The 121,896-nt window shown below is 43.9% G+C and overlaps 3 protein-coding genes across 16 annotated transcripts; 1 reads left to right on the top strand and 2 right to left on the bottom strand.

Annotated features, from left to right (window-relative positions):
- Positions 1–1,781: 1,781 nt before the first annotated feature.
- NISCH (nischarin) lies at positions 1,782–64,718 on the bottom strand. Of its 9 annotated transcripts, none has more exons than XR_014788491.1 (23): positions 64,452–64,718; positions 56,140–56,205; positions 51,585–51,668; positions 48,527–48,709; positions 45,946–45,994; positions 44,842–45,005; positions 39,838–39,933; positions 38,832–38,927; positions 36,080–36,232; positions 35,643–35,711; positions 33,280–33,465; positions 32,490–32,618; positions 31,952–32,065; positions 25,191–25,296; positions 21,592–21,710; positions 20,889–20,944; positions 19,051–20,376; positions 18,444–18,636; positions 13,189–13,342; positions 9,198–9,326; positions 8,557–8,682; positions 7,453–7,614; positions 1,782–3,196 (listed from the first exon to the last, which is right to left on the bottom strand). XR_014788491.1 is itself a non-coding variant. In XM_084839728.1 (22 exons), the coding sequence occupies exons 1-22, from the start codon at positions 64,536–64,538 to the stop codon at positions 2,568–2,570; spliced, it is 4,350 nt and encodes a 1,449-aa protein (XP_084695854.1). In that variant the 5' UTR covers positions 64,539–64,718; the 3' UTR covers positions 1,782–2,567. The 9 variants fall into 9 exon arrangements, 6 of the variants coding, with proteins under 6 accessions (XP_084695854.1, XP_084695856.1, XP_084695859.1 ...); XR_014788492.1 differs by having other exon boundaries at positions 18,444–18,618; XR_014788493.1 differs by lacking the exon at positions 56,140–56,205 and having other exon boundaries at positions 18,444–18,618.
- A 3,729-nt stretch (positions 64,719–68,447) lies between these two features.
- TNNC1 (troponin C1, slow skeletal and cardiac type) lies at positions 68,448–89,918 on the top strand. 2 transcript variants are annotated; one of them, XM_084839736.1, is made up of 6 exons: positions 68,448–68,545; positions 78,450–78,480; positions 80,312–80,458; positions 80,704–80,818; positions 88,590–88,726; positions 89,430–89,918. In XM_084839736.1, the coding sequence occupies exons 1-6, from the start codon at positions 68,522–68,524 to the stop codon at positions 89,459–89,461; spliced, it is 486 nt and encodes a 161-aa protein (XP_084695862.1). In that variant the 5' UTR covers positions 68,448–68,521; the 3' UTR covers positions 89,462–89,918. The 2 variants fall into 2 exon arrangements, with proteins under 2 accessions (XP_084695862.1, XP_084695861.1); XM_084839735.1 differs by lacking the exon at positions 68,448–68,545 and adding an exon at positions 70,163–70,301.
- An 18,919-nt stretch (positions 89,919–108,837) lies between these two features.
- Positions 108,838–113,989, bottom strand: RPL29 (ribosomal protein L29). Of its 5 annotated transcripts, none has more exons than XM_084839727.1 (4): positions 113,687–113,989; positions 113,043–113,165; positions 110,715–110,779; positions 108,838–109,055 (listed from the first exon to the last, which is right to left on the bottom strand). In XM_084839727.1, exons 2-4 carry the CDS (start codon positions 113,077–113,079, stop codon positions 108,957–108,959), a joined length of 201 nt encoding a protein of 66 aa, XP_084695853.1. In that variant the 5' UTR covers positions 113,080–113,165; positions 113,687–113,989; the 3' UTR covers positions 108,838–108,956. The 5 variants fall into 5 exon arrangements, with proteins under 5 accessions (XP_084695853.1, XP_084695849.1, XP_084695850.1 ...); XM_084839723.1 differs by having other exon boundaries at positions 113,043–113,091; positions 113,952–113,989; XM_084839724.1 differs by having other exon boundaries at positions 113,043–113,088; positions 113,952–113,989.
- Positions 113,990–121,896: the final 7,907 nt, after the last annotated feature.

Genomic DNA, 121,896 nt, shown 5'->3' with positions numbered 1-121,896 from the left:
GTTTATGTAGTCCTGACAAAAATTAAAGACTGCCAAGACTTATGGTATACCATAAAATGTATGTTATCCTGTGTGGGTTTTCTGACGTCTACAAATTCCTTAGCTTAGTCGAGAGATAAAAAGATAGTCTCATTTTAAATCTGAGAGAAACACACATTTCTGTTCCTTTCATAATAGTCTGATTGCCTCAGATAACTTAGGTAGGGGAAGAAAGGGCTATATTTAAGAAGGATGAGCCAACTAAATTATAGCTCAATTTCATTACTGTAAAACAAACCTTGTGAGGAAATATATTTTGTTGTATTTTGTGTGAATGACTGCATGTGACTTTCTCAGCTCATGAGCCAGAAAGGGGTAAACACACATCTACAATGTGCTTAAGACAGCAAAAGAGTGGATGTTTTGCTTAAGAAAAAGCCTATTCCACACTGACTACTTCCAAACCAGCTCTCCATTCTTTGTAACATGTGCTATGTGATTTGGGGGAGCAGGCAGTGGGGAGCGACCCTTTCAAGTCTCTGAAAATAATTGAATGCAATAGAACTATTGGAAAGTGACTTTTGTTTTTAACATGAACTGTGTTCACCAATATATCTCCCCCAAATACTCCTCTAAGTTCCAGCAAACTCACCCAGGAACACCCCAAAGCAGCAAACATAGAATCACTAAAGGGGATGCTGAACTCTCAGTTGTGGGTATCTTTTTGCCCTGGCCACAAGTCCTCCCCATCGTATTTACATGCTTTGACATTATGGTATATATATGAGATTCTACCAAAACTTGTATTGGTGTAGAAATACTTAATTCCAAAATTTTTCAAAAAGTGTACTAGAAACAACCAGCCAGGTTCCAACTACTCAAAAGTCCTACTATACACCCAGGTATGTGGGCGACAGAGCTGCTATACCTGCCAAGTTATGCAAGAGAAAGGTAATTTCATGAAATGAATACATTCTTGATAAAGAATGTGAATGTTTAGTTCATTAATTTTGGCTATTGGGCTGTATAGAAATGAAATAAATTTGGAGGACTACGTAAGGCGAGCCCAGCCTTTTTGGACCCACAGGCACATTTGGGAATTTGAGAAACTACTGTGGGCACCACCACAAAATGACTCGGAGGATGTGGCTAGTACAGAATGGCTCCCGTGGGGCCTGGCTAGTCAAAAGACAATTCACCCAAGAAAATGAGTATAAGCAGAAGGATCTGAACTCCAAAGCCAATCCATATATTTGACCTCACAGAGGTACAAAAAAATACTCATCTAATGTTGCAATTCTATGCATGCTTATATGGAACTATGTGGGAATTACTTCTGAGTAAGCCTACATAGGAGTTCTCTGCCCATCCTACTCTCTCTCTCTCTCTCTCTCTCTCTCACACACACACACACACACACACACACCTACCTACCTTTCCACAGCCCCGGAAGGATGTGTCATACCGGCATTTCCAGCCTCCCGGCCCCTGGGAATGCCCCATTTTCGCCGCTCTGCACTGCTCTTATGAGCGCGGGGCCGATCCATGCTGCCTATGAGGTGGTGCGGGGGTGGGGGTCAGTTCTCCAAGAACCAACCTATCCTATGGCCATCTAGCCGCTGACTAGCTGCCATAGGATTGTGCCTGTATACTTTTTTTTTTAAACATCCTTTGAGGCTTCCTACATAAGGCTGAACGATTATTAGAAAGCTAAACATACCACTGACCTGATTGTGATCAAATTACAGGGAAGGTAATTACACCGTAAAAAATACATCAAAATAGAACCTGAGTCAGAAACATAATTGTGTCAAATTTCAGTTTATTTGTACTGAGAAAGTTGGCAACAGAAGCACAGTGCTCTGAACTCATTATTTGTTGGCAACAAGATAGTTATTGTCAATCCTGGCCAATCTTTATGTCTGCATTGGTGAATTGTAATTGGTAACTTTTTTCAAACTGTTAAGAGTGTTCATCAGATGTAAAAGCAATTTTAGAGTATAGGTGAATTCTGCTATCATGTTAATGATTAGCATACAAAATTAAATTTGACACATCATAAAAGGACAAAATGTAAAAATTATCAGAAGGATCATTAAATAACTGTTAGCAGCATAGGCAATAAAATACATCTTGTACAAAGAACATTGCACTTTGACATAGCACAAGCATCTTGCTACCATTATTTACATATTATTTGTATAGAATAGCAAGACTGATATATGTACAAAAACACAGTGGTAACATAACAGCCCTAAATGAAAGTATGCAAAGTCCTGACTCCTTTTGTTCCATACAGTTGCCTAAGATGCTTAATTAGGAATTCTGAATATGTACTGTTACATAAAAATAGAGTTTAGAAAATTACAGTTCAACAATTGATTATGTTATACTATTAAAACATCTTCACTGCACAAGAAACCATAATGGTAAAGCACAGGTAAGCTTCAAATTTACGTTATATTACTGTGAACAAAATGCCAATCCCAGTTTAATTCAGACAATACTGTGCTTTAATTCACAATCTTCAGCCTGATCCCTCAGCTTGGCAATAACTAGAGTATCTATTAGAAATTAGTTCAAATGAACTACCCAGTGAGCTCCAAAGGCAGCTCTCGGCCACATAAGATCTCCCACTGCCTAGCAAGCAGAGATATTAATTTCTCACGGCTTTCTGGACTTGGGATAAAGATACACCACAGGATCTCTTGACTGCCATTGCCCTCTGGGGTAATCTGCCCTTTAGGAAAACTGAGAACATTGCCAAAGTGATCTAGGGTCAGGTTTTGCATGAGATCGTGATTCTGAATATCATCAAAAACAAATGTGAGAGCCTGGGGATACGTCTGATAGCCCATGAGCACTCGATCTAAGTCACGGATCCTCCTTCCATCTGCAAGCTGATACTTGTCTTTCTTCGGTGGTTCCTTAGCAAATTCAGGTAGTGGGTAACTGATGTAATCCTCATTGAAAAGAAACAAATCTGAGCTGGTTAAAATCAGTGTTTTAGGCTGAAGTGAGCTGTGGGATTGAGCAGTCCCTTCTGCAGCATTCACTTGAAACGCTAACACATAAAGAAGTATATTCAAAGACTGGAAGGGAATGACGCTGTTCATCTTTTCTGCTACTAGGAAAGCAAGGTCCTCAATTTCTTCTTCATTTGGATATATAAACTTCACTCGGCTAGAGTGAATCAGTTCATAGTTCTCCATTTTTCCTGTAAGCATAAATATATATAACTTAGACTTTGCACTTGTTATGTAAATATTTTCTACTGAAGGAGCAACTAAAATTAGGTTTAATACTCAGTGCATTTTTTCCTAAACGTTTAAAAGCAGACTCTCAAAATATGACTTAGGGCTAGTCAATACTATTGATTTATCCTGCTCACTCGCACACACGATGCACTCTGAACCCATTGTTCGGATGCTATTTCTCCCTTTTTCTCCAAATTACTTTTATGACTCTTTCCCCACACCTACCCAGTGCTTGTTGCTTCTGTGCACTGCCAAGCACTGTGTGTTCAATCTAGCAGTATTCTCTTATTTTTATTTATTTATTTATTGCATTTCTATACAGCCCAACAGCTGAAGCTCTCCAGCCGGTTCACAACAATTAAAGCCATAAAATACAACATAAGATACAATATAAAAGTTTAAAACTACAGGACTAAAAGTAAAAACCAAAATAAAACCTAGCAGCAAAGCAAAGACATAAAACTCAGTAACAAATTTAAAAGAGAAACTAAACACAATGGGAATGGCTGTAAAACTGTAGAACCTGTTTTGCAACATCCCCCCCCCTTCCAACATCTTCTCCCCCTCACCTCCTGCTCTTCCCTCGCATGGATTGCGATGGGATTTGTATTCCTTCACAGCTGCGAAGGTGGGCATGCATTATTGGACTTCTTTTTTAAAAAAATCAACCCCCTACTTCTCCCACAACCGCAGCACTATATTGTGGCTTGTGGTATCAGCTCATGCTATAAACACAAATGATAAAACAGACATGACCATTCAGACTCCCCTGACTTGTACTACAATCACAACACCATGTAGTGTGTGGCACTTTATGGCATTATACACAGATACTGCACTGCCTTCATTGCGTGTCCACAAAGCAGCAACTGTTTTTGAGAAAAACACTAGCACAGCAGTGCCTCACAAAGAAAAGGTGCTCTTTTGTAGATCTTCCCCTAAAGAAGCATGCTTTGCTGAAGATGAAGGACAGTGTAGCACAGAGGCAAAGAAACTGAGCTGTGGACCATAAGTCACCAATTCAAATCTTGTAGCTGCCATAACCAAGCCATTCCCTCACAACCTCAGGGATATCTGAAGAGATATTCTTGCATGACAGGCCAGTACTGTTTAAAGAATTAATGAAATAATGTATGCAAATGAAGCACTTTAAACAGACTAAATTCCATTACATGTTTTGAATTACATTTTAATCCCTCCCCCTCCCCCAAGGAACTTAGGGTGGTGTGCATGATTTCCCCCCTGCCCATTTTATCCTCATAGAGGTCCTGATGTGGACAAAGTAATCTGAGATTGAGCATACAGCCTGATGTGGATAGGGTTGTACTCCTTCTGAAGGATCAGGTCCACATCTTGGGAATTCTTCTGGATCCCACATTGCTCCTAGATGCTCTAAGTGGCTGCTGTGGCCAGGGATGCCTTTGCTCAACTTTAGCTCATGTGCCAGTTGCCCCCCTTCCTGGAGTGGACAGATGTGACTGCAATGATCTATGCCTTAATTGCTTCCCATTTAGATTACTTCAACAAACTCTACTTGGGCTGCCCTTGAAGGGTGCTCAGAAACTGCAGCTGGTGCAAGTGCTGCAACCTGACTGCTTTCTGGCATGTGCTTATTACATGCCAGAAAGCAGTCAGTATTTACTTATTAAGACCATATTACACCCGTTTTATATTAATTGCAATGGATTTACATTAAATCCAATCAAGCTGTTGGCTCAATTCAAGATGCTTGTTGAACTGTTTGGGGCCAGGATATCTGAAAAAAATGCCTCCTCACATACGAATCTGCCTGTTGTGTACAACTTGCTTTTAGAGACCCTGTTGTATGTACCACCAGCAAGAGAGGTAAGGTTGGTGGGAACATGGCCTTTTCTGTGGTAGCTACACAAGTCTGGTCCTTCCTTTGTAGGGAGGCTAGACTGGCTCTGTTTTAGTAAAACAGAGTGAAAACGTTTCTGTTCAGGTTTTATAGTCTAATGATTCCACTCTTTTGGACATTTGAAAGATAATCTGGCTGTTATAAACTGTTTTAATGTTTGTTATATACACTGCCGTGGGGGCCCAGACAGGGCAGAAAGGCTGTTTATAAATATTTTAATAAAGAAATAAATAAACCTGCGAGGTAGGTTAGGCCAAGAGATAGTGACTGGCCCAAGTTCATCCAATAAGCGTCATGGCTTGGGGGGGGGGGGGTGATTTGAATCAGGGTTTCTCTAGGCCTAGTCAACCACATTGGGTCATGCTAAGTATTAATATATTTGAAATGCCTTTATTTTCTGAAAGATGTTAACTGCTGACTATCAACATTTTGGTTAGCCCGATTTCTCAACTTCCTCTTCCATTTCTGGAATTTACTTAGAAAAACACTAAGAAATGTAGTTGTCAGCATAATCCCATCTGCAGCCCCCTACCTGCATATTTTATGTGGTATGCTTTTCTGTTAAGTTCCATCTTTTTCTGCTGGGCCAGGAACACAATTCAGGGCTAGTCTACACATGCAGAAAAATCATGTGGTGCAGAAGTCACAGGACTGTACTACTTCAGACTGCCAAGTAGGGAAAATGTCATGCAAAACATTCCTTGCACCCAGAGTAGTGCATTAAAAAGCCAGGTTAGAATCCTTCCTTCCTGATACTTTTGTACAGGCAAGGAATTTTGCTTTGTTTTTAACATGGGGGGGGGGGATTAGGGAGGAGAAGAAGAGAATGTGTGCTTAATGGTTATATAAACATGTTATAACCAGACAATCAAGGCCGTTCACCTGCATCCCCCCCTTCATCTCTTCCTGACTCTGACCCTAACACCAGTAGTTCAATAGCCTCTTCCCTAAATCCTTAGAAGAACAGGATACCTAGGAATCGTCTTCAGAATCAACTTAAATCTTGCTATTTGAAAAGTCTCTCAGTGATTCACTGGGAGGCAGCCTTTTATGTATGATGTGGGTGGAATGCCTTTTTATGGCTTAACATAACAGACTATTTGCTGTTCTTTAACTCTTAATAAAATGTTCTTTCCTTTGCATGAACTCAATCAGTGCCCAAATGAATAAATCCCCGTAGGCTGCACTTCCATACTGATTTGTGCTTCACTGGCTGCAATGCCTAGAAGATTCTCAGCTGAATTCTGACTGCAAATCATTTATTGTAAGATGGGGATGATGTAACCAAGCAGAATACATGGTTGAATCTGTGGTATTTGGTCGAACTCACAAATTGATGTCAACAGGGGTCTCAACACGTGCCTGTGGGGACTTTCAACAGCGCCCGCAGGCCTCTCCACGCCCTGTCCCCTTCAAAAAAATATTTTCAATTTTAAAAAACTTGAAAATGCCTATCAAACCGCTGCTGTGTGGGTGTGCCTAGAATTTCTTGACTGATTTGTTTCAACTGGAAGTTCTCCTATCATTACTGAGGAGAATCCAGTTGTCATTTTTCTTCCCTAGGCCCATAGTATCTAGGCTGTTCTCAAGAAAAACAAACACAAAGGTGCATGAGAAAAAACAAATTGCTATGTACTCCTAGGTAAGAGAAATAGGGCCTCCAATGGACGTGAACTGCTTTCCCATGTCAGCTTTCATGAGCTACCCAATTGCTCAACAGAAGAGTGAAGGTTTAGAAGCTGTTCCACATTCTATGCTCTACATATAGAGCATAGGCTGCAGCATTGTACATTGATCTTACACATGTATATTTGTAAGCAAGTACCAGTGAGTTCAATTTTATTTATTACACTTCCATCCAGCCTTTCCACTAAACGTAGTGTTCAAGATAAAATACAGATAAAACAAAGTTATGAGAACTTTAAAACTCAAATAAACACACATTAATGGGACTTACTCCCTTATAATTGTACACAGGATTGCAGTCTGTGCACAGGAAGCAGTGTGCTTGCGCTTTCCCACTCGCACATGGCGAATTGTGGGTCAATTAACTCATGATTGGCCGTTCTGTGCAAACTGCCCCTCAAGCCTACAATCCCAAGAAAAACTACAAGTATACTCCTCCTGGTACTTTAAAAGCCATTCAATCTACTGCTATGAGTTCTCACCCCAGCCCCCAACACACTGCATTCTTACCGTTCAACGAATGTGTTAAACATATTGAAGTTGCCTAAAAAGGCAGAATCCTAACACAGTAAATGTATATTTGATTCCCTAGAATGGTATGGTGACATATTTAATGGCCCCATTATGTAAAATAATTCTAGATCATTTTACCTGTACTTTTCTTTCCAAATTCAGAGTAGAAGTCCTTGTCCACTGGCTCTGGTGATGGGGTCCTTGCCAGTAGTGAGAGCACTGCCATGAGGTTCTGGATAAAGGCATGCGTACTGTAACTGTCTCTGGTTAGGCAAGTTAATATATGTTCTGCTGAACGCCCTGAAGAGGAGATAGAACCAAAGTTGCTTCTAGGCCTATTCCAATGTTGTGGTAACTTTTTAACAGTTACCATTTATTGATAAAATTTGTATGGAACTTTTACATAATAAGTATACGTTGAACACAAATAACATGAATTGTCAAAAAAATTATAACAAAATATTATAATTAAAACAGCTTCCAAATTAATGTTAATGTTAGCTATTTAAAGACTCTCAACATACCAACCAGATTGCAAGTCTTAGGCTATGCCTGCACTACAGAATTTCCTAGCAGTATTTTGGAAACGTTTAGGCTCAGATCCAGGATCTGCCTTTTGTGATAGGAAAGGCTTTGCTCATGCAAAGTCCCTCCACCTGATTCTTAGGGGTCCCCCCCCCTCTATCCACTCACCCCATTCAGCAGGGTCTCCTGTCTCTTTGGCTGGGTTCATACACCACGACAACCGATACTAAGGTTGAGTACAGGTTCAGTGTCAACAGTGGTTGAACTGTGGGATGTTGTGTTGTGTGAACTCAGCCATGCTAAAAGACCATGGTTTGTTATCCATGAACTACCCAGGAAGAGAATCCATGGTTTGTTGTTGGGTTGTGAACTATGGGTTGTTCATGGTTAACAAGCCATGGTTTGTTAGCATGGGTGGGTTCACTCAACACTGGTTCAACAACCCACAGTCAACCATGAGTGTGGGTTTTTGCATTGTGTGAACCCAGTCTCTGTGTAGCATTTTCAGGGATCTGGAGGAACTGCCACCAGAAGGAGGGGCCAGGGAAGTCTACTTCTGCCAGCACAGTTGATCCAGCTTAAATCTGGATCCAACCATGGTCTGCATTGTTTATGTTTATGTGCTCTTGTTATAATGCATAGGTAGGTGCAAAAAACCCCCAAGGGCATGTGTGTCAGAAACAATGCAAACCAGACATTTCCAAAACAGGACATTACAGATGCTTCCAGATGAGGCTTCCAGACGAGGCTTTTACTGCATCATCACCCTGCCTCGTTGACGGAATTTTACAGATATCATCGTCTTCTACTTGTAACCCTCCAGTGTTTCCCCACCATTTCTTACTGCAAAAAAGATGTTAAGGGGAAAAAAATATTAAGGGACAGCTTAAGGAACACAGTGCCTTGTGACGGGTAGCGATAGGAGCCCTCCATCTGGAAGCACCCTATGTAGTGCCCAAGTCCAGGAATCCACAGCTTTACTGGCAAGACGTTTCTACTATCAAACACATTTCTAATAAAAACTAGAAATACAGTGCACATAGGTACACCAATATTTCAAAACATGGTGAAAACAACAACACACTTTTAGTTGTACCTATACGTCGTTTATGTCATGTACATTATAAATACCACTAACAAAATAAATGACTACACCCTATCATCATGGTAATAGGCTGGAGGATATAAAATGTTGAAACTGAACTACAACACCAGCAAAAATATTTATAAAGCACTGTCAATGCACGTGGTCTGTGAAACTATAAGCAAAAAAGGCAGGGCCTTGTAATCTAAATTTTGATGTTGAGAAGAGATCATCACAGAGAGGGCAAAGGCAACAGCAACACATATTTACTTACCAGCAAGTCGAAAATACTGATCAAAAAGTCCAATGTTCACTGAGTGGAGATCATTTAATTTTAAAACTAAGCACCAAGAGAGGTGGAAAGAACTGAAGTCATAGTCCAAGAGACCTTTGTTCCAAAAACCTATTGGATGGAAAGTATACAGTAAAGGTATAAAATTACCAATTTTCTTAAAACAAAAGAATTTGAGGGCTATCTTCAGATTGCAGAAGAATCACATTCTATAACTTTATTTAAAATAAGCTCCTACGGAAGGCTGAATTACATGTTGACCTAGCAAATTTGTTCCCAAACAGATATTTGCAGAGATAATATTAATACTACAGGGATGCATTTGAAGGAGAGAATCAGTGGACAGGAGGAAAATGCAATCCTTTACCCTCCCTCCTGATTTGTCCTTTGCAGCCTGCACTCCACTTATTGCTGCTCTTGGTGGCTGGCCTTGTAGGAAGGGTTGTGAGGAGAATTAGTACCAGGCAGAGTTCATTCATCATATTTCTATACCGCCCCATAGCTGAAAACCTCTGGACAGTTTACAAAAATTAAAAACTATTAAAACACATCACACAAAGTATAAAAAGAAAGCATTTACATAAAGACCTCTGCTGCTATTCCTGCCAATTCTCCCCCGCAAATGCCTCCTCACCCCTACATTAATATTACAAGAAAAACACAAGGTTCCCAAACCCTGTTGCCTCAGAGCATGTAGCGCCTCTCCAAGAATGGTCTTAAATAACAACCTGTTTAACAGATTGTTAACAGAGAAGGTTATCACTACCTTTTCATATCTACTGCACCCTGTGCAATTTTCTGCGCATCTACAAAACCACAGTGCACACAGAGCTTATGGAGGGGTCCTTCCAATGGGTACCGTAAGATCTAATTGATTTATTGATTTATTAAATTTATTAATCGCCCATCTGGCTGGTCACCCAGCCACTATGGGCAATGTACAACAATAAAAACAGTTCATACAATAAATTCAACATTAAAAACATCACATTTCTAAAATTACCCTAGCCCACCCCAAATGCCTGCCTGAACAACCATGTTTTTAATGCATGGCGGAAGCTCATTAAAGAGGGGGCATGGTGGAGTTCTCGAGGGAGGGAGTTCCACAGAGTGGGGGCCACTACAGAGAAGGCCCTATCCCTCGGCCTCACCAGCCTAGCTGTCCTGGCTGATGGGACAGAGAGAAGGCCATCCAAGGCTGATCTTGTTGAGCGGCCTGTCTGGTGCTGCTGGAGGCGCTCCTTAAGATAGGCTGGGCCGGACCCACATAGGGTTTTAAAGGTCAAAACCAACACCTTGAATTTGGCCTGGAAAACAACTGGTAGCCAGTGCAGCTCCTTCAGCACTGGAGTGATGTGATCTTGCTGGTGGCTGCCTTTAATCAGGCGAGCCACCGCATTCTGTACCAGCTGCAGCTTCCAAACCGTCTTCAAGGGTAACCCCACGTAGAGCACATTACAGTAGTCTAAACGGGAGGAGACCAGGGCATGTACTACCGATGGGAGCAGATGGTCGGGAAGGAAGGGGCGCAGCCACCATATCAGATGGAGTTGGTACAGCGCTGTCTGGCTCACAGCTGACACCTGAGCCTCCATGGACAGCTGGGAGTCTAAGATGACCCCCGAGCTGCAGACCTGGTCTTTCAAGGGTAACCGTACCCCATTCAACACCAGGTCAACATCCCCCAGCCTCCTCTTGTCTCCCACCAAAAGTACCTCGGTCTTGTCAGGGTTCAGCTTGTTCCTCCCCATCCAGCCACTCACCATCTCCAGACATTTGGACAGGAATTCTACGGCCAACCTTGGTGAAGATTTGAACGAGAGGTAGAGCTGCGTGTCATCCACATACTGATGACACCGCACCCCAAACCTCCTGATGATAGCCCCCAGCGGCTTCACATAGATGTTAAATAGCATCAGGGAGAGGATGGGACCCTGTGGCACCCCACAAGTGAGCGGCCATGGGTCCGAAACCTCCTCTCCCAGTGCTACCCTCTGGTACCTGCCGGAGAGGAAGGACTGGAACCACCCTAACACAGTGTCTCCAATGCCCAACCCCTCCAGGCGGTCCAGGAGGATACCGTGGTCAATGGTATCAAAAGCCGCTGAGAGGTCGAGGAGAACAAGGAAGGCGCATTCGCCCCTATCCAGAGCCCTCCTCATATCATCCACCAAGGCGACCAAGGCCGTTTCTGTCCCATGCCCAGGCCTGAAGCCCGACTGAAATGGATCTAGATAATCGGCTTCTTCCAAGTATGCCTTCAACCGCATCGCCACCACCCGCTCAATCACCTTGCCCAAAAAAGGCAGATTCGAGACTGGGCGAAAGTTGTTCAGAACTTGGGCATCCAAGGAGGGCTTTTTTAAAAGCAGTCTTATCACTGCCTCCTTGAGGGCTGATGGCATTACTGCGTCCTTGAGGGCTGATGACATCACTCCCTCCTCAAGGGAGGCGTTCACCACCACCCTGATCCCCTCACCCAGCCTCTCTCTGCAGCTCATAATGAGCCAAGATGGGCAAGGATCTAGTAAGCAGGTGGTTGGCCTTACAGATGAAAGCACCTGGTCCACTTCATCAGAAGGAAGAAGCTGGAACCGATCCCACAAAACTGGTGTGCCACAGACCGCCTCCTGCTCACTAACTGTATCCACCGTGCACGGAATAACACTCCTAATCCGATCAATTTTATCTGCAAAGTGCCTTGCCAAGGCCTCACAGGAGGCCTTAGAATGCTCCAGCAGTTCCGGAGCAACTGGACCGACCAGGCTCCGGACCACTTGGAACAGCCTCCTGGGACAGCACTCTGCAGACACAATAGAGGCAGCATAATATTCCTTTTTTGCTGCCTTCACCACCACGTGATAGGCTGAAGATACAGCTCTAGCCTGTATCTGATCGTCTTTGGAGCGAGACTTCCGCCACCGGCGCTCTAGCTGTCTCTCCTCCTGTTTCAGAGCTCGTAACTGTGGATTGAACCATGGTGTAGTCCGAGCCCTGTTCAGGGGGAGAGAGCGTTTCAGAGCCGCCCGATCTAATGCCCCAGTGATTGCGGCATTCCAGCCACCCACCAGGGTCTCAACCGAGTGGCCGTTGGCATGCTCCAGAGAATCCCCAAGTGCGTTCAGGAGTCCATTCGGATCCATAAGATGCCTGGGGCGGACCATTTTAATGGGTCCTCCACCCCTGCGGAGGGGTTGAGGAACCGAGAAGTCCAACATCACCAGATAGTGATCTGACCATGACAAGGGGGTGGTGGATATACCCCCGATTTCCAGATCACTCCCCGCTTCTCCAGAAACAAACACAAGGTCTAGTGCATGACCGGCTACATGGGTGGGCCCAGTTGGAATAGGGTGCAGCTCCCAGGAAGCCATGGTCTCCATGAAGTCCCGAGGTACCCCTGTGAGGACGGCCCCCGAATGTACATTGAAGTCCCCCAACACCAACAAGTTAGGGGACTGCACACGCACATCAGAGACCACCTCAAGCACTTCGGCCAGGGAGTCAGTCGTGCAGCAGGGTGGACGGTACACGAGCAGAATCCCCAGACTGCCCTTCGGGCCCAATCTCCAATACATGCACTCAGCAACCTTGGTCTCCCAGAGAGGGGGTCTGGTGAAGACCAAGGACTCTCGATAGATAACAGCCACTCCCCCTCCCCGATCCCCAGCCCTCGGCTGCTGTGCATACAAAAATCCGGCTGGACACATGGCTGCAAGAGGTGGAGCAGCGGCCTCGGCCAGCCAGGTCTCCATAATACATGCCAGGGCTGCACCCTAATCCAGGATCATGTCACGGATGAGGGAGGTTTTCTGGGTCTAATCCCTTAGTTGAAATGGATCATCATACACTCAGGACAGGGAGTGCAGGCTATGGAGCTGGTGAAGTTGTGGTCCTCCTGTTCCCTGAAACATCTTTACCAGTCCTCCTTGCAAACTTTATTAGAAGCAAGAATCAACCTATCCTGTCTTACCTAAATGGTGCTCATTAGAATGAGTCACAGAATCATCCAACAAGAAGTAAATAGCTTTGGTGGACAGTAGTACACAAGCTGTCACTTCCATATCCGGAGCTTTATAAAACAGAACAGATGACCACATGAGATGCCTCAGCTCTTCGTTTTCCACCTATAGTATTGACAATACAATCAATCAACTATGGCTTTGGATGGTGTTTCTTCCTCAGATAGGATAGAAAGAACCCACATTTTACAACTGCTTTGATTAATGTTTATATTCAATTGCTAGCAAGCATAACTCCCATTCTGTAAACAAACATTTATTGTATTTATACAACATTTATAAATTGCTCTACACCTAAAAAAAGATTCTCTATTGAACAGTAAAGGGGAAAAATACATTTGTGTTTGCTACTTGTCAGGGTTGCCCCTGAGCATATAGAGTGTCAGAGTAGTTCAGATTCTGAGGAAGAGCTGCTACATGTGGGGGAGGAACTTTCCCAGGCTTCAGAGGCACAGCTGCATGGAGAGCCCCCCCCCCCCCTTCACAGATCCCTGAGAGTGATAGCGGACAGGGGGAGGCAAGAGAAGAGCAACCTGAACTTTTAGATGCAAGACGCAGGCACAAGCGGGAAGTTGCACGGGCTGAACTTCGTCCCTCTGCCCGATTGGCTTAGCGTCAACACTGCGCCCGGACGTGTCATGGGAGAGGGGGAGATCTTCCCCTCCCACCCCTTAAGTTAAGAGAGCTTGCCGCCTTTTTCCCAAATGGAGATCAACCTTTGTAGTTTCCCTTTGAACTCCCTGAAGGCTGTCTCTTTTGTAGTCTCTAGCAAATTGCATCTGTATGCCTCATTAGAGTAAATGGAATTAAAGCCTTGGAAATGCAGCCTCTGGTCTGAGTGTTGATTTAGCTCTTGGAGTTCTCAGCCGGGCAAAAAGGGAACCCTGATACCACTGGACACTCCCCTTCCATCTCTACAAAAATCTGAGGACCATTAAAGTGCCTGAAGCAAGAATTCCCAGGCACCTGATATTCCTGATATTTGTGGCTGGTCACTATCGTGACATACTCTCCACATCCTGAGTTTTTATGAGTGTCTCATTCTGGGACAACATGCATACCAAAATTAATCTCTCTCTATTAGTGGAAGCACCTCGAAAATTTTGATGCCCCTGTGAATGACTAAATTGTCATGTTCATAAATCTGTGATATACACAACTGCTGAGAGCCCATACAGTTTTTAAAAATACACCGCCTTGGGCTCCTTGGAGGAAGGGCGGGATATAAATGTAACAAATAAAATAAATAATATTCTTGATCTGGCATTTGATGTAGGGCAGACTGGGAGTAAGCTGCTGGTGGAGGAAGTGAATGTGACCTTGTCATGGTCAAATCACTCCCTGCTGAAGTTTGGATTGGCTGTGACTAACTTCCCCTGCAGGGGTGGAAGACTGATTAGGATGGTCTACCGCCAGAGACTTATGGAATCCAAAGAATTCCTGAATGCTCAGGAGGATTTTCTGGCTGATGTGGCTGGCGCTCCTGGTGAATGGTGAGATCAGTGGGGCTAATTGACATGATAACCCCAGAGTGCCCTCTCCAGCCATGTGGATCCTGGAAGGGTTCCTGATTCTACAAATACTTCCAAACAGTGAAATGGATTGGATGGTGGCTAGGGTGCAGGCAATGCAAGTCTCGATCCGAATGTGACCAAACACAGGTAAGAGCATACCATCATGCCTACCATATGGCAGTTCTGGGGGCGCGGGGAGCTTACTTCTCCATCAACATTGCATCCTCAGCAAATCATTCCACAGGGCTCTTATAGAATCATAAAATAGTAGGGTTGGAAGGGGCCTACAAGACCATCGAGTCCAACCCCCTGCTCAATACAGGAATCCAAGTCAGAGCATCCCTGACAGATGGCTGTCCAGCCTCATCTTGAATGCCTCCAGTGTGGTAGAGCCCACCACCTCCCTAAGGAATAGGCTCCATTGTAGTATTGCTCTAATAGTCAGGACATTTTTCCTGATGTTCAGCTGGAATTTGGCTTCCTGTAACTTGAGCCCATTATTCTGTGTCCTGCACTCTGGGATGATCAAGAAGACATCCTGGCCTTCCTCTCTGTGACAACCTTTCAAGTACTTGAAGAGCGCTATTATATCTCCCCTCAGTCTTCTCTTCTCAAGGCTAAACATGCCCAGTTCTTTCAGTCTCTCTTCATAGGGCTTGGTTTCCAGTCCCCTGATCATCTTTGTTGCCCTACTCGGAACCCTCTCCAGCTTGTCTGCATCCTTCTTAAAGTGTGGTGCCCAGAACTGGACACAGTACTCCAGATGAGGCCTAACCAGTGCTGAGTAGAGGGGAACTAGTACTTCCCGGGATTTGGAAGCTATGCTTCTATTAATGCAGCCCAAAAGAGCATTTGCCTTTTTTGCAGCCACATCACATTGTTGGCTCATCTTCAGCTTGTGATCGACAACAATTCCAAGATCCTTCTCGCTTGTAGTGTTGTTGAGCCATGTATCCCCCATCTTGCAACTGTGCATTCAGTTTCTTTTTCCTAGGTGCAGAATTTGGCATTTATCTCTATTAAATTTCATTCTGTTGTTTTCTGCTCAGCCCTCCAGTTTATCAAGATCCCTTTGAATTTTGTTTCTGTCTTCCAAAGTATTCGCTATCCCACCCAATTTTGTGTCATTGTGCAGGGAATGTGATCAACATTCCCTGCACCTCCTCCTCCAAGTCATTAATAAAAATGTTGAAGAGCACTGGGCCCAGGACTGAGCACTCTTTGAGTCCGATTCTGTAGCCAACTGTGGATCCATCGGATCGTTATTTCATCTAGTCCACTTTGAGCTAGTTTGCTCATCCGGATATCATGGGGCACTTGGTTGAAATCTTTGCTGAAGTCGAGGTATGTCTACAGCATTCCCACAGTCCACGAGGGAGGTTACTTGATCAAAAAATGAGATCAGATTCGTCTGGCAGGATTTGTTCTTGACAAATCCATGTTGGCTTCGAGTAATCACTGCATTGTTTTCAAGGTGCTTACAGATGGATTGCTTTATCATCTGCTCCAGAATTTTCCCAGGGATTGATGTCAGACTGACTGGTCTGTAGTTCCCAGGTTCCTCCTTTTTGAGGACAGGGACATTAGCCCTCCTCCTGTCATCTGGCACTTCACCTGTCCTCCATGATTTCTCAAAGAGAATAGACAGTGGTTCTGAGAGTTCTTCTGCCAGTTCCTTTATTACTCTAGGATGCAGTTCATCTGGCCCTGGAGATTTGAACTCATTCAAAGTAATTAGGTGTTCCTTGACCATATGCCTATCGATCTCAAGCTGCAATCCTGCCCCTTCAGCCTGTACTTTGCTGGGGGAGTCATAGACCTGCTTTCAGGAGAAGACTGAACCGAAGTAGAAATTGAGCACGTCTATCTTTTCTTTGTCATCTGTTATAATTTTTCCATCCTTATTTAATAGCTGAACCACCACTTCTTTCCCCTGTCTTTTACTATGCCTGTAGCTGAAGAAAGCCTTTTTGTTGCTTTTAGCATCCCTCGCTAACCTCAACTCGTTCTCAGCTTTAGCCTTCCTGACGCCATCCCTGCAATTCTGTGCTACCTGCCTGTATTCTTCCTTTGTTGCTTGGCCTTTCTTCCACTTCCTATAAATGTATTTTTTTTGTTTTCAGGTCATCTCTAAGCTTTTTGTGAAGCCACACTGGCTTCTTCTGTTGTCTTCCACCATTTTTTCTTGTTGGATTTATTTGTAACTGTGCCTTGGGAATTTCTTTTTTTAAAAAGGAAATTATTTCGGGTGTTGACTGAACTGTTGAGATCTAGCCCGGGAATGAGACAAGCTAAGTTCTTGGAAGAGGTCTGTGATAGTTTTGTGACGCATTTGACAGCAGAATCACTTGGGTCCATACTGAACTGGACTCCACCATTGTTGCAAGTCCTGCAGAAGTATGCAAGGTACCATCTGGTCATGGATTATGGGATCAACTTCAGTTGTTCTGGCCTTGAAGACATAGACAGGAGGCTTGTTAGGGTTAGACTGATCCCTGCCCTTCCTGGCTTGTGATACCTAGCAGGGATGGGTTGATGGATTGAGGAAGAGGTAAATGTTTCATTATTGGTGGGTGTGGGTGTTATGCCTGCCCTCTCTTGAAGAGGTCTTCCCTGGACCCAGAAGCTTTAGATCATTACCACCCAGTTGCAAATATCCCATTCCTGGGCAACATGATCAAGAGGGTGGGGTTTGACCAGCTGTAGACGTCCCTGCATGAAATGGAGTATCCAGACCCATTTCAGTCTGGCTTCAGGCCTGGACATAAGACTGAAAAAGTCTTGGTTGCCCTGGTTGATGGCTTTGTGAGAGAGATGCTACCCTGTTGATATTCCTTGACCTCTCGGCAGCTTCAATACTGTTGACCACAATATCCTCCTACAATGGCTTAGTGGACTGGGAGCAGGAGGCATTGTATTATCATGGTTCTGCTGCTACATACAGGGTCACTACCGGAGGGTAGTACTGGGAGAGTTCTGCTCAGCCACGTACGCTGTAGGGTTCCACAAGGTTCCATCTGGTTCTCAAGGCTATTTAACATCTATATGAAACCACTGGGGGAAATCATCTGAGAATTTGGAGCATGGTACTTCACTGCCTCCCCTGCATCCTCTCTATGCTGACCAGCAGAGCTTTTCTGGGTAGTGCAGCCACTTGCATGTTGTATCCTTGCCCTTCATGACTACTGAAATCTAGCAGGTAAGGGACAGCAGGATGGGCCACAGAGGTGATAATCCCTCCATTTAATGGTGTTTATGTGCTGTCTTGTTTTTATTAGTTGTTGGGAGCCCTGGGCTCCTTGTGAGGATAGGTGGGATATAAATCAAATAAATACAATATTAATGTTAATGACATTGTCAACAGTTTTTTTGCTGTTGCCTAGCCTGCCCTATTTAGTTTAAGGAACAAAAACCAAAAACAAAACCCCAGTCTACCTTGCAGCAATAATGACAGTCAAATCAGCAGCTATGCCCTACTCCCCCCCATCACACACAAATAGTTGTGCAAGTTGGCATTAAGAGAGGAAAAACATACTGTGAACCAATCTTGCCTATGAAAATTCATGCAACAGCAATTTTTTTTTTGAAGTGCCACAGGAGAATTTGTGAGTTTCGCTGCAATAGACTAACATGGCTATTCTTCTGGAATCTTTGTCATCAGGAATGTCTTATTCTTGTGTATTGTACAATACCTCAGCAATGCTGCTGTGGAAAAATTCCATAATGGATTTTCCCTTTAGCCCAGCCACATATTGAAGAGATGTAGAGACTGGAAGGTGCACAGGTATTTGGTTTTCCTCCGTAATTTTCTGCATCAGAAATTCAGATGGATACAGAGATGAGAATGGCAAATGAGGCTTGCAAAAGCTGGAAAAGAGGTATACACTGTCAGAAAAAAAGACAAATGAAATACAAGTGTGTAGGCTACACAAGAAATATTCAGTATTTATATTTCATCTAAACACTGTTGACTGACTTTTGCAGAAGAGCCTGACCTTACATACTTCTCTGTATGACTTATGCTATTTTAATATTAGCATAAGTCATACAGAGAATCTTTAGTTTCTAAATCTCCTGAATCTTTAGTTCTTTACATATTAGAACTCTTCCTTAAAGCTATACTTTCCTTGTAATATTGTACAAAATGTTGCAAGCTGCAGGAGTCAAACATATCAAGTGGGAGATTTATAGACTAGTTGTTGTTAGATTCTCAATTCACTGAAAGCTTCCATTACCAACAAGCAACTCTCACTATCACTGCCTACTTTGACAAGTTAATTTAAAAATACATATCCTCACCTTGTAGTTTGGCAATGCCTTGTGGAGTCCATGATAGAATTTTTTACTGGTTCTATATTGTTAGAAGCCTTGAAAATAATTATAGTTTTGATGTCTTGCAGAAGTGTCCTCAGAAGACTATAGACTCTTAGAAAATGGAATTTCTCATGAGGTAGGACAAATACTGCTGTGACAAATCTGTAGCCAATCAGTAATTCCAGCACATGCCCATCTGAAAATGAACCTTCTTGCTGAACAGAATGATTGGTAGGGTGCAAAAGAACAGAAGCCAGTGGAATCCTGCTCAGTTTGAATATGCTCCTAGCATTCTCGGAGTCTACATATTTACTGGGTAGTGCATTAAAATCAACTTGAACTATATGCAGGTGCTGGGGTGTTAGAAACATCCAACAGGGATGGAACATGTAGTGGCTGTCTCCAGTAGATTTATGAAATGTTGAATAAAGTGCAGAACAAATAACATGCTTAGAACAAGCTGTGTCATCACTGGCCAATTCTGGTTCACACAATATTTTCTGCATATCAGCTTTATTACGGCAGAAAAGATATGCAGGAAAGCAGCCTTTTATCTCTGTGTTTTCAGATGAAATGTGATAGAATCCCATCAGCTGGTAGACAAATTCTTGCAAACTGGCTTTGCCACAGTACAGTGCAGAACTTGTTAAAGTAGGCATGTAGCGCTGAGAACAAGACCTATGTAAACAGGAATAGAAATCTTGCAGATTCGGGGAATCCGAAACAACAAACAAGCAGGAGTCGCCCTTATTTACCCTGAGGGTCAAACATATTTCTGGTATTAAAAAGCCAAATTCTGTAAGGTCAGAATATGGAAAGGACAGTACTAATTTCAAGGAAGAAAGAATATGCTGGCTGTTTCCTTTGGAATCTTGAGGGATTTCAAATACTGCGACCACACTCCTGGCCAAAACCAAACAGGATGCAAACTGCCTGAGTCCTTTGTGAACATGAATACAGAAACCCCAGAGGACTTTCCTTATGTCATCCTGTTCTGCTTTTGTGCTATCAGAAGCTATCGGCATAATGTCTGAAGCAGGGGTGAGCTCAAGCACATGGTCTCCTTCATGAAGTCCCATTTCAAAATAGCCATCTTCACTGTCTGCAGCTCTGGAATCGCTCAAAAGGTTCCCTGTACTTTGATTTTCCACTGAAAGAGGGGGCATGCTTTCCACAGCTTCTGCTATCAAGGCAGAGAGATGTTGCACAAAATCCTGATTTGTGGCAGTGTATGACATACAAGTGAAAGGTAGGATAACAGTATTAAGGGGGTCAGGCAAGGCATTGGGTTCTTCTTCTGAATGGTCCAAGCTTTTAAAAAAGAAAGAAAGGACACTATTATATTAATCGAATTTTAAAATAATGATCCCTATACCAAGGTATGTTTCTAGAATCACTTCATCAAATATTTAGACTACAGAGCATATTGAAGGAAGCAATCGCTCATGTGATAAGAGTAAACATCAGCTGTTTGTACTTTTGCAGGCCTATGTTTTGAACATCTAACATAAGGGCAGGTAAGCAACCATTCAGCCCATCTGGTCCTTGCAAGCCACCCAGAGCCTATGCTGAGTCCATCTTGATCACCACTTGCCTGACCTCCTTTTTTGGGACCTGCTTCCTGCACTTCCTGATTAATGGAAAAAAAAGTGAAACAGGAAGTCCAGGGAGCCCCCAAGCCAATGACCCCCATTATAGTCTTCAGAGGTACTTCACAAATTTATTTCTCCCCTTAAAAAAAAATTGTGACAGCTATAAGTTTTAAAATACATGTCGGAGTTCATCAGGTAGACATGGATACCAAAATGAAATTTCCTTCTCACCACATATGATGTGCATTTTCATATTCGTTAGAAAAGTCCAATTGTGAAGCAGGTACCTTAAAAGACAAGGGTATCAGGATAAATAAGTCACACTGTTCGACACATTAAAAAAAGGTTCTGATCTTCAAAGGGATATATGATAATCATTTAGTAAAATATGGGCCTAATCACAGAATGTGTGTTATGCTCAATAACACACAGAATGCTCAATAATTAGCTAAACCACAGACTGTGTGTTTATATAATCTATTTAATTTTACAATTACTGGATATGTATATACCCAAATTCTTAGTAAACATCACTTCGCCATCTAGAATAGTCAGTGCTTGTCCTAAGCAATGATTTTGTGCCCTTAATAGCACAGTCTCACATATAGGCTTGGCTTTTCCTTTGGGGTAACATTGTAAAGAATTGCCCATTGAATTTCTCCCTAGCACACACTAAATAGAGCAGATCTCTTCAAATCAGGAGTCAGAAAACAAACCTCAAGAAAAGGAAAAGGGGATTTGGTTTTCATTAACATGGTATAGCTTCATGTCATCCTTGTGTTTTCCTACCTACATTCAACACAGTAGAAAGGTTATCCAGCTTATTGGAAAGCTATTCTTCCCCCAACTCCCAAGCTATCTGGGAAAAACCCTGTTCAACTCTTCATCCCAAAAAGCACAGTTAGAATGCCATTCAGCCGAATTATGCCATTACCTGACTTCTGCTTCCCAGGTCTGGTATTTCAGAGCATCTTTGGGTAACTGTATGGCTTTTAGGAGTCAAACTACTTGATGAGAAACTGCTGGCTAGGGCTGTTTTTCTAAAAGTTATTTCTAGAACAGATAGAAACAGCTCTTAAAACCACTGATGTAAAAAGCAGGCTAATACAGCTTGAAATATACTAAATAGTATTGCATTCCACATAGCCCATCATCATGATTACTTAGTAAGAAACTGCTGTGTATTTCATTATTTGCTGTATTCTTCCTACTCCCTGCTGCAAATGTTGGGAGAGCTGGACTAACGAGAGGAGTTAGTGGAGAACAGCGCTCATGGAAGGAATTCATTCACCTAACAGATTGCACAGGAGACTGGCAGAACGATTCTAATGTGGCAGGGTGTGTGTGTGTCTGTGTGACCCACGGTTTGGAACTACCACTTCTCAAGTCCTGCCAGCTTGAGCTAGATGGGGAAGAAGCTGTTGGGGTGGCAACTCTCTCCCCTCCCCCGCCCCAACTTTACTAGGCCAGCTTTGAGCTTGGCATAGCTTTCAGCTCTGTTTGAGGGCATGTGGAACCTTGGCCATTCTCAACTGCTTGTTTTTGCCTCACTGCTAGCAGTGGCAATAGAAAGTTCTGCCCCCATACAAGAAGGCACTCCATTTTCACCTGTAGAGGGGAAGGTCTGCAGCATCCAATGGCCCCTCAGATGGCCTCCCATAGACCATAAGGGTGCAGCCTAACTGGACTTAGTATTTAAAAATGTGTTTGTCTCTTCCCTTCTATAAACTGAAATTCTCCAAAAATACTCAACCCAAGACACACAAAGCGGCTTTAAACCAGAAGTCTGATGTAAATATTTCAGCTATTAAGATGTCTATAGTAATTATAAAAAGATAAAGGTAAAGGTGTCCCCAACCAGTCGTGTCCGACTCTAGGGTGCGGTGCTCATCCCCGTTTCTAAGCCGAAGAGCCAGCACTGTCCGAAGACGCTTCCGTGGTCATGTGGCCGGCATGACTGAACACTGAGGTGCACGGAACACTGTTACCTTTCCCGCCGAGGCAGTACCTATTTATCTACTTGCAATTTCTTGCTTTCGAACTGCTAGGTTGGCAGAAGCTGGGACTGAAGACGGGAGCTCACTCCGTCATGCAGCACTCGGGTCTCGAACTGCTGACCTGCCGACCTTCCAGTCTGCAGTTCAGCGTCTTAACCACTAAGCCACCGCAGCCCCAATAGTAATTATAGCTAGATGTTAATATGAAATAATCTCTAGTAATACGGTAGAGTAAAAATGGCCTAATTCTAATTGATTTCAGTGGGACATGGTAGGTTTAGACTGCAGTCTTAACAACGCAACCCTATGAATTTTTATTCAGAAGCAAATCCCAAGGGGGCTTATACTTTAGTTTAGGATTTCAGACTAGAAGTCATCATGTATTACTGAAAATACAATTTAGCTTCAGAACTTCTTTTATATTTTCTACTAAGGTGAAACTAAAATGCACATTAAATTTTGTAATGAGTTTGAAAATATATCATAACATCACAAACTTCAACAGAAGAAATTTGAGTACTCTCTGTGGTGTTGGTTACGAAACAAAAGAATCTATCGAATTCTGGTAGTAGCTGAAGGTAACATCTGAGGAAGTTGAAGCATTATTTGTACTCTTCTGTTTCCTGTAAAATATTTAAATCTTGGATTTCCCATTTAAAAAAAATCTAGTGACATTTGGTATGATTAATATGTTATGGAAACAACTTAGGAATGTCAGACTTGGCCATGTAGCTCACAACATCTCTCCAGGATCTCAGGTGGGGGTCTTTCCCATCACCTGCTCCAGTTAACTGGAGATTCTGGGAACTGAAACTGGGATGCTATGCATGGACTTTCCCATGGAGATATGAGGCTGGTTTTCACATAACACTGCTGGGAAACATTGAAGGCAAAAAGAGAAGGGGACAGCAGAGGATGAGATGGCTAGATAGCATAACTGATGTAATGAAGATGGACTTGAGCACACTCCGGGAGAGAGCGCAGGACAGGAAGGCCTGGTGTGCTACGGTCCATGGGGTCACGAAGAGTCGGACACGACTGAACGACTGAACAACAACAACAATGGTTTATTTAACCCATGGTTTGTTGCCCTACCCAAAGTCTGTCTGGCAGATGAACGAACAAACCATGTTTGTTTTCTCAATTCCTAGATTTTGTGTTTCCCTCCTCCTTCACCCACTCTCTCCCTGTATCTCAAATGCCTTTGCAGTGCTATAGTACTGTCATGTAGAGCGGGGGTTTTTTGTTTTTGTTTTAATCACTCTTGCCCTCTGCCGGTGTAGCCTGGTGAAAAAACCATGAACAATCTGTAGTTCTGGGTTCACATGTAATGACAACCTATGGCTTAAACAACCCAGAGTTCACAACCCAACAACCATGGGTTCTCTTTTGGGGCTGTTCATAGTTAACAAACCATGGTTTGTTAGTGCAACTGCATTCACACATCACGCCAGCTCAGAATTCAACAACCCGTACCATGGATTACATGTGAATCAGACCATGGTCTCTCCTCAAATATTAAGATGTATATTTGTGTAATCCTCAACATGACCCTGTACTGTACTGATATTTGGAAGAAGCGCCTGTGAAAACTAGCCACATTAAGCAGAAGCATATAATCTGAGGAAAGTATCATTTTATTGCTAGATAATAGAAAGCAAAGATGTAAAAGTTAGAAGCAGCAACTTAAAGAGTAAGTAAGTTTCATATTTGAGATGTCTTTCCTAAATTAGCCTTGCACAAATAATCAATGGTGTACTATCATAACAATCCAAGCCTTCTCAAACAAAATATTGTTGAGACAGCCTTGAGATTTGGCAGAGGAAACTACAACCTCTTGTACTTTCTCAAATAAGGATCACGTGTTCTGGATATTTCCAACTTCCTACCACAGTCTTCTCAGTTGTTGGAAGAAGAATGTTTTCTACTTCAAATATTGATTTGCTTGCAATACCCCACTTTACAGTTAAAGTAATCCATACACCAATGGACATTTTGTGGATGCCACATGTGCAGCGGGCCTGTATCAAAAATTCCGACAAGAGGTCGGCACATCAGCAACGCAAATTTCACCAGTTAAGCCCATGTAATACAGTGCTGGTCTATATTAACTTTTGAGTTCATTTGACCTCTTCTATTTAGCTACTCTTTCAAGCTACTTCACTACTCTTATGTTCTGCTGTTAAGATTAGAAACACAAAAGTATTCAACTTAGGGAATATACTTTGTAGGGTTATACAGCGCTAAATGTTAAGAACACGGGAAGGGGGATGGGTCTTATCCCTTCTTAGAAGCCAGAATTCTACTCCTTTCCCCAGGGTTTCACTGGACCATTTTTAGTTATTTTACTACTGGTATAGTATTAACTCCAGAGACAGCTATGGGCTGGTATTGAAAACATTTAATTATTTGCCTTTGTGCTTCTACTGATGTTGCCAAATCCCATTTCTATGTAGAGAAATTCATGTATATCAATGCAGCCTACAAAGGCAGAACCAAGAGGCCCGGCCCAGCAGCATGATACATACATGATTACCTTGACTGGAGCTGACAGGATGAGGCAGAGAAGGAGAGGAAGGATGTACAGAGAGAGAACAGTTTGATTTTGAACTGGCAGCAGAAAGCTTGCAATCTTCAGTGATCTGAGAAAGAAAGAAAAACGGAAGGGCTAGGACAAAGGTTACAAAGCATCCCTATCCTGAATGAAACAAGGACAGATTCATTAGCCAAAATGATTTGTATGCACACTGATGTAATGTTGAAATTATGTAGTATTTTGTTACACAGCTTCTTCTGCGAGATATAGATACTGGCAATACCGTATTACCAGAACTAAAGTTTAACATGACAAGCATATGAACCTAAGTAGATTATCCATCTTTTAGTGGTCTAAATAACTTCAGTACCATCACAAAACGTTGAGATACCTGGAAGAATAGGCATTCCAAAAGGAAAATAAGGGTCTGGTTAATAACTGCACAACTGTTCCTTTCTGTATGCCCATCTTTCAATAAAAGTTGTAATCTTGTATATGCTGATCACATTCTATTAGTTATACCTGTATTTTTACCAAGCTGGTTCGGACGTAATCCTAAACCCAGAATTTAGCATTACGAAAATGAGCCTAGCCTACGCCCAGGCTCCTGTGGTTTCCCCACACCAGGATAGCTGTGAAGAGTTTGGAAGCTTTCACTTCGTTTTTTGATTACTGGCAGTTTGCCATGCTGACTGAAAGTGGACAACCTGTACTTCATCTGAATGAACCCTAGATGGTGGTTAAGATGACATGCTGAAGTGTGATTAATCTCCTCCTAGTGGCCATGCCAGATTAAGGGAGGAGGAGCTTGTAAGCTTCCAGGGTTGTTGTTGTTCAGTCGTTCAGTTGTGTCTGACTCTTCGTCACCCCACAGCACGCCAGGCCTTCCTGTCCTGCGCTCTCCCGGAGTGTGCTCAAGTCCATATACATTGCATCGGTGATGCTATCTAGCCATCTCATCCTCTGCTGTCCCCTTCTCCTTTTGCCTTCAATCTTTCCCAGCATCAGGGTCTTTTCCAGGGAGTTTTCTCTTCGCACTAGGTGGCCAAAATATTTGAGCTTCAGCTTCAGTATCTGTCCTTCCAGTGAGCACTCAGGGTTGATTTCCTTTAGGATGGGCTGATTTGACCTCCTGGCAGTCCAGGGGACTCGTAAGAGTCTTCTCCAGCACCACAGTTCGAAAGCATCAATTCTTTGGCGCTCAGCCTTCCTTATGGTCCAGTTCTCATAGCCATACGTTGGTACTGGGAAAACCATAGCTTTGATTATACGAACCTTTAGCGGCAAGGTGATGCCTCTGCTTCTTACTATGCTGTCTAGGTGTGCCATAGCTTTCCTCCCAAGGAGCAAGCGTCTTTTAATTTCATGGCTACAGTCACCGTCTGCAGTGATCTTGGAGCCCAAGAAAGTAAAATCTGTCACTGCTTCCATTTCTTCCCCTTCTATATGCCAGCAAGTGATGGGGCCAGATGCCATGATCTTAGTTTTTGTAATGTTGAGTTTCAAACCAGCTTTTGCACTCTCCTCTTTCACCCTCAACAAGAGGCTCTTGAGATCCTCCTCGCTTTCTGACATTAGGGTGGTATCGTCTGCATATCTGAGGTTCTAGATAATTCTCCCGGCAATCTTCATTCCGACCTGTGATTCATCCAACCCGGCATTTCTCATGATGTATTCTGCATATAAGTTAAATAAGCAGGGTGACAACATGCAGCCTTGTCGTACTCCTTTCCCAATTTTGAACTTATCGGTTGTTCCATGTCCGGTTCTTACTGTGGCTTCTTGACCTTCGTACAGGTTTCTCAGGAGACAGGTAAGGTGGTCTGGTACTCCCATCTCTTTAAGAATTGCCACAATTTGTTGTGATCCACACAATCAAAGGCTTTAGCGTAGTCAATAAAGCAGAAATAGACATTTTTCTGGAATTCTCTTGCTTTCTCCATGATCCAGCGAATGTTGGCAATCTGATCTCTAGTTCCTCTGCCTCTTCGAAACCCAGCTTGTACTTCTGGCAGTTCTCGGTTCACATACTGCTGAAGCCTAGCTTGTAGGATTTTGAGCATCACCTTGCTGGCATGTGAAATGAGCGCAACTGTATGGTAGTTTGAATACTCTTTGGCACTGCCCTTCTTTGGAACTGGAATGTAAACTGACCTTTTCCAGTCTTGTGGCCACTGTTGAGTGTTCCACATTTGTTGGCATATTGAGTGCAGCACTTTAACAGCATCATCTTTTAGGATCTTAACTAGCTCAGCTGGAATACTGTCATCTCCGCTAGCTTTGTTGTTAGTAATGCTTCCTAAGGCCCACTTGACTTCACTCTCTAGGATGTCTGGCTCAAGTTCAGTGACCGCACTATCATGGCTATCAGGGACATTAAGATCTTTCCTGTATAGTTCTTCTGTGTATTCTTGCCACCTCTTCTTAATCTCATCTGCTTCTGGTAGGTCCCTGCCTTCTTTGTCCTTTAGCATGCCCGTCTTTGCACAAAACGTTCCCTTGAGATCTCCGATTTTCTTGAAGAGATCTCTAGTCTTTCCCATTCTATTGTTTTCCTCGATTTCTTTGCATTGTTCATTTAAGAAGGCTTTCTTGTCTCTCCTTGCTATTTTCTGGAAATCTGCATTCAGTTGGGTATATCTTCCCCTTTCTCCCTTGCTTTTTGCTTCCCTTCTTTTCTCAGCTACTTGTGAAGCCTCATCAGACAGCCACTTGGCTTTCTTGCATTTCTTTTTCTTTGGGATGGATTGAGTTGCTGCCTCCTGAACAATGTTACGGACCTCCGTCCATAGTTCTTCAGGCATTCTATCAGGCCTAATCCCTGAAATCTATTCCTCACCTCCACTCTATATTTATAAGGGATATGATTGAGGTCATACCTGAATGGTTTAGTGGTTTTCCCTACGTTCTTCAATTTCAGCTGAAATTTTGCAAGAAGCAGCTCATGATCTGAGCCACAGTCAGCCCTAGGTCTTGTTTTTACTGACTGTGTAGAGCTTCTCCATCTTTGGCTGCAAAGGACATAATCAATCTGATTTCAATATTGACCATCTGGTGATGTCCATGTGTAGAGTCGTCTCTTGTGCTGTTGGAAAAGAGTGTTTGCTATGATCAGCGTGTTCTCTTGGCAAAACTCTATTAGCCTTTGTCCTGCTTCATTTTGTACACCAAGGCCATGCTTGCCTGTTATCCCAGTGATTTCTTGACTTCCTACTTTAGCATTCCAATCCCCTATGATGAAGAGGACATCTTTTTTTGGTGTTAGTTCTAGAAGGTGTTGTAGGTCTTCATAGAACCGATCAACCTCAGCTTCTTCGGCATCAGTGGTTGGGGCATAGACTTGAATTACTGTGATGTTGAATGGTTTGCCTTGGATTCGTACTGAGATCATTCTATCGTTTTTGAGATTGTGCCCCAGTACTGCTTTTCCCACCCTTTTGTTGACTATGAGTGCTACTCCATTTCTTCTAAGGGATTCTTGCCCACAGTAGTAGATATAATGGTCATCTGAATTAAATTCGCCCATGCTTGTCCATTGTAGTTCGCTGATTCCCAAGATGTCGATGTTCAGTCTTGCCATCTCATGTTTGACCACCTTGATTCATTGATCTGACATTCCAGGTTCCTAAACAATATTGTTCTTCACAGCATCGGACTTCCTTTCACCACCAGACACATCCACAGCTGAGTGTCCTTTCAGCTTTGGCCCAGCCGCTTCACTCTTTCTGGCGCTACTTGGAAGTTCCCTCTGCTCATCCCCAGTAGTATATTGGACACCTTCCTACCTGAGGGGCTCATCTTCCGGCATCATATCTTTTAGCCTTGTGATACGTTCCATGGGGTTTTCTTGGCAAGAATACTGGAGCGGGTTGCCATTTCCTTCTCCAGTGGACCACATTTTGTCAGAACTCTCCACCATGACCTGTCCATCTTGGTGGCCCTGCACGGCATAGCTTATGGCTTCACTGAGTTACGCAAGCCCCTTCGCCACAACAAGGCAGTGATCCATGAAGGGGAAGCTTCCAGGGAGGCTAGACTTATTCTCATAATGCTAAACCAGGAACAGAGAACCTCCAGCCCACATTTATTTATTTATTTCTATACCACCCAATAGCCGAAGCTCTCTGGGAGGTTCACAAAAATTAAAACCAAACAACACACAATAAAACAATTTAAAATATATAGAACATTAAAACCACAATATAACAATACAACCACAATAAAACCTAGCAGCAGTACAGGAATTTAAAATACAGATTTAAAACAGCAAAGATAAAAATTTAGAAAGCTAAAAAGCCCGGGAAAATAAAAAGGTCTTCACCTGGCGCCGAAAGGAGTACAATGTAGGCGCCAGGCGAACCTCACTAGGGAGCTCATTCCAGAGGCGGGGTGCCACAACAGAAAAAACCCTCCTCCTAGTAGCCACCCGCCTCACTTCCTTTGGCAAGGGCTCACGGAGAAGGGCTGCTGCTGATGATCTTAAGGTCCGGGCAGGCACATATGGGACGAGGCGATCCTTCAGGTAACCTGGCCCCAAGCCGTTAAGGGCTTTGAATGTTAACACCAGCACTTTGAATCGGGCCTGGAAATGGACTGGCAGCCAGCGCAGCTGGAAAAGTACTGGCGTAATATGAGCTCGCAGGCCAGTCCCTGTTAACAATCTTGCTGCCCTATTTTGGACCAGCTGACGTTTCCGGACCGTTTTCAAAGGCAGCCCCACGTATAACGCATTGCAGTAATCCAGACGAGAAGTTATCAGAGCATGGATAACTGTAGCTAGGCTATCTCTGTCCAGATAAGGGTGTAGTTGGTATACCAGCCTAAGCTGATAAAAAGTGCTCCGTGCCACTGAGTTCACCTGTGCCTCAAGTGACAGTTCTGGATCCAAGAGCACCCCCAAACTACGAACCTGATCCTTTACGGGGAGTGCAACCCCCTCCAGAACAGGTTGAATATCACCTAGCCGGGCAGACAAACCACCCACTAACAGTACCTCCGTCTTGTCTGGATTGAGTTTCAGTTTATTAGCCCTCATCCAGTCCATTACCGTGCCCAGGCACTGGTTCAGAACAGCCACTGCCTCACCTGGGTTTGATGAAAAAGAGAGGTAGAGCTGGGTGTCATCCACATATTGATGGCACCTCAGCCCACATCTCCGGATAACCTCCCCCAGCGGTTTCATGTAGATGTTAAACAGCATGGGGGACAAAATAGAGCCCTGTGGAACCCCATGGCACAATTGTCATGGCAAAGAGCAATAATCCCCCAGCATCTCCTTCTGGAATCGGCCATCCAAGTAGGAGCGGAACTACTGCAGTGCAGTGCCTCCAACTCCCAACCCAGACAACCTATCCAGAAGGATACCATGGTCGATGGTATTGAAAGCCGCTGAGAGGTCCAGGAGAATCAACAGGGTCACACTCCCCCTGTCCCTCTCCCGGCAGAGGTCATCCCACAAGGCGACCAAGGCAGTTTCCGTTCCAAAACCGGGCCTGAAGCCCGATTGAAATGGATCTAGGTAATCCGTTTCATTCAAGAGTGCCTGGAGCTGTCCTACAACCACCCGCTCAAGCACCTTGCCCAGGAAGGGGATGTTGGCCACAGGCCTATAATTGTTAACATCCTCTGGGTCCAGGTTAGGCTTTTTCAGGAGTGGTCTAATTACTGCCTCTTTTAAAGCAGCAGGCACCACTCCCTCTCTCAAGGAGGAATTTACAACCTCCTGGACCCAGCCGGACAACCCCTCCTTGTTTGATTTAATAAGCCATGAAGGGCAAGGGTCAAGCACACAAGTGATCAATCAGACTTGGCCAAGCACCTTGTCCGCATCCTCAGGCCTCAGTAACTGAAACTCATCCAATAAAACTGGACCAGACGGTGCTCTGAACGCCTCTACCAATGGAGAGTAATGCCTAATTTGGCCCACAGGGCTTTCTAATCCAGCCTGCAAAGCCTTTGCTGGTGGACCCACTGCTTTTAAAACCTTGCCCGCTCTTACCTTGGATCTGTTCTCTCCTGACCCCAATTTTCCGTGGAGGTTTCGCTGGGGGTTTGGCTGCTGGAACACTTTCCCCATGCTTTCCCTACTGAGCACTGAAAAAGGTTGCCTTTCTCAATACTTAATAGGAAAAAGCTCTTATCTCCTATCAGCCGCTGATGAGAAATAAGAACTTTTCCCTGCTGGGTAAAGGAATTGGCACATGGGGAGGAAACTGCTGATTGATTCAGTCCTACTTACTTCTGAGGCTTGTCCTGCTCAATTATGAATAGACATGCTGCTCATGCTTACTTTTCAGCAGACATGCAGAGGCTTGTCCTGCTTACTTCTGAGTAGGCTCAAAATTGGCAAGGAACACATTTCTGCCCCTTCCACTTTGCCTTTGGTCATACTTGTGGAATGTAGCCACCGAGACTTTTCTCAGTCTGGAATTTGGCCCTTGGACTGAAAAGGGTTCCCCATCCCTGCACTAAATTATTGTTTAGTGCAGTCTTCTCCAATCTGGTGCCCTTCAGATGTTTTGGCCTACAACATCTGGAGAGCATCAGGCTGGAAGAGACTGTCCAAATGCAGCCCAAGAATATGAAAGAAGGGAAATTACCTTGACTAAATGAAAATTCCACTATAGGCTACAAGGAAATACCTTTAAAGGGCCACCTCCTCAAATTAATTTGGTGTTTCAGCATGCCTCCTGGCTAAATAATGTTCAAACACATCCTACTGAAATAGTGTTAGTCATCTATCTATTCACTTAAAATCTCACCTTTTGATCAGAGTTATTCATTCTGTACTTCACATCTTTTGCTTTTTGTATAGCTTTCAACACTTCTACGGTGTCAAGTTCTTTTTCAGTGGTTACAGTATTATCCAAACAAACCTGAAGGACACCAAGAAACCAACCATAATGAATTCTCAACAGAAGAACTGAACCCCATTAGCCCAACCAGACAATATTAGTCAATGCAGGAGTTAAAGTAATGTAATCATTAAGATTAAGCAAGTCTTTAGAACTAATGCAAAAATAGACAAGACATGTCAACACTGATGTTTACCATCTGAACTAGTATAAGTTGGCAGAGCAGCTTTTTTACATGCAAAGCTAAATTATACTGAGTCAGACCAAAAGCATGTGCTCTACCACTAAGCTAAAGCCCTTTGCTAAGTTGTAGGCCCTGCCCATTTCATAAATAAAAACCATACTGCACTGCTGTTCAAAGAAACCTACTGTTTTTACATTGTATGTTACATGAAAGTGAAACATTGTACGATAAACTATTAAATATGGGTCTGAAAAGATATACCTCTGAGGCTCTATCCCCAAACTGAGCTAGCACTTTGGTCCTGTAATCGGGAATAATGCTCAAAGGATTGTTGGATAAGATCACCTTTTCCAAGCATGGAAGGCCTCCTATATTCCTTATTTCATCAATCTGAAAAGCACAGGCAAATATTTAAGTTCAGAGTCATAAAATGTGGAGACATTTTGATATTACACTTAAAAGATACATTGATGAAAGTAAACTATCTTTTTCCATATTTTATTCTATTTTATCACTGCTTTCTTTATAGTGATGGGCTAGAGATGGTACCTTTACAATTCTATTTAAAAACCCCTATCCTGTAAATCAGAAAAGGCACATTCTATGACAAGAACAAATTAGAATGAATTTTCTTAGTCTGTATCTCTTAATCCAGATCTAGGTCCCCCCCCCCCCCCATTACAGATGAACTGTCAGGGGCTAGGGTGATTGGAGGAATGGATGAAAATGGGACTCAAGATTCCATCCAGAAAAGCTGAGCTTTTAGTAGACAGACGGTTCATGTTAATAGCAAAATTCTTCCCCTTATTGTGTGGCAGTGATTTAAGAAGGGGAACCAAAACAATCAGGATTCTAAGGGAATGAACAGGGACCAGATTACATGATTTGCAGTAAAAGGCCATGCTGACTTCTAGACCCCAATCACAGTTTTAAGCATATTGGCTAAAAGTGCTTTTTTTCAGTGAATAACACTGAAGTTGCAATCCTAAACACATCGAATATACTGGAACTTACTTCTGTGTATAACGTATAGGACTGAGCTACACAATACCTGGTCCACCTTGTTGTTGCTAAGATCCAGATTAACTAAGGAGTAGAGTTTGTTGAGGCCACAAAGCCTTTCAAGATGATTCCCTGCAAGATTCAGAGTTTTGATGTTCCCAATTTTGATATGAATGCCTTCTAAAGTTGCAAGTTTATTGTAGGACAGATCCAGATGAATGAGGTTGTAGAGATGCTACGATTTATAATACAAAAGCAGATTACATGTTAAGATAGCATACAAAGCCTCAGGGTGTCAGTAAGATGTAAGTTACACTTTATACATAGCAATTAAGTCTCTTGAGCATAACTAATGTAAGAAATATCACTATGCTTAATTCTAAAATTGCATTTAAGTGAGACTTTGATCTTTTGAGTTGCTATAAACACTCTGGGTTGTATCTAACTGTGTCCTGTCCATCCACCAGCAGAACGGACACCACTGGTGGCACGGATTCCTTCTCTATCCTGCTGTCCCCCAAGTGGCTCCCAATCTGCTCTGGAGGTTTGGAGGACCCTCCAGCGTAGGTGGAGAGGAGAGGAAGTCCCACTGCACAAGACGAAGTCTGGTCACATGATGTTGCCCTTTGATCCAGCCATCTGGTCCACCTTTTATTGCCAAAATAGATTTGATGCACTAAAAGCCTACTGTCACCTAACCTTGCTCTGTATTTAGAGACATGTTATTTCTCTTATTTTACCTAAAGGTCTACGAAATGTTGTCACTTCCCTAACTTTGTCTTAATGTTCATCATGAACCTCACATCTCATATTTGTTGCAAGGCACTTATTGGTGATTGACAGCTCTCCACTTCTTTGCTATCTTGGGAAAACCTTTCCAGGTCCACATACACATCCACCTTTTTCCTTCCCTTAATTTGTTTTTTGTAGCTGTATCTAGGTCTTCCTCTTGCTCTATTTACCTTCGGTTATATCCTGAACTAGTACCACATTTCTTAGAATGTGCCTTGTCATACTTGATCACTTCTTCACTTTTCATCTATTCTCATCTTACTCCAATCTTATCTGATATTTCTTAAGTTTTTCTTTCTGTGTACTTTATACTGCCTTCTCCAACATCACATCTCAACCCGTTTCCTTTCAACCATTTCACTTACCATCTATGTTTTATATCCATACAGCTATACTCTGTATGTACATTTTAATATTTTCCCAGAGGTAAGTTTTGCTCTATTATTCTCTTTTAATTGGTACTCTAGATGTTCTGCCCTCTTATTGTGTTTCACAGACATGCTCCCTTCAAAGGTATTTTGAAGGAGTATGTACCATTTGTAGGTATTTGTACAAATGGTAAAACATGGAAACATAAGCCAAATGCTAAGAAAAGACAAGACACAGAATTCAACATGCTAGGTGGGAGTGGTGACATTAAACAAAAATCTTGACTAGTGGAGAAATAACTCAATTCAAAGTGATACATCAATATTGTGTGCCATTTTGTTTTTCCTCTGGGGTACTGAGAAACCTCAGAAATGAACACCAGGTGGCTGAGCTGGTTTACCAGGAAATATTTGGTCTCCTTTAATTAACAAGTAGGTCTGCTAACCACCAAGTCAATCTGTTCAAATATGGGAAGGTACTATGGGGAGGGGCATTATTTGGCTAGGGGTATGATTTCTGGATTTCATTTAGGGGCCACATCTTTCTCTCCATAATTCAAACACTGCTTTTATCTAACGCATCCTATTTAAAAGTTCTAATCTCAGATACTGTTTATTGTAGTCACTCTACAATAGAGGCAGGAGCCTACTGAAAAATAGGAAACATTCTTAAGAATGATGCTGAATCCTTCCTCTGTGCTCAACACATAAAATGGAAGCAGCATTTTGGCTCAATGGACTTGCTGAATGGACTGTTGGCAATGAAAGTAAATTATAGTCTCAAATAAGCTCATAAAGAAAGGGGGAAAAAAACAAAGGGGGTGCTTCCATATGAGGTTTTCATCACACTATTGCCCTGACTAATTCATAGAATTTAATGGGGAGTCCAGACAACATCATCTTCCACTCGTAGCCCTCCCGTATTTCCCCACCATTCCTGCCATATTTTTCCTCACTGCAGAAAATGTGTTAAGGAAAAAAAGACAATTGTGGCACGATGCCTTCTGATGGATAGTGCTAGGAGTTCTCTGTTTGGGAGCACTCAGAGAATGCAGACAACTTAAGGTGGCTACAACATATTACGTTCAGAGAGCATTAGTGGAATTAATTGTAATGACAACAGCCAGGGAAGAAGTCTTGACACTTAGGCCATTTCCCAAGAGAAAGGTAACCAAGCAGAATCAGTGTCAAATTGGAAACAGAATTTTAAAGAACACACACACAATTACATCACCAAAGATGCAAAGCAAACCTGTAAGTTCTCCACTAGTGGTATGTCATTGTGGCTTAAATCCAGAAACTCAATCTTCGGCATTAGTTTCTAAAAGAAAGGAAGAGTAATCTTTTACTCTGACTGACAGTCACTGGACTTGATCCAAACAACAATGTCAGTAGTACTGCGCACCCAAAGGAATTTTGGAATTGCATTTTTCAAACAGCAGCCCACAACACAAACCTCTTTGAAAGTGAAGGCAATTTCAAAAGTAGTTTGCAATATGACATAGTGGTTTGTTGTTCAAAGAAAAAGAAACAACCCTTAGGCATGGGCACGGGCAGGGAAGTTCACAAGCTGCAATAATTTCACTTCAGCTGCAAGTGTTCAAAAGCACTGATCACAGTACGTTTGTATAAGATACATACTTCCCCCCTTTCAAAATCTGCTTGAAGGCATTTTTAATGGAGTCTTACCACAGAATCATCAATTCGAGCTATACTATTGTGACTCATATCTAAGGTTGTTAAAGTTCTCCACGTTGGAATAACTGCTGTCACAGGACAACTCGAAGATGCACCCTCTGGCTCCCACTGATCAAATTCATAGGCCTCAGGCACTAGGACCTCCTGTTCAAACCACACATAGGAAAATGTTACAGGAAATTAGCTTTATTTCTACTTTTACTTTCCCCCAAAAAAGTTATTGTCCTGTAGTGTAAACCATTATTCCTAAATAATTATTATGTGCAGAAACAGGTTTATACTCTGGGTGAAAGATTAAGGATGTAATCCTATGCACACTTAAATAAGTCCCATTAACCTCAGTGGGACTGACAAGTAAAAATGCAGAGGATTACACTGTAAAACTCTCTCACCAAGCCATCTCCCTAAAATGTGCTTCCTGGACACAATCACTTTTGGAAGTTTGACTGAAAGATGTTCAAAGGTATAAAGATAATCACATTCGGAAATACAATTTAATATGACACCCATGCCCTTTCTTAGTAGGTTAAACAATAAACCAACCAACCTGTGTTGAATGTTTGCATGCAAATTGGCATAATGGTTACTTTTCTTCAGTACTGCCCATTTTTAAAATGTGTGAAGCATTTATTTAATTTCAGATTTGTCTATCAACATACACACACTACTCTTTAAGGAGATCAGTTATACAAAATCTGAGGCACTGAATGTACAGTGAATATTTCTGTAACCTTTATATTGATATGAGATACTTACTTTTGTTTTAAGAAGCTTGCCTTGCCTAGCAGAGAACTTTGTATTTTTTGAATTTAGACTTTGTACTAGCTACAAGCCCATCATGGCTATCTCCAACTCCTTCCCCATCACAAACCCCTTTGTCCATCTCCTTCTACTCCCAAGGGCCTAGCTCCTTCCTCCCATGCTCACTCCAACAACCTAGCTCCTTCCATCACTTTTGCTGTTCAGTCGTTAAGTCGTGTCCGACTCTTCGTGACCCCACGGACCATACCACGCCAGGCCTTCCTGTCCTCCGCACTCTCCCGGAGTGTGCTCAAGTTCATATTCATTGCATCAGTGATGCTATCTAGCCATCTCATCCTCTGTTCGTCCCCTTCTCCTTTTGCCTTCAATCTTTCCCAGCATCAGGGTCTTTTCCAGGGAGTTTTCTCTTCGCACTAGGTGGCCAAAATATTTCAGCTTCAGCTTCCGTATCTGTCCTTCCAATGAGCACTCAGGGTTGATTTCCTTTAGGATGGACTGATTTGACCTCCTTGCAGTCCAGGGGACTCATAAGAGTCTTCTCCAGCACCACAGTTCAAAAGCATCAATTCTTCGGCACTCAGCCTTCCTTATAGTCCAGCTCTCACAGCCTACTACTACTACTAGTACATTACTACTAGGAAAACCATAGCTTTGATTAGACGGACCTTTGTCGTCAAGGTGATGTCTCTGCTTCTTACTATGCTGTCTAGGTTTGCCATAGCTTTCCTCCCAAGGAGCAAGCGTCTTTTAATTTCATGGCCACAGTCACCGTCTGCGGTGATCTTGGAGCCCAAGAAAATAAAATCTGCCACTGCTGCCATTTCTTCCCCTTCTATATGCCAGGAAGTGATGGGGCCAGATGCCATGATCTTAGTTTTTGTAATGTTGAGTTTCAAACCAGCTTTTGCACTCTCCTCTTTCACCCTCAACAAGAGGCTCTTTAGATCCTCTTTGCTTTCTGCCATTAGGGTGGTATCGTCTGCATATCTGACATTGTTGATAATTCTCCTGGTTTAATTCTTAATCTTAATTCCGACCTGTGATTTATGTAACCTGGCTTTTCTCATGATGTACTCTGCATATAAATTAAATAAGCAGGGCGGCAATATGCAGCCTTGTCGTACTCCTTTCCCAATTTTGAACCAATCGGTTGTTCCATGTTTGGTTCTTACTGTTGCTTCTTGACCCTCGTACAGGTTTCTCAGGAGACAGGTAAGGTAGTCTGGTACTCCCATCTCTTTCAGAATTTGCCACAGTTTGTTGTGATCCACACAATCAAAGGCTTTAGCGTAGTCAATGAAGCAGAAATAGACATTTTTCTGGAAGTCTCTTGCTTTCTCCATGATCCATCAAATGTTGGCGATTTGATCTCTAGTTCCTCTGCCTCTTCGGAACCCAGCTTGTACTTTCGGTAGTTATCGGTTTGCATACTGCTGAAGCCTAGCTTGTAGGATTTTGAGCATAACCTTGTTTGCTTGTGAAATGAACGCAATTGTACGGTAGTTTGAACACTCTTTGGCGTTGCCCTTCTTTGGAATTGGAATGTAAACTGACCTTTTCCAGTCTTGTGGCCATTGTTGAGTGTTCCACATTTGTTGGCATATTGAGTGCAGCACTTTAACAGCATCATCTTTTAGGATTTTAAATAGCTCAGCTGGAATACTGTCATCTCCGCTAGCTTTGCTGTTAGTAATGCTTCCTAAGGCCCACTTGACTTCACTCTCTAGGATGTCCATCACTACTCAACACCTATTTCCCATCTTCTCTGTTCAACATATTAGCCAGAATTTGAAGAACTGTAAACTAGTTCCATGGAACCAACAGATCCCTTGCATTCTGTGTGTATGTCATATTTCAGCACGACAAAAAGACGGAGCTCCATGAACTGGCTTTTATATAGACTATATGATTTGTCCAAAGCTATACACAATACACATAATCACTACGTGATACTTGCACATGGTTAACATTTCAGTCTTACCATCATGGACATTGCTGAAAATTGAACACTCAGTGTTGCTAAAGTGTGCTTTGAGGATGTCAACCCTTTAATCAGCTTTGCACCACAGTGATTTATCTATTTTGAAAAAAAAGCAATATAAAGGAAAATGAAACAGTAGCACTGCAAAGCATAACTGCATATAAAATGGGAATTTAACTACTAGCACAACACTCTGTTTTATGGACATTGAATAAAGTCTCTACAATATTTCATCAAAATCTTTCTAGAAATATAACTAGAAAGAATAAGCAATAGATTCAGTTACAGTCACCAACATTTATTCAGATTTTTTTTTTAAACCCAAAACTGAACTGTATTTTGAGGCGGGGAAATTAAGTCAACCTCAAACAGACAAAGGTTTTTGCAGAAGCTATAAAGATAATGGATTGGATCCAGACATGCTCTTCTGTGGAGAGAAAAGCCTCCTTCTGTTCATGGAAGAACCTCCCATCCAGTGGAGGCTCCCACTGGAGGGGGGCAATTTGTACCAGTCCTTCTGCAGCCCCCTGTGTCACCTCTCAACACTGTCCTAGAGGGTCTCCCAACCCTCCAGGGCAGATTTTTAGGGGGCTGCAAGGAGAAGTGGCAAAAATCACCTCCCCACATTTTTGCCCATAAGAATGTCCCATGAACGGATCTCTACTCATGGTTAGTCTGAATCCAACCCACCCTATGTAGACACAACAGTTTTGCTTTAAAAGAAAATGAGCTGGGATCCAAGGTTCAGTCATAGAGCACATACACAAAGCCCCAGGTTCAGTCCCTGGCATCTCTAATTGAAAGGCCTTGGGGAACCATTTCTAGCCACAGTGGGGAATGAGGCCTAGATAGAACAATGGTCTGGAAGTATAAGATAGCTTTGTATGTTCACATGACATGGGAAACAATACTAAATTATACAGCAAGTACAAAGTAATGTATTTGAAGTACCAGCATTTGAGTAATTCCTAGAAAGCAACATCCCAAACTCTTTTTTCAAACATACCTGTATCTGATGAAGAGACTTAAATATTGATAGGTCAAACAGCAAAAGATGTTCCTGAATGTTACTGGTTCCAAAAGGTCCACCTGTGCCACTTATCTAACAACAACAATTAACAAAAAGTACTAAATGCACAGAAATAGGCATCTGTTTAGCAAACTGAACATCTTGTGAAATTATGATCCTGAACTGTTTAGAACTGCTTTGTTGGCAAATAGAAAAGCAGAATGTTACTGTGTACAGCAGCAGTACGCAATGCTGTACTGAGTATTTGACAGTATGGTGCAAATATTAAGTACATGTAAGCAATGCTGCCACCTTGTGCTTCATATATTGAGCAACATGCTGTTAAAAGGGACTTAACATGCTTCATCTTGGGTCTGATTTTGGCACACTTCTTCTTCTTCTTCTTCTTATTATATTTATATCTGCCTTTTCCCCAATACTGGGACGCAAGGCGGCTTTACAACATTAAAACTTATACAAGTAAAACCTATAAATAGAAATATAAATACAAGTGTACAAAAGTTAAAATATAATTAAGGCATCAATATTAGAATTGTAAAAATATCAAAACATTAAAAGACAACAAGAAAAATAGTATCCATCCGTCATATTTTCACAGGTCCAGACTAGTTATCCCCAAAGGCCTGCTGGAACAAAAAAGTTTTTACATGCCTATGAAAGCCTATCAAGGAGGGTGCCACTCTCGCCTCCCTGGGAAGGGAGTTCCAGAGCCTTGGGGCAACCACCGAGAAGGCCCTCTCCTGCGTTCCCACCAGGCATGCCTGTGATGGTGGTGGGATGGTGAGAAGGGCTTCCCCTGAAGATCTCAGGGCACGAGTAGGCTCACAGGGGGGGATAAGGTCTTTCAGATAACCTGGACCCGAGCCATATAGGGCTTTATAGGACATGACCAGCACTTTGAATTGTGCCCGGAAACAGACTGGGAGCCAGTGAAGCTGTTTTAACAGGGGAGTTGTATGCTCCCTGTAACCAGCCCCAGTCAGCAGTCTGGCAGCAGCTCTTTGAACCAGCTGAAGTTTCCAAGCACCCTTCAGAGGCAGCCCCACATAGAGTGCATTACAGTAATCCAAACGGGATGTCACTAAGGCATGTGTTACTGTGGACAAGTCAGACATCTCAAGGAACGGGCACAGCTGGCGCACTAGCTTTAACTGTGCAAATGCACTCCTGACCACCACTGAAACCTGGGCATCCAGGCTCAGGGCTGAATCCAGAAGTACACCCAAGTTGCGAACCTGTGTCTTCAAGGGGGAGTGTAACCCCATCTAGCACAAGCTGGATCCCTATTCCCTGATCTACCTTTCGACTGACCAGGAGCACCTCTGTCTTGTCTGGATTAAGCTTCAATTTGTTTGCCCCCATCCAGGCCATTACTGCCAACAGACACCAGTTCAGCACCCCAACAGCTTCCTTGGAATTAGATGGAAAGGAAAAGTAGAGTTGGGTGTCATCGGCGTACTGGTGACACTGAATCCCAAAACTCCGGATAACCTCTCCCAGTGGTTTCATGTATATGTTACATAGCATGGGGGACAAAACAGAGCCCTGAGGGACTCCACAAGCCAATGGCCAGGGAGTCGAACAGAAGTCCCCTAGCACCACCTTCTGGGTCCGCCCCTCCAAGAAAGAATGGAGCCACTACAAAACAGTGCCTCCAAGTCCCATCCCAGCAAGGCGGCCCAGAAGAATACCATGGTCAATGGTATCAAAAGCCATTGAGAGGTCCAGCAGAACCAACAGGGACACATTCCCCCTGTCTAGTTCCCAGCATAGGTCATCCACCAAGGTGACCAAAGCTGTTTCTGTCCCATAACCTGGTCTGAAGCCAGATTGAAATGGATCTAGATAATCTGTCTCATCCAGGAATCCCTGGAGTTGGGAGGCCACCACACACTTCAATATCTTGCCCAGAAATGGAATATTGGAGACTGGCCAATAATTATCCAATATGGTGGGGTTCAGGGAGGGCTTTTTAAGCAAAGGTCTCACCACTCCATCCTTCAGGCAGGCTGGAACTCTGCCTTGCCTAAGGGAGGCATTAACCACTCCCCTTACCCACTTGGCCAGTCCACCTCTGGCTGCTTTTATGAGCCAGGAAGGGCAAGGATCTAGAACACACGTGGTGGCTCTCACCTCTCCCAGGATCCTGTCCACATCCTCAGGCTGTACAAATTGAAAAGTATCCAACAACACTGGACAAGCAGGGGCCACAGTTACATCCGCTGGGTCTGTATCAACTATAGTGTCCAAGTCAGAGCAGATCCGAGCGATTTTGTCTGCAAAGTGCTGAGCAAATTGTTCACAGTGGGCTGTTGAGAGGTTTAAATTATCCTCTTGCAGGCTGGTGTGTAAAAGACCCCTAACCACGCGAAACAGCTCCACTGAATGGCTCTTTGCAGATGCAATAGTGGCAGAAAAAAATATTTTCTCTGCTGCCCGTATTGCCACAGAATAGGCCTTCAAATAGGCTCTAGCCCGTGTTCGATTGGATTCACTCCGAGTTTTCTGCCAACGTCGCTCTAGTTGTCTTCTCACCCGTTTCATCACCGCCAGGGTGCTGGTATAGCTCCACTTCGTGAGGGAGGACACCCAGGAGTGATTGTGTCCATGGCCCTGGTCATTTCTCCATTCCAGAGACCAGCTAGGGCTTCGACAGAATCGTCTGCTGAGGCAACAGGAAAATCCTCAAGAGCTGTCAGGAAACCATTTGGATCCATCAGCCTCCTGGGATGGAACATCTTAATCGGCCCTCCACTCCTGCAGAGGTTCTGAGTGCCAGCAAGTCTAAACCCCACCAGGTAGTGATCTGTCCATGACAATGGAACTATAGAGAGTTCCTCTAGTCCCAGATCGCTATCACCCCATCCAGCACAGAAAATGAGGTCCAGAGTGTGCCCAGCAGCATGGGTGGGGCCAGATACCTTCTGGGACAGACCCATGGTTGTCATGGCAGACATGAAGTCCTGAGCCGCTCCCGATGGGGCAGCGTCAGCATGGATGTTGAAATCCCCCAGCACAACAAGCCAAGGGGTCTCCAACACCAACCCTGAGACTCCCCGGCTAGCTCAGGAAGGGAGACTGTTGAGCAGCGGGCTGGGCGGTACACCAACAGAATCCCTATTCTGTCCCGGGCACCCACCCTCAAATACACACACCCGAACCCATCAGACTGTAGGATAGGGCACCTGGTGAGGGGGACTGAATCCCGATAGACCACTGCCACCCCACCTCCCCGCCCCCCAGGTCTTGCCTGCTGCTGGACAGAGAACCCTGGAGGGCAGAACTGAGAGAGATTAACCCCCCCAGCTTCGTCCAGCCAGGTCTCTGTAATACAGGCCAGGTCAGTGTGCTCATGCAGGATCAAGTCCTGGATAGCAGTTGCTTTACCATTCACCTACCTGGCATTCAGCAGCAGCAGTTTCAACCCAGGGGGCTGTTGCCAGGGCCATCCAGGTTATTTGAGTTGGGGGACAGTTTAGGGACTGTCAGCACCCTGTTGTTACACACTCTGCCTTTAGAATGTGACTGTCTCTCCCCTCCGTATGTCCCTCAGCCCTGTAGAACCGTAATGGCTGTTCACTGGCTCCCAACACCTCCCCCCTTCATTGGAAAACACATATTTAATGCAGGCAGTCCAGCAGGCCACACTGAGGCAAACCGTCCCCGGCCCTCCTTTCAAGCAGGGGGACAGGCCCACTTTTCACTTTAAAAGAAAGCTGTCCATTTTATTTTATTTTTAAAAGATCAAGATCTAAACTATGCTGAGGCCTGCAGAGAATAGTGAAAATTATTCTATGAATAAATAAATAAATAAGCTGAATAAGAAAGATTTCTGCAGGATTCCGCTGGTAAAAAAGTGTATTCAAAGTCAGCTAACCTAATGACCAACTCATATGTATTATATTCCTCAAGGTACCACTTCATATTCATCTCTCTGCCAAAGTGAGAAATTTCAAGCAAACACCTCCTTACAAGTGCACTGTATCACTTTAAGAAGAATATTTGAATTAATTTTTACATGCAAGTTTAACTTAACTGAAGCATACAGTTGTACTTGAAATATCAAAACTAAGCATATACTGTATGTATGTGCTCAAATTACAGCTATATATAGGTTTCAGATGAACCTTTAGAAGTCATTACTACCATCTTCCCTATTGTCTCTTAAATAAATACAAAGAATAAAGAGCGGCGAGGGGGTTTCCGTTACCAAAGAAAGGAAGAACTGCTTGAGACATTTATGTATCATCTTGCAAAAACAGGATATGAAAAATAGAGTAGTGATAGTTTTTGTAAAAGTGCAGCAACCCTTTTAACAACCAGATGAGAACTGAGGCAGTTTATTTGGATGCAACTATTATGTATTTAAGAAAATTTTATACTGCTTTTATTTATTTTTTTTAAATACCAAGCTGGTTTCCAGACTAGTGTTGAAAGGCTGAGGAAGGAACTAGGAAGTCATCAGTGCAGGAATAAATGAGAAGACAGATCTCACTAAGAACAATATAGTTAAGTCATAGTGAATTTTGCATTGTAAGACTCTTCTTCACAGGCAGCTGACTCCATCTCTTAAAAAAAAAAAAAAAAAGGTAAAGGTGTCCCCAACCAGTCGTGTCCGACTCTAGGGTGTGGTGCTCGTTTCTATTTCTAAGCTGAAGAGCCAGTGCTGTCCGAAGACGCTTCCGTGGTCATGTGGCCGGCATGACTGAACACCGAGGTGCACGGAACGCTGTTACCTTTCCCGCCGGAGCGGTACCTATTTATCTATTTGCAATTTCTTGCTTTTGAACTGCTAGGTTGGCAGGAATCTCTTCCATCTCTTCAAGAGATAGCTAAATGATCTTCTGTGCTATGCAACTGAGTCACTCAAAATGCACTGGACCTTCATATATTTTTCTTAGTGCTACTTTGAGTTCTCCATCTTCCTTTGCCTCTAGTGCCAACAAGCAACTAACATAATGTTACATTAGAAAATGTTACCTTTAAATACTTGAGTCTACAAGCAAAATCCAGAATGTGACCGAGATCAGTTTTGGCATCTCCATTTGCACACGTTGGCTTTCCCTGACAAAGTTGTTGAGTAATAGCATATAACTGCAAAGGTCTAATGTTAAAGACCTCACCAGCCATAAGCAACTGCTCTCCTGTAAAACAAGAAGTACAGAGATAGCAAGCAGTCACCAATATTACTGACATAATAAAACAAATGCTATTATTTAGGCTTATAAGTAGCCAAAACCTTAAAACAATCTTTTTTTTTTCATTTCTAACAAGAACATGAGAGATTTCACCAGGATCTCTACAGATCAGACTGATATTGAGGATTCTGATCACCCACTGCACATGTAACCACTTAATGAAGTCAAACAAAGACATGTGATTTTAGACAAACTTCAAAAAGCATGTTTAAACATCCCCCTGAAAATTGTCTACATCTTACAGTCAGCAAGTGCTTCACAATCTCATAACAGAGATGCTCCTAACATGCCACCTCCTAACGTGCTCCTAGCACCAACCAATGTAACATGTGATGTGTGACAGACCACTGTAAAATGAGAATCAGCTAACACACCAAAGGGCAGGTCTGTTTTGGAGGGCTACGTCTCTTAACAGTGCAATCCTATATATGTCTACTCAGACGTAAGCAACATTGAGCTCATTGGGACTTACTCCCAGGTAAGTATGTATCAATCAGTTAGATTCATAGAACCCCAGCTATAAGTTCTAAGAACTGAACTGTCATCTAGCAGCCGTCATTTCATGAGGCTAAAGGAGAAGGAGAAATGGGACTGCAGGGCTCCTCCTTCAACTTTGCTGAGAGACCAGCTCCACCAGGGGTTTCTTCTTCCTCAGCTGTTTCCATTCAAGCTGGTCTTTGTAAGAACTTTGTATCTTTAAGAACTGGTGCCTGAATTTGCTAATTGCCCCCTTCCCTCATCATCCCTTTGTATTTTTTCCTTTTGTCATGTAAGCTTGCAGGCAGGGAATATCTCACCAGACTGGGAAACTTTTCAGCTGAAAAGCAGGGTAAAAATGCTTTCAAGAAATGAACAAATTCTGTGATGTTTACAAGCATTAGAGTACCTTTGTGAAAGAGTTCTTCAGCCAATGCAGCTGTGATCCCAATGATTTCCTGCAAATAACAAGTCATTGAAACAAAAATTGAGAAGATTAATTAAGTCTATTCTAATAGTTAAGACATTACTTTTAAAAATAAATAAAAACAAAACAAGACTGAATACCACATCTTAAACAAGAATTCAGTCATGGCGTATTGCATATAATCAAAAGGATCCAAAATATTTAGAACCATTAGGTAAAGGAACAACTGACCATACACTACAGTAAATAAAAATGGAGATTAAGCAAACCTGAAGGTATCTGAACTGGTAGAGGGAAGTGAAATTTACGAATTTCAGCGGTCTCCCTCCCTGCGTTAGAAGAACAGATTGCTCCAGGCACCTATATGTATTCCACTGATGTGCACTGCTCCCTAGAAGCCACTGTGGAGGCTATGGCCTGTACGGTGCAGACTGGGCCCGCCCTGCCACCCCCAGGTTGGGAAGTGTGATTCCCACTGTGTTGATCACACAAAGTGCAGAAAGCATGAATACTCATTCCGTGTGTGGTGCTGCATCCATTGTCTCAAGGCATCATGGGAAATGTATTTTCCATTTGCAGGTATCCAAGAATGTACATGAATACCCAGTGCCCCTGTTCAGACCAGCCACTCCAGATAACTCTGCATAGGTGTTGCTGGAGGGCCTGTTTCATGCCATACAGGCCACGGCCTATCCAGAGGCCTCAAAACCTGGCTCTACTATGCCTAGGGCAGAGTTCAGCTTTGGACCTGGGAAGATTCTAAAAATCTGTGCAGAATTCACCAACAACTCTACACATAAAACGGATAAACATATAAGACAGCAACAGCACAGGAAAGTCAACTAATTCCTGTCCGAAGTTGCTGTCTTCGTAACTCACTATAAATAAAAAGGATTTATAAACCTGTTGGTAGTTTTAGGGATATCGCTCAAATCAGCAGATGGTCTACCAATAAGTCAAATAAATGTTGAAATAATTTCCCCAATTACATTTTCCTCTTTAACAAACTAATGCTAGAAAAAGAACAAAAGGTGGCAATTGCTATTCCTTTTCATGGCAATTCTGACTACACAAGTAATCTCTTTTAAATGGTAGTACCACCACTAATATGCAATGAATATGAACTTGAGCACACTCCGGGAGAGAGCGCAGGACAGGAAGGCCTGGCGTGCTATGGTCCATGGGGTCACGAAGAGTCGGACACGACTTAATGACTGAACAACAACAACAACAACCACCACTAATACTGCTGTCATGAGGCAAATGGTAGGTGGGTGATCAACCTAGAAGAGCAAGCCAGTTTCAGAAGAGGAAGGTCAATAGTTGTTCCAACTTTCCATCTCTATACAGGAGAGAGTTAGAAAGTGGAGAAATTATATTTCTGTTTTCCACCAGAAAATTCTTGAATCAGTCAATGACCAAGTTTGCACTATCACGGAGAGGGAAATAAGCCACCGTGGCTTATTTTTTTGCAAAATTACTCTCACCAGCACAGCTTGCTGTGTTGTGCAAACCTGGCAAGGGTGGCTTGTTGTTGTGAATAACAAGGCACCCAGAACCCATAGGCTGTTTTAGGGTTCTGGGATGGCTTGTTACCCACAGCAACAAGCTTCTTTCATCATGTTTGCGTAACAAAGCAAGCTGCGCCGACGAAGGTAATTATGCAAATCCTCCCCCGGCACACGACCTGCACATGCAGCAGGAGAAATAAACCACGGTGGTTTATTTCGCCCTGCGTGATTGTGTGACCAGGCCCTACGGTTGAGTATGGGTTGTCATTATGTGCAAACTACGGTTTAACTATGGGTTGTTAACCACGAATAATCCATAGTTGACAACCCAACAACAAACCATGGGTTCTCTTCCTGAGTTGTTCATGGTTAACAACCCATAGTTAAACCATAGTGCAGGGTTCACACATAACGACAATCCATGATTCAACAACCCATGATTCAACAACAACCCATACTCAGACCACTGTCATTATGTGTGAACCAGGTTAACGTTTTGAGCTCAATGCAATAAGAAAATTCAGCAACAGATTAAGTCATAAATGCATAATCAGGAAAAAGCTAAATGAAATAATTAAACTTCAAAATATACATCTCATTTATACAAAGCAACGAAAGCCAAATAAAGCTTAGTCATGTAGCAGCTATCACTTAATCTTAAATGTAACACACTCTGCTCAGAGAGCTTTAATAATATGTAAAAAGGGACAAAAATCAACAGAATCCATCTGCTGCAAATTATTTAGCTCACTTAACAAAGCATATTAGAGAAGTACTGCAAATACACACAGAAGAGAGAGCAAGCCAATTTCTTTGATGTGTGAAGCAACAAATCAAAGACTCTCATCATAAAATTAAGGAATCTCTTGTATGATGTCCTCAAAATAGTAAATTCCAACCAAAAATGCACAGCATTACACTAGAAAGCTCACACCAACTAAAAAGTGAGTACTAACTCAAAAAGATAACCCACTTAATATCAAAGTAAAAACTGCAGTGAAGTCCAAATATCTGACAGTGAACAATGCAAACTAAGGTAAGATGTAACTTACATATAAGTGAAAATGTAAGAACTGTGACAAGACTTTGGGTGCAGCTAAGGGAAATGTGACAAGGAGAGTCTGTAGATATACTTCCAACTCCTTTTGTCTTTTTTCCACCAAGCTTTTGGAATTTTTGCCGATTATCTTCTTGGGAGGCAACAGATTCTTATCTATCTTTTTCTCTGAAACAAGCTGTAAAAGACAAATAGTTAAGTTAGCTTGTCCATGATTCACAGCTTTAAGAAATATAGCGTTAAATGCTCACACCAATAGGACCAAAGTGAAATAAAATCTTTTGTTTTGGCAGTAATTCTCAGTATCTATTTTAAATACTCAGGCTAGTTTAAGCTGTAATCTTATTTAAGCATTCTGTACCACATATTAGGTATACAACCTCTAAAGCAGTTTATAACATTTGAAACAATTCATATAAGCAAGAAAAAAACCCAAATCAAAAAATCTGAATGGCCTGGGTGAATAATGAAGTCTTCACCTGGCACTGAAAATATAACTTGTGAGTGTGACCTGTTTCACACGACACAACATCCCACCATGTGTTATCACCTACAGTGGGTTGTTATGATGTCTGAACCCAGTGCGGTTTCTGCAGTGTGGCTTACTTTTCGTGAAAAGTCATGCTGAGAACCCATGGCTTGTTGTTGGGTTGTTCAGGAAGGCTTGTTGTGATGTCCGAATACAGAACAGTGACCTGGTTCACACATCATGCTAAGCCACAGTGGGTTGTTATCGTGGATGGCTGAGGGGTGCCTTAGCATGACATCTGAACCTGGAGCGGTTCGTCTGTCATGGGTTGCTTTTTCCCCCAAACAAACCACCCTGAGAACCCATGGCTTGTAGTAAGGCTGTTTAGCATGGCTTATTCTCAGGGTGGGTTGTTGTGATGTCCAAACCTGGCAGGGCAATTTTATCGGGGGTTGTTAGGAACAACTAGAGAGCTGCTGGCCAAAAGCGGTGAAAATCCCTGCCTCTCCTTGCGATCTCGCTAGTGCTGCTGCCATTCTCCCTCATCCCATCTCAGTGCCCTCTGCTTCAGGATGGATTCCCCCCACCCCCCATAGAGACCTTAAAGAAAGGACACTGGAGAAAGTCCCAAACTTGTTTGCAAATATTTTTTTTTGGTCTTGCACGAGTGTGCAGGAGTGAAGGTCCACTGCTAGGAATTTTGCGCAATTTCCCCGTTTTATTGCTCTGCCTTGAAATGTGCACAATTTCCCCCTCCATTTTGCTGTTCTGACATGAAATTTTTATATTTTTAGCGAACCACCTTACTTCTCTGCTTTGAAATTTGCATACATTTAGTGATCCAGCACATTGCTCTGTAACCCTCATATACACCTGACAGCTACCAAGGGAGACCAGTGGAGGGACGCAACAAGCACGAAGGGGGGTGGGGAGCTGAAAGTACCCGGGGCCGCATGAGAAGGAGCTTTTGGGGTGGGTATAATTACTGCGGGAGTATGTGAAGCAGCCTTAATTAAAAAAAAAGGTGTTCCCTAACAAGGAAAGCACCCAAAGTGGAGGATGAAATTGACAAGGACATTGACAAGAAGGGGATATGGGTATGCTGGGCTCAACAGCAGACAAGTGATCTTGGACACACACAAAAGGAAGGCCGCGAACATGTTACCATGTTCATAAATGCTCAGAAAATTAATTCCATTTGACAATCAGATGTGTGTGTGGGGGGAGAGTTTCCCTTGGGAGCTGGCAACCCCAACAAACCAATTGCAGAAAGGGCGCTGATGAAGGACCTGAGGAAACAAGGAGTTCTGTCGCAAAGTCATCTGGAACACATGCTGGGAGCTGGCAGGAGGACAGAGCGGGGAAGCAAGGCATAGCAAGCCGCAGAGTGTCCAATTGTCTGTCAGGTTAGCAAGCAAACAATCAACCATGGCAGCTTATTCTCAGGGTGGCTTAGTGTGACATGTGAACTTGCCCAATACAACAGGTGCACATAATGGAGTGAAAGCCTCTGTCTTTGGAGCGACTTCAAGCCCAAGTACCTGTTTACAGTCTATATGGTATGGTTCAATAATATTGAGTTTCCAGGCCAGTAAGTGATCCTCAATACCTGATAACTATGAGCGAGCTCAGGAAACAAACTTTCACATCTTACCAATGACAAGGTTATAATATCACTGTGAGCTTGGAAATTACGATAGGTACTAGAAGTTATAAGCAATGGTTGGCTACCTACAATCACCATGTAAAGCACAAACCTAGATTTTTATAAGCAGACCGTTATCTTCCATATACAGATTTTTTTTTAAGGGCACAATCCTATGCATGTTTAGACAGAAAAAAGATGTACAACACCCAGCATCCCCCAGCCAGCCATGCTGGCTGGAGGGATGCTCGGAGAGGTAGGACTTTTTTTCTTTCTAAACATGCATAGGATTGCGCCCTAAATCTAGAAAACGCAGACTTATTCCAATAAAACTGACTTACAGTGCTATCCTCTACATGTCTACTCAGCCCTCTTCAGTTCAATAGGATTTACTCCCAAGTAATTGTGTACAGGACTGCAGCCTAAGGGTCAAATTAAGTGTGATGTTAACCACATGTTGAATCCCATGGTTGAGATTCTCCTCTTCTTTTTATAAAGTAACAGCAGACAAGGGTGGGTGGGTGTGTCTGGATTAAAACTGCAGTAGTGTGGGGAGGGAGGTTTATCTAAGCCACTTCCCACACTGAAATTAGGAAAATTTCCTAAGCCACTTCCCCCACTGAAAATCACACCCAAAGTTGCTGCTGGGTATCATTTTTTTTATATGAAGAATCTTTATTCAAGAACATGGCTAACATCTCTAGTTTGCCTTTAGGACAGAATTGCATGTGGTAAGTCATGGTGACTGTCCAGAGTACTTCACAATTTGAGTCAGATGAAGTTCTTTACTTAATAAGCTAATGCTCCTTACTTTAATTATATGAATTAATTGGCATTAATTCGGCATTTTGGGCGAGAGAACAGCATTTCCTACAAAGGAACTATCCAAGGGATTGTCGTTTCCCCAACATTTTAAGAATACAAGTTCAGGATATTTACCTTTTCATGCAGTTCATGGAAATCACTGTATCGATGTTTGACTATCCACTGATGGCTCCCAACACTCACTTGAATGATATATACCTAAATGAAAACACAACTCTTTAAGTGACCAAGAAGCTCAAGGTGGCCAATGTGTGCATATTCATATATAGAGAAAAGATCCCTCCAGTGTTTGTGAGACATTACATAAACAAAACCTACCAAGACTACCAATTATACTTTGTGCTACTGCTCACACACAGGACACATAACTCATCACGTATGAGGCTGATAAAAGCACAGTGTGACCAAATGATAAGTACAAACATACAAGGCAGGTGCCACTTTCCAGTGAAATTTGGCAATCATTTCTTAGAATAACTTGAGTATGAGCTGTCCAACTCCTCAGAAAAGTTAGGAAAGGAAATTTTGTAGAATATTGTTGAAGTCCAAAAAGCATCAATTGTAATATGCCAATATTAAACCAGAAGCAGTTAGGAGATTGTATAATTATCCCAACAGTCTCTAGAATAATTCCACTGATATAATTAGTAAGACAACCAATCCCCACCTCCTAGCCAAACATACACAGAATCAATAGTTTGCCACATTCCATTTATTACATTTATCTCCCACCTCTTCTCCAAAGAGCTCACGGCAGGTGGGATGGTCTCTCGATTATGATCCTCCTAACATAATGACCATGTTTGCACAATCATGGAGAGGGAAATAAGCTACTGTTGCTTATTTCTCCCGCCACGCATGCCAGAGGGATTCGCATAATTATTTTATTTTATTTATTTATTTATTTATTTCATTTCTATACCGCCCAATAGCCGAACCTCTCTGGGCAGTTTTCAAAAACTAAAACCAAATGGCACACAATAAAACAATTTAAAACATATAGAACATTAAAACCACAGCCCAACAATACAACCACAATAAAACCTAGCAGCAGTGCAGGAGTTTAAAATACAGATTTAAAACAGCAAAGATAAAAGTCTAGAAAGCTAAAATGCTAAAACGCCTGGGAAAATACGGTCTTCACCTGGCGCCGAGAGGAATACAATGTAGGTGCCAGGCGAACCTCACTAGGGAGCTCATTCCAGAGCCGGGGTGCCACAGCAGAAAAAGCCCTCCTCCTAGTAGCCACCCGCCTCACTTCCTTTCGCAGGGGCTCACAGAGAAGGGCTGCTAAGGAAGATCTTAAGGTCCAGGCAGGCACATATGGGAGGAGGCGATCCTTCAGATAACCTGGCCCCAAGCTGTTAAGGGCTTTAAATGTTAATACCAGCACTTTGAATCGGGCCCGGAAATGGACTGGCAGCCAGTGCAGCTGGAAAAGTACTGGCGTAATATGAGCTCGCAGGCCAGTCCCTGTTAACAATCTTGCTACCCTATTTTGGACCAGCTGAAGTTTCCGGACCGTTTTTAAAGGCAGCCCCATGTATAATGCATTGCAGTAATCCAGATGAGAAGTTATCAGAGCATGGATAACTGTAGCTAGGCTATTTCTGTCCAGATAAGGGCATAGTTGGTATACCAGCCTAAGCTGATAAAAAGTGCTCTGTGCCACTGAGTTCACCTGTGCCTCAAGTGACAGTTCTGGATCCAAGAGCACCCCCAAACTACGAACATGATCCTTTAGGGGGAGTGCAACCCCCTCCAGAACAGGTTGATTATCACCTAGCCGGGCAGACGAACCACCCACTAACAGTACCTCCGTCTTGTCTGGATTGAGTTTCAGCTTATTGGCCCTCATCTAGTCTATTACTGTGCCCAGGCACTGATTCAGAACAGCCTCAACTGGATTTGATGAGAAAGAGAGGTAGAGCTGGGTGTCATCCGCATATTGATGGCACCTCAGCCCACACCTCTGGATAACCTCCCCCAGCAGTTTCATGTAGATGTTAAACAGCATGGGGGATAAAATAGAGCCCTGTGGAACCCGATGGCACAATTGCCATGGCACAGAGCAATAATCCCCCAGCATCAACTTCTGGAATCGGCCAGCGGAACTACTGCAGTGCAGTGCCTCCAACTCCTAACCCAGACAACCTATCCAGAAGGATACCATGGTCGATGGTATCGAAAGCCGCTGAGAGGTCCAGGAGAATCAACAGAGTCGCACCCCCCCGTCCCTCTCCCAGCAGAGGTCATCCTACAGGGCAACGAAGGCAGTTTCTATTCCAAAAGCAGGCCTGAAGCCCGATTGAAATGGATCTAGATAATCCGTTTCATTCAACAGTGCCTGGAGCTGTCCTGCAACCACTCACTCAAGCACCTTGCCCAGGAAGGGGATGTTGGCCACTGGCCTATAATTGTTAACATCCTCTGGGTCCAGGTTAGGCTTTTTCAGGAGTGGTCTAATTACCGCCTCTTTTAAAGCGGCAAGCACCACTCCCTCTCTCAAGGAGGAATTTACAACCTCCTGGACCCAGCCAGACATCCCCTCCTTGTTTGATTTAATAAGCCATGAAGGGCAAGGGTCAAACACACAAGTGGTAGATCAGACTTGGCCAAGCACCTTGTCCGCATCCTCAGGCCTCAATAACTGAAACTCATCCAATAAAACTGGACCAGACAGTGCTCTGAACGCCTCTACCAATGGAACTGCATTAATCGTGGTGTCCGCTTCATGATGAATCTGAGTGACTTTATCTTCAAAGTGCCTTGCAAACTCATCACAGTGTGCCACCGAGGGTTCCACCGTCTCTCTCCCTGGCCAGAATGTAACAGGCCGCGAACCACCTTGGCCTTGCCAGCGCGGCTTGCTGTGTCATCTGAAGCCGATGAGGGTAGATTCGTGCTGCAACAAGCCCCTCTTGCTGAGTTCTCACACCATGGTAAGCCATGGTGTAAGCACCAGCAAGGGTAATTATGCAAATCCCACTCCCCTCCTGGCATGTGCAGCAGGAAAAAACAAATCACTGTGGCTTATTTCCCCTCCGTGATCATGAGAACAGGCCCAATGAGTGTATCTCAGCAGTGCATTACTATGCATTGTAGATCACTGTTGCTTAACTCTAGCACCCTGACAATTTGACACAATATCATGTGTGCTTCTGTTATGACTCTGTCTGGTTCTAGCATAAGCCTCCTTGGATGGAAGGCCTCTCTCTTCCACAGGAGGCTTCTGATCCAGATTTACTAGTATTCTTTAAAAGCTATGCTAGCTAGCCATTGAGATCAAAATTGGTTTTTTCACAGAATAAAAGGGCATAAAACTGCTGAACAAGAGGGTTTTAAGAATGAGATGCGGAAGGGAACAGTTAAAGTACAATTCTCCAAGTTAAGGTTTTAAAATTACCAACATGTTATTCACATTCGAATGCTTCATGCGGTAAAAAAATAGCTGAAGTCAGATGACAGTGAAAAAATTGCAGGAAGACATTGTACATGCGACCCTATTAATTCGTTATATGGTAATACAACTATATTTCCAGCATAGATAAGCCACACTAATATAAGTAAGTCAGTGTAAAAACCTGCATTTCTCACTTCTCACTAACTACGCTAGACCATGTCAGCCCAACAGAACTGGAAACTGTGAGCAAGTAATGCAAGGCTTTTATTAGGGGGAAAAAAGACTATCAGAATGCCTGAGGCAAGCTTCTGAATGATACAAGACTCATGTTCAGAATGAATGTTCTACATACGTCAAAATCTTGAACTAGGGATGGCGGAGAATTTCTCCCCGAAACTTCGGGGGGCCGAGCGCCAACGTGTTCGGCCCCCTGAAGAAGTTTCAGGGAGAAATTCTCCGCCCCCCTGCCCCCCGCACCCGCCCCGGGACGGAACTTACCTTTCCCGAATGTCCCTCCCGGCGGCGGGTCCCGGCGGCGGTTCGTCGGGTCTTCGTCAGGGGCGGCAGCCGGTCTTTCGACCGGCTGCCGCCACCGCCATTCCAATAAAACTAAAAAAAAAAAAAATGCCCCCGTGATAGGCTACGTGACGATTAACATAGCCTATCACGGCTAGATTTGCAAAGTCAGCCGTGATAGGCTACGTAAATCGTCACGTAGCCTATCATGGGGGCATTTTTTTAAAAAACTTTTTATTTCGCGGCCGGGCGAGGTGCCTCCTCCCCGGCCTGAATTTCGGCCGGGCGAGGCAGGAAGCCTCCCCCCCAGCCTGAATTTCGGCCAGGCGAGGCGGGAAGCCTCCCCCCCCGGCCTGAACTTCGGGGGGAGAGCAGCGAAGTGCCTCCCCCCCACCGCGAAAAGCTGCGAGACCAGGTAAGTGGCTTTCATGCACTCCTATCTTGAACCCCTTATTTTAAACACCACCTCAGTGTCATATCTCCCTCTATGGTTATGCATAAAATTGGACTACAAGAATGAAATCCACTGTTCCAGAATTGTACAGCAATAAAATGCAGCACAGCTGTATGAACCAGACAGAATTTGCTAGGAGCACACCACTAAACATTTCACAGTATGAAGAGAGCCAGTGTGGTGTAGTGGCAAGAGTGTTGGACTGGGAGCTGGGAGATCCAGGTTCTAGTCCCCACTCAGCCATGGAAGCTCACTGGGCGACTTTCGGCCAGTCACACACTCTCAGCCCAACCTACCTCACAGGGTTGTTGTTGTGAGGATAAAATGGAGAGGAGGAGGATAATGTAAGCCGCCTTGGGTTCCTTGCAAGAGAAAAAAAGGCGGGATATAAATGCAATAAATAAATATAAATAAATAAATTTGTTCCAAACATGAGCAGAAAGTTAAATTCTATCATACACTTAACTATGGTACATAGCAGATGTAATTAAGATAACAATTCTGTTGGTAGGTGGGTCACCATCTCCCCTAAACCAGGTTTGCTGTTGCTGGGGTGGGGGGAGGAGTAATAATGGGCCATCACTCACCGCACTAGATCTAAGTGGCATGAGGGGAATGCAGTGCCTTCCACCAGTTAAGTCTGGTGCATCAGCAGTGACTCCTGGACATTGATAACATGCTCTGGTAGCTTCTACATTATACTACTGCAATGCTTTGTACATGGGTTGCCTTTGAAGACTACTCAGAAGCTTCAGCTAGCACAAAATACAGCTTTCAGATTACTAACTGGGACCACTCAAGGGGATCATCTCTTGCCAGTTCTGAAACTGTACTAGCTACTGTTCCATTTCTGAGAACAATTCAAGAAGCTGCTCATTACCTACAAATCCCTAAACATCTTAGATTCTGGCCACGTGAAGTTCTGCCTTCTGCCACATGTGCCTGTCTGAACCTTTCATTCTTCATCAAAGACTCTCCTTCATGTCCTCCTGACACCTGATGTTAGATGGGTGGTGACTGAGGAGAGGATTTTCTTGGTTATGATGCCTTATATATTGACTGCCCTTCCCAGAGAAGCTTGCCTGGTGCCAACCTTGATGTCTTCTTAGCACCAAGCACACACTTCATTTTCCCAGGCTTTGCAGCATGTATTGTAGCTGGTTTTAGTAACTGTTTCTTGGTTTCTGTTGGATGTGCTGATTTGTTGCTGCTGCTGCTTCTGCAATGTTGATTTTTACCATATTCATTTTTTTACCATTTCGAAGTGTATGCCAGCCAGGGCGTTTTATGCTAATAGGCAGTTTTGAAGTTACTTAATACACATACCTCAATCTTTTAAGGAGCAGAGACAAAGTCATGTGAGTATTCCACCATAGCAGCTCCCCTTTCCGATATAAATTTCTTCTTCCCTTCCCACCTATTCTTAACCATGACTAAGTGCAACATCAGCATGCACACTAACCATGATTAACATTAATCAAAGTCCCCTCTTAACAAGGATTTGAAACTAATTAGCCAACCCTGGTTAAAAAGAAACATTAACAGGGCTGAGTGGAAATGGACACACAAAGTTTTTGTAGCCTATGTACAGGCCTGCAAACACATACACAACTTGTTTGGCTCCTCTTATGAGAACTTCAGTGTGGGGGGGGGGGCAGGCAGGCAGCCCCATCCAAGCAATGGCCACAGGAGTATCTATGCTCTTCTCCCATGCATTTGAGCATGGTTGTACTCCCTGCCACCAATCCAGAGTGAAAGTATGAAAGTAATGTAAAACTTCTTCCTTCCTTTTGAATTGGCTTCATTTACCCTTAATGACATCTTCACAACACCAGATCTTATTGGTTATGTAATGTCATGCCTTCATCACATTCATAACGTGATCCCAAAGTTTTCAGGGTAGTCCTTGTGAAAAACAGCACAGAAGGGCGTGGGGTGAATTTGTGCTGGAAAGTATGCCTACCCTAGTCCCCTAGTCAAAAGGGTTAAAGGGCGAGCTGTGTGAAATCTGCCCTGGCCTGAACAAAACAAACTAATATTGGGGGTGTGAGAAGTTTCATAAGCCATAATACTTTATAACAGCCTCATAAACCAATCCATTGAAGTAACTAGTGCATATACACATGTGCTTGCCCAAGGCTACCAATCCAAGACTTTTATGGTAGATACATCAACAGCCTTGAAAAACCAACTTTATTTCCCTATAGCAACTTCCTTGCCTGCTCTCACCCAGAGGCAACGCCGCTTGCTACAGGCAAATGGCTATGATGAGCCTATATCACAATATCTAGAAACTAGGAAATAGTTGTTTTGCAGCTTTATCAACTTTTAGAATGAACTGTTACCAAAGATTATTGATAACTACTTATTTTATGGAACCTTAGGAGATATATTTTGGACTTTGTATTCTATGACATAAATGGCAAGGTTTATGTGAAAAAGAGATGTTCTCCCTCCTCTCTGCTGAAGTTTCTTTTCCACAATTTATCTGTACTCTGAAATATACATGCCATCTTAGTCACAGTTTTTGGACTTTTCCCAGGGGCAAGAAACTTCACATGATGAATGTGGTATAAAAACAAATGTTTGTTTCTAAGCAGTCAGCATGGGGTGATGTGTATGTCACAACAATCCAGATGTATTTATTTTTTAACTCTGGGTTGTTGTGTATGAACAAGCATGCTGGTGCACACAGCCCAATCACTCCCACTGTGAGTGGGAGCAGCTAAACAACCCAGGAACATTCATTCCATGGGTTTGCCATGATGTGCAAACCAAGAACTCTGCCTTGTCCCTCCCAACTCTAGCTTGTCAGGGGAGAGTCCTGGTTTGTATGTCATGGTTGTTTAGCTGCCCCCACTCATAGTGGGAGCAATCAGACAATGTATACCAGCATGTTTGCTCATTCACAACAAGCCAGGGTTTAAAGAAACCCCTAGGATGTTATGATGTGCAAACTGGGCCACTATGCTTCCTATGCACACATTTCAATTACAGTATATTAATATAATCACATATTACTCCCTGCATTAGTAGCTAAGGAAGTAGGTTGTGAGTCACTCATTCTCAAATGAACAGATCTATGCCTTGCATTTCCTCCACATCACTGATCATAATATTGAGAGTTACAAAGAAATCCCAAGATACTCCAGAGTGAGTGCTTTAGAAAGATTGCTTCATTTTCAAACATCCTGCAGGATTTAGGATATGTATTTCTTTATCCCATTAATATAAATAATGTTTCATGCTTATTGGACTATTTCTGAATATATTAATGGAACAGATCAAAGTCGGGGGAAACATTAACATACCATTGCACTGTACTGTGTTGACAACATAATTCAATCACTAAAGGAGCCCACTTGATTTTCAGAAATTCCCCACTCCTGCAGCAGCTACTCATAGCACATCTCAGGCATTTCCTGAGGGTCTCCCAACCCTCTGGAGAAACCTTCTGAGAGCACAAGGAGTTGCAGTGGAGAGGAGGGAGCAGAGAAGCCTTAGTGTGTGAGCAGACTTCCACTTACACAAAATCTGGATGTGATTCAACCCCCTCCATCCAATAACAGCTGCTACTATGAGTCAAAATGGTTAAGGTATACATTGGAAAATCATAATTTGAACGCTCAGGAAATTATGCTAGCTGTTAGCCCTGTCCATTCTTTATTTCCGCAAACACAATCTTGTAGAACTACTAGGGTTTAAAAGTGAAAGTTAGCAAAATCCAGTTATGTTACTTGTATATATTCCCCGCATTTTGTTGTTTTTACTTGGTCTGTGCTATAAACATAGTCTCAGTCACCCCAATACATGCACATAATTCCACTGGCAAGATACATTACTAATGGAAGCTTAACCATGTCCTTGTCAAAATCTGAATACTTAGGGTGCAGATGGAAAAAAGTCCTGCAACTCCCAGCAAACTCCAGCCAGCCATGTTGGCTCAGGCATGCTGTGAATTGTAGGACTCCGTTCTGTCTTAATATGCATAGGACTGTGCTTTTAGTTACCTTTATACTTTTACCCATTGAACAGAGTCAGATTTATTTCTGAGTAAACATTTATAGGATTGTGTTGTTTAGTGTATAGATGAATATTGTTTAAAGATTTCAGTGCAGCCAATTTTAACTTCCACAGTAAATGTGTCAGAGAATAGAAAAGCAATGGGAACTCTTGTAGTTTGGATATTAATGAATATACACTTATTCCTAGATGTTAGTATGCATGCTTATTTCTACTACCTGAAGTCCATTCCCTTCTGTGCCTATTTCTAAGGAATAATACTGAAATAATAACAGTAACCTAGCTACAAGACAGCAGCTGCAATTTATGGAGGCTATGAGTGAGCTTTGGGGAGGACCATACACACAGCTGGAGGTTTCTTTGAAGTTTTCACTGCAGCAGCTCTGACTGTTGAAGCAGCAAGCTGTTTTGCAAACTGAACAGTGGCAGAAGGAGATGCTGCAGCAGAGACTTCAAAGAAAGCTCAGGCTGTGCACTCAGTATTTCCCTGGGCACAGAACCCTCTGGATTATGCCCCTAGAATCATCAAAACTACCTGCCCCAATTTTTATACATAAGATATAGTTTCTTTTTTCTTTTTTTTACATTGCACACCAAACAATCCTTTTGCAACACTAAAGCTTCCAAGCATGTACACTTCATCACCAGATGTCAGTTACTTCTCTTGCTCTGGTTTCATATTATCTGGTCACAATGGGAATACCTAGTCACAAAGAGTTTTGGTTATTTTCTAAATGGATAGACAAGCTATACAGTCTTGCAGACTTTATTGGTGGCCTGTATATAAAACAATAAACACATCAAAATAGATGAGTATATATAAAATCTCTTATAAAAGACATATCCTTTGTTAAGCATGTTGGATTGAATCTTAAGAACCATGAGCAGAAAGAAACTTTCTCAACTCCTCTTTTCCACTGCAGGCCCTCACCTACCCAAAGCTACTCCTGAGGGTCAGGGAACCGTTCAGCATAGGGTTGGATGCCCCAAGGCCTGGAAGATGTATATCCAACAGACAGACTCACATTCAATTGTCTGACCAATCAATAACTACATTGATTTTTCCTCACTTCTATACATTCACATTCTCCAGGCTAAGCGTGGTAGCCTTTTCCTCCTTTACTGAACTGCATTGGGAAAGGAGTACGACAAGGCTGCATATTGTCACCCTGCTTATTTAACTTATATGCAGAGTACATCATGAGAAATGCCGGGTTGGATGAATCAGAGGTTGGAATTAAGATTGCTGGGAGAATTATCAACAACCTCCGATATGCAGACGATACCACCCTAATGGCAGAAAGCGAAGAGGATCTAAAGAGCCTCTTGTTGAGGGTGAAAGAGGAGAGTGCAAAAGCTGGTTTGAAACTCAACATTAAAAAAACTAAGATCATGGCATCTGGCCCCATCACTTCCTGGCATATGGAAGGGGAAGAAATGGAAGCAGTGACAGATTTTACTTTCTTGGGCTCCAAGATCACCGCAGACGGTGACTGTAGCCATGAAATTAAAAGACGCTTGCTCCTTGGGAGGAAAGCTATGGCAAACCTAGACAGCATAGTAAGAAGCAGAGACATCACCTTGCCGACAAAGGTCCGTCTAATCAAAGCTATGGTTTTCCCAGTAGTAATGTATGGCTGTGAGAGCTGGACTATAAGGAAGGCTGAGCGCCGAAGAATTGATGCTTTCGAACTGTGGTGCTGGAGAAGACTCTTACGAGTGCCCTGGACTGCAAGGAGGTCAAATCAGTCCATCCTAAAGGAAATCAACCCTGAGTGCTCATTGGAAGGACAGATAATGAAGCTGAAGCTCCAGTATTTTGGCCACCTAATGCGAAGAGAAAACTCCCTGGAAAAGACCCTGATGCTGGGAAAGACTGAAGGCAAAAGGAGAAGGGGACGGCAGAGGATGAGATGGCTAGATCGCATCACTGATGCAATGAATATGAACTTGAGCACGCTCCGGGAGAGAGCGCAGGACAGGAAGGCCTGGCGTGCTATGGTCCATGGGGTCACGAAGAGTCGGACACGACTGAACAACAACAATTAGGCATGCAAGCAGGTCTGAAATGAAGGAGGGAACTGCTGTAATGGCTGCTGTCCTCCTTAAGGGAAAGCAGTGCTATTCCCTTATATAGCTCTTTAGGCAAGAAGGACACTTGGGGGCTCATCTTCCTCTTATCACAAGTTCTCAGGCAGTAAGAGGGAGACAAACACATATTATTTTTAGAAGATAACAGCTGCATTTGCATGCGATGGTAAGCTGGGATTCTGGAGAATCCCAGTTTACCGCAACAGACTTGGCACTCGCTCTGACATGGGTCCTCCCACCAGCAGCAGTGGCTAAACTAACCAGAAATTGAAAGCTTACTGTATTGTCCAAACCGGGACTCCTGGGATATTGCTTCCCTTTCAGGCCAGAATTGCAAACCAGAGTTTGTTCTTGGTTTACAAATCCTGGCTTGTTTGTGGGCAACAATCCAGGAAGCCTGATCCAGACAACACAGTAAGCTTTCAATTCCTGGTTACTTCAGTGGTTCCAGCTGGTAGGAGGAGCCAAGCAAGGGCTAAATTCTGTGTGCACCAGCAGGTAGCTCATTCATGGTAAGCCAGGATTCTCCACAATTCTGGCTTAGTGTTGCATGCAAAAACACCCAGTTACAGATGCATATTACTGGAATGCTGCAAGTCAATCTTACAAATATGGAGGCTGCCATTAAGTTGTTCATATTTATTTATTTATTTATTTATATTACTTTTTAGATTATATCCTTAAGGAGTGAGATCTTGTATATCAGAGTGAGGACTGTTTTATCATTTTGTACAATACATTTACTGAACAACCTGATACACAATCCTTACTCTGATACACAAGATCTCACTCTTTAGGGATATACCTGGTGTCCTCCAGATGTTTGGGGCTCCAACTTCCATCAGCCACAACCAGCATAGCCAATGGTCAGGAATGCTGGGAGTTGTAGTCCAAAACACCTGGAGTGCACCCAGTTTGGGAAAGCTACTTTATAAAGTAATACATATAACTATGTTTTTTCTTCCTCTCATGATGCAGCTGGAGTAGGCAGCCTATCAGTTTTTGTTGGCTGGGACCAGCTATACCACTAACAACCAAGGGCATGGGCCAGCCAAATCAAAACACTTTTAAGACCACTGATTTCAGTGGGAGAGATTTAAGCATGTGCCTAATTTTGGCACTATAATTTAATTGTGTACTTTGCACAAAGACTAACAGTTTAAAGTACTACATCAAGATTGCATGTTTTTCTTCTCTCTTATTTTAGCTGGGGGGGAATACTTCTAAAATCACAATGCATTCCTATCTCCCCCAAGTATCTCACAAGCAAGTTTGAATATTGTGCAAAGCATTTAAAAATAAACACCCTGATTCTCAACATTTTACATGCAAATCCTAGTGAAATCAATGAGGCCTAATTCTAAGCCATATTGTATTAGAATACAAGTAGCACTTTTAAACTGATTTAGTGCCAACTTTTCTCATACTCTTAAAAAAAGCCAGTACATGCAGATTTAGAAATGTGTATTCACAACACAGGATTCACTGAAGAGAATGGCTTGGCTAACTGAAAAACTGAAAAGTCCACCCATTTTCAGTTATGTAACAGAGTTGTTTAAGATACATTTCTGGGTATGTTTGCTCCTAAAACTGTGCGCCAGTTCACTAGTGTACAACCCTATACAGACAACTCTGCATAAAATGATAATAGTAAACATAACACTATCGGTACAACCATTGCCAAGCAAATCAAAGGGGCCTCTTTCCCTCCATATCAGAGTTCAAAAAGATTAGATATTTGAGGGTGTTACTGAACAGTTGGGCAACTGCATTTTATCCAGCTTGGAAAAGGCCATCGTTGACACATCCTTTCTACATTTTTTGTTTTAAAAAAACACTAAACGTATCACATATGTGCTACGTTTTCAGTCCAGTTCCAGAGGATGTTTTGCGTTTGATCCGTTTACCCGGGAGGGAAGGGCGGAATAAAATGAAGACTTTTTAAGGAAGCCAGAACCACAACTTGGTCTTTTGAAATCCGAAATGCCTATTCGATGGCAAATACTTAGAATCCGAGCCCAGAATGAGACAACAGCCAGCCGTGTCCTTTTCTCAGGAACATTTACTTCCTCCCTTCGGCAGTTTCCCCGCATGGATGTCCAGCCCAGGGAAGACTTCTGTGCAACTCGGAAGCACACGGGGTCCAGCGCACAGGCCGGCCCTGAGGAATACTGATGTACTGACCCGTTGGATCCTGCTACAGCTGACCAACGGCGGGGGGCTACGGATCGGGAGGCAGAAGGGAGGTACCTTCACCGCGGTTCCCCCGAGTGGCGCCCGCTTAAGCCAGAGCTCGCCGAGCCCCTTCCGCCACCACGCCACGCGCGGGACATAAGACGGGGGGAAGACGCGGGAGCTTCCTCTCGTGGGATCCCTAGAGGAGCCGGAGGAGGGCGGCTCCGGGGGAAAGCGAAAGCCTCATCCCCTCAGGAAGGGCCCCCGCCCCGCAGCCTCCTCCGTCGTCTCCGCTTCCCTTCCACTTCCCCCGCCTCACCGTGTAGGTCTCCACCAGCTCGGAACCAAGAACGCGGACCCCCTTCGGAGGCTCTTCGCCCTCCTCCACAGCCCCCACCGCCTCCATGGCGACCACCAGAGGGAAGGAGCAGGGTAGGGCGGGCGGGAGAGGAGACGCAGCGCTCACTCGGCCGCTCTTCTCAGGCTCGCCGCTGCTGCTGCTGCTGCTGCTGCTGCGCCGCCTCCCTCCGCCCCGTCCCCGGCCAGCGCAACCACCGCCATGTTTGCTTGCGCCCGCTCGCTTATCGGGGCGGGGCCGGGGCCGCAAGAACTTTATTTACAGCCAGGGAAAGAGGCGAGGCAGGCCGGGCCTAGGGGCGTGGCTGCGGGCCCGGAGGTGGAGCTGCCGCGCGGGAGACCGCTTCTGGCCGTAGAGATAGAAAGAAAGGGGCGGAGCGGGGCGGGGCCGTAAGAAGCGTGAGACTGCCTTCGTCTGGAGGACGGGACTTCCGGGTTACGTTTGACCCCGTGTTCCCTCTCCGCCAGCGGGGTAGAAGTGACAGCTCGGCAATCTTCGACCTAGGGGGGCGGCAGTGGAGAAATCCGGGAGCAGCCCCCAGCCACCCACCCAGCGTAGCCGTGGTTAGGCAGGAGTCGTCGTCCCCCAATAGCAGCAAAGACAGGTGTTTTTTTTTTAAAAAAAAAAACCAAACACCTCAGGTCTCATTTGGTACGAACAGTGCCATTTATTTATTTCATTCGTTTTCAGACATTAAAAAATGTGCTGCAATTGCAAATACCCGGTTCATTCTTTGCCTGGAATTAAGATAGAGAGAGGGGTGGGTTGGGGAGGAGTTTCTAAGAATTTCTCTCCCCCCCGCCCCCCCGGCCTTCCTCCAGGAGCTAGGAAATCTATCCACGCTGCCGAATGAGTAAATGCATGCGTACATGGGGCTGCTGTCCGATTCACACGTACCTGGCAGTAAGTCCCGTTGAAGTCAGTCGGGCTTACTTCCGAGTCGACATGTATAGGATTGCACTGTTCATTCATTAAAAACTATTACCCCCCCATATTACAGGTTTGGAGGGGGGCCGTTGTGGTGAAACTGATTTGTTAGTCTTTAAGGTGCCACAAGAATCGTCAATGTGAATGTTTTTGTGAAAGAAAGTGGTTCACGATAGCCTGCAGTGTAGTCCGGTAGTATTATCCCCACATTTTGGGCTGTGGCCGAAAGTGGTTCGTGACAGTCCCGCAGTGTAATTCATTGTTACTATCGCTACCCCCCACATCCAAATTGGGGGAGATAGTGGCTAATGACAACCCTGCAATGTAGTCCTCTATTACTATTGCAAGTTGGAGGTGGGGCCGAGCCTGAGAGAGGGAGTGGCTGACAAATCTTTCTTTGGCTGCAAACCTATAGCATACACCAAACACCAAAGCTGAGGACCGTGTGGCCCTCCAGATGTTGTTGGACTGCAACTCCCATCATCCCTGAGCATGGCTGTGTTAGCTAGGAATGATGGGAGTTGCAACTGGACAACATTTGGAGGGCCACACCTTTCCCACCACTGCTACACACACTGATCTGGGAGTAAGTCCCGTTGAGCTTATGGAACTTTGAATAGACATGGCTAGAATTGTGCTACTGTTAGTTTCTCTGTGTCTACTGCGGGAAGGTGAGAAGCATTGCTCCGGAAACAGGGGCAGAGGAATAGCAGTTTATAGCCTGGATATTAATCAGTAGACAAGGGGGTGGAAGTTGAGCCCCAGAAGTGTGGATAAAGCTCGAACTCTATGGGGGAAGGGCATAAGAGCAGACAGGTTAGACCAGGGGAGCTGTTTCTCACCAGGCATTTGGGGTGCCTATGGAAATTCAAAAAAGGCAGACAGAAGGCATGTTATATTTGGAAAGCTACTTAATTCATTAGAAATTTGATCATTTGTGGGGGGAAATTAATTGTAGAGAGAAATGTTCAGAGAGAACTGGAAAGAAAGATAACATTTAAAAAAAAATAAGGGAAGAAAAAGTAGCTAGGAATAACCACTAAGACAAACACCAAAAGAACAGCTCTTGTTATGGGGCCTGAATGATCTCTCAAGGAGCACCCCAACTCCTGTGAGTCTGGTTGTGAAAAAAGATTGTTAGAATGGGTCAAACTGGCTGGGCAGATTTAGCTTGGCAGATTCCCTACTGTTATGGAGATTAGCTGAGTGGTGGCTGTCTTCAAAGATAGCCAGAAACAGACTATTCTGGAAGGAAAAACAACAAAGTGACCTGGTTCACATGACCCAAACAGCCCACCCTGGGTTGTTTAAGCTACAGTGTGCTGTGGCATGTGCCGGGCAGGATTTGCATGCTCAACGCCTGGCTGTGGCTTGTAGGGACTATGGGTTATGCTAGGTTTGTTTAACCCTCACATAACCCACGGTCTCTGGGTTCCCACAACATGACAAGCCACTACCAAGTGCTGAATATTCAAAATGTTCACCTGCCTGCACCACAATGAGCTGTTTGATTGCCCAAACTGGCCCAAAGACTTGTGACACCTTAAAGACCAACACATTTATTCTGGCATAAGAATGCATGTAGTGTGATTATAAAAAAGCTTTGTCCTTGAACACAGGAATTTCAAAGACAGATATAAACTCAGAATTGCAAGAGATTCAACTCTATTTCCTGTGGTTTGAAAAAGGACAAAGGTGTTGTTTTTATCCCACTGCATATGTTAATTGGCTCACCATTGCAATGATCCTTGTGGTATCATCCACTTACAACTTCCTCAGCACCAAAATGTGTATATAAATCTGCCAATTTGAGGTTAACATTTCATGCATCTGACGAACTGGACAGTGTCCATGAAAGCTTATGCCAGAATAAATGTGTTAGTCTTTAAGTTACCACAAGACTCCTTGTTGTTTTTGCTGTAACAGACTAACAGAACTACCCCTCTGGAAATCCATGTCAAATTATTTTGACTATTGACTTTGTACCTCTATTCATTTAATGAACACATGCGAACTCTACATGAGTACCCTTCTAGGTGAGTTAAGTTTTTGGCTTGCTTTACTGAGGCGTGCGCAACATCATTGGACGGAGGAGGGAGCTCTGAATCAGTGGAGAGAGAGCGAGAGCGATTCTTTCTTGTTCCACAGAAATACCCCCTGAACAATCTAAAAGTGAATGACAGAACAAATTGCTTTGCTGGGGATAAGAATGTAACCAGCTCACACAGATTCTTGCAAGTCAGTTCAAATATTTCAGATCATCATGTGGCAGTATAATTTAAAAATGCACGGGGGGGGGGGTGTTTGACAGCATTTCCAAGCTCTTGTTCTCCTTGAGGAACTAGCTCTCCAGTGAAATGTTGATGTGGGAAAGTGCTTTCAAACATGCGATCCCCATCCAATGAGGTGCTTCCACTGGGTAGAGGACTGTACAATACACTTGGCTGGGGGGGGGGGGCATACATTGGAATTTACTTTTGATCATCTGTCTGCAAGCAATAGGCCCATGTTCCTGTCTTTGGCAGTGTAGCACACATGTGGAATCTTGGAAAGTGTTCCTTAAAAAGGACAGTTCTAGTAGGACACTCTTGTTCTGATGGTGGAAAAATCAGCTGTGCATACTACACAGCGAACACCGGTTTTGCAATCATTGCTATCAATCATGTGGATGGATGTGGGGCCAGCAGGGCTAAAACCCACAGCAAATGTGGACCGTGAGACTCAACATTCTGTACATGTGCCATCTGATTCCTGAAATAAGTGTAGCAAGGATCAGGTTCTACTTCAGTCCTGTATCCACTGAAGTAGAAAAGCAAAGCATCAGTGGAATCAGGATCTGGCTTTGGAAATGTCAGCTGTAACAAACTTTGCATACCTCCCCTTAAGTCAGGGCAAAGAGTCTTGCTTGGAAGGGAGAGCATGGCCTTTCACGGGTGTGTATATGCTGGGCTGTGTAGTGATCAGCAGTTCTTGACTGACACGTTTGGGGCTGACAGCCTACTATATAAGCAAGGCTTCAAGGGACGGAGAGCTGGCAGGGACCTGATATTTGTCTCTGTACACTTTGTCTTCTCAACCCAGCTGCTGACCAACAATAACTAACCATGGATGATATTTACAAGGCAGCAGTAAGTACGATTTTCATACATGATGAAGTAGATCTGAGGCTGGGATTTACCTCTGAGTAAACATGTTTAGGATTGTGCTGCACATGTCTTAACAAGCTACAATGAGCATAAATATTCAGTCTGGATGCTACAAATGTTAGTTATGACGTTAGCATAATTTTTATTATGAATGTTAAATGTAAAACCTTTAAGTTTTGCATTACTGTTCCTCTTTCAAGCAATTTCTTGTACAAATGTATTGCAAGATTACTTTAGTGAAGTCCTATCAAGTTGTGTTCTTCCTATGAAAGTCTAAGCTTGCATTGTAGCCCAATCCTATGCACAGATGCATGTGTTTAAGCCTATTATTTTTATAAGCTTCCGACATGCCTAATTCTGCATAGTACTGGACTGTTAGATATAATTTGAAATTTACTTTCTGTTGTTATTATTATAGCCAATGCAACCATGTATTCTTTATATATTTAAATACAAATTTTCAGAAGTTCTCCTCACAAGCTGAAGAATTTGTTCCAGAATCAATCTATTATCTTTCCTTCTCCCACCCCTAATTACCAGCAACAAGACTACCTGAGAAATAGTACTTTCCTATTTTTTGTATGTATGGTTTTTCAACCACTTTTCTGTGAAATGATTATAAAGTAATATACTATGTTTAATGAGGGAAAGGACACCAAATCCCAGTTGCCTAAACCTTAGGAATTTAGCTCAGAAAATAAGTCAAAGGAGTAACTGGAGAAACTAATGACAATAATAGAAATACTCTCCCCGATTCCATTTTAATTGTGGGAAGAATAACAGTTCTTGCTATATTTGTAGACTAATGGGGTGTATGTTCTTCTGTGGTTAAGACTGTCATTAAGAAACCATAATAAGACAGATGGGAGAAGGAGGATTCCTGCCTTGAACATAGCCTGGTGAATGCTAAGCTCCCCAAAGTAGGTTTAAACAGCTGCTCGATGCTGTAAATAATCCCCCAAGGCAAAACAGTGTTTGGGCTGTCGACACATTTTTGTCTAAAATGTAGAACATTCCTTTAAAATAAAGCAATATCCAAGACAACATCTTACACCTCTGTGGTATCTTGGTTCTGCATGTTTTCTTTTACATGCTTTGTTTTGCATACTGTGAAAAAAGGGCTACAGTCACAAACCACTGAACCCCAGCTGGTGGTTATTGGATTGCAGAGTCCATATTTTGTGGCTATCATAACACTACTGATAATAGACTTATAAATACATTGAAGAAAATTTTGTTGCCATTATCAATAGCAATGTTTATTGCCCTTTTGGTACAGTAAAGTGCTTTTATATCCCTTATTGCTTACCTTCTTCATCCTTACAATAGCTGTGAGAGAAGTTACAGGTATTCCCATGTTATAGCACAAAAATTAAAGCCATGCAGTGAGTTCTTTAATCAGTGATGCCAGAAGCAAAATTCTTGCATTGCCCATTTTGGGATCTTGGAAGAAAACAAGATGGTGTTTTATGCCAGGGGTGGGGAACCTTTTCCGGCCTAAGGACCAAATTTAATTTCTGAGCAGCTCTTGGGGGCCACATTCCTGTGGTGGGCAGGGCCAAAGGCAAAGGGGAGTGGCCAGAGGCAAAAGGCGGCGCCAAAAATACCAGCATATTGTGGCTTAAAACTCCTACTGTTAGTAACGAAGCCTCAGGAGAGGCATTTCAGAATGGGGAAAAAACTGCACAAAAGTTGGGAAACCACCAAATATTTGGTGGTGCGTGGTTGGAGACAAGAGGTGTGGCCAACTGGGGAATCCCAGAGGTCCAGACTGGGATCCCAGGAGGGTTGGATTTGGTCCCCAGGCCTGAGGTTCTCCACCCCTGCTTTTTGCCTTTATTGGTTGCCTCAGCCTAGAGCAGCATTCCCCAACCTGGTGTCCTTCCAACAATTTAGACTTCAAATCCCATCAGCCCCTGGCAGCTTGGCCAGTAATCAGGAATGCTGGGAATTGTAGTTCAAAACATTGAGGGTGGGGTGGGGAAGGCTAGCCGAGAGTGAAGCCTTATACGTATTTATTTGTATCACATTTTTCCAAGGAACTCAGGCCAGTTATTTCATGTTTTCTTCATGACAATCCTGCAAGTTAGGCTAGGCTGAGAAGTATGACTTGCCAAGGCCAGCCAACGAGGTTCGTGGCTGAGTGAGGAACTGTATCCAGGTCTTTCTTGTCCAAGTGTAATACTCTTGTCATGACTCCACATAAAAAGGCAGTAACTAGTATAGCTGGAGATGAAAGAAGAATGCTACATTATTCATTAATTTACTGCAAAGTTGATGACACATTTAAATGCGTACTGAATGATACAGCCAATCGTTTTTAAATACTCTTCTGGACCAGAAGAATCCAGTAAATTTATCACCTTGCCCACTCTCATCTCTTAGGCAAAGCTAAGTTTGGAACGGTTTCCAGAAGCTTGTGAACCGCACAAAGAACATTGCCAGGGACATGTGTCTGGATAAAAGTCTCCAGCGATAAATACCAATGTCAATCAGCTTCTGTGAACAATCAGAAGTGTTATCTTTCTTCCCAGCACCTCAGTCACTAGGGCATAAAAATAGCCTGCATGCCAAAATAGCCAAGTTATGTGGGACGCACAGAATGACAAGAGGCATTTGTTTGCTGTCTCCAGCTATCCTGGGTTGTTGAGGATACGAGGGGCTGGTTGGTTGTTGTTGTTGGGGGAGTTTGCCATTACAATGAAAAAGCAGCTCTCAGCTGCTCCACTTCCATCACAGCGGCTTAGATAACTGGGATCAGTTTTCACTATGAAATTTTGAACAGAAGTCTTGCTGCTATTGTTATCTATTTCTAATATAGACAGTCCTCCTCTGTCATTCATTTTCTGGAGCCTTCCAGTTCTTTTAAATAGAATGCCAACTTAGTAAGATTGATTGTTTTTATAGATCAGTAAAAGGAGAAGGGGATGGCAGAGGATGAGATGGCTAGATAGCATCACCAGTGCAATGAATATGGACTTGAGCACACTCCAGGAGAGAGCGCAGGACAGGAAGGCCTGGCGTGCTATGGTCCATGGGGTCACGAAGAGTCGGACACGACTGAACGACTGAACAACAACAACAACAACTTTTATAGGGCAGTTCTGGCTCTACAACAAACTTTACAGCTGCAAAAGGGTTTACACATTTATTTATGAGTCTCAGTTTATTCCAAATAGATTATCAGAAGAGAAACACAATGGTAGAGTATTGCTGATCAGGAATAAGGAACAATGGGGTCATCAATTTATTTATTAAATTTTATTTTATTTATTAAATTTATTAATCGCCCATCTGGCTGGTCACCCAGCCACTCTTTGGTAACACAAACTCTTTGGTAACATCAAACACTTTGATAAAACAAAAGAGGCACAGGACAATGTCTAATGTGGCCAATGCTATTTCTAACATTTATTTACAGTCAATTATGTGCATAGGGCTGTACAGAACAGAGAGTTATTCTCCAAAGACTGGGAAAATTTGGAGTGACAATCAGTATTGGGTTAGGTGCCAGCGCGTCAGCACATATTTAAGCTGAGGCTAGGGTTGTTCCAGAAAAGCTTTGCTAATGATGCAAGCCTTGATCTTGAAGAGGGTCTTAAAGAAGGAAAAAGAAGTGCTCTGATAAACAGAGAGAAGGAAGCGCAGAGAACAGTCATGGAAAAATCCTGCGGTGGGAGTGGGAGAAGGGGACAAAGTAGTCCCTGGACAATAGGCAATAGGAACAGAACACAGAATTAAAAATAAGAAAAGTCCTGCTGAACCAGACAGGGGTCCATGTAGTCTGGCATCTTGCTTCCCACAGTGTCCAACCAGATGCCTCTGGGGCATCCACAAGCAAGGCACTAGGGCAACTGCCCTCCTTCTCCGTTCCTCTCAGCAACTGGTATTCAGTGGCATGCTGCTTTTAAATCTGGAAGTTCCCTATAGCCATCTTGACTAATCACCATTACAGGGGCTGGCCCTGTCATTAGGCAAAGTGAAGCGGCTGCCTCAGGCATTTGCGTATGTGTGGGGAAGCAGTGGCAGCTGGCCCCCCCTGGCCATTCCTCCTGAGCATGCCAGCCCTTCCCCTCTGTGGGAGGACAACTCTGTGTGTCGAGTGGCCTGTCCAGCACCTCTTAAGCTAGCTTGCTGCCCCTAGGTGTAGTGGAGGGTGCTGTCCTGTGGCCAGTGTTGAAGTATGATTCAACTGTGGGTCCAGTCAACTTCTGGAGGGTGCCATCTTTTCTTTTGTCTCAGGCAGCAGTATCTTGTGCCAGCCCTGAGCCATAGGGAGAGCAATCCTACGGCCACTAGGCACTGTCTAGCTGGCAATAGGGTTTTTCAGTTTCTGGGAACTGAGGTTGTCTGGCCTCGGTTCCCAAAAACTGCACTCCCCACCCCCTCATAGCCAGTGTTCCATGCCACAGCTATCTTCATGCTTGTAAACAGAGCGCAGAGAGGGCGAAAAGAGGGAAGTCCTGGGGGTGGAGAGGGGAGGAGACCACGGAAGACGCTTTAGACAGCTTCCTATCAGGTCTCCAGGCCCCTTCACCTCCCTGAAAATGTGCATCAACCCACAAATGCAGGGTGGCTGGAACACAGAGGAGAGGATCTCCTCTGTGCTCCATCGGCCCTGCATAGGAGGCTGCCAACTATCTTGATAGGACTGCACCCTAATAGCCTTATCCTCCATGAATTTGTCTAATCTCCTTTTAAAGCTATCTAAGCTAATGGTCAAGGGCCAACACCCATGTTTTGTGGCAGCAAATTCCATAAATAGTTTTGTGTTGCGTGAAGACGTTCTTTGCTTTGACCAGAATTTCCTGCTAATCACTTTCATTGGATGACCCAAAATTCTAGGATTAGAAGAGAGGAGAAGAGCAAAAATGAGTGCAGGAGACGACGGAGAAGTCGTCAGGGAAGAAAGGTGGAGAGCCTTAAAACCGGGGTGGGCAACTTGTGGCCCTCCAGACATTTTGAACTATAACTCCCATCAACCTGTACCATTATTTAAAAGGAGGGAATAGAAGTTTGAGGCAGAACTTCATAAGGAGCTAGTTTAAGGACATGGGAATGAATGTTTTTAGCAGATATTCTGCTGTTTTTAGCAGATACACTGACGGCAGGAGAAAAGGACAGACGGAAGAGATTGTCATTTAACAGCAATCAGGCAAGCATACAGACAAGTAGGGATGGAGCAGAAGGGTAGATCTTGGAGATACTGAAATGAAGGAGGTGGGACTTCGCAACTGCTTGGATTCAGAGATGATATTAAGGTTGTGTCTTTCTGAGACAGGAGTTTAGCAACATTTCTAAAAGTGAAACAGACATACTGGAAAGGAAATATTTCAACAGAAAGATTTCAAGCTCTGTCTTTCCCATGAAAATTATGGTTATCTCTGTGGACTACTGGATTCATTTATTATTTAATTGATTCATTTAAAATCATTCATATCCTGTTCTTCCTCCTTAAGAAAATCAAAGCAGTGTACACTATAGACAATAAAACAATATAAACAAACCACAACAAAACTCACAGAATATCTAGGAGGGCTCAAAAGCCTGATTAAAAGAATAGTTTTAACTGCCCTCGTAAGTGCAAGTAGTGAAAGAGCTATATGGATCTCCTGGGGGAGGGAGTTACAGAGGCAGGGGGCTACCACAGAAAAGGCCTTCTTGTGCGTTGCTACCTTATGAGTACCTGAAAGGAATGAGAAGGGCCTCTGTGGAAATTTGTTTGGGCAGGATTATATGGTGGAAAGCAATTCTTTAGGGAGTCTGGCCCCAAGCCATTCAAGGCTTTGTAGGCCTGAAAGAGAGCACTATTTGTAATGGAAAGATGGGATATAAATGTAGGTCAAAACCAGCACTTTGAATTGCACTCAAAAATTAATAGGCAGCTGGAACAAAAATCGGGTAACATGAGCCCTACATCCCACCTCCATAAGAAGCCTGGCTGCAGCATTCTGAACCAACTAAAGTTTCTGAACATCTTCAAAGACAGCTCCATGTAGAGCACATTACAATAACCAAGGTGAGAAGTGACAAAGGGATGGATCACCATAGCAAGATCAGAAGGCTCCAGAAAGAGATGCAGCTGGTGCACAATCTTAATTGTGTAAAGATTCTCCTGGTCACATCCGAGGCCTGAAAATCCAGGTCTAAGGCCAGGTCCAAGAGCACCTCCAAATGGTGAATTTCAGTTCCAGAGGGAGTGCCACCCCTTCCAGCACCAACTGAACATCCTAACTGAAACCCTTTCTACTGATCGGAAGAGCCTCTGTCTTGTCTGGATTTAATTTCAGTTTGTTAGCTCTCATCCAGCCTATTAGTGATATGGCAAACCTAGACAGCATAGTAAGAAGCAGAGACATCACCTTGCCGACAAAGGTCCGTCTAATCAAAGCTATGGTTTTCCCAGTAGTAATGTATGGCTGTGAGAGCTGGACTATAAGGAAGGCTGAGCGCCGAAGAATTGATGCTTTTGAACTGTGGTGCTGGAGAAGACTCTTACGAGTCCCCTGGACTGCAAGGAGGTCAAATCAGTCCATCCTAAAGGAAATCAACCCTGAGTGCTCATTGGAAGGACAGATACTGAAGCTGAAGCTCCAATATTTTGGCCACCTAATGCGAAGAGAAAACTCCCTGGAAAAGACCCTGATGCTGGGAAAGACTGAAGGCAAAAGGAGAAGGGGACGGCAGAGGATGAGATGGCTAGATAGCATCACGGATGCAATGAATATGAACTTGAGCACGCTCCGGGAGAGAGCGCAGGACAGGAAGGCCTGGCGTGCTATGGTCCATGGGGTCACGAAGAGTCGGACACGACTGAACGACTGAACGACAACAACAAATTAGGTCAAACCTAATTGGGGGGTAGGGGCTGAATGACCCCCCCTCCGAGCCCTCCGTAGACTAAACGACATCAGGAGGTACAGCCACACACACCGACATCATCTGGTTCCTGGCCAAAGGGGACCTCCTCCAGCCGATGTTTTGGGGACCTGGCTTTGCGTGGCGTCTGTTTTTCCCCAGCCAGGGAAAGCACACACGCAGTGAAGCTGGGTCCCTGACAGAGGCATCACTGGGGATAATGCAGGTTGGGCGAAGTACTTAGCGTGCCTCTCCGGCTCCCAACTGGAAGGGTGAGAGCAGCACATTAATGGGAATTCCTGCAGTTAACTCCGTTCAGTGATCGGACATAGCAGCAGGGATTCCCCTTAGTGTGCCCAATCTTTAGCCATTTGGCTAAAGAGAGTAGTTATCCAATTGTTAAGAGTCCTGTTTTCAGCCAGCGCTAGCTAGCTAGCCCTGCTCCAAGGAGTCCATGCTGTTCCTCTGCCAGGAGGACAGAGCAGGATCTTTAATTTGACTCACCTATTGCTTTCTAGAGTGGATCTTTGTCACATGTAGATAGAAAGACTATTCTACCAGCTAGGGCATGTTAGAGACAACTTTTTATTTGCTTCTTTGACTGCAACGTTATGTTACCTGTGTTCTTGTTAATAAATCTACTTTTTAAAGCTAAAGTAATTCAGTGTGTTCTGATCTGGCTAGATTCTGAACCATCATATCTCATCTCATGTTGTTGCCTTGGGAGAAGCCCAAGGCAACAACAAAAGTATATCCTTTAGGGCAGCCTTCCCAGGTACTTAAAGCTGCAAACTTATACCCACCTGGGAATAAATCCCACTGAACTCAGCAGGACCTACATCTGAGTAGTCATACATAGGATCGCACTGTGAGAGACCTACTGTTCTGTTAATTTGTAGATGGTGGCAGCTACTCATTTGTAGGGTTATCTTAGGGTAGGTTTAGTCGCAATGGTAAAGCTGAGGCAACCCAAAACCCATTTAAATTTGCTTACATAGTGACCCCCTGGAGAATCAGGTTAATGAAGAGGAGTGAGGACTCTCTGAAAGAGAACACTATTTGTAATAGGAAGATGAAATATAATGGAAATAAATAAATAAATAAATAAATAGGCTTGTGTATGTCAGTTGATTTCAGTGAGTCTAAGCATGTCCAGTCTCTGTTGGATTGTGGCCAATGACTTCAAAAGAAAAATTCAAAATCTCCTGGGGCAGTAGATTCTAAGAAATTATAGTAATTCAGCAAGAGTGATAATATATACTATGGAAATATAGGTATACCACCGTAAACATCTCCATAAACAAAAGAGAAAGCTTTAAGATAAATCTAATATTATCATAGCTCCACTTAGCAAGTCAGATATGAACTGTGAAGAGGAGGAGACCCCGGGCACTTCCAGACCGATGGCTCTGGATGCTATCAAATCAAAAGGCATTGTATAGCTATTCTGCCTTTCCGTCCTTAACAGATTTTCTTTGTGGCAAGGAAAAGGGCAGAAAAAGCAGTGGGGAAATATGGGTTGTTCTTGTTGTTTACAAATGGCTGGTGACGATACCTGGACCCCCCTGTGGAATTCTATGAAGGGGGCAGGATGATGGCCCAACAAAAGTCTCATCCGGGAGCACCCATTGTGTCTGGACCCTGGCTGAGGTACCAATGAAGAGGAGGGCTGCTATGGAAGACCTGTATAACCCGGCCAAGCCAATGGCTCAGTCTGGGGAGGAGCAAGCTGGAGGGAAGAAGGCAAATGGTACCTCTGGGCCTAATGGTCTGCGCCAGAGATTGCGTCACTCAGTCCCACTCACCAGAGACACTAGAGGACCCATCAAGAGATCCTGGTGTGCCATACCAGTGCAAGGCTGTGAGCACAAGCACTGGCCCTTTACGGAAACATTCCTCATCTGGGGGAGGCAGAGCCTGACTGGGTCTGCAGGGCCTAATCCAGTTATAAGGAGGTCAGTCTGGCTCTGACTTTCATTGGAGCAAGTTGCCAGCCTCAGAGCTACCTGAGATCCTGCAGTGCTTAGCTAGCCAAACCATCTACCTGGACTCAGTTTCCTGCTGCACTGATTGCTGCTATTCTTTGGGTTCCATACAGCCAAGCCAAATCTTTGCCTTGTCCCATGGGTTCTTCCCTTGGGATTCAACTGCACAATAGAAATTGGGGTATATTGTAACTAAAAGAGTACCGCTTCAGTTCAAGTGGTTGGCAGAAGAGATGTGTGGCCTACTTCTACAGGCTTCACCAAAATATTTTTCAAAAACTTAAAATCCCTAAATAATAAAATGCAGAACTTTTTTGTATAATTTAGGCACAAGTAGCCTGGCAAGATTTTTTCCCCTTTAATGTGCATATCATTAATTTATTACAGTCTACTATTTTAAATTCGACTTTAGCCTTATTTTCCCTCTAATGTAGGCATAGGGCACACCAGGCCTAAAGGTGGAAAACAGCTGCCTACAATTTCTTGCTACATGGTGACTTTAACACAAGCTGCCTCAGTCAATGTCTTTGGCACGTTGAACTGGTCTTATGAATTGATGGAAACCATTTAACTTCCCCGCTGCGTTAAAGTAAACTGAACCAAGGTATAGTGAGCTGAGAATCGAATGTGTTTGGAAGCAGTCACAACATTGGTTCAAAATTACAAAAGCTACAACAAAAGCCAACATGTATTGAGTTCAGCATACAGCTAATACATTGTATGAATCAGTATTTAGCATAATTCAAGGAGATGTTGGCTAAATCTCATGAGAAAAAGCAACCAAATACACTGGCCTTCCCCAACCTGGTGCCCTCTAGATGTTTCAGACCACAACTCCCAGCATTCATAACCACTGACCATTCTGGATGGGGCTGATGTGAGTTGAAGTCCAAAACATCTGGAGGGCTCTAGGTTGGGGAAAGCTGATATGGCTTGTCACTGTGGGCCTCTACTTGACTGAATTACCAGGCTGTCTAAACATACACATAATTATATGCATCCTATATGCTTAAGAATGAATTGGGTCTTTATTTTAATAACAGGTTGAGCAGCTGACAGAAGAACAGAAAAATGGTAAGTATGTGCCAGTTATCTTCCCAGTTTCCTCACAAAGGGGCAGTTTGCTCCAGTGTCAGCCTGTAATTGGAATGAAAATACTGAGGCACCAATTGGGTACCATCAGCAATGAAAGTTAATCAACATGCAAAATATGTCTTTAGGGCACAGTTGTATGCATGTTTAGACAGAAAAAAAGTCCTACAACTCCCAGCATTCCCCAGTCAACATAGCTGGCTGGAAAATACTGGGAGTTGTAGGTCTTTCCCCCCCTGTCTGAACATGTATAGGATTGCACCTTTATAAAATAAACTCAAAGTGGCATACAAAAAAGTCTATGAAATATATAACACACAATAAAACTGTACAAGTTTTAATGTTGTAAAGCCGCCTTGAGTCCCAGTATTGGGGAAAAGGCGGGATATAAATCAATATAATAATAATAATAACAATAGCAGTAATTCGAATTACTAAAATCAATTTCATACAATAAAACCAAGAGCAGGATAAAGCTATTCAGCACAAAAACGGAGAGATAGAACTTTAACCCATGCTAAAATGCTGGTGAAGTAAAAAGGTCTGGGCAGCTCACCTGAATCATGAGAGAGGGAGCCAAGTGAACCTCTCTCCAAGCTGCAGCACAAAAGGCCCTTTCATGACTCAACCAACCATGCTTCTGAAAGTGGCAGGATGCATTCCAGGGCCTTTGATGAAAACTGCCTTATAAGTGCTATTTAGGAAAAGAGTTAAGGCTGGAATCTCTATCGTAACTTCTGTCAGAATGTCTGACTGTCATGCTTCCTCCATAAGGCCAATGTAATGTTTTGGGATTGGATCCAGGATCAGCCTTCTGCAAGAAGAAGAGCTCTGCCTCTGCCCGTGGAAAGTCCCTCTGCTCAATTTTGCGGGATCCCCCTGCCCTCCATGCCACACATACAGCAGCCCAGGCAGAGGAGAAAGGAGCAATCTTAAGGGCTGATGTGCCATTGTTCAATCTCATCAAGTAGACTTCTCACAGTGCTTTCTTTCTTCTCCTTCCAGGCTGCGTTGGGGAACTCAGCTAGATTTGCAGAAAATTTCTAAAGGAGCTCCCTGTAATCCCTGTGTATACGCATGACTACGGAGCAGTGTCCCCTCCCTTGATTGTATTTTATGTATTTTTTAAATTAAAAACAACAACACATTGAGTACAATCCAGAACCATTAAAATAATTGAATGTGTCACCGCTGCCTTCAGTTGGATGTGGATTGCATCCAAATTTTGAGAAAATGTTGCAGTCTCTAATGAAGTTCATCCAACTGTTTTTAAATACAACTAAGGATGTTACAGTTATAAAGCAAATGACTGTATTTATCAGATTTCCTCTATCACGTTTATGATAGAGATACACTGAAAGCACAGAAAATCTTGAGTTATTAGCTGCTGCTACACTGGATACTTTCAACCATCTGTAAAATTATGGGAGCTGGGTATTTGCTTAATGCCCTTGTGAGAAATTCAGTTATTCATTTAGCCTTTTGATCTTCATTGGCCCCATTTATACTAGAGAGACTACCAGTTTGACATCATTGCAAGAAAGGAATGTAAAGCTGCTGGGCAATTTCTGCCAATCATTGTTGGAATCGGTAGTCTGATATAGATTCCAGCTTTCATCAACCTGGTGCCCTCTAGATGTGTTGGAATACAATTCCCATAATCCCCAGCCATCATGCCTGATTGTCATGCTGGCAGTGGGTGAAGGGAATTGTAATTTAGGGGACCAGGTTGGGGAAGACTGGATTAGGCTTTGACACTGTCTCACTGCGAAATTCAACACCGTAAATCAATGGTTTCATTACTTTCCCCCAGAATTCAAAGCCGCTTTTGATATCTTTGTCCTGGGTGCAGAGGATGGATGTATCAGCACAAAGGAGCTGGGGAAGGTGATGAGAATGCTGGGGCAGAATCCAACCCCTGAGGAGCTACAGGAGATGATTGATGAAGTAGATGAAGATGGTGAGCTATTTTTTCTGGCTGGTTATAAGCATCCCAAAATTTGATGATCCCTGATGTGGGTGATAACAATTTACATAGTTGTCCAAATATGAAGCAAAAACTAACCTTTATCAGCTGCTCCAGTATCTTAAAGCATTGTAATTGACTCTTATTTGACCATCTTTTGAAGTCTAAAACAATATTTATGGGAACTTTTTCAAGCTGGGAGATAAATTACCTTGGTTGTTTTCTTTTCCCATTGACAGGCAGTGGCACTGTAGATTTCGATGAGTTCTTGGTTATGATGGTCAGGTGTATGAAAGATGACAGCAAAGGAAAATCAGAAGAGGAACTTTCAGATCTCTTCAGGATGTTTGATAAGTAAGTGCCGTGGTTAGCTTTTGTCATGGACCTAGGGAGTGACCACATTGAGCTTCTCATACCCGTACCTTGTATGTACCTTGTATACACAAGGATAAGAAAACTCCAGTTTCCACACTCCCTCTTCACTGTGACAGCTGCCACAAACATGAGCTAAAGCCAGTGAAGGCTGGTGTCTCGAATGCGGTAGAGCTGTAAATCCATTCTGGATTTCAGTTTGAACCAGCCAGAACTCTAAAAGAGCTATCCACCAAAATCGAAGCCACCAGCCTCCATTGCCTAAAGTAATGTGAAGTCTATATAGCCTTTTCTTATTTCACACTAGTGAATGGACCGGGCTTCACATGGGTGGGAACAGCCCTTAGTTTGATACAGTGAAGCCTTCAAGCCAACGTACACAGCTGTCAGAGTTGCACACATTGTATCCATCCCATCTGAATGAAGCCATGCCCACTAGCACCCCTAGGCATGGCCCCTGCCATGGTGCATCCTTCCAGACCCTTGGGGGAGGGGTCTGCCCACAGCATGTGGGAGGGGGCAGGCATATAACTCTGTCCTTCGGCCTACTAATCTCCCTTGGCTTCCAGCTATATGGATGGCAAAGCTATGAGCCGGTTAGGAAAGTCTGCCACTAGTAGCTGAAGACGTTACTGCAGGATCAACCACATGAACACATTTAAATTAATACAAATTAATTGATATGTTTAAAAAATAAAATAACCCTGAGGTGCACACCCTTAGGGTCCCCTTAGTATGCATGCCAAGTTTCAGATGTCTAGGTTTCATGGTCTTGATGCTATGGCACTAATGGATGGATGGACAGACACAGACACACAGCCTCTTTTATTATTATAGATAAGGCTTTCTGTCCTTACCATCCTAAAGAATATTCTCTAATAGTTCATTCATACATTTCTATAGCAGCGTGAGCTCCCATACCCTGTGACTTCTTTCAAAGCTGCTACAGTAAAGCATGGATGAAGGGATGAATCACATGGGTGGGCCTTTCCGCCCTAAACCATGGGGGCGGGTGTGTGTGTGTGGAACACTGTGGTTCTTTCATTCATGTGGTTCTTTCATTCATACATCAACAGAATGACACAGAAAGAAGTAACATATTAATAGGCCCCACATAAGGTGAAATCTAGTAAGCTGAGGCTTAAGCAAAATTCAGAAAGAGGCTTAAGCAGAACTCAGAAACTTAAGAATAAGAGGACATCAATTGGGTCATATAAGAAACGTAAAGAAACTTAAAATACATTTCTTATTAACACACTGTCCAGGATGATAAGCTACATCGGCCTTCCCCAACTTGGCACCCTACAGATGTGTTGGACTTCAACTTCCGTAATTCCCAGACACATAATTCCTGACTGGGAATTATGGGAGTTGCTGTCCAATCAGCTGGATGCGCCAAATTGGGGAAGGCTTTGTTAGGCTAGAGAAGAGAGGGCAAGAAGGTAGAGTTACAAAGCACCCATGTTACTTAATGCATGGCTTCTGCTGAAGAATGTGTCTTCTCTGTTTTCATCAAAGCTAACTGGGTTGCATTCATGGAAACAGAGGTGCCTCTGAGTAGCACTAACCACATCCCCTGGTGGTAGCAAAGCAAGCCCTCCTGTTTTATAGGAATTAAATCTTTTTATTCAGAGACAGGTCAGAGTCCTATGTGAGGAGATGGCCACTTTTGAAGTAGCCAAGGTAAAAATGGCCTTCATCTACGTATATGTAGAATAAATATAACAGTATGGAAATCTGATTAGGGAAATCACTCCTCTTCTCTGGGAAATATTTGCATAGTTGTCAGACAGGACAGAACAGCCTGATCAAAGGGAATTGATAGCATGGATGTTGTTTGAATCTAAATTTTAGGCAAGCTAACTGGATTCCATTATGTCCTGGTCTAATGCAAATTGAGAGGTGTTATGGAAACTTAATAATATGGTTAATAAAATATGGAACAAACTGATGTCTATATCTAGTAAAATTATACATCTATACCGCTGTTAGAATTATTATTGCAAGACTGAAGATTTTGAATTATATTTATATATTGCAGTGACCAACATAACAGAATATCTTGAAGCAAAAAGTTTTAGCTTCCATCTTTTTCAGCTGCATTGGCATGAATCAAAGGGTTTGTTGTAGGGATGTACGAAACACCTACCTGGCTCCACGCCGGGCAATCTGCGGTGGGGGGGAGGCACTCTGTCCCTCCCCCGGAATCCCCGACAGGGGGGGAGGCGCTCCGTCCCTCCCCCCGGAATCCTGCCTGGCCAGCTCCGCTCCGCAGCCAAGCTGCGGAGCCGCCAGCTGGCTCCGGCCTCCCGCAGTTACGGCCTCCCGTAAATACTTACGTAGCCTACCATGGCTAACACAGGGACGCCATTTGCATCCCTGCGGAGGCCATGATAGGCTATGTAAGTATTTACGTAGCCTATCACGGCAGGGGGGAAAAAACCCAGCGTATGCAAATGGCGGCGGCTACCGCCATTTGCGTACACTGAGGATTTCCCCCCTGCCGTGATAGGCTACGTAAATATTTATGTAGCCTATCACGGCTCAATACAGGGACGCAAATGGCGGCGGCTACGACAGCCGCCATTTGCATCCCTATAGGGCTGCCCAGTGGGTGGATGTCTGGCTGCGGGTGGCCGGAGCCGGCCAGCGGCTCTGCAGCTTGGCTGCGGAGCGGAGCCAGCTGAGCAGGATCCCGGGGGGAAGGACGGAGCACCTCCCCCCCACCGCAGATTGCCCGACGCAGAGCCAGGTAGGTGTTTCGTACATCCCTAGTCCTGATGCTATATGCTACCAACAGTATTGAAGGCAGTACGGCTACGTAGGGATGCACGAAAGTCACTTACCTGGTCTCGCAGCTTGCTTGGCGGTGGGGGGGAGGCGCTTTGCTGCTCGCCCCGAAGTTCAGGCCGGGGGAGGGAGGCTTCCCTCCTCGCCCAGCCGAAATTCAGGCCGGGGGGGAGGCTTCCCGCCTCGCCCGGCTGAAATTCAGGCCGGGGAGAAGCGCCCCGTCTCCCCGGCCGCGAACTTCAAAAGAAAAAAAAACAACACCCTGCCGGGACGCAAATGGCAGCTGTCGTAGCTGTCATTTGCGTCCCAGTATTGAGCTGTGATAGGCTATGTAAATATTTATGTAGCCTATCACAGCAGGGGGGAAAACCCCAGCGTACGCAAATGGCAGTAGCCGCCGCCATTTGCGTACGCTGGGGTCTTTCCCCCCTGCCGTGATAGGCTACGTAAATACTTACGTAGCCTATCATGGCATGGGGAAAAAAACCCAGCATATGCAAATGGCGGTAGCCGCCACCATTTGTGTACACTGGGGTTTCCACCCCCCTGCCGTGATAGGCTACGTAAATACTTACGTAGTCTATCACGGCCTCCGCAGGAATGCAAATGGCATCCCTGCGTTAGCCGTGATAGGCTTCGTAAGTATTTACGTAGCCTATCATGGCTATGAAGAGGAGGAAGCGAATGGCGGCCATAGGACGGCAGCCATTCACAAAGCAGCGTGGATGGGAGCAGGTAAGTGCTCCATTTTGCACACCTTTCGTGGGGTGGGGGTGGCAAGGACTTCGTCCCATGCGCCTTTCGTGGGTTGGGGGGCAGGGGCTTCATTCTACGACGGATTTCGGGGGGCCGAATGCACTGGCATTCGGCCTCACCGAGATCCGTCGCGGAATTCTCTGACATCCCTAGTTGTTGTTGTTTATTTGTTCAGTCGCTTCCGACTCTTCGTGACTTCATGGACCAGCCCACGCTAGAACTTCCTGTCGGCCGTTGCCACCCCCAGCTCCCCCAAGGTCGAGTCCGTCACCTCCAGAATGTCATCCATCCATCTTGCCTTTGGTTGGCCCCTCTTCTTTGCCTTCCACTTTCCCTAGCATCAGCATCTTCTCCAGGGTGTCCTGTCTTCTCATTATGTGGCCAAAAGTACTTCAGTTTTGCCTTTAAGATCATTCCCTCAAGTGAGCAGTCTGGCTTTATTTCCTGGAGTATGGACTGGTTTGATCTTCTTGCAGTCTAGAGATTTAAGAGAACAATTAGCTGCTCTTCAGCCAAAAAGTAACCTATAAAAGGTTAAAAACAGATGAAAAACAAATACAGTAAAATACACTAACAGCACAATCATATATGTGTCTACTCAGAAGTTATTCCCATTCAGTTCAGTGGGGCTTACTCCCAAATAAGTGGCATTGAGCTCCTCCAGTATGGAGGGAAGGAAAGTATATGAATTGTATTTCAGACATATGCATATGTACAAAAAAGAAACGCCTGGGTAAAAACTCCTGTGTAACTCTACTCTGCTAAAGATAATATCATTTATCTCATAGTATGCAGCAGAGTTAATAACAACAACTCCTATATCCATTTGGGAAGATGGAAATCATCCTGTCCTCCTGTCCTCTGAGGCAAAGATTTGTTAGGTAAACCACCATGTTTAATAGGCACAAGGTTGTACAAACCATGTTGCATTGCACTGTGCAAGCTCTGTTACACTGAAATATTTCAGTCTACAATCAGCTAGATTTCAGTCTACAGTCAGGGCCACATGGGAAGGGTTTGGCATGTTTAGGTGGTAGCCTAAAAACCACTCAAGGGAGTGGAATGCAGGACGTGGCCTGAACAGCAGAGATGTGATGATGTGGCAAATGACAGGTGACATAGTCAATGGAAAATGCAGTTGATCAGATACAGATAGTCTGTATATACCGGCCTTCAGTTATAGACATTTATTTACTTAGATTGTCATCCTGGCTTGCCCTGAGGACTCAGAGCCGATTACAACGTTTAGGGCGCAATCCTAAGTAGATAGGTGACCGAGGCGACCACCTATCCAAAGCAAGGCAGGACATGCATGGGGGGATCGTTCCCTTCACGCCTCTCCTGCCTTGCCCTTTTTCGCTAGACAGCCATTTTCGGCTGTCTAGAGGCGGGGGTGTGTGTATGTATGACTGGGAGAGGAAGCTGCCGTAGGACACAAAGGGTGTGTCGTACACGCAGCTCTGCTCCCCCCGCCCCAGAACGCCCCCGAGCCCTGCCCCTTTTCAGTCTCTCCACGCTCGCCTTCCGAGTGCAGAGGATGGGGCTTCTCCGTGCTGCCTCGGAGGCAGCGTGGATGAGGGGGGAGGTCTGATTTCCAGGAACCGACCTCAGAACGCAGGCTCTGAGGTCAGTTCCCGGAAAAGACCATATCCTATAATCTCAGGTTTTATTTTTTAAAGATTTATTTCTATGCTGCCCTTGCCTAGGTCTAAAGGCTAAAAAATACTATATGTGCACCTTCCAAATAAAAAAAAACCTAACATGCTTAATACCCCACATTTATTTAGCACAAATATTTATTTATAGACAGATAGATAGACAGATAGCATTTCTGCCTTGCCTTTCAGTATTAAACTTCTAAAGTGGCTTGGAACAGCCATATATATATATATATATATATATATATATATATGCCATAAAAACAATAAAAGCAGCTTAAAACATCTATTAAAGTTTAGAAGAATAAAATTGTCTCCACCTGGCACCTAAAAACTAATAAAGTATAGGTGCCATCTCAGTGTCCCTGAGGAGAGCATCCTGCAATGGGGGTGCCATCACCAAGAAGACCCTGTTCCCTAGTTCCTACCTGTCTAGTCTCAGAAGGTAGGAAATTAAGACATATTCAGTGAAGCCAAGACTTGGCAAGTCACCACGAGCGTAAAGAAACCTCTAAGAACACTTTTCTGTGAGCCTTCATGTATAGACAATGTGCAGATGTTACAGGTCAAGTAGCATGTTTTAGCTGATCTTAGAGATCACAATAGGGCATGAGGAGTGGGCCCCAGTGTTGTGCAGCCTGCCAACAATTGGTATAGAGTTGTATCTGGTAGCTTCAAGGTTATGGAATCATATATTAGGGGCCACTAGGGCTCTCTTCTCACCTGGCATTTTATTCCACTACAAACCGTTCCTTTTGATTCCTGATCCTTCCCTCCGCTGTATTCCTTTTCACAGCTGGGCTGACCTGCATGGAAAAATGCAGGACAGAAGGTGGCTGCTGGCCCCTCGCCCCCCCCCCACCGATCATTGATTCCTGTAACATGATTGATGCTCTGCCCACCCCTCCCTCCCTCCCTCGCTCCCTCCCTCCCTCCCTCCCTCCCTCCTTCATCCCCTCCATCCTTATCTGTCATCAGCAGTGGTTGCTCTCCCCCCTTATCTGCCTTCCCATCAACTGCTTGTCCCACCCCATGCACTGTTGTTGCTCCACCCCCCAGCTCCCATTCTGGCTACCCAACAACCCTGTAAGGTGTGCTAGGAGAAGAGATAGTGGCTGTCCCCCTGTGCTGTTGCTGCTGTCCCCTGTTATTCTGGCTTCCCAACAACCCTGCAAGGTGGGCTAGGAGAAGAGATAGTGGCTGGCTAGGTGGGAGGGAGTACTATGGAAAACCAACTCGGCATTACTGCCTTATCAAAACAACTCCACACCCAAAAAGGAAACCATTAAGAATGACAGTTCCAAGCTCTGCATGATGCATTTCTTCAGGGAAGGAGAAAAAGCACTTTAAATACCCATTGAAATCCTAACTGTCAAGGGAGACTTCCCCATCCACCCTGGGAGGAAAAAAGCCCATCCGTCTGGTGAGCACAAGGGAGAAGAAGCAGTTAGTGAAGTCAAGGGGATGGGAGAGCTTAAGACTGCTACTCTAAGTGGACTTACAATGCACTCCTATGCATGCCTACTCAGAAGCAAGCCACATAGATTTCAATGGCACTTACTCCCAGGAAAGGAAAGCCTTACAGCCAATGAGTTTACTGTGCTCAAGGGGATCTCAGAGAAGCATTTGGGATGGTTAACCACTTTACAGTTCAAGCGCCCACCACGTAGTGGAATGGGAGAGCAGAAAACCCCACCCTCCCACCGATTTGTTGTCATGACAATGTTATTCAACACCGCCCAGCAACACGCCGTAGCACACGACCGCACAAAGTGAGACAAAGTGCTAAAGGGGAAGTACACGGCGGGAAATGGCGATTTCAATCGCAAGCACAGAAAATGCCGGGTTTTCTCCATTCTCAGATAACACGGGAAGAGGGAGGGGAAGTTGTGAGACAGCAGCAGGAGAGCAGTGGCGTCATCTAAAGCTCCTATGAAAACCAGTGATTAAAGAAGAGCGATCCTGCTAAGAAACCAAGGTGTGAAGACAGCCTTGGTCTGAATCTGAAAGAAATGCATCTCACCAGGTGGAGTTGCTGGAAAAGGAATTTGGTCATTGCTGCCACTGGAACTTTTGAGGCCAGTGATGGGTGCACAAGAAAAGCAAAAAATGCAATCACCATTTCAGTGGTAATGGGTGTCCATGTTCCTCTTCCCCGTACTTATACCATAAGACTTGCTGATCACCATTATTATGTTGCTTGGATTTAGCTGCAAACTACTGTTTTTTTCCTCACTCCTGGGCCAGCTGTTAAGTAGAAACCAAAACTTTGGCTACGAATTTTGTATTATGTCTTTAATGGCTCCACTAAACTATCACTCTGTTGTTTGCAACTCCTTTCTTTCGAAAGCTCAGAGCTCACACAAAGCCCACATGATCATATCACTTGAAATAAAGAGATTAATGATGAATAAGGTCTTTTTGCTTATTTCACATGATGTTTGAATAGGCAGTTGAATAGGCTCTAATGCAATCCTTCATGAGAAGTGCCTAAGAAATAATTGCGCGCAGAACTCTTCCTTTTTTTGAGCTCTTCCATCCTTTCACAGAAATGCAGATGGATACATAGACCTGGATGAACTAAAGCTCATGTTGCAGGCTACAGGAGAAACCATCACCGAAGATGATATTGAGGAACTGATGAAGGATGGAGACAAAAATAATGACGGCAAGATTGACTATGATGGTGAATGTCTTTATGTGTGCTATTTTGCATAAAAATCAAGAACTATAAAAAGCAGCGCAGGGTGGACATGTATTTAAGATGGGCATAAACTTTGAAACTCAGAGCTACCTCTTAAAGACCAAAGGTACTCCTTCCAACTAAATAAAGCAGGAAGTCTTCAGTTGCATTGCAGCATGTACTGGTCTCTGGATCAAACACATATCTTTGCTTGCTGTGCCTACTCTTCTCTCTCAGTTCCTAATGGTTCACGTTTTATCTATGGGTAGAGTTTTCCATATATGAAATTAGGTTTTGATGATCCAGAAAGAGGGACCCAAAACAAAATATATATATTAGCACTGCCACAGCCTAACACAGAATTAAGCATGCTTTGATCCAATGAAAGCAATATGCCTAAAGAAATCAATTCTGTCTTGGATTCTAGCCATTGTTTCCTTACAAATTTGGCTTGAGGAATTATAATAGGGTGATTTTAGCCTAGGAACAGTATTAAGCAGTACAGGATAAAGGCGTAATCCATGCTTTATGCATGGCAATCAATACACGTAGACCTTGCACAAGCACAGCTCACCATGGGGAAGGGAATCCCACCTGTGGAGTAGCAGACACAGGATGGAGAAGGAAAGAAGTGGTAAGAGATTGGGGAGTGGACTCCAAATGTTATATTACGATACAAACATCTTTGGCTTTCTTTCTTTGACAGAATTCCTGGAGTTTATGAAAGGTGTTGAATAAACCTGAGATTTCTGGAAGAGCAGCCTCATCTTTCCAACACCTCTGATTTTGTCTTGTCCTTTTTCATCAGTTCTGTTTCCTTTAGTACTGGAGTGAAGTCATGCACTGAACATGGTGAACATCAGGAAAACATGAGCCATCTCTTAACTGCCCCAATTGGTCACCCTATGGATATTTCTTGTGTCAGGTTATTGTAATCCTTTCATGGCTAATGGCTTCAGTGATCATAATGTGTTCCTTAATGTTTGAATGGGTTGTGCAGGTTACAATGAAAACTGGGCTTGAATTACTATTGAGACGCTTAAGAATTCACCAAAAATTCTGATTTAACAGTGGATTATGCCATCTCTTCCTTCCCATACTTCATCCCCAGTCACTGTCAAATGATATGTAAAAATACAGAGTGTACAAAAAATAAGATTTCTTTTTGAAATGCTAATAAAATTATTTGAGAACTAAAGTGGTTCTTGGTTGTTTTGCAGAAGCCACCCACCATTAATAGCTGCCATACATCCTTTTCAAACAAAGCTAATCATTTCAAGTACATGATGCTCTTATTGAACATACCATGCATTGCCAAAACACTTTTTTTTATCCCACGATCTGAGTTTTAAGTTTTCCTAATAGAACTACTAGATACCTCCAGGCTACATTACCTGAGATACCCAGTTTTGCACCCAGTAACAACTTCTGTGTCCAATCTGGTTACAGGAGTCTATTTTTAAGCAAAACAATAGACACACATTTGAGACTGTTCTACACAAGGCATTTTTTCATGTGCTCATCATTCCTCACTGGCTGCTGTTTATGGGTTCTTTAGATGGCATTGTGACCCTCCAGTTTCACTTCTGTGTCTAACCAGCACTTTCGGTGAGTTTTTTTAGAGCAGGAAAAATGCAGCATTTAATTGTGAAAGTGAAAGAAAGCACAATTTCCTCTTGTGTATTTGCGCTATTCTGCTATACCACAGTGCCACCTAGAGGTTATGTAGCAGAAGAGCAGCAGATGAAATGCTCCTTGTGTAGTGCTTGGATCTCAATTCTGCCACAAAACAAAAAGTGGATATAGCAGATTAACAGCTTCGTGTAGAAAAGCTCTTGGAAAACACAAATTTGGAAGGCCCTTACTAATGAAGAGCAGTTCTTCAAATGCTCCAAAGACACTGATGAACAGACTCTGCTGGTTGAGCAGAGATGAGACAGTAGGAACATTGGAAGCTGCCTTATAGTGAGTCAAACCACTGGTTCATCTAGCCCTGTATTGTTGACACTGACTGGCAGCAGCTCCCCAGGATTTCAGACAGGAGTTTTTCCAGCCCTATCTGGAGATGCCAGGGATCGGATCAAACCTGGGACATTCTGCATGCAAAGCAGGTGCTCTACCACTCAGCTACAGTGTTTCCACTGAAGGTCCACAAAGTTAAGCTTCAAAAGAACAGAGCAACTCAGTTTGTACTTCCCAGCACTATTTCTCTCTGAAGAATCATATACTTCATAGAATCATAGACCAGTAGGGTTGGAAGGGGCCTACAAGGCCATCGAGTCCAACGACCCCCTGCTCAATGCAGGAATCCAAGTCAGAGCATCCCTGACAGATGGTTGTTCAGCCTAGTCTTGAACGCCTCCAGTGTGGGAGAGCCCACCTCCTCCCTAGATATATGTCTGTTGCCTTTCAAAGAGCAGCCTTCACATCCTTTAACTTCTGTGCTCATTCTTTTCTTTTTTCTTTTTTTTTAAAGATGCACATAACATGATCCTTCCCCTGATGAAGGCCTTTAAAGTGTCCCAAAGCAGTGTCCACTTTATTCCTTGATCGGCGTTGTATCCCCCAAATTCTGTTATTTCAGTGATATGTGCATTTTTTTGTATACCACCATAAAATCCATATTTAGATGAAGGTACAGTTTATAGAATTTTAAAATATTTGTGTTAGTTATACATGACTCCCATATATATGAGGGTTGGCATCCATCAGTTCCCCCACCCATCCATCCCAACATAGCATTTTAACTAGAAGTTTATCTTCTTTTAAAAGTAAAGCTGTTATTCAGGAGAATAAGATGACAGATTTAAAGATTGCCGGGTACCACCTATTTCCAAGACCTAAAGCAGATTGCATAACATTATTATATGAGTACTAGCACTCTTATTGACTTAAAATGAACTCTCATCAGTACTAGAAGCTTGATCCTAAATGACACTGAACGCTAACGATTAGATTCATATTTATGCTGCACTGCCAGAGAGATATGATGAATAAAAACAAACCTGTTCCCACAGTAATAGCAAATGTGTATTTTTAATAGCTTGGCCCCAGGGCTTTAAAACTTATTACACATCCCTTTTCCAGGCATAAAAACTGGATGCAAATGAAAGGGATAATGTATTATTGTATCAGTATCTTTTGTGAGAAGCATAATAGGAGAATTATGAGAGATCATTATCCTTTGCAAGAGATCACCTCTTGCAAAAGAAAATGGAAAGATGTATCATTCTCATTTTATTTTAATGCTTCAACATTCCTTGGACCCAATGCGACATGCAGCTCTGTTGCTTGCTTGGACTGGGCCAGCAAAAAGAAATATAAGTTTGGTCTTGGAGTGCTAATGATCCTTGGTATGTTCCTGGGTATCTGGTTCAACAGCATCATCATTACACTAACAATCAGGCACACATTTCTCAGGATCCCTATTAATTATGCTGTGGTGAACTTGTCAGTTGCAGACATGTTCAGCATAGTCATTGGTCTCTGACCCACCATGGATGCTTATCTAAAAAGATATTACTTCCAAAGCAAGTAATTCTGTGTCTTCCAGAGCTTCTGTCTTGCTCTGTTTGGTAAGTATTTGCCACTCACACACTGAGCTTTCTGTGTGTCACTTCTCATGAAAGTTGTGCTGCATACATAATAGAGCAGTCTATGGCTTAAATCCAATGTTGCGCAAGCAGAAGTCCACTTGTGCAATAGGACTTCCCCTTCCTCTCTTCCCTCTGCAGTTGCATGCATACCTCCAAATCTGGTACAGAGGGTCCTCCATCCCTCTGGAGCAGCTTTGGGAGCTGCAGGGGTGCGGGAGGGGGAATCTGTCCCACCAAGGTTTCTATTCTGCTGACAGAACAGCACCATTGGAAGAGCCTATATGTGCCCTTATGTATGCAAACCTCCACATTTCATATATGAATAGAAATCACGGTGTTTAGATGTAGGACCATCAGTTCCCAACAATTGCTTTGCTTTTCTCTGCCGTGTATATCGCCACACAGTTTCCTAGCATTTTTTCTAAACCTAAATTTAGTATTGTCAAAAACCTGAATGTTGATATTTTTGTTTCAGATGTGGGGAATTCCCAGAATGTGGGTAAATTTCATGCTAAACTCTAGTGTAAATGTAACACAGTACCTAAACTGCATATCCTATACTAGGGGAGGGTGGGGGTCTCCATAAGAAACCTACATCTGAACCCCACTCTTGAATCTCTAGAGTATTAACCCTTCAGCTTACATTCAGATGAGTAGTTTGGACAGTAACCTGGGTAGTGAGGATGTTTTAAAAATGGTTAAATTAGTTAGTACAAAGATGAAGGAAGGAAGGAAGGCAGGAAGGAAAGAAAAGAAACCCTCACCCTTAAAAAAATATTGTAGCGCTCAAAAAAGTGCAGAAAAGGGCAACTAAAATGATCAGGGGGTTGGAGCAACTCCCCTATGAGGGAAGGTTACAACAGCTGGGATTGTTTAACTTGGAAAAATGGTGAGTAAGGGGAGACATGATAGAGGTCTACAAAATTATGCATGGTGTGGAGAATGTGGATAGGGAGACGTTTTTCTCCCTTTCTCAAAATGCTAGAACCTGGGGTCATCCCCTGAAGCTGATTGGTGGGAGATTCAGAAGAGATAAAAGGAAGTACTTTTTTATACAGCATGTAGTTAAACTATGTAATTCGCTACCACAAGATGTAGTGATGGCCACCAATTTGGATGGCTTTAAAAGGGGGTAGACAAATTCCTGGGGGATAAGGCAACTAATGGCTACTAGTCCTGATAGCTATATGCTAGAGTTTTGCATGGAACCCCTGCTTTGCTTCGGACCTCTTCAGACCCCATCCACTTCATTTTGGATTTGGATCTGAAGCGAGATTTGGATATCTGAATCATGCTAATATGTTTTCCCATTGACTTGCATTGGAAAATAAAAATGGCCATACTGTTTTCATGATACATACATGAAATTTGGGGACCTAGCTGCCCCCATGGAGGGAATTCCACCTGCCAAATTTCAGACAGTTTGGACCAGGAGTTTTTGAGCTAGGCAGAGATAAATTGTGCTGCTCTCAGAAACTCAGACCAAAGGTCATAAAGGGATAATCAGAGAATTTAGGTGTTTAAGCAGTGATTAGGAGGAGGTCACTATCCCTAATCTCTGCTGTAGGTTTCTTTGAAGTGCAAATAACCCCTCTCCCCTAGGACTACTAAATTTGGTAATCTGGGGCCAGATAAAGTTGGCATCCAGGCTGTGGACTGCCAATTTGCCATCTTGGACTTAAGAGATGGTTGATTCATGCAACTGCCCTCTGGTAAAAAATTGCTGGATTTCAAAAGTCTGGTCAACCTAATGTGTCTAGCTCCATCTTTTCTAAATCCATATAACTTCCTTCTCAGTCTCTCTCTCAAGTACTCTGATTGTAACAATAGGAATGATGGAGAAATCTGCAATGGATTCAAGACTCTGAAGATGCCACATATTGGGCTTGCTTACTTTGCCATACAATGGATCATTATTTAAATAATAAATGTAGTGCTTAGCCCACTGTATTTTGAAATGTGGACATGTGTAGTGCTTGCTTGATCACAGCACAAGTACACACACACAGACACACACACAGACACACAACAGCAAAAGAAAAGCAAATACAGAACTACCTACAAGCAAAGAAAAGAGTTCATATTTTATTTTTTCAGGGAAAAGATATAGAGTTCAAAAATGGGAAGGGAAGGAATACAGGAATTGAGAGGTGTGGGGGTGAGGACCCAAGAACAAGGGAAAGAAAGTACTTTTTAAATATATTTTGGTGTTTTTTAAAAGGATCTAGCCGGAAAACAAAGAAAGAATGGGAAAGAATCCAACACACACACACACATACCCCACAGATCTGGCCAAATAACTTCAGAGTTCTCTCCAGTAACACCACCTAGTTTTTGAGCTAGGCAGAGAGATAAATTGTGCTGCTCTCAGAAACTCAAACCAAAGGTCATAAAGGGATAATCAGAGAATTTAGGTGTTTAAGCAGTGATTAGGAAGAGGTCACTATCCCCAATCTCTGCTGTAGGTTTCTTTGAAGTGCAAATAACCCCTCTCCCCTAGGACTACTAAATTTGGTAATCTTTCACAATGAACAAATGCAGGCTTTTTTCTCCAATATATCCAGTATCTCCCCCCCTCCAGCACCACCACTGTCACTGATTGGAGACTGCTGGGTTACGTTCAGCCCTAATTTGGCAACTAGAGTTGCCATTTCCCAAAGCTTCCTCCCTCCTCCTCCTCTCCCATTCCCTGATCTTTCTCAAATTGATACATGTTGGAGACAGGCTGTCTTCTTCAGAAGGCATCAGAATAGCTTCGAATCTCCAATGCAGATCGAGGCACTTCGTCAGTGGCCTGCTTCGCTTTGGAGCACTTCAGTGCTGGTCTGACTTGCTTTGGATCACACTGAGGCACTCCCGAAGCACCCCAATTTTCTTCAGGATTCAGATTTGGCACCAAAGCAATGCACAGCCCTACTATATGCTACCTCCGGTATCAGAGGCAGCATGCGTATGTACACCAATTGCTGGGGAACATGGGCGGGAGGGCGCTGTTGCACTCATGTCCTGTTTGTGCGTTTCCTGTGGGCAGCTGGTTGGCCACTGTATGAACAGAATGCTGGACTAGATGGACCCTTGTCCTGATCCAGCAGGGCTCTTCCTATATTCTTAAGGAAGGAAGGACAGATGGGTAGATGGACATACATGCTGTTATGTGGCTAGCTCAGAAGTGAAAAGTACTCCTCGTTCAGCAATGGGGGTACTGGTTGGGTGGGAAGCCTCAGGCCCAGTGCAAGATCTTTCTGGGGGAAGGAATGAGGATCCAAACAGCAAAAAGAGAAAAAAAGGGGGGAAAGAAAAGAAGGGTGGGGTGGGGTAGGGTAGGGTAGGGTAGGGTGGAAGGCTGCGAACTCTTCTGTTAGAAGGCCTAGCACCCTCTCAGCTTTGACCAGCTGGCTTTATCCACCCCCCCATCCTCCTCCACCTCTCACGCCCAGATAAACATCTGCCATCTAATGTGCTCCCCTCATTTGGCTTCATGAAGCACGGTGACATCTGATGTAGAGCAGTGGCTAAGAGAATGAGCTGTGATACAAGAGATCGTTGCTCTTCAGATCTCATCACCACCAACTTAACAGGTGGTCTTAGGCAAGCCACAGTCTCTCCATCACCAACCCAGCCCTTCCTCTGCGATACCAGTTGCCATTTTGCAGGTCTTTTGTAAAGTCATTGAGAGAATGGGTGTGAAGTGATTAGAACACTGAGAGTTCTGCATACATTATCATGATCAGCTAACTTTGGTGACCTTTTGGGATGCCCTTGGAAAAGGAAAGGCCTCTCAGCCTTAGCCTCCCTGGGCCCTGTGAGGCAAGAACATGGCATGAACATGACCTGGGGTTCTTCATACTAAGGACACAATCCAGTGCATGTATAGATGGCAAAAAAGTCCTGCAGCTCCGAGCAGGCTCCAGCCAACTCCCAACATGCCCCAGCCAGGATGTTTTTCTGTCTAAACGTGCATAGGATTGCACCATAAGTGACTACGTATATGACAGATGGGGGGAATGAGCAAGGGAAACGGTTGAAAGAGCAGTCTGCACCTATCCTAATGTTGATGAATGACCTTCTATTTTGTCACCATGATGGCAGAGTTTCAGCATAGCAGACTTTCTGGTTAAGCTTTGCCTCGAGAGCAACAAGCATGATTGCTTCCTCTTCCTCCTGCTGTAGGGTTGGTGGCCCTTTGGTCAGTTGTCGTGTGTGCTTTGGAGAGGTGCCTTGTGGTGTGCAGGCCATTCAAAGCCATTCAGTTTGGGAAGAAATATGCCATACTGGCCTTCCTGTTTGTCTGGCCCTGGTCTACACTGTGGACTAACCCAGCACTTTTCAGTTGGAGTAGCTATGACGTGGAAGGTATTGCCTCAAACTGTACTCCGGCAAGGCACAAAGAAAACAGGAACAGTCACAGTTACCACACATGTCTCTTCATTTGTTGCTTCCTGGTTCCTTTAACCCTTATTCTCTTGTCCTACGGCAAACTCATTAGCACCCTCAGAAAGGTGAGTTGACCACCCTATTTCACATAACAGATGATAATCACCTAGTTCTCCAAAGGGGTTGGAATGCACTTATCAAAAGGGTTCTTGCAACTGGTTCCACAGTTGGGTAAACTAAGGCCTGTGTGGATGCAATCCTTTGTATGCTTAGACAGAAAAAAGTCCTACAACTCCCAGCATTACCCAGTCAGCTGAGTTGTAGGATGTTTTTCTGTCTAAGTTTTTGGTTCTCAATTCTGCAACAAAACCGAAAGTAGATGCAGCAAATTAACAGCCTCATGTAGAACAGCCCCTATATTTGATGTGCTAACAAAAATTCTTGGGGTGGCTTACAATAAAAGATAAATGATACATGAAAGATAAAACAATCAAATCAAACCTGCAGTGGAGGATTAAAAAAAATAACAACACCAGAAATGTCACAAGTTTTAAACTTAAACTCTAAAAATGTCACAAGATCTCTAGATCACTAAAGAATTCAAGATTCAAAATTTAAAAGATCTGAGAAAATGAGAAGGTCTTTACCTGGGTCCAACCCCCCCCCCCCCCGATATGGGGCTCCTTCTCTAACATGGAAACCCTCATTCTCTTATTCCTGCTGTTGTTAAATCAAGACTTTGTATTTGATCATTTGTCTGCATTCCATGAACTAGGCTGAAGCTTATGCTCTGTCTAAATTAGTCTCAACGATGCTACCTGGCTGAGTCTTGAAATAGTTGGATCCATTCACAATATGTAGGGCTTGAGGCCCAGGCTGACACTGGAGCAATCTAGGCAAAACAACAGGCTTTTCTTGCATTTAAAACCGAAGAATAGATGTTTAAAATGATAAAAGCAAAGAAAACAGCAACAACCAGCCACGCAGCCTTGGAGAGGCGGCACGTGCCTAGAGGCCCCAGTAACAACTGTCTGACCTTAAGACATTTGAGTGAAACACGTCCTCTACACGATTATGACTTGCAGCTATTTATAGACACATTATTCCAGGGCATGCTGGGAATACTTGGTGCAGGCATTGTCCTAGCAGCTGTTACAACCTTATATCCTTTATTGCTGTCCCTGGAGTCCCTCCTCTTTGACTCCTTTGCATCCATAGCTCACTGTCATAGTCACAGTCAAAGCCGCGTACGTGCTGTTAGAACTGCAGCAAAAAGGCAGGCAGGCAGGCAGGCAGGCAGGCAAGCAACACATTAGCTTTTGAGCCGTTTAGAGGGATATGATGAATAAAATGGTTTCCCAGAAATTGAAAAGATGGAAACACACTGCAGCCCAAACTGGGGCCCTGACTACGTCTACATAAATCTCCAACGTATGTCTGCCTTTATTCGTTCCTTGGAAAATCATTATTGATGCCAATCTATATATGAAAACCAATGTCTTCAAATGTGGGTTTGCCCCCAATAATGTGTGGAGCGGCGGCGGTGTGATTTTAAAGGGCCATAGGGGTATATAACAAGTAAATATGAGGGGCGGGGGGAAGAGCAGCAGCAGCAGTAGCTGCCTGCAAATGGAAAAACAGCACAGCAGAAAAACGGCAAGGCTAGAACCTCACTCCCTTGAACTGGCTTTGTTTGCAGGGGTTTTGACAATAAGTGCACATTCAAAGATGTGGTGCTCCAGCCACAGTTCGACCTAGCACAGTCCACTCTACCATCTCAGTGCTGTATTGCCTCGTTCTGCCGTCTGCGTAGGCTCAGCTCTTCATGTAGCAGACTGGAGTGGAAGTTGTTCAAGGAACTGCGCAGAACAGCTGTGAGGGTGAGCTTCAACTCAATTCAACTCAAATGTTAACACTTAACCATGTGCTCATGAAGGGGAAAAAATCCCACAGATCTGCTTTGCTCTGATGCTGGTAACCAACCTCCCCACAAAAAAGGTCCTTTTGCTAAGGACCTACACACACACACACACACACACACACACACACACGAGAGAGAGAGAGAGAGACAGAGAGAGAGATCAGCAGCAGCAGCATTTAAAAGTGGTATCTCCCACCCACAGCCAGAAGTGGTACAGTCCATTCTACCACCTCAGGATCCTACCTCCTCCTCCAGCTACATGTGTCATCACACAGACATGGTCTGCATACAACACTAAGTTAAAATCTGGGTTGTCGTGGCATGTGACCCCAGCGGCGCTAACAAACCATGGATGTTAATCACAAACAACCCAGAAAGAGAACCCATGGTTTGTTGTTGGGTTGTGAACTCTGGGTTGTTTAACTGATGGGTTGTTATGTGTGAACTCAGAACTGTGGGCTGTTCATGGGTTGTTTGTCTGCCTCAGAGGCGGTGGACAAGAATGGTAAAAACAAACACCCCAAACAGATGTTCTACATGCCAGTACAATAGCATCACAAAGGCATTTAGGATACAGGGAGGGAGCGGGTGAAGGAGGGAAACAAACAACTCAGAGACTGAGAAAACAAACCACAGTTTGTTCAATCATCTGCCAGACAAACCCTAGGTAGGCCAACAAACCATGGGTTAAATTGGTTAGCACGATGTCCGAAACTACAGCTTGAGCCAAAAGCCAGGAAATTTGGAGGATTGAAATGTGTGGTAAAACAAGACTTCAATGCCATATGAGGGAATGTAAAAAGCTGCCTTACACTGATCATGATGAATCAATCTAGTCCAGTCTACCTTTGTCTGCTCTGACAGCAACTGCTCTTCAAGATCTGGGGCAGTGATTTCCCCCAGCCACGCTGTTGGCTGAAGTCTTTTTATCTAGGGATGTGAGGAATGAATCTGGAATTGACTGCATGCAAAGCGAGTGCCCAAGCTACAGCCCCTGTTAAGCATGAATAAATAATAGTAACAATCACATGGAAATCAGCATTACTGTTTCCAACTGATTTGAGCAGATTTTGGGCTAAGGTCAAAGTTGCTGCCTTTGAAATTAGCAGAGACTTGAAAAACATCTTGCATTCTTTGCCGCCTCTGCTTTCTTTCTCTCTCTCGGCAGCAAAAAATGGCTTGGTCCAAAGCAATTCCACTCAGCAGGCTAAGTTTCAGGTGACTAGGACAGCTGACATTACACTTCTGGCCTTCCTTCTCAGCTGGATGCCTTATGTTGCCTTTGCTCTGACCAAAGTGGTGAAACCAGAAGTGATTATGGACCCCAGAATTCAGAGCAACCCTATGTACATGGCAAAAACAGGCACCATATACAACCCAGTGGTTTGCATCTGTCTGAACAAGCAGGTAAAACTCCTGTAGGCAGCCTTGCTTGCCATATTACCTTCCTTCTCACTTTCAGCATGGGGGCATTGTCATTTACTCAAGAAGAATGAAATACAGCCTAGTTGTCCAGGGGCAGGCAACTTGTGGCCCTCTGGATGTTCACTCCCATGATTCCTCACCATTAGCTATGCCAAAACATCTGGGCGGCCACAAGTTGCCCACCCCTGGATTAGAGTAATGGCAAGATGTTCTAGTTTTCTAAAGATGACACCGATTTCACTTAATAACCCACACCTTACTTTTCCAAGCTGTAGAATACAGATAATGGGCTTTTCTACATGAGGCTGTTAATCTGCTGCATCTACTTTTGGTTTTGTTGTAGAATTGAGATCTGAGCTGTAAACGAGCATTTCCTTTCTTGCTTTTCCACTACATAACGTCTAGGTGGCACTGTGGCATAGCAGAATAGCACACAGACACAAAAGGAAATTGTGCTTTCTTTCGCTTTCATAATAAAATGCCACATTTTCCCTGCTCTAAAAAAACTCGCCAAAAGCCCTTGTTATATACAGAAGTGAAACAAGAGGGTCACAATGTCATCCGAAGAACCCGTAAACAACTGTGAGTAGGGAACGACAAGTGCACAACAAATGCATTATGTAGAAACGCTCAACATCTCACTGCACAACTTGTGGATTCAAAATTAGTTGAATCAGGAAAGTATAAATTTCTAGCAGGCCTCTGAAAACAGAATAATCAACAAGAGTTCTTACTGTTCTAAGTTAAGCTGGTGGTAGCACTGTTATGGACACTATATGACTTCAAGGATGTTTATTCTGTGTATGCTCTTTTTGTTTTCCCTACAAAGAAAATGTAGTCTGTCATTGGTCAGTTACTATAGGTCAGTTTTTGAGGCAAAGCATTCAAAATCTGTAAAAACATTAAGAAAGAATAGAGAAGGAACAAGGCTGCTGCTGAGCAAGCTTGAAAGCTGCCCCAATGGTAATACATGCCAATGGGCTTTAAAAACAAAACAAAAAAAAGTGTCAATGCTAGTCAATTGTTCAATTGCATAAGATTGTTAGCATATGCAAATAAACCATACTGGCATATCTTCCACAACAGTGCCAGCTCAAGGTTTTTGGGGGCCCTTGTGCAAGGCACCCTCAATGGACCTCTTCCTTCAGTGGCCGCATTCATATGACCATGGGGGCAAAATAACCCATCCTGGGTTGTGGCATAGGTAAGAAGTCACCCCTGCCACACCGGGTTTGGACGACATGGCAACCCATGCCGCATCACAGATAATTATGCAAATCACGGTCCTACGCACATATGCTGGGGCAGGGGAAGAAACTATGATGGGTTCTTTCACCCCCACGATCGTCTGAACCCAGCCGGTGAGTCTAACTTCTCACCACCATTGTCATCAGCTGCTGTTGCTCTTCATACTTACGCATCATTGCTACCACTTGCTTGCTTGACAGGCAGAGAGCCAGTGAGTTAGTAGGCCGAGGCATCTCCTGCTCCACCTCCTCACCACCAGCATTGTCTGTGTCAGAGCAGGAGGCAGGTGAACAAGCAGACTGCAGTGGTGAAGTCAGTCCAAGGGGCTCTTGACAGTGGGCCCCTGCTGAGGTGTGGGCCTCTAGCAGGTGCCCAACCATGCCTACTTTCAGAAATAAGAGGCAGTCCTGAGTAATTTCTGGTGATCACATTGTTATCCAGGTTGGGTATGTACTGATAGTAACTTTATGGCTCCAAAGTAGCGCCAGTGTCAAAACTGCCCCTCCAGCTGCAGCACAGATAGCTAAGGCTCCATGTGTTCTTCTCCACCATTCAGCATCGAGAAAAAGTTGTGTCCTCCTTACCATGCCTAGAGAAGTGTTTAACCTTGTCCAAGAAGTTGTTGTTGTTCAGTCGTGTCCGCTCTTCGTGACCCCATGGACCATAGCATGCCAGGCCTTCCTGTCCTGCACTCTCTCCCGGAGCGTGCTCAAGTCCATATTCATTGCATCAGTGATGCTATCTAGCCATAGGCCAAATGCTTTGACTATGGCTCTGAAGAGACAGCAAGGGAACCAACTCAGTTGCAATACAAACAGGATCATCCCTCAGGGCAGAATGAACGTCAGCAGGAACCTCCTCTTGCCAAAAGTGAACTACTGCGATGACAAATCCTCCCCTCAATAGTCCTCTATGCCACTCCTGGCTCTCCTGCCAGTTATCCGGCGGAAGGAGCAGCTCCCTCCCCATCTTCCCTAACCCACATTAAGATGGGTACCACATGCAGATAACCCTTCAGTGGAGGATGGAGCTGGGCCTTAGGAACAATGCAAATGACTACCAAGAGGACAAGCGACTGGTCATACTTATGAATATACTGATTAATAGGAAATGACTGCAGTTAAAAGCACTACATTTGTCTGGAAGTATGCTGAATCACTGGATACATTCTGTTTGGGATGTCGTGATGAGGAGAACCGTAAACGCATTTCCATTCAATACAGGTGCAGTAAAAGATTTGTGTGTGCCAGTAACCAGCACAACATTGTTGACTCCATGGGAGTAGAATAGCCTCTTGCCAAGGCTATTCTACGAGGCAGAGGCGAACCTGATACTGTTGCACGGCCAAAGGAAGCAAGCCCCCGGCTCTTCTCACACAATGACACTCTAGCTTTAGAGTGCATTATCCCATCTTGCATTGTGTCACATGTGGCTATTTTGGGCTGGAAGCTGCTGAGGCCATATTTGGGAAACTCTTGCATGGCAGGAGTGCTGAAGGTCACCGATGACAAAAGGCTTCCAGGAAAGGCAGAGTTTCCCAACTGCAAATGGGAAACAGGCTGCAAAAGCCATCCAGTTTTGTTCTTCATTTTTGGAAATTTACTCCTTGGGCAAGGACTCTGTTCTGGCCGAACTGGAAATCCTACAGAAAATGTTCCACTGACCAGAGGGAATAGAAGGATTGAGGCATTATGTGTCTCTTTGTTGTTGTTCAGTCATTCAGTCATGTCCGACTCTTCGTGACCCCATGGACCATAGCACTCCAGGCCTTCCTGTCTCTTTAGCTCAAGCTAATAGCGCCGTTCTTTTGTCTCCAGCTTGAATGGAATCCTAGCCAGCTCCACTGCCATCTTTATTATACCAGTCACATATTTTTATCACAGAATTTATATGGCACAGGACACATCTGAATGAAGAACACAAAGGCTAGAGAAAGCAGAGTAGAAAGCACAGGCTTTGCATGTTAGACTGAGGAATTTCAAATATACAGGTTAGCGCACTGTTACCATGGGTGAAATACAAGAGAAATAGAGCGCTTGAAGGGATTTATGACACAAGGACAGCTGGCATAGAATGTAGACAGAGCAAACAGAATCATGGAAGAAAAAGTCATCAACAATCAGCATTGGCACCACTTGGACATAACACTATATATGTTTCAGTTACATGAACAAACCTGGAGCTCATAACCTCTCTGCACCTTCCCTCATTTATTGTGCAAGCGGAGGAAGAAGCTCATCAGCCTGAGGGTTGTTTATGGAATGCCAAACCATGACATTAGAACTGAATTGAGTAAGTACCACAAAGTTCAATTCAAATACTAAAGTTCTGAGCTTTATAGAGTACAGAGAGCTTCGGCTATTGGGCAGTATAGAAATGAAATAAAGTTCTGGCATTTACATATAGTTATTCCTATAACAGAATTGTGATCCTTTAAGCTGGGAGATCCCAGTCCCCGCTTGGCCATGGAAGCTCACTGGGTGATTTTAGGCCAGTCACAGACTCTCAGCCCAACCTACCTCACAGGGCTGTTGTCATGAGGATAAAATGGAATGGAGGATTACATACGCCGCCTTGGATTCCTTGCAAAAGGAAAAAAGGTGGGATATAAATGCAATAAATAAAAAATAAATTGGGCTGCGTCCGAGGAAGAATCCAGAGTCTAAAAAATCCACAGGGCAGTGTTTACTACATGTAACTATCCCAGGGATAGATATTAGTGTGAGATTCAGGTAAGAGATGAAAGGCACAATTATAGCCTTCCCCAACCTGGTGCCCTCCAGATGTTTTGGACCACAACTCCCATGTCTGGGGCTGATAGGACCTGAAGTCCAAAACATCTGGAAGGCACCAGGTTGGGGAAGGTTGCACTATTATATGGCTTTGATCCCAAGTTGCTCCTCTGTTCACATAAGGCAGGGGGTAACTTCTGCCAACTCCCCCCACTTCAACTGCACCCCCACAACACATCCTACCAGTCCCAAGGGTCCCCCAACCACCAAGAGCAGATTTTCAAGGGGCTCAGTAGGAAGGAGGAGGCAGGAGAGCTCAGTTCTGTTCATGGAAAGGTTAGAATCTAAGCCATCTTTCTTAGGACCATGTTACATGTAACCAACACTTCATATTTCACACACAGGAGTGCCTAGCAGCCTTCCCAAACCTGGTACCCTCCAGTTGTTTTGGAGTACAACTCCCAGGATTCTAGACCATTGGCCATGCTGGCTGAAGCTGATGGGAGCTGAAGTCCATATCTGGAGGGCAACAGGTTAGAATAGAATCATAGAATAGTAGGGTTGGAAGGGGCCTACAAGGCCATCGAGTCCCACCCCCTGCTCAATGCAGGAATCCAAGTCAGAGCATCCCTGACAAATGGCTGTCCAGCCTCGTCTTAAAGGCCTCCAGTGTGGGAGAGCCCACCACCTCCCCAGGTAATTGGTTCCATTGCCGTATTGCTCTGACACTCAGGAAGTTTTTCCTGATGTTCAGCCGGAATCTGGCTTCCTGTAACTTGAGCCCATTATTCCGTGTCCTGCACTCTGGGATGATCAAGAAGAGATCCTGGCCTTCTTCTCTGTGACAACCTTTCAAGTACTTGAAGAGTGCTATCATATCTCCCCTCAGTCTTCTCTTCTCAAGGCTAAACATGCCCAGTTCCTTCAGTCTCTCTTCATAGGGCTTTGTTTCCAGTCCCCTGATCATCTTTGTTGCCCTTCTCTGGACCCTCTCCAGTTTGTCTGCATCCTTCTGAAAGTGTGGTGCCCAGAACTGGACACAGTACTCCAGATGAGGCCTAACCAGTGCTGAGTAGAGGGGAACTAGTACTTCCCGGGATTTGGAAGCTATGCTTCTATTAATGCAGCCCAAAATAGCATTTGCCTTTTTTGCAGCCACATCACATTGTTGGCTCATATTCAGCTTGTGATCGACAACAATTCCAAGATCCTTCTCGCTCGTAGTGTGGTTGAGCCACGTATCCCCCATCTTGTAACTGTGCATTTGGTTTCTTTTTCCTAGGTGCAGAACTTGGCATTTGTCCCTATTAAATGCCATTCTGTTGTTTTCTGCCCAGCACTCCAGTCTATCCAGATCACTTTGAATTTTGTTTCTGTCTTCCAAAGTATTAGCTATCCCTCCCAATTTTGTGTCATCTGCAAATTTGATCAGCATTCCCTGCACCTCCTCCTCCAAGTCATTAATAAAAATGTTGAAGAGCACTGGGCCCAGGACTGAGCCCTGCGGTACCCCACTCGTTACCTCTCCCCAGCTTGAGAAGGTCCCATTGATAAGCACTCTTTGAGTCCGATTCTGTAGCCAACTGTGGATCCACCGGATCGTTGTTTCATCTAGCCCACTTCGAGCAAGTTTGCTCATCAGGATATCATGGGGCACTTTGTCGAAAGCTTTGCTGAAGTCGAGGTATATGATGTCTACAGCATTCCCACGGTCTACAAGGGAGGTTACTTGATCAAAAAATGAGATCAGATTTGTCTGGCAGGACTTGTTTTTGACAAATCCATGTTGGCTTCGAGTAATCACGGCATTGTTGTCAAGGTGCTTCCAGATGGATTGCTTTATGATCTGCTCCAGAATTTTTCCAGGGATTGATGTCAGACTGACTGGTCTGTAGTTCCCAGGTTCCTCCTTTTTACCCTTTTTGAAGATAGGGACAACGTTAGCCCTCCTCCAGTCATCTGGCACTTCCCCGGTCCTCCATGATTTCTCAAAGAGAATAGACAGCGGTTCTGAGAGTTCTTCTGCCAGTTCCTTTATTACTCTAGGATGCAGTTCATCTGGCCCTGGAGATTTGAACTCATTCAAAGTAATGAGGTGTTCCTTGACCATATGCCTGTCGATCTCAAGCTGCAATCCTGCCCCTTCAGCCTGTACTTCGCCTTTGCCAGGGGGGTCATAGACCCTCTTTTGGGAGAAGACTGAGCCAAAGTAGGAATTGAGCACCTCTGCCTTTTCTTTGTCATCTGTTATCATTTTGCCATCCTTATTTAATAGCTGAACAACCATTTCTTTCCTCTGCCTTTTACTATGCACGTAGCTGAAGAAAGCCTTTTTGTTGTTTTTAGCATCCCTCGCTAACCTCACCTCGTTCTCCGCTTTAGCCTTCCTGACGCCATCCCTGCAATTCTGTGCTACCTGCCTGTACTCTTCCTTTGTTACTTGGCCTTCTTTCCACTTCCTATATGTGTCCTTTTTTGTTTTCAGGTCATCCCTAAGCTTTTTGTGAAGCCACATTGGCTTCTTCTGTTGTCTTCCACCTTTTCTTCTTGTTGGAATTGTTTGTGATTTTGCCTTGAGAATTTCCTTTTTTAAAAGTTCCCACCCATCTTGGACTCCTTTTCTCGCTAGCATTGTTTGCCATGGGACCTTACTGATCATTGTTCTGAGTTTATTAAAATCAGCTTTCCTAAAATCCAGGGTACGTGTTTGAGTACACTCGGCTTTTGCTTCCCTTAGAACCAAGAACTCAAGTACAACATGGTCGCTTTCCCCCAGAGTTCCTGTAACTGCTACTTTATCCACTAAGTCATCTCTGTTGGTTAGGATCAAGTCAAGGATAGCCGATCCTCTAGTTCCTTCCTCTACTTTCTGTAGGAGGAAGTTATCCGCTGTTATGCTGTAAAATCATGGAGACAAACTATCCTGGAACCCCTACGTTTACGTGCTAATCTTCAAATACTTTTGACAAACTACCCATCGCAATGCCTTTATATAAATTTATGCTGCTGTTACTTCTGGAATAGTGTACACTTCTAGTTGCTCAAAGTAAGGATATTGTAAAAATGGGAAAAGGTACAGAAAAGGCAACTGAAATAATTGAGGTATAAAAAACCCGCTATAGGAAAAGGCTGAAGTACTTGGGGATTTGTACTTCAGACAAAAAGGGGTGTGTTTGTGTGGGTACAATAGAAGTTCATAACACCATGGATGGTTGGAGACAGAGAAAATGTTATTCAGCATAGAAAACAATTACATGAAGGGGCAACGGCCACTATCCCATTTGGCTTTCTAGACAAATTCATTGGGAGGCTTAACACCCATTAGCAATGATAGCTAAATGGGTCAATCTCAGCTTAACAAATGCTTGAAACCAATAGAACAGTGTCTGCTGTCATGCCCTGCTCATGAGCTTCCCAGCAACAGCTGGCCAGCCACTTCTGGAAACAGAGTGCTGGACTAAATGTACCTTTGACTTGCTCAAACAGGGTTCTTGTATAGTCAGTACTTAGATGCATTATCTACCAGCAGTGAACAATTGTTATTCCTCAGGTTGATGACTGACTTAGTTATGATCTTAATATAGTTCCTAGATTTTCCCATCCAAAATTCTCATATCCCAATATTAACTTGGATAGTACCGCTAGTGTACAGAAGACACCACCTGCTGGATAAATGGTATTACAGCAGTACACACCCCAATGGCAGCTTATAGCCTTAGGGAACTCTAGGAAAACATTTAAACAATAACAGAAGGAAAATACAATTCCTGTTTAAAAGTGTGATTCAGACTTCTTGCTGACATGTTCTTTCAGGCTGCATGGTAGCAAAGGGATTTGATATTGGAGTTCAACACTGCATATTCAAGCTACCTTGAGTGCCATTTTTTTGGTGGAATGGCAGGGTATAAAAAACCAAATAATAAATACATTGTTTTATAATTTGGGAGATAGTAGCCACTGGATAGGTCAGGGGAAGCATATGGCACACAAGGTATTAAATGAACATTCCAGTCAGCATCAGTAATTACTGAAGATTGCTGTAGACCTGAACCCAAAGATGTGGGTAATGACTTTGAATCAATGTGAATTTCAAAGGAATCATGCAGCACCTTAAAGACAAACAGCTTGTCTGTGGCATAAGCTTTCATCAAATAGAGTCTACTCTGTCAGATGCTTGAAGTGCAATCCTTGGTTGGTTAAGAGAGAGAGAGAGAGACAGACAGACAGATGTATAGGTTTGCCCCAATGGCTATATTTCTCCATACACACCTCTGCCAACTGAGTTTAACATTTCATGCATCTGATCCATTAAGAGCTTATGTCATAACATGTTTAGGCTAACTGTTGCCTTGGCTGAAACAGAAAACATAGCTCCCCTTTGGATGTTGTTACCACGTGAACTTCAGCACTCTTACCCCTTCCCATCAATGGCATGAGACCGCCAGAACTGTGTAAATGCTTTTGCTCTTACCACTATCCCTCTCTTGTCTTTTTGGGCACCCCTCTCACAACAAGTTTTACAGGATTCAGGTTTCCCACCTCCTGAGTCTCCTGATAGCAAACAGCCCCTTTGTGTGTCCAAGCCCTGCCTGAGGGGGTCCCCCCCCCCACGTCACTTCAGGTACCTCCCACATCCATGGTGAACTGCACAGTAGGCAGCAACTCCTGCCCCAATACCCCTTCTGAGTGATTTTAGTATGAAGAGAAAGAGGGAGCAGACTTGACAAGATTAACTTCATTGCCCCAAAGGAACAGAAGCACACTGCCAGAAGGTACAACCTCTTGTAGTCAAAACGGAAAGCATAAAATTTGCACCTGCACATTACACTCAATTTTATTTATACAAAATGCCTTGAGTGAAAACGAACAATAAAAGGAAAAACTGCCAGTCAGGTGCCAAGCAAGCTAGTCCCTTTTGCCACTGAAAGGCAAGCTGGTTATTTGGCAGTTTTAGCATTGTTGGCCCGCATTTTTTTCAGCCCTTTCTTGTTGTGTTTCTTTGCAAAGCGCATGTTCCTCAGAAACTTGGGATCAACCTAGAAGGGGAGAAAATGATGAAAATAGTTTGCTTGGCAGCTCTAGTATTTATGACAGTGAAAAGACAACTGAGCTCCAACTACTGGGTAGTATAGAAATGTAAATAACAACAGAGTGAGCTGTGCAAAGGCTATGAGATGCAGCTCTGTCCCTCGTGGCCCTTTGGCCACACCAGGCTCACTAACCTGCTCAGACTGGGCCATCTGCCTTTCCCCCCTTTTCTCTGTTCTTTCCAATGGCCCTCTACACCCCCATCTCTGCCATAATTCAGGAGAAGGGCTGTAGCACAGTCATTGGGCTGGTTCTCACGATCAAAACGAGCCATGGTGGCTTGTGAACGGCAGCACGTGCCAGGCGCGATTTGCACAATCCCCACCCAGCCACGGCTTGTCGTGCTGTCCAAATCCAGATAGCATGGCTTGTTGGAGGGTAAAACAACCCTCAAATAACCCATGGGCTATTGTAGGGCTATTTGAGGGTTGTTTTACCCTCCAACAAGCCATGCTGCCTGGGTTCGGACAACACCACAAGCTGTGGCCAGGCGGTGATTATGCAAATTATGCCCAGCATGTGCCATGGCTCACAAGCCAGTTTAAGCCACAGTGGCTTAATCGTACAAACCAGGTCATAGAGCACCTGCTTTGCTTGCTGAAGGCCCCCATTTCAAATTCTGGCATCTCCAGGTCTGACTTGAAAAATTCAGGTTTGAAACCCTGGAGATCTGCTGCCAGACAGTGTAGACAATACTGAGCTAGACTGACCAAGGGTCTGACTCAGTATAAGGTAGTTTCCTAGGTTGTATGCCTGATCACATGAACTGTACCATAAGGAAACATGGTTACTGACATAATAGCGGTTATTGCCAACAATAAGCATATATGATAGATCGCAGTCCTAGGATAGCAGGTTATCACCCTGTTCTTGATATAAAATGAAATTTTACTGAAATAAGTACAGCTGATCTTCAGTGACACTACCCACAACCTAGATTAGCTTTCCCCAACCTGATATCCTACACGTGTTGGACTACAATAGTAGCAGTTATAGTGCAACACATCTGGAGGGCACCAGGTTGGGGTTGGCCTAGATAAAGGGGGAACAAGAAAATGTAGTCCATTAAGGTGTGTGTTTACGAGCTGTTTACCTGCCTGGACTGCAGGCAAAACTTGCTTCAAGACAGAGAGGCATTAGAAATGAGCTGCTCAAGTTCTAAGAACTACCATGTAGGCTAGAACAGCAACTGTGGGCAAAGGACAGACAGAAATTCAGTACAGTTTTCAGGCTTTTTCTTTCACTTTGAGACCCCTTCCATTGTACCAAAGGGCTATCCTACATCGGTTGAATCAATTCACATGCAGAATTTATAGCCAATTTTGGTAACATAGGAGGAGGTTCCTCAACAGCAGCAAGATGAGGGAAGAAATGTAACAAAAGGCCAGAAAAGTTCAAATTCAATGAAGGTAAAACACAAACATACACAGTGCAGGTTGTGCTTTGCAGTACTGGCATGTGACCCTGAAGTGGGGTTGCTGTGATGTTTAATGTCATGCTCTGTGACCATGCATTCACATTTATTGTTGCTAGGTCCCCATTTTAAGCTCTGCCAGCTGCTAATGAACAAGAGCAGCTGCTGGTGAGATGAAGAAAAATGCACTCACCCCCTTCAGAGATTCATATCTATTTGACCTGGGTTTCTTAATGCCGTTTCTGTGCCACTTGCGGGCTGTTAAAGACATAACACCATTAATAGATGTAGGACAGATAGTTGATATTGTACATTTATGTTCCCATATTAGCTTTATCGGCTGCTTAGCAAAAACTACAACATATATTTCCATGTCACGCTTGCAGGCTTTTAAAGCACTGTGAGCCAGTGTAGCAGAGTGGCCTGGAAAGTTCCTACATAAGATCTTGACTCTGCAGTGACCTTAATAGGTGGCCTTAGGCAAGTGACAGTAATGATACCATGTATGTGAAAGGATCCACAATTCTGCTCACCATGATTATAGGGTCCCTCCCTCTGGTGAGCATGACAATCCACCTCCCTGGTCCCTTGAGCTGCATGGCTCCCTTTTCCTCTCTATCCAGCACCAGCCAGTGCTGAGCACGAGAGCCTTCCCCTCCTCTCTGCCACTGCCCTCCACTGGCAAATCCTTGTCCCTTCCAGACTAGTTGATCAGAGACATGTCTGCTGAAAGTGGCTTGTGCACTAGTACTCGCTGGTTCTGGAAAGGAATGTGGGAGAGGGGGCTCGGGTGATCAGTTCCACTGGTACTGGGGAGGTGATGGCTGGCACAGGAGGTGGCAGCCCTGGCATTTGTCCTTCCCCAGCTTCATTCTCAGGAGGATAGAAGGGAATCTTCCAGGTGGTGCTGCACTTCAGAGAGCATCTTCAAACTGCAGAAAACAGACAAGCCCCTGCCCTTTGCTGGAGCCTGAAGTGGGGGAAGGAATCATCCCTGACCTTGCATTTTGTTTTGGCTGCATTTGCCTCCAGCGTCGCATCAGAGACAAGATCTTGCCCCTCTGCAGCTGTCACAGTAAGCACACATTCCAGCTAACTACCAAGGCAAGCCACAACTGGTAGACTCCCGATATGAGAAACACTTGAAAACCCATACACAAGGATACTATTGTGGTTATTATTGACTTAAACACTCATGCCTTCTCTGTATATGTTGCCCTCTGAAGCATGATACATGTAGGGATTGGAAGCATATATTCAGTGACATTCACTGTTCCTACCCATAGCTGTCCCATCCTAGTGGCACTCCTAAAGGTGCATTTCTCTCTACATCTACGTGAAAGTCCTATTAAAATGAATGGACCTTACTTCCATATGAACACGGTTAGGACTTAACTGAAAATCTATTTAAGAACGCCCAAAATGAAAAGCACCAATAATTTCCTTGGCATGAAAATGGAGTGCTATAATACAGTTCCAATGATAATTTTCAAGCATGACTGTTGATTGCTTATGATTCAGGGTACATTCACGCAGCTACTCTTATCCAGCCAGAACTGAATTCTTTCCATCATTCCTGACAAGTTCTACATGGAACTAAGCCCACAACATGTCTGCTGCCTCATAGACCAAGTTGCCGAACATTCAGTGGTTCCTGAACTACATTCTATTGTATCCTTCTACAGAATCTTATTCCAAATGGATCTCACCAATGTTATTTCTTCAGTGGGAAGAAAACATGTTTGTCACTGTTGGAAGACACCATTACACTGCAAGTGAAGATTAACTGGTGGTCATGGAAGGACTAGAATGGCAATCATCATTACCATGTTATGATGAGCATAGGAAATGTCCCTTTGGGACCAAACTTCAGTATTTACACTTGCCATGGCGAATGTAGAACTGCTTCCTGGCAAGGGTGACGGGTGAGCAGCCTTCCTCCCATCAGCTTTAGATGGCACACTTGCTGCCTACCTTTCCTTCAAGAAATTGGGGAGGGGGGATGGCTTCCTTGGCTGCTGTTGGGCAGAGATGCTTGCCTCCATCAAGCCAGTGGGAGAGGGGAAGGAACCTGGCAACACCAACTGCTGTCTTGGCTAGCATTACTGTCCAAAAACTGAAGACTCCCTGGATGGAACTGTTTACTCACTTCAATTTCTACAAGAATCCAACCTAGTAAGAATATAAAATCTCACTGAACCTTAATCTAGATTTTAGTTTAGACCAGTATCATACCAGTTCTTCCAAATACAGGCACACTAACCAGATCAAATGAAAATTATCAATATACAAAGACAACCTGAACTATTTTTAGGAGCCAAGTTATTTCGAATTGTTAGTAAACGTTTCCAGGGATGTGGCTCCTTTAGGGTAGCTGTTGATTAAGAGATCACTAACTACTATGAAGTAGAACACTGTGTGTTCGAGAAAGAGTTGCTGATAATCACACATATCTAACTACATCTTACAAAAGAACACATTACTGACCAACATTCACTTCCCAGCTCCCATGCAAACTTACACTGGTTGTGTGTGGTGTGATTCTTGGACTTGGCCATGGCTTAAATCTGCTGAAAGAAATAAACATGAGAAGCATCCATCTCAAATACAGAATACAAAACAATGGTAGAACCCCCACCTCCCTCTATTGCACAGGAATGAGTTTTGAAGGGGAAAATGATTTACATTCACTTATCACCTAAAATCCAACATATTTTTAGTAAGTTAAGAATTGCTTTGTAGACCAAAGAATCCATCTAGTTCAACATCAGGTATTCAAGCAGCCAATGCCTCTAGGAAGTTACAAGCAGAGCATGAAGACAACAGGACTCCCCTGTCTTTTGCCTCAGGAACTGATACTAAAGGAACAATCCTATACATGTTTAGACAGAAAAAAAAGGCCTACAACTCCCAGCATGCCCCATCCAGCATGGCTACCTGAGGAATGCTGGGAATTGTAGTCCTTTTTTTTCTGTCTAAACATGCATAGGATTGCACCCTAAGGCTACAATCCAAAATGCACTGACTAGGGAGTGAACGCCATTGAATTCAATGGGGCTTACTCCGAAGTAAGCATGCGCGGGGTTGCAATTTCAGCCTTTGAAGTTGGAGGTTCGATTTAGTTCAAGGTACACTCTGCTTTCCAGACACACGTAAAAAACGCACAGACACCACCAGGCAGAGCCGCCGAAGTGCCAAGGGCGATACTTGGCAATCTCCAGAATGCGTCGCTCCATCCGCGCCTCCCTCGTCCCCACGGCTCCATCCCGCCCGCCCTTCCCCACTTTCCAGGGGCGCCAAGCTGCTCTCGCTCCCATCCACCTCCCCGCGGGCACGTAGGAAGCCTTCCCAACCCCCCTCCACCCGCGACTCGCCGCGCTAAGGTCCTCCTCGGGAAGGATGGCACTGGATTACAGGAGGAAATTCTCACCCGCACCTCCGCCGCAGCTCAGGCCAAAACCGGAAGAGGAGCAGCGCTGGCAAGGCACTCCGGGAAATCAGAAGCATCAGCCATAGAGACACAGATGGCAGCAGCCGAACGGAGCGGAAGGGAAACGATATTGCGTGTCCGGCTGGAAACAGGAGCCGCCGTCGAAAACGTTCCGTTAGAGATAGAGAAGCGGATAACATATCCGGTTTTTCTACTGTGTATTTCTTCTTCTTTAGAACAGATGGGTATGTCAAGAAACGTCATGGAGCTGAGGTAGCAGGATGGTCCCACCAAAAGTTTTGTTGGCAGCTCTATAGATTTCTTTCCTCGTCTTGTGATTTCATGTCGAAGAATCCATCAGACTCTCCCATAGTATCGGATCAGGAAGGGCATACAGAAAGGGCAGTTTTTCCAGTGAACAGAGACTGACTGGCCTTAGTAGTGCCAGACAGGATTGTGACCGCCCCCCCCCCCGCCTTTATAAAACAAACCATGGTGGGTGTTTTTTTACATGCATGAGTTTTAAAGGCCCCCTCGCCGACACCTAATGCGGACTTTTTTTTGCCATTTTTTGAATTTGAATATTTTAAAATAAAGTTAGGTCACCTGTTTGTACTTTTCCTTGGGGCCAGGAAAACATGCAAACGTTTGGCTCCAGGCCCCACTTTGCTCCTTGTAATGCCCATCAATATGAAGAAGAACATCATTTCCTGCAAGCTTGCTACTTCAGACAGCGAACTTGCTAGAACCAGTGTGGGGTGGAGTAGTGACTGCTGTGTTGAGTTTGGAGGTGGAAAACTGAGCTTCGTACCCTGACTCACCTGTGAAGCTCACTATGTAAACTTTAGGCCCATATATTCTTTCACTTGGGGTCACTGATCATTATTAGCCTAGGGAGGCTGTTAGTAAATATTAGACCGGGTTGCATACTTTGGATTAAATCCAATGTCCTGCTAGAGGAAGGCTCTCTCCTCCCCACTGCGGCCCTCCATGCTGCCGCAAAGGGGATCTCTTGTTGTTCAGTCGTTAAGTCGTGTCTGACTCTTCGTGACCCCATGGACCATAGCACGCCAGGCCTTCCTGTCCTCCGCTCTCTCCCAGAGTGTGCTCAAATTCATATTCATTGCATCGGTGATGCTATCTAGCCATCTCATCCTCTGCCGTCCCCTTCTCCTTTTGCCTTCAATCTTTCCCAGCATCAGGGTCTTTTCCAGGGAGTTTTCTCTTCGCATTAGGTGGCCAAAATATTTGCGCTTCAGCTTCAGTATCTGTCCTTCCAATGAGCAGTCAGGGTTGATTTCCTTTAAGATGGACTGATTTGACCTCCTTGCAGTCCAGGGGACTCGTAAGAGTCTTCTCCAGCACCACAGTTCGAAAGCATGGATTCTTTGGCGCTCAGCCTTCCTTATGGTCCAGCTCTCACAGCCATACGTTGCTACTGGGAAAACCATAGCTTTGATTATACAAATCTTTGTCGGCGAGGTGATGTCTCTGCTTCTTACTATGCTGTCTAGGTTTGCCATAGCTTTCCTCCCAAGGAGCAAGCGTCTTTTAATTTCATGGCCACAGTCACCATCTGCGGTGATCTTCGAGCCCAAGAAAATAAAATCTGTCACTGCTTCCATTTCTTCCCCTTCTATATGCCAGGAAGTGATGGGGCCAGATGCCATGATCTTAGTTTTTGTAATGTTGAGTTTCAAACCAGCGTTTGCACTCTCCTCTTTCACCCTCAACAAGAGGCTCTTTAGATCCTCTTCACTTTCTGCCATTAGGGTGGTATTGTCTGCATATCTGAGGTTGTTGATAATTCTCCCATCAGTCTTAATTCCAACCTGTGATTCATCCAACCCGGCGTTTCTCATGATGTACTCTGCATATAAATTAAATAAGTAGGGCGACAATATGCAGCCTTGTCATACTCCTTTCCCAATTTTGAACCAATCGGTTGTTCCATGACCGGTTCTTACTGTTGCTTCTTGTCCCTCGTACAGGTTTCTCAGGAGACAGGTAAGGTGGTCTGGTACTCCCATCTCTTTAAGAACTTGCCACAGTGTGTTGTGATCCACACAATCAAAGGCTTTAGTGTTGTCAATGAAGCAGAAATAGACATTTTTCTAGAATTCTCTTGCTTTCTCCATGATCCAGTGAATGTTGCCGATTTGATCTCTAGTTCCTCTGCCTCTTCAAAACCCAGCTTGTACTTCTGGTAGTTCTCGGTTTGCATGCTGCTGAAGCCTAGCTTGTAGGATTTTGAGCATAACCTTGCTGGCATGTGAAATGAGCGCAATTGTGCGGTAGTTTGAACGCTCTTTGGCGTTGCCCTTCTTTGGAATTGGAATGTAAACTGACCTTTTCCAGTCTTGTGGCCACTGTTGAGTGTTCCAAATGTGTTGGCATATTGAGTGCAGCACTTTAACAGCATCATCTTTTGGGATCTTAAATAGCTCAGCTGGAATACTGTCATCTCTGCTAGCTTTGTTGTTAGTAATGCTTCCTAAGGCCCATTTGACTTCACTCTCTAGGATGTCCGGCTCAAGTTCAGTGACCGCACTCTCATAGCTATCAGGGACATTAAGGTCTTTCCTGTATAGTTCTTCTGTGTATTCTTGCCTCCTCTTCTTAATCTCATCTGCTTCTGTTAGGTCCCTGCCTTCTTTGTCCTTTATCATGCCCGTCTTTGCTCAAAACGTTCCCTTGAGATCTCCAATTTTCTTGAAAAGATCTCTAGTCTTTCCCATTCTATTGTTTTCCTCCATTTCTTTGCATTGTTCATTTAAGAAGGCCTTCTTGTCTCTCCTTGTTATTCTCTGGAAATCTGCATTCAGTTGGGTATATCTTCCCCTTTCTCCCTTGCTTTTCACTTCCCTTCTTTCCTCAGCTACTTCTAAAGCCTCATCAGACAGCCACTTGGCTTTCTTGCATTTCTTTTTCTTTGGGATAGATTTAGTTGCTGCCTCCTGAATAATGTTACAGACCTCTGTCCATAGTTCCTCAGGCACTCTTTCTATCAGGTCTAATCCCTTAAATCTATTCCTCATCTCCACTGTATATTCATAAGGGATATGATTTAGGTCATACCTGAATGGTTTAGTGGTTTTCCTGACGTTCTTCAATTTAAACCGAAATCTTGCAAGAAGCAGCTCATGATCTGAGCCACAGTCAGCTCCAGGTCTTGTTTTTACTGACTGTATGGAGCTTCTCCATCTTTGGCTGCAAAGGACATAATCAATCTGATTTCGATATTGACCATCTGGTGATGTCCATGTGTAGAGTCGCCTCTTGTGCTGTTGGAAAAGATTGTTTGCTATGATCAGCGTGTTCTCTTGGCAAAACTCTATTAGCCTTTGTCCTGCTTCATTTTGTACACCAGGGCCATGCTTGCCTGTTATCCCGGTGATTTCTTGACTTCCTACTTTAGCATTCCAATCCCCTATGATGAAGAGGACATCTTTTTTTGGTGTTAGTTCTAGAAGGTGTTGTAGGTCTTCATAGAACCGTTCCACCTCAGCTTCTTCGGCCTCAGTGGTTGGGGCATAGACTTGAATTACTGTGATGTTGAATGGTTTGCCTTGGATTCGTACTGAGATCATTCTATCGTTTTTGAGATTGTGCCCCAGTACTGCTTTTCCCACCCTTTTGTTGACTATGAGTGCTCCTCCATTTCTTCTAAGGGATTCTTGCCCACAGTAGTAGATATAATGGTCATCTGAATTAAATTCGCCCATGCTTGTCCATTGTAGTTCGCTGATTCCCAAGATGTCAATGTTCAATCTTACCATCTCATGTTTGACCACCTCCAGCTTACCTTGATTCATTGATCTGACATTCCAGGTTCCTAAACAATATTGTTCTCTACAGCATCGGACTTTCTTTTCACCACCAGACACATCCAGAGCTGAGTGTCCTTTCGGCTTCGGCCCAGCCGCTTCACTCTTTCTGGCGCTACTTGGAAATACCCTCTGCTTTTCCCCAGTAGTATATGGGACACCTTCCGACCTGAGGGGCTCATCTTCTGGCATCGTATCTTTTAGCCTTGTGTTACGTTCCATGGGGTTTTCTTGGCAAGAATACTGGCGTAGGTTGCCATTTTCTTCTCCAGTGGACCACATTTTGTCACAACTCTCCACCATGACCTGTCCGTCTTGGGTGGCCCTGCATGGCATTGCTTATGGCTTCACTGAGTTACGCAAGCCCCTTCGCCACAACAAGGCAGTGATCCATGAAGGGGAAAGGGGATCTCTACACCTCAAGTTTATTGCGCATTCATGGTTGCTCACTCACTTGAATTGTGCGGGTCCACTAGATGACGTCGTTGTCCAGTCATTATTCCACTCTTTCCTCCCACCTATCCCATGTTTTCCTAAAATGGAAAAAATTGGGTATTTTTCCAGATATACACAAATGGAGCGCCATGTCCTCCCCGTGTATTTCTCCCCTGGCATGAATGAAGTGCTGCATGTGGTTGTTGAGGGTGTGGTCATGATGTCGAAGGTGGTGACGAAGGTCTGATGGGCGTTCAGCCTTCCCACTCCTGCGCCATTTTGGCTCCTCGCCACTTTCAGCCTGCCTGTTCAAAACAGAGCGGCAGTGAGGGGGGCGGCAGAGTGGAGGAGCAGCAGTGGGGCTGAGCGGCAGGGACTGGCCAAAAGCATGGAAGAGGGAGACCGGCCCGGGGAGATTGTGGGGGGGCTGTCTACGTGTCAGTCCCCATCCACCAGTAATGTGCAAGGGTAGGGAAAGGGGCAGGAACCCAGGAGGAAGTGTCGCTGAACCTGGAGCGCGTGTAATGCCTCTTCACGGAAGCATAACGCTATGGGAATGGCCATTTACAGAGAAGGAAGCGCATGGAAACGGAATCAGTGGTGATCCTGCATTTAAAAAGGAAGTGGAAAGCCCCGTTTTAAATGCAGGATTTTAGGCTGGTGTAGAAATCCCCAAAATCTGCTCTGGAGGGTTTTGCATCCTTCTGGAGCGGATTTTGAGGGTGTGCATTGGGTGGGGGGTGGGGATCACCCCTCCTGGTTCAGCTGATGGAACTGCTTCCGTCAGTGGAACCACACCATTGAGTACAGCCCGCTGTAATTGCTTCCAGTTTTCTCTTTTTAGCGTCTTTATAATTTGTCTTGAGGTTAGAGACATTTTGAAGCCTTGGGGGGAAAAAAACACAATTTTCCCCTGGGGGGGGTGTGTGTGGAATTTTGGGAAAAATTGAAAAATAAACAATATTTATTTTTTAAGCACACATTACAGATCTAAAGTCACTTTGGGCTCAATCTTATGCATGTTTAGAAAGAGAAAAGGCCTACAACTCATTTTACAGGGATCTGTAGGAGTTTTAGGCCTTTTTTCTGTCTAAACATGCATAGGATTGCACCATTTGTTGTTTTAGGACAGCCTTCCCCAACCTGGTGCCCTCCAGATATTTTGAACTTAAACTCTTATCAGCCTCAGGCAGGCTGGTCAATGGTCAGGAATGCTTTACTTTTAGGAAGGTAAAGCAGCCTTTGTATTCCTAAAGTAATATTAAGTATAACATCGTTTGCTCATAATATTATAATTATATTAGAAAACTTTAACGAGTCAACTGAGTTAGTAAATTTGTAATTATTTTCTGAATAACCAAGTTATATATAGCATATTTTAGATTCCTAGTTTATGTCTGACCAGAGGGAACTTCAGCAAGTAGTCCCTGAAACATCTGAATCATTCTAGAAGCCAGGAGAAGCAGGAAGAACTGGAGGCAGAGGAAGACAAGTCCAGAAACACAGGACTCTGTAGAACAAAACCCAAACTGTCAAGAAAGTACGTTTTCTACCATATTATGATATGCTGACTCTATTCACATGTTGGGAAACTGAGCATAACTTTGAGCATCCCAAAATGTCTATCAGTAAAAGCTACATTGAATAAATAATTTTAATAAGAAATGGAAGACATAACTATGCTGAGAATCTTATAGAGAGGATTAAAAACCATTTTTTCCCCATGGCTTCATTATTTCCAGACATTTTACTTTTCTAGTCTTTCTATAAAAGTCTTATTACATAGTCTTTAGAAATCATTGAGGGGGAGGGAAATAAAGGCTGGGTAACACTATATAAACACCTTGTCTTAAATTCTAAAAGAAAATATTTCATAATCCAAAGCTGTGCAATTTTTCAGAAAACAAAAATGGTCCTTGGGAAAAAAACGGAAAATAACAGTTTTTCCCCCCGAATTGTCCTGGTTTTTTTTCCAGACCTTCACATCTCCACTTGAGGCATTTACAATTTTTATATATGCTTTCCTGCTATTGTTTACTTTCATAGAGACAGAAAGCTGTGACTTAAGAGGACCCTCATTTCAGTTTTGCCTCTGCCATGAACTCACTAGGTTAGGGGTGGGTAGACTTCAGGTTTGCAGGAGCTATTTTGTTGTTGTTGTTGTTGTGTATGTGTTTTACAAAACCCTGAAATCCAACCAGAGTCTGGTGCAAAGAACATACACTTAGAATTAAAGAAGCCCAGGAATTTGTTTTGAGCACCAAAACGTCCTTCCACAATAAAACTCTGTGTTTGGTTACCTCGAGGTTTCTTTGTCTCAGCTGTAGAATTTAGGATGTGGAGACTCATTTTGTTGTTGCTGTTGTTAAACAATTGGGAGCCAGAAATTGCTGCCGATCTACTGCAAATCACCCAGAGATCTACCAGTAGATCTGGATTGACCTTCTGCTCATCCCTGCACTAGGAGACCTTAAGCAAGCCACTCTCTCTCAGCCTCCCCCATCTGCCATATGAGGATAATTTACCAGGTAGATCAGGTAAATGCAAGGACTGCTGCAAGGATTGTAGCAAGATAATACCATAATAAGACTGTAGCATGAGTGAAGCTCTTGGGACATTAAAGAACACTATATAAATGCTAAGTATTGTTATATTTCACATTAGGGTCTCCTCAAATAAACCACCTACATTTTCTTTTAGGTTTTGGAAACATTGCCATTATATTGGTGTGTGCTGTTCTGGTCCCCTAGCTTAAAAACACATTTTTGCTAGATGGACTTTTTTGCCTTTCTAGCTGGGGTGCTCTGGAGGGGGCAGGGAGGAGGCTGGAGAGGCCTTGGGATAGCTCGTATCCTGGCCTCTGCAGTCTCCTCCCTTGCCTGCCCACCAGAATGCCCCCTTTACCCCCTCTCTAAGGTCGAATTCCTGACCTGGGAGAAGCAGCTGGTGCAGTTCTTTCTGTGCCAGCTGCAAGGGGGAGGGGGGTGGAGCATGGATTGCTGGATCCAAGGTTGGAGCACTGTCTCTGACCTTGGATCTAGGAATCTGAAGTATCCTATGACCACCCAGATGCTGTCTAGAGTTGCTGTCTAAGAAAGAAACAAAAAGGAGAGATTGCAGTTTGAGACAGGCAGGCACGGAGAAGAGTCACAGAGTGGAGTTTTGGACTCTGAAAAGCTAACAGTTTCTTGGGGTGCGGGTGTGGGGAGGCAGTCTTCCTGGAGAGCTGATGAGACAGCAGTGGACTTTGGGCTGTCTGTTGAGGAACTGAAGCTGTGTGCCTCCACCTCTACTTAACCTGTATATTTGTAAATAATGAAATATTGCAAAACACCAATAAGCTTCCAGTGGCCTCCTTCCAAGGAAACAAAACCTGTGTAAGCACTGCACCCTGCAGCTTATCACCAGTCAAAAATGGGGTGTCTACTTTTCATTTCCACAAGTGTTGAACTGGGACTTGGGAGATCCAGGTTCTAGTCCCCACTCTGCCTTGAAGCTCCCTGGGTGACTTTGGGCCAGTCACGGACTCTCGGCCTAACTTACCTCACAGGGTTGTTGTGAGGATAAAATGAGGAGGAGGATTATGTATGCTGCCTTGGGCTCCTTGGACGAAAGGCAGGATATACATGCAACAAATAAATAAAATATGTGATTCACATCCAGTTATGTGAATGACATAATGT

The sequence above is a fragment of the Heloderma suspectum genome, chromosome 2 (genome assembly GCF_057233095.1).
Source record: "Heloderma suspectum isolate Gila_16-S chromosome 2, 16-S_ref, whole genome shotgun sequence".
NCBI lineage: Eukaryota > Metazoa > Chordata > Lepidosauria > Squamata > Helodermatidae > Heloderma > Heloderma suspectum.
This window is presented reverse-complemented; position numbering and strand designations above follow the sequence as displayed.

Bases quoted from the DNA above. Each gene is read 5' to 3' on its own strand.
- NISCH (XM_084839728.1), bottom strand. From the start codon at position 64,538: ATGGAGGCGGTGGGGGCTGTGGAGGAGGGCGAAGAGCCTCCGAAGGGG. The intron at 36,233-38,831 runs GTAAGACTGAAA...TGGTTTGAACAG, and splicing joins TTTCAGCAATGTCCATGATG to GAGGTCCTAGTGCCTGAGGC. The intron at 9,327-13,188 runs GTAAGACAGGAT...TCCATCCAATAG, and splicing joins TTCTAATGAGCACCATTTAG to GTTTTTGGAACAAAGGTCTC.
- TNNC1 (XM_084839735.1), top strand. From the start codon at position 70,233: ATGGGGAAAAAACTGCACAAAAGTTGGGAAACCACCAAATATTTGGTG. The intron at 78,481-80,311 runs GTAAGTATGTGC...ACTTTCCCCCAG, and splicing joins GACAGAAGAACAGAAAAATG to AATTCAAAGCCGCTTTTGAT. The intron at 88,727-89,429 runs GTGAATGTCTTT...TTTCTTTGACAG, and splicing joins CGGCAAGATTGACTATGATG to AATTCCTGGAGTTTATGAAA.
- RPL29 (XM_084839727.1), bottom strand. From the start codon at position 113,079: ATGGCCAAGTCCAAGAATCACACCACACACAACCAGT. The intron at 110,780-113,042 runs GTAAGTTTGCAT...TGTCTTTAACAG, and splicing joins TCACACCACACACAACCAGT to CCCGCAAGTGGCACAGAAAC. The intron at 109,056-110,714 runs GTGAGTGCATTT...CTCCCCTTCTAG, and splicing joins GATATGAATCTCTGAAGGGG to GTTGATCCCAAGTTTCTGAG.